Source organism: Ananas comosus, linkage group 14 (genome assembly GCF_001540865.1).
Source record: "Ananas comosus cultivar F153 linkage group 14, ASM154086v1, whole genome shotgun sequence".
In the NCBI taxonomy this organism is placed as follows: domain Eukaryota; kingdom Viridiplantae; phylum Streptophyta; class Magnoliopsida; order Poales; family Bromeliaceae; genus Ananas; species Ananas comosus.
In genome coordinates this window covers 623721-761728 of record NC_033634.1, presented here as the reverse complement: position 1 = coordinate 761728, position 138008 = coordinate 623721, and the positions used below count along the sequence as shown (strand labels likewise).

Sequence of the window (138008 nt, the reverse complement as noted above, 5' to 3'; positions counted from 1 at the left end):
GCAAAAGTTTTACCATTATCCTCTAAACTAGAAAGGTGGAATCAATTCCCATCAGATTAAAAAAAAGACATTACTCACAATGTTACGCTTTTGAAACAGCAAACTAGGACGACTATAAAGTATACACCAACAAAGAACAACCGAAGAGCTACCTTCTGCACAATCATTAACCTATCTAGCACATTCAAATACATTTTTCTATTTTTGTTTACTCCTTTGTAATCATCAAAACTTATTCAGTCAAACGGCAAAATCAACATAAAGTAAATTAATTCTGTATGATCTGCATTTAATATTCGACTACTCTCTTTTGAGACACCATCACAGTAAACCACTGCGGACCCAGTCAAGCTCATGAACTACTCATTCATCCCAGACCAGGATTTCCCTTCACCAATATAACAAACTTCCGACGAGCTAAATATCATTTAAAAGTATTTATTTTCACATTATTTCACATCCCTAAATCAATTTGCAAATGTTAGCACATCCATCTCGACATCGTCTATGTTATCATTTCCAAGCCAAATCACCAGCAGAAGTTAATCAGATCCGAATTAAATCTCCCAAAATACAAATATACTAAGCATTCAAAATTAGCAATAAAAATAGAATCTTCCTGATATCAGATCACTCCCTTCCCCAAATTAGATCTAAATGAAGCTTCCGAAACTTAGATTCATTAGGGCTACTCGAAAACTTAGGATCTCGCTCTAATCCTATGATGGATCTGGGGAAATGAGCTCAGATTACATGAATCAAAATCTAATGAGCCGAACACTACTTCATCGATTCAAAAAGAAAAAAGTAGATTTCGTTAGCAATTTCAAATAATTGCTGATGCAATTTGATACGAAATTTGCGGGAATAAGCTAAAAACAAAAGTTGGAGCTTGATTAAGAAATGATTCCAAAAACTAAGCGATAAATCGCCAAAAAAAGATCAACATGAATCGTGGAGAAATGAAATTAACAAAAAAAAAAACACTACTTATCAAAAAGTAAAGAGGAAAAAATGTTACAATTTATCGGCTTTGATCATGAGCTTATCGGCGTCGGAGTTCGCCATGGCGATATTTTCCCTTCACACGCGTTTTCGCCTCTCTTATTAGGTAAAAAATAAACTCAATGAGGTGTCCATTTACAATTGACCCCTCGAGGACCCCGGTTATCTAAAACAAAACTGTTAGTTATTCCCTGCACCAGGTGCATGCTCTCCTTTCGTACACGGCCATCATCTCGAACGTCTATCATATCTCAAACTTTCATCTACACCGTCGATTTAGTTACACCATCCTTTTTGAAGGCCAAAAATGCACGGAGACCCCTGAATATATGTTATTTCGAAATCACCGCCGAACTTTTTTTATTTTTTGAAATTGAGTGAGTTTAGTAAAAAAAAAAAAAGAGAATTTGCATGAATTTAATTGATAATTTTATCAAATTTAAAAATACTAATCACTTTCTAGCAAAACTCAAATATAGTTAACTTTTGACTAAATATAAAAACTCAAATAAAAAAATCAGAAGCTGTGGAGACCCAATCAAAAGAAATATAAATATGAGGTAATTCTCCAATTTTCTTAGGTAGCGTTTGGTTCGGGAACAAGAGGGGAATAAGCTCTTGTTCCCTCTTTTGTTTCCAAATAGTATGTTTAGTTTTCGAGAACAGTAGTTCCATATATTTTCAAAAACGGTAGTCGAGGGTGTCTCCATACATTTTCGCTTTTTTTTTTAACAAAAAATAAAGTTATTTGGATGGTAGGATTGAATATGAGGACAGGATGAAGGAATATTAGAAGGCGCGGTGCACGAGACGTTTGATACACAAAGTACACGCAACGAAAGCTTCGTGGAATGAAAGTAAGCCACCCAAAAGAAAAAAAAAAAAAAGAGAAAAAAAAAATCGTATACTTCCCACAAACTTTTTATAAATACACACTGCTGTTTAGTTAACATTATTTTCAAAGCAATTTTCAAATACTACATCAAATTGGTGGCATATTCTGAGCAATTTTTGATATTGTCATAGCAGATACATTGGATTTTTTAGTTCTCACGATAATAAGATCTGCATGGATATATCATTTTCCATTTTCAAATTTTATCTCAAATTGGAGATCGTTTGATCAAAAGTTCTCGATCACATGCCAAAGATGTAAATGCACAGGAAAGACAATGGATTCACTTTACTTCCAAATTCAAAACTTTAAATTTACGGCGGCGGCATTCGAATATAAAGCTTACAGCAATCTATGCACCTTGAGCATTATAGCCACTATGATTTATCAAAATGCCAAGAAAAGCACACCAAAATGGTCTAGCAATTATCGTCATCTTTGCGCAGCTTCAGAAGCGAAGAGAGAACCTCGTTCATGTCCGGTCGGTCCTCCGCGGAGATCCGGGTGCATGACAGAGCCAATTCTAGAACACCTACAACCTTATCTTCTTCCATTTGTGTCCTGAGGATCATATCCTGCTCTACTATTTCGAGCGCTCTTCCAAGTCCACTCGTGAGTGCATTTTCGACAAATTGCTGCAAGGTTAATGGCATGCCGTTCTCCTCGATCGTCCCTGTCGGCCTTCTCCCGGTGAATAGCTCCATCATAAGTATTCCGAAGCTGAATACGTCTACCTTTGTCGTCACAGTCCTCATGTACGCAAACTCTTCATGTACACACAAAAAACCAAAAAAAGTTTAGTATCAGTACCACAAACAAGATGCCAAATCATGTTAGTCCTAAACACGATATTTAAACTCACGAATTACAACCTTAAAATTCTAGTTTTTTTTGTTTTTCGTCATTACTTTGTCTCCTTACTAAAGTGTTTCATATCCGACATCGATTCCTTCGTTTATGAGTTAATGTTTAGTAGTTCAGAGAGTGTAAAGCATTCTAGCTGTACTCGAAATTACAGATAATGATCATGAAATTTCCTTACCGCATATGCTTTGCTCTCATGAGAACAATCGAAACGGTATTTCAATATGCCAATCGACCTAGAAAACAAAGTCGACATAACAAGAAAGATTACCTGGTGCCATGTAGCCGATAGTGCCTTGGAAAGCTGAAGACGTGGATTGCTGGTTGGTAGAATCTAATAAATGAACACCCAACATTCGAGCTGTGCCGAAATCACTCACGTGGGCTACCCAATCTCCATCGAGAAGAACATTCGACGGCTTAAGATCACAATGAACAATAGGAAAATCATATCCGGAATGTAAATAAACAAGCCCGTTCGCAACATCAGTACATATCCTCAGCCTCTCGTACACTGTCCACTTTGATCGATCTTCTTCACTACCATGGATGGCACTCTCCAAGTTCCCATTCTCCATGAATTCGAGGACTAGCACCTTGAGCTTTGTCGTCTCGCAAGCATATCCGACCACCTTAACCAGATTCTTGTGCCGCAAACGGCTTAACGTCTTTAGCTCCGTGAAGAAGCACTTTTCGGATTGGATGGGGAACTGGTCCAAGTTCAGCTTCTTCACCGCTATGAGCTTCGCTTCTTCGAGCCGGCCTTTGTACACCGTGCTCAAATTGCTACTGCCAATCACATTGTCTTTGCTAAAGGAATTGGTGGCGATTTCTAACTCACTACGTGTGAATCTTTTCAGACACACAACAATTGGAGGTTCATTTCTATAGCCAAGCTCGTCACTCTTTTTGTTTTTATATCGTCGCCGGTAGCAAAATAAAACCACAAGCACCAATAGCAAGAGTAATGAAATAGAAGATAATGTGATTACAATGATAAGCATCTTCTTGGAAAATTGATGAGACTTCTTGCGGCAAGAAGAGAAGAATTTTGAGCCACAGAGCCCCGAATTGCCGGCCAAACTCGATATGTTTAAGCTATTGAAAATGCCACCTTTTGGAGCTGGGCCTTCAAATTGATTGAAGGAAAGATTGAGCTGTCTCAAACTCGTAATGTTAGCCAAACTCTCCGGAATCGGTCCATTAAATTCATTTCGAGAGAGATCAAGCGAAACAAGATGCTTAAGTTCCGCGATATTGCTCGGAATTTCCCCGTTGAGCTTGTTGTATGAGAGATTCAAGCTAGTAAGCAAGTCAAGCTGAGGAAAAATGCTTGTTGGCAAAGCACCTGAGAGCTTATTAGCAGATAAATCAAGCGAATATAAATTCTTACATCCTTTAAGTGTCGAAGGAATGCTTCCCGACAAGCCGTTATTCGACAAATCAATAGCTTGAACCATGTCGAGGCTTCCGATTTCCTCCGGTATAGAACCCGCTAGCAAATTGTTCGACAAATTGAGAAAAATCTGCATACCTCGCATGCTTGATATGACATCTCCTGGAATTGACCCACTTAAACTATTATAGGAAAGATCCAACGTCAATAGTTGCTTTAGGTTTCTCATGGATCGAGGGATTGAGCCGTTGAATTTGTTACCATGCAAATCCATAAAGGAAAGAAATTGGAGATTCGAGATAGCATCTGGAATTGCACCTACAAATCTATTCAGCCTCAGATTGAGAATAGTGAGCTGTTTTAGTTCAGAAATTTGATCAGAAATCGGACCCTCCAGCGAATTCTGTCCGAGATTGAGTAGTTGAAGAGACGATAATTTCCAAATAGTAGATGGAATTTGACCTAAGAATTTGTTCCCACCGAACTCTAACGTTAGAAGCATGCTAAGATTGCCGATTTCTTGGGGGATAGCTCCATACAAAGAGTTACCTTGCAATTGTAATATTCTTAAGCTAGTAAGTTTACCAATACTCGGGCTAAGTGGCCCAGTGAAATTGTTATCTGCGAGATTTAACGTAGCAAGTTTCTTGCAATTAAAAAGATCTTCTGGGATTTTTCCGGAAACTTGGCCATCGGAGATCGAAAAGAACGTCAGATTTTGCAATTTCCCCAATCCGATAGGTAAAGGCCCCGAAAATTGGTTAAAGGCCATGCTCGCATTTGTGAGATGAGAACAATTGGTGATGCTCGAGGGAATTGGCCCAACAAATGAATTGTTATGAATAACTAAACTTTGCAACTTGGAAAGCGATCCAATGTTCGAAGGGATTGGACCCATCAACGAATTATAGCTAAGAGACAAATAGACGAGATTGGTCAGGTTCATCAATGAAGAAGGGATGCTTCCGGTCAATCGGTTCGAATGAAGCGTGAGCACCTGGAGAGAACTCAACGTGCCCAATTCAGACGGTATCGACCCAGTTAATTCATTCATAGAAAGACCCAGAGAAACTAGCGACCTACAGCGAGATAACGAAGCGGGGATTGTTGAAGATAAGTTATTGTCATATAAACGCAACGATTCTAAATTCACAAGATCACCAAGCTGAGGCGGAATGCTACCAGTAAATCTATTGCTATAGATGTTCAACATAGTGAGGTTCGTGCACTGACCTAATTCCGAAGGGATTTCGCCGACGAACTGGTTTCCGAAAAGTTGCAGGATTTCTAAGTGCGAAAAGTTACCGATTTCGGGAGGTAGAGTTCCCGACAACTGATTCGCGCTCAAGTCTAGAGTTTTCAAATTGACTAGCTTAGTAAAGGAAGGAGGCAAAGGGCCAGCCAATTCATTACTGAAAGCCAGGAATGTTTCAAGATCGATCAATTCGCCGATGCAGAAAGGGATCGTACCGGTCAAGTTGTTTGATGCAAGGCTGAGAGCGGACAATTGGGTGCAATTGCAGATGCTATCAGGAATGCTTCCATTGAATGAATTGTCGGCCAAATCTAAGATTTGCAGATTCTCCAAATCCCCCAATTCTCGAGGGATCGGACCGGAAAGGAGGTTGTCGGAAAGAGCGAGCCCTTCGAGCTGCGGCAAGAAGCCGAGCTGGGGAGGGAGCCGGCCCGAGAAGCGGTTCGAGGTGAAGTCGACGACTTGCAGGCCGGATATGTTTGCCAAGAAGGGGGAGATGGTGCCTGCGAGTTGTGCTTCAGTGAGAGTGATGGATACTACTTCGTCGGTCGACGGGTCGCAGGACACGCCGGAAAAATTGCAGGGGTGCGCGGCGGCGGTCCAGGTGGACAGCGCGCCGAGCGGGTCGTCGGAGATTGCGGATTTGAAGGCCATCAAGGCCTCAAATTGGACATCAAAAGCAGAAGGCCTAGAGAGAGCAGTTGTTAAGCTGCAATGGCAGAGGAGGAGGCCCAGAAGAAGAGCAACAACAGTACTCATCTGAGGTACCATAATCTCAGAAAAAAGAGTTCAATGGGAACAGAATAAAAATGAGAGTGTGAGAGCCTTATATAGATAACACGCCATTAATTGAAATCTAGTTTGGGGCAATTTGAGTCAACGTGCTTTCCAAAAACATCAAACGCGTAGTAACCACAATTGGACATTTTGTTTTTCTCATCCTACGATTCCTTAGCCCCACGCAAATGGATTGTTTAGCCGACATGGAAATAAATGGAGAACAAACTAAGCTATCTCAAACACCAAAACGGCAACAGGTTTTCAAAAGAAAAGGACTTGTTAAATCCATTCGGAAAAAAGAATCAAAATGCTGATTAGCAGATCCCCAAGTCGAATTTGGTGTAGAAACTGGATATAATAATATGCATAAATAAATAAAAAGATGCGTCCTTTTTGGGTTTATCCCATTAAAGTTCGAATTTTTCTGACATACACAGCGATTTTATCCAGTACCCATTTGGAAATATAAAGCGAAACTCCACATACCACGTCAATTTTTGGCGATTTTAGCAGATACCCAGCTCGAACAACAGTACGGAGATTGAATACAATGCACATGGTGAGATGGGTATCTGGTAATCGAGCCAAAAAGGTTCGGCATTGTTTTGGCTTTTCTGATAGAACTACGTTGAAATGGATCTCCTTTTTCTGCAAGTTGGCTACCAAGAGAGAGAGAGAGAGAGAGAGAGAGAGTGAGGGTAGTGGAGTTGTATGGGAATTGAGTGGAAATTGAAGGGCGCCCACCTTATCTTGCGGGGAAGAGAGAGAGAGAGAGAGAGAGAGAGAGTGAGTGAGAGAGTGGAGAGTTGGAGAAAATGGTCAAAAGGTGACAGCTTGATCTTGTGAAGTGTCCACACGACGAAATTGCGGGGTTTATGGGATTGGAGATTGCACTAAAACTGGAAAGTTGAGCGAAATGTTGTATACTATCCATTTCGCTCTTTTGTTTAAAAATAAATTTAATTGAGAACGTGAAATATTTAGACTTCAAATTTAAGATATCAGATATTGATTATCAAGTTTTTTTTGTCAATTATATTAGAGGGGCAGATGATGTGAGGAGAAAATTATACATGCGAGAGTAATAGAATATCTGAGGCATTTATACTCTAAAACTCTCCACTCTCTCTTTTCTAATTTTCTCTACTGTGTATTCTTCTAAAAGGACTATGATTTTATATATTGTTTAGACAGAAATTTATTAATCTTGAATTTAAATAAAATTTAGTAAGAATCAAGCAGTTGAATTCAAAAAAATAAGAATAATATCTAATATCCTCCAGATTAACTAAAATGCCCTTGTTGATTATCCAAAATTTCATTAAATATATTTCTATTTCCATCCCTAGAGTTTGAAGAATAATGTTTATTTTATATTTTTTATTCTTTTAACATAGTATCAGTTTAAATTTTTAGAATATATAATAATTATTTTACATCTTTCTTAGCAAAAGAGAAAATTAGTTTTATTAATAGAGTTATTTTTGCATGCATAGATCAGATTGATCAAATCTAGCCAAATTTTTAATTAGTAAACACTTATTAAGTTTGATGAATCTCTCTATTAATAATAAATTTACTATTAATATAGTTAGTTAATAACACCATATTACCCCTTTTCTACAAGACTAGACTTGCATGTCTTTTCCGGATCAAATTAAAAACTCACGAGGTTTTTGTTTCTTCTTTTCTTTTCTTTTCTTTTTTTTCACCGTAGCGAGAAACTAAAATAAATTTTTAGGCCAAAAAAACCTCTAATTTTGTCGAGGAGCTACTACTTTTTTAATCTGAACTTGGTCCACTTGCGATTCATCTTTATTTTAAATTCCAATCACATAGTCATTTCAAAACCTTATACAAAATTTGAAACTCTCATTTCTAAAAGCGATGAATAATAAAAGCAGGGGATCTCGCCTAATTCATTTTTCTTAATGAATGAAGCAGATAGCTAGCTACCTATTCTCAAATAATAATAATAATAATAATAATAAATGCAGCAAAGGATCTCAACATACTTATAATTTTTTCGTCTTTGGATCGCCTCAAGATCTGTACAACTCTAGTAAAAGAAAAACTTAGTAGACGTTAATGATATTGAACGGATCTTGAAATGATTCGACAACTAAAAAAAGTCAAAAATATAAATACTTTTGCATTCATAAAAATATTAAAGCTCAACTATCCTCAAGATCTGGACAACTCTAGTGAAAAAAAAAACTTATATAGTAGACGTTAATGATATTGTACGGATCTTGAAATGATTCAACAACTAAAAAAGTCAAAAATATAAATACTTCTGCATTCATAAAAATACAAAAGCTCAACTACCACTCTATGTATATATTATTGGAAATAATAATCTAACTCTGCGTTTGGTTCGCATTATGAAAGATTACTAGGAATAAAAAATATCCGAAAATCTTATTCCTATTCATCCTATTACTAAGAATGTAGAATTTCTGTGTTTGGTTCGCACGGTAATATTAATTAGCCATATTATTTAATATTGCAAAAAATATACAATTAATTAATTTATTTATTTAATTAATTTTAGATAATGTTACCAAAAGTTTCAACATCTTTTTAGAAAAAAGGGAGAGAGAGTATAAGTTAGAGAGAGATAGCATAATTAAAAAAATAGAAGGAAAAATATAGTCGAAAATAGAGGGAGTGTGAGAGTTGAAATTTTAGAAAGAGAGAGAGAAAGAAAGCTTAGTTTAGAGAGAGAAAAAAAAAGTTGAATTTTAGAGAGAAAAATAAGTTTAGAGAGATACATAAGGTTAGAGTGTAAAGAAAAATAATATTAATTAGCCGGCGGGTAGGAAGAAAGAAAGAGATTAGACATATTATGATTACCCCTATCCATTAATATAAGGATACACACCCTCCCTCAAGTGAATGAGATTAGTACTTTGGGGTGAATTTTATTCCCAAGTGAATCCAATATTACCAACTAGATTACTTAGTGCGTTTAGCCAAATACCGTCATATTTTTTTATTCCCATTGGATTACTAGGAATCTTTAAAAGATAGCGCGAACCAAACGCACCCTAAACTTAATTAAAATATAGTTACAGATAAGTTTATGTCTTTTATTTGATTATGATTAGGATTTGTAGTTATCCAAAGTAAAAATTAGATTTATTATTTGTTATAATTTGATGAGCTATATATAGTTAGGCATGAATTAATTAGAGGAATAAACCACAATAAACATGACTGTATGGATGTTGCCCAGAATATTTTGGATTACATAATCAGTATCAGCACAAATACCGATTCCAACAATTGGTATCGGAGCAAATCACGCAATTAGTATCAGAGCAAATCACGCTTCCAACAATCGGTATTAGCATAAATCACGCTTCCAATATCTATTAATAAAAAATAAATTACACCATAAATTAAGTGCAAGCAACAATTATTAGATGGACCACCGACCGTTCTTAGAGCAAGTGGCAAAGGACTTGGTGGTTGGTACCTGAAGTCCCAAGTTCGAATTCTAGTTGATTCACATTTTCAACTAAGTTTATTTCTAAATGAAATAAACGAAGAGAGTAGCGTGTTACCTATCTGTAAAAAAAAAAAAAAAAAAAAAAAAATTATTAGATGGACCAGAGGTTGATTTTGACTGGTATTTGTCTATTTTCCGCGTTAGTATAATTGCAGCCAGCAACGGCCGCCAGACTATAGTGAGAGAAGATAGGGATGCTGATAGACACAGATACCTAAATTTTTCTTAGGTACCAATTTATTCAATCTTAAGTAGACGTAGATTCGAATACGGATATAAAAATAAAAACTCAACGAATTCGAATTTGGATATAAATTTTTGTATGGACCGAATCTGATCTGAAACTGAATAAATTTTACATTAATATATGAATGTTTTGACTATATATTAAAATTTGTATTTTTAAAAATATAGTTTTGAAATATGGTAAAAAGAAATGTTAAATATAAAAATATATATAATAGGTTAAGCTTTTAGAGTGAAATGATTATTTCATATGGTATCAAAGTAGGAGATACTGAATTCGAGTCATGCCAAGCTTTCCACATTATGGGCGTTGTAAAAAGTTTCGAGCCCAGACGTAAAGGGTACAAAAGTTTTTTCACAAGAACTAATTGTTTGAATTCGAATTCACATTCGGATTTTGAATTTTGAGTTGAGTTCAGTTTTTGGATATGAATTTTCAAAACCTATCGTGTTCGGGCTCGCATTCAGGTTCAGTTGTTAGATTCGGATGTTTAAAAATATATTCCAAATCCAGCCCGTTGGCATCGCTAGTCTGAGAGTCTTTATTTATTTATTTATTTATTCTTTTTCGAGTTTAAAAGGGTTTACTGGGGATTTGACTCACTGATTGGCCGGTGCAAGTCAATCAGAAAACAAAACTTCGGGTTTCCTTTCTAATTTTTTGAGCATATGTACTTTTAGTATTCTTACAAATTTTTTTTCTTTACAATTTTTTCTTATTAATTTGATATTTGGGCCTAATCTGAAAACTTTGCATTTGTTCGCACGACTTGATGAGAAAATTATTTATGCAAATATATGTAGGGCGCATTTTGTTCGCATTATTGATATTGTTTTACTGAAAATCTTATACAGATTATAATATTTGGGTAACGCTAATAAGTAATCCAGTTGGGACTCATACAATTTTCAATAATTTCATGACTCAAACAAAGCTTCGAAAACTTCAACCTCATAAGCATCGCTCTCTTATCTTATTCTTGTCCAATCCAGCTGAGGAACGACAAAACATCACGCAAAACATCACACACATAGAGCCCATGCAAACAATTTCAAATAAAACCCAACAAATAATTTAGGACTTCCCTGTCATAGATTCCATCAGTAAAACTATTTTAGGCAGTAAAAAATGAATTAATTCGCACTTGAACAACAAGAACGAAGATCAAAACTTTTTTTCTTGATCTGAAACTCAAGGCTATTTTTGTACATAAGCTCCATACAATTTCCAGTTTACCACATTCGACGCGAATACAAATTTCTCTAAGAACTCAATCTAACACAATGCTAACATAATTCAGCAATCAACAATTGTCAATAAGGAACTTGACTATGGAAAAATGAAATGAAAATCTCAATCCTATACTTGCAGATGTCAATGGTGTTAGCTTCGGGAAAGAAAGAATTCGAGCTTCAATGGCAATTGCGGCTCTGAGGAATCTGAAGGAAAGAAAAAAAAGAAAAAAGAAAAAAGAAAACGGAACTATTTTGATTTTCTTTTTTCTTCTCCTATCGTCTTTATTTATCTACATCCTTCTTGATCTCTTCGAGCAGTGTAGCAAACGCCACTCTCCAACTGCTGCTCCCGGAACCGCCGCAGAATATTTTGTGCATCATTTTTAACTCCTCGCGGTTTGCTTTCTTGAAAAGTCCACCAAGTATGTTTTGGACCTCTTCGACCGATGAATTGGTGTTAACGTCTAAATTATTCTGCTCCGTTTTAGTTAAATGAACTCCGAATAATTTCTGCGTGTTTCCTGGGGAGAGTTCTTTTCTATCTGTACTTTTAGGCGCAGATGATGTGATCGACTTTGACATCCAGTATTCAGTGCATTGATGATAAGGATCGAGCGCCTCGACAACCTGTTGAATTCAAGCCATTAGTTTGATATTTGTAGATATATATAAATAAAGTGTGCCAGAATACCAATTCTAATAATCAAATAGGTAATTCGAGCATTAATATATGGGTTGTATTTAATATCCAATAGGCGTGCATTGCAAACACTTCTATTTCTTCAAATTAAACGGTATTTAAACTCAAAATCCAAGTTTCTTTGAAAATACAAATTCAATCTCTTCAAGGAGAAAAGTAAACACACCTGAACAATAAGTGGTGATAAGAATCCGAACATTTCAAGCCCATTTACAGAATCCGGGGTTTGCAGTGGCGGAAGATTTGTATTTCCTAAGCTACGGTGCTTAATTATCGCTTCATTCAGTCTCTCCCTTACTAGTTCCCAGCATTGCAAAGCAGAAGAATGAGTGAAGGAAACCTCTGGATGCTCCTCTACTGTCACCTGGTGTACAATAAAAGTGACGGTAAACATCGTGCAATTAAACTAGAACAGATAATAAACCTATAAGTACTTCAGAAAAAAAAATAATGAAAAACTTCACATTCCAAACTCCACACCTTAAATAAGGGCCCCAGCAGTCCAGCATCAAGCACTTCCGAAATGTAACTGCATGTCTCCGCTGGATTAAGCACGCTGAAGAACAGCACACGACTTTTAAATCCTGCACTTCCATTAAATTTGATATCAACCTCGTGTTACTCAAACCTTAGTGGTAATTTGAAAAGTAGAGCATCTATAGATTGTTGCGGCACAAGTTTGAAATTGACTCACGCTAACTTACCTTTTGGAAAGATAGCTTGTTTGCTGTACCAATTCTTTCTGTACATCGCAGTTCCAAACTCAAGAGGCTCGACGAAATACTTCGGAATCTCACATATTCTACTAATCTCCTTGAGTTGATTTGAAGGAGCCTTCACAGGTTGACTGAGTTGACCATTGCGTTGAAGGTCAACTCCAAACAGCTTCGAGCTAGATTTACGAGGGCGTTCAGAATCTCTAGAACACGAAGCTTCATTAGAGTTCCTGATAGGAAATCTACAAGGAGAAGCCAACTCCGAAGAATGATTTAAAGACATCGATGACCCACACTCAGAACTAGACCTAATCAGATAATTACTTATCCCTAGTTGCTCATACTCCATAAATGACTTATCCACGTTACGATCATTTACACCCATAACCATGGAATTTGAAGAACAAGCCGGTTTTGGAACACCGGGACTGCATCCTTGCTCTTCTTTAGCTAAAGATATATTTTTCTTTTGTTGACTGGAGCATTCCGGAGTTTCCATATTAAGATCAGGAAAACGGCCATTGCGCTCTTCACATTTACCAACTTCTCGGTGTTGGAAATCATCTAATTTCAATGTACTTCCCCGCAATTTCAACGTGCTTAAATCACCTTCAAGAGCTGCCACAATAGAATTCAATTCATCGATATCGTGCCGAAAGAACATGAATCTTTTTGTTGGTTCGCAAGAACACAAAAGACTTGCATGGTTTAAGCAAGCGAATCGGCTTGGCGAGCATTCACAACCAGCAGCGGAAAGGTGCAGATCATAAAAGCATGAAAAACACTCTCTCTCACTTGATGAATCATAATCCTTGTCCATCTTTTTGAACCGGGAAAGACAACTCAGACCCTCCCTTGCTTTCTGCTCCATCTGTACTCTTGTCTAAAGAAACAGAGGGGAAAAAAAAAAGAGATAGCTAATAAGCAAACAGCAATTATCTTCAAGAACTAATCATTTACTTAGAAAAGGCTTTTTTTTCACATTATACCCTTCAAAATACATAGTTGGCTTTTGTACCCATCTAAAGATGTTTTTCACACCTATGCTCACAAAAAGATAATGAAATTGCTTATATCCCACTTTGTAAGTATGAGATGAACAGGTGTACATCTAACCAGAGAAATCCAAAGTAACCTTCCAAATGATGAATAACAAAACTACCCTAGTTTTGCATCAACACCCCTTAAAAAAAATAGAAATAGAACATAACTGTAGTCAACATTTAAAGAGTATTGGTGCAACTGGATATCAGCTCACAAATTTCCATTAAGTTTCTAACAGTCTGAAACAGAAAGTTGAACAGAAGGGGAAAACACAAATATGGGCTACTTCTAGGGCCACACGCGCCAATATTAAGCTTATGGATTATAAATATTGAGGGGTATATATGAAAAAAAAAAAAACTTCATATGAAAAGGGATACCTTAAAGGCTTCAGTAAGTACTCCATTCTTTCCACAAGCACTTCGCCATCTATTATGCAGAGAAGAGGGCTGTAAGTGCTCTTTAACGGCTTCTCTTACAACACCAAGTAGTAACTTATCATGGGACAATGATGTCTTTCGATGTTGCTCTCTATAGAGCTCAACGGCACACTGCCCATGAGGCAACCAATCGACAGGTGCCACATTTACTGCCTCAGCACAATTGAAGCCACAATTAAACCCAGAGTGGTAAGCACGGGGAAATGTAAGAATAAATTCCCCTGGATTCTGGATGGCACGATAAACCGGAACTCCTTCGGATTTTAGGACTGAGGGAGATAACTGGGTGACCTGCTCCATACAGATTTAGAAAAAAATGAGAATTACGACAAAGGGTTTTTTGCATATGCAGTTATGCACCCCTGCAGAAATGCAAAATTGCAAGCAAAGCACTCCAAAGTTGGACTGGAATGCACACCTTCAAACATCTTGCTTATTTGTGGGCGCGGCCCCTGCTGGGTTATGTACGCAAAAGAAATTTTTGCACATATAGGGAGGCATGGATGTGAATAAATAGAGTTTCTAGAGCATCAAACAAGAACTAATTATTTAAAAGTACTATCCCCACAATATCTCACATTTAAAAAATAAAAACTTGTGCAAAAAAAAGGAACTTAAAAAAAAGAGAGTCAAAACTTGATGAAAAAAAGGAAACTTCAAAAAGCATGTAAATAGATGGAAAGCAAGGTAAAGAATGCGGATCGTTAAAACTTGCCAGTTCATGCAAAAGGTCAGGCTGTTCTTCAAACAACTCTGGCAAATGCTTTCTCATTGCTTCTTCCAATTTCACAGCATCATTACCAGGAACTCCATACCACACTTTCGAATCACCAAAGTGCATGTAGTTCAGAGAGTAAAGGTGATGGTCTTCCACATGCTATTGCCACACAAAAGATCACAAGAGAATAAGATAATCACCTAGATAAGTACGATATGATATTTTTGACACCAAACAAAATTCTTTTTTCAAACTAAACCTATCAAGCAGATCAAAGTTTACATGTTCACTTGAAATTTATGATGAATTATTTACAATCAGTTTCTTCTGAGTTAAAGGACAATTAAATCTCAAAATTTACAGACAAGTTCAGAGGTGCGTCATAATTAGTCCAGGTCAAACAAAGCCCATAAATATCAATTACAAAAAAAAAAAAAAAAAAACATCCCCAAATGGCTTCAACGGCTCGACAATGTAGTATATAGTACCTGGGGGGAACAAATATAAGATGCGAAAAGCAAGCACTAAAGTTGCATCCATATGCTTCTAGTTTAAGATAGCAAATGTAATTGGAGGAAAAGAACAAAATATTCATGTCGATACTTACCCAACAAAAAGATGAAAAGCACATTCCTACGTAGAGCCAAGGTACTAACACACCTGATATATCCTCTTTTTCAAATGAAAGAACAGATCCGGGAAGTCGTGGCAGGTTATTCAAGTTCCAACCTGACACAACATATGGATCTGATTCGCTCTTATTTGACGGTGATGCTTTCTGAAACCCGCTACCAAACATTCCGGTATCCAAATCAGCACCATAATGTACCTGTGACCAATTAACCACCTGGAGGTATTAGTATGCTCTTAAATAACTAATGTGCTTTTACATGTATGCCCCTGTAAATCTGAATGTTCATACATACCCTTTGGATTTAAAGTTTCCTATCAATACCCTTACCTCAATGAGCAATTTAATTAATGGGCATGAGGAAAAATTTCTTACAAAGGAGGATTTTGCAATTACAAGAATATATACCGAAGTAGATTTTTTTTTTGTTTGAATAAATAAATTGTTAACCTTGTAAGACTACATATAAATATCTGAAGTGCATCTACCAATGGTTAGCACAAAGCTTAGTACCTCGATTTCTTCGGTGGGTTCTTCAACAATCCGCCAATATTCTCCTTCAATCTCCTCCACCGAGGGTTGCCACGGCTCTTGAGGAATCTCCTTGTCATCACGAACTGAATTTTGACTAGTGGCATTTATTCCAAAATACTTCTCTTTGAACTCAGCAGCATATTTTTCAAAGCTCTCCAGTGTAAAATCTGACCCAGATTGAAACCCAAACTTCTCCTCGGTATCTGAGGTGGCACAGTCGTTATTTTCAGAAGCATTGGAACTATTACGCCTGCGAGTCATCCCAAACCTCAACCGCTTTCTTCTCTTTTTCCTCCTTTGACAACGATTTTTGGATCTTTTTGTCATCGGCTCTCTGTTTTGAAGCTTATCAACCTGTTGGACTCGAGTGGTAAACGCAGCACATCCCCAAAAGCATTTTTCCTTTAGAGGGCATGGTGGTTTCCAAGAACTCGGAGGAATAATGCGGCATATTCCGTACTTTTCTGCTTTTGAACGTAAGGTGGCAATATATCCAAGTGTATCTTTGAACTCCTACGAACAAGAAATAATTCATCTTACACAATGCTTAATATAAGATATGAAAAATACTTCCGCTGCTTAATATAAGATATGAAAAATACTTCCGCTCACCTCCTCAGTTGGATAGAAAACAGGAGCTTCATCAATCAAAGGTCTACGTGCTTCATCTAGTCTCCATTTTGATGATGACTTTTCACGCTTAGCCTTCCTTGGGCTTGTGATTGCATCATTACTCTGCTTGGAATTTCTTGAGGAACGATCCTGTCAAAAAACATATAATTTGACTAGTAAATAAAGGAATGAAGATCAAAATAATACCTATCACATGTAAGTCGGATTAAAAAACGAATTGGAACACAACATCATTTGTACAATGATATTTTATTTAGCAGATTTTACATATACATATTCACGCAAAAATAATCTATTTACATAGAGACCATGTAAAAATCAAGTACTGTCATATACTCCTCTCACAAAAAGTTGGTTTTCTATCATAAAGTATTTTTATACAGGAGCATATCAGTGAGCACAACAGCATCTGCCTATGAAACAGAGATTTCCAAGGACACATGAAAATTCAGACTACAGTGGTATATATGTAACCACATAGTTATAGGAGAATATGTATCTATGAATGTCACAGTTGGTAAGATGAGATTATGAAGCGTGTAAATATGGAGAGGAGAAAAAAATAGCGGCATGGTGGATACATAACAAACCTTGGAGGGCTTCTCGCTATCTAAATCCTCGTCCGAGCTTAGGTCGAATATACCATAATATATGTCCGCCTTCCGCCTCGATGATCGTTTAACTTTCACTTCACTGCAACCACCAGATTCACCAGTTGTTTGTGTTGATGGATTCACGGTAGCTTCTGGACAAGAGCCAGAATCTAATTTTGCGCTCTCTGGATCTTCTCTGTAGTCGACCTCCTTGCTGAAGTCAACTTCCATTTCTTGAGGAATCGTTTCTTGACTTGGTAGTCCCATGCTCTGCGGAGCACATTGGGTGCCCATTGTGTTTTATCTGTAGCTGTTATTATCACATAAAATGAAAAGAACTAACTCAGTTACACATGAGGAGGTTATGTGCAATGGAAATAGAAGGAAAATGAGGTCCAAATAGACAATTCAAATTCCAGAGATAACATAAGACTGAAACTCATATAGTTTACATAAGCCACACAACAGGTGGGAGAAAAGATCAGGGAAAAAAAGAAACAAAAAAACAAAAAGGGGTACAAAAGTGGCGCCTATATCATAACGCGCAAAGACTCCCTATCCTCAGGTTTCTGGAAGATAAGCTGTGATCAGTACACATACAGCAAGCATAATATTTCTATATGAAAAGCATATATGGTATGTTAAAATAGCGAGTGCCGAGTTCATTGAACTTCTAATTGCAGATTAATTAAAAGGCATGTTGTTTCATTTTAATCTGATTTGCCTTCTAAGAGACATCTGTGGTGGTTTGCTTAGATAAACTAACGAAAGTAACCAAAGTGTTTTCTAGGACCAACTATCTACTCACGGAATATCTTCATGAATCGCAAGATAATCCTATGCGACACAATAAAAAGTTATGACGCCTATTAGGTATCAATTAAAAGAAGAGAAGCATACTTATATATCGTGTTACTTCAAAAAATAATAAATAAATTTTTAAAAAAACCAAAAACATGTGATCTGCCGAGCAAACAGGGGGAAGAAATACTCGAAAGCCAATACTGCAGTAAAAATTACATTACTCTATCAATCGGTCAAAATATTACAGAGAACAGATAGAGGGGAGAAGTAGCATTTATCAGAGCTGGTTTTGAAGGACTCAATTCATACAATTACACAGATACGAACAAATCCCAAAACATCTAAGCACATCAAATTACGCCGAATTAAAGGTAATTTATTCAGAGCACCGATCTATGTAAAAGCAGGATAGGATAATCCCATCACCTGAATTGGGAAAGACCAAAGGCAAATCTAACCCTTTAGAGATCTACAAAGGCTAATTAATTAAGGACCCATCTAACATGCAATCCACAATACCGGGCTAATTCGGAGATCCAATTGAAGACGAATAAATCACACCAATCAACACAACCACCCAATTCCGACCCAAAATCAGATGCTCACAAAAGGTTCGCAAATCACAAATCCTACACCACAACATCACAAAACAAGCAAATGTTCTAAGATTAACCTGCAAGGAAATAGCACATGGGGCATTATCAAAATCAAATTTTGAGCATTGGGGGATCGAATTAGGGGAAATGGAGGGATACCCATCTCACCTTTTCATGGATTCAGAGCCCTGAGCATTCATATGGTGTGCAAAAGAGGCATTAACCCTTGATGGAATGTAACAGCAAACAGAGCCAACCAAAAAGTGGATACCTTAAAGAACACAACCCCCGATTCCCCCAAAATAAAAGATAAAAAAACAAAATTTCCTTTTTCTTCTTTTTTTTAAAAAAAAAAAACCTCTTTCCTAAGCAGATTAGGATTATTTTTTTTGTCTTTTCAAATTTCTTCTCCAATTTATCTATTAATTTTTTGGGGTTTTTTTTTTTGTTGTTGATTTTTTGGGGTTAAATTTGTTTGTGGGAATTAGAAGAGGAGGAGGATGGGGTCAACAAAACACCCTGCACGCTTTAACTGAAATCCGAATCCAACCATCAAAGGAAAGGGCGAGATGCCTTGCTACGTTCAGTACATTTTAGGGGGTGAATTTACGTAATTGCCCTCGAACTTTGCACGAATTTACAACTGCGTCGTCGGCTAGGGTTTGTGACTTTGTGTGCGCGTACCGTCACGATTCTTGTGGGGTACAACTGAACCCGCTTTTGGACCAGTTAGGTTCGGGTTTGGGTTTGGATTTGGGTTTGGGTTTGGGTTGGGTTGGGTTGGGTTTGTTCACGTTGGTTTTGCGGACCCTGGTGGATGCTTAGGTGGAGTTGGTTAAACCTAACTCACCATATAAATAAGAGACCTGGAGCAAAATATTTCAAGTTATTTTATGAATGTTATTGAACTATTTTATTTGTGTCTCACGCTGGGATCTGGTTCTTCGATTCGACCCAAATACGTTTCTAGCTTTGTATTTAGATTTTTTTTTAAAAAAGCTTTCGATTGAATCTAAATTCGAAAATTATTCCTCCAAAAAGTATAGGTCTAGGACGAACCGAGCTCGGGTTCGAATCTCTCAACTTACTCCTTTTGTTTGGCCCTGTTTAAGTAGTATTTGGAAACGCATTTTCTTTTAACATCTGATTTGAAGTTTCAGCAAAACGTTTAGAAAAATATTCTGCTGCTTCATGCCACTACCAGTAAAGGATAAGGACATGTCAACAAGCAAAATTGCTTGGAACTTTAATAAAGGTATCTTGAAGAGGTCATGGTCGTTTAGCTTGACTATTGTGGACAACGTAAAACCTTTTTCATAGTTTTGAAATAACTTTTTTCACATTCAGAAATACTAGTCAAACATATAAACAAAAATGCCGCGTCTTTTGTTTCTGGAACTATAATTAATTGCGAAAATCCCATTTACAACTCATGCATTTCGTAAACAGTACTTTTACTTAAAATCACAAGTTTTGTATTTTGATTATCAACGAGAATGAAAGTTCTGAATTTGGGATCACTTTTTGATTAAGAAGGTATGAAAATGCAGCGAACACATAAAAGTGCGAAAATTTTATCTAATCGTTCCATCTTTCGTTGTTTTTAACATAACAAAGCTCAAAAGTATAAATAAGCAATTCTGTAAGCATGAATTATGCATAAAACACCTAAATTAAGTGATCAACTCATAGCTTCTCATAGTTCACCATGTAAACAAAATTTTTAGAAATATTGAATAACCAGAAATGCGTGTGATATTTCTGATATTTTTTTTTGAAAATAAAAAAAAAAAGAGAATATTGCAACTAAACCCGTGTAAAAGCCCAATCGGCCCTAACAAAGGCCCATGTTTCTCTACGGGCCGCAGAGCCACTACAACAGCCCAAAATTAACCGCCCACGCGGCCGTTCCGTTGCTCGCGGCGCCGCGCAACGTGAAGTCGCGACCTGATCTGCCGACACGTTTTGCCTTGAGATTCGTGCCGCGCCTCCACTCGCGCCTCTTGCGATCCAATCAAATCACAAATCAAATCAAAAATCAAATCAAATGGTTGCGTGTGGGAGAGAAGTTTCGGGCTACTATTATTAGCCGCCCCACGTTTTGGCGGGCCCGAAACCGTGGGTGCCAAAACGGGGATCGGCGAGTCGCACCGGGAACGGGTCGAACCGTTTGCGCCGATGACGTGGCACGTTGATGGAAAAATTTGCGCGGAGTCGTTGAAAGAGTTTGAAAGTGGGGGAAGTAGCGGAGGTTTGAAGTTTGAACTGGACGATTTTGAACTGGACGATTCCGACAAACGCTACCTCTCTCTTTCGAGGTTCGGCGTTTGGCGAGAGACACGAAGTCTGCGAAAACATCAGCTGTCAATGCCGACTCCTCCTTCCGTGCAGGTTGTAGTAAGACGAGGCTGTGAGTTTCGTATAATTAATTAGAATTCACATTTTTTTTCATTTTGATATTGAAATCTGCGTGCGTAAGGACATCGTCCTCGTGCTTATGTAACAATGACAGTTCAATGATAGAGATTTGGAAGGAAACACAAAAAAAAAAACATTTTTTATCTTGGAAAATAAAATCCACTTCAAATCACCTGAGATAAACAGCGGAAAAAAAAAACAAAAAAAACAAAAAAAAAACAATGCAAGCTTTATTAGTACTCGTCAGTCAATCGCTGGTCTCTTAGGGTATCGTTTGGTTCGGAAATAAACAAAAAGTAGATATTCCGGAAATAAGTATAAATTAAAGTATTTGGAGATAATAATGGGATACCAACAAAAAAGGAATTAACAAGTATTGCTGTGGACTTTGTTGTTGGATCGAAATAAAAAAATATTCTAAAATCAAATAATTAACTTAAGATGGTTGTTGCTAGATACACGAGATGTAAAATATTCGTAGAAAATTAACCGAAGGTCTTGATTTTTGTTTTATTTTATTTTATTATTTGTGGAGGTCCCATTGTTTTATTTTTGTTGTAATCTAGTTTATTTTCTTTGTGAATAAAACGGTTGTATGTTTTTTTTTTAATAAAAATAAAAATAATAAACAGCAAACAAAATCTAGTTATAATCATGATGTGGCAAGCTCTCATTGGTTGGCGTACTGTTTACGTGGTGCACTGCAACCTCTCTCTCGAGCCCCCCTTGGGCCCTTCTCGCGCTCTCTCTCTTTCTCTGTGCGCGCCTTCGCCACCTCCGTCGCCCTCTCCAGAACCCTAAAAATCTCAACTTCGAAGTCGCTGCGATCGCGATTCCTATCTCGAATCCGAGGTAATGTTGAACCCGATTTATTTGCACGCACATTTTCGAGAAAAAAGCTTTCAATTTTGCCACTTGTGGTTGATTTGATCGGATTGGGAGTATTTTTTTTTTCTTCTGAAATGTAATTGGGAGTTTATAAAATATAGAAATGATCTTAGATTCGCCCAGCTCTAATCTTTTTACTTGAGCTACGAATTGCACGAATACTTTTGATTGCTCAATTTGATAGTTATAAATCTCAATTTGGTCCTCAATTTGAGTCTCATCAAACAATACGTGTTGCTACTTGTTATTGTTTCATTATCGGAACTGTGAATTAAGCATCTTCGCATGCTTAAATATATCAAAACCCCTCCATTTTTCTTAAAAAAGACAATTTATGCTTAACATTTTAGAGTACTTCAATCAGCATTATGACTATGTGTGACACTTCATTCAATTGTATGCCAATTTGGTTCTATACTGTATACATATGTTACACTTTTTCAATGTTTGGTATAATTATGACAAAATTTTTGGTTAGAATCAAACAGAAGCTAAGAATGAGATTAGAAGAACTATATTTTATTAGAGTGATGATAAAGATGATGGGTGATTCAGTTCTCATCTATGAACACGTGCACTTGTTTTTCTCTCTCTATTTTTTTTTAGAAAAATTAGAGTAGGGAGGAGACTTGTGCAAATGAAGCACGATAGAGTCTCATGAATGTGTGTGTTGATATTAATTTAAACCCAAATTCCATCACCTATTGAATAGCTTATAATTAAATTTTGAGTCAAAGTAAATGGATTCGACTTCTTCGAGCACAAAAGCGCATAAAAGATGCTGGTGTTTGATTTATTTATCCATTTTCCTTTTCCAAATGCGCCCTTAATCATTTTATACTGTTAGCAAAAAAATGAGACTTCTTCTGTTTCACTTGTGGAAAAAAAGATGCTAATTGTTCAAATATTTTGCTTCTATTTCTCAGTATCTTCTGACCATGTTTATAAATAAAGTAAGAAAACCGATCTACTTGTGTATAGTGCTCTACCTACATTTGTTGATTAGTTTCTTATTGATAGAATCATAGAATTAAATACTCATTAAATTGTTACACAAGCAACTTGAACATATAAAAAAATATGTAATCGAGGAGAAAATCTTATGCTTATTTTGTCAACTTACTGTGTTTCTAGTATTGTATGTTTAATTTATTGGATTCGAGGGAAGTATTAGCTCATGGATGACAAAGATCATAATTCTTGGGCCTTTTATATACCGGTATCAATTTCTTCAAGTAGTTGTTTTTCCTCTTTCCGTGTTTGACATTATTATCTAAGAACGTTAGATCACATCAGTTGATTTTAGTTGTATCTGCTAAATCAGCTCAGACCTTAACCAGCTCTAATTATTGAAATACACAGTAAACTTACTTATCATTGTGAAGGCCAACTTCCTTGAATTTAAAAGTATTAAAGAGTACAACTTAGTACACAGTAATTAACACATCATGCTGACTGTTAGGGATTTTGGACTCACATGAGCCCTTAGGTGGCCCTAACATATATGTTGGATACGTAATGTTGGTTCTTTCTCTTTCACAATTTTGGAAGAGAGAGACAGCACCGTTTCGCATAAATATTAGGCAACTTGTGATTGCTTATTACTGCTCATGTTTGACTCGTAGTGGTGAATAAATATTCTCCTCTCGTTAGTCATTTGATTATAGAAAACCCACTGGCCTGTGAAAATGCTGAAAACTTAAAAAATTCAACTGACTTTGTGAAAATGCTGACAATCCGCTGCCTCAGATGCTATTAATTGCAAAACCAACGGCTTTTCTCCATCACTTTCATTATAGCTTGGCAACTTGATTTGAGGATTTCTTCTGTCAGTTATTATCTTCAGGCTTTTGGCTTACGATTTGGTTGATCTTGTTTGTTTTATTTTTCTCTGTGATGGTTCTCTAACAGTAGCTGTGGGATTTAAGCTTTTCTGAACATTTACTGCTGATAGTCTAGGAACTTTGATCACTATCTGATCGGTAATAATTAACTCTTATTTTAACACATGTATGTTGTAGTTGTACCAAGAAAAAGCATAGCATTTAGCTTTTTGTTTGGTATACAAAAATAGCTTTTTCTGTGAAAGATTACTGCAGCAAAACTGAGATCAAGAGACAAGTTTTATAAGAAAAGTGTATTTTGGGGCACCATCCTCGGAATTTCCTTAGTTTATTTTTTCTTGAAGTTGTATTTGCCTGAATGTTTGGTAAATTTTCTTAATCTTGATGTATTTCCTATTTGAGAATCATGATGCTGATTACCTTGTACTTTTTTTTTTTGGAATGAACAGTCAGCGATAAATCCCAATTATAAAATTAAATAAGAAAGAAGTGAGCAGGACGTAGAAAAAGAAAAGAAGTGGAAATAGGAGTGTACAGGAAAACTGCAAGCATCAAGGAGATGATCACGGGATAATAAANGGGGGGGGGGGAATACGTCTGTTGCGATAGACATAGAGTCAGCAAGGTAGCTAATTTCAACATCTGCTGTGGAAGCACAGCTTAAGGGTCCAAAATTAATTTCAACATCCGTTGTGAAAGCTTAGCTTAGGGGTCAAAAATCAGTTCAACATCTGTTGTGAAACCACAGCTTAAGGGTCCAAAATTTTGTTGTGAATATTTCTTTTTCTTTGTTTACCGTTTGCATTTTGATCTCTCACACTTATGTACTCCATATTTGCCAAATGTATTTATGAATAATTCCTTGTTTTGCTAAGTTTTACCGCTGCTTTTACCTACTTAGCTCTTATATATAGTGCTGTGTAAGACAAAACAAGATCCACCTTGTAACTAGTGAAGCTGCTTTCATGTTAAACAAGTGGCTTATGAAGTATTCTTTTCTGATTGCGACTTGAATTCATTCCACCTTATGCATCACTCTTAAATGGAAGCAGGGGCCTACCGGTGGGTCATACCAAATTAAGCATATTTCAATGGGTTGTACTGAGAGAGACAGTAATGTTTGTACCCACTTATATTGACCAAACTGCATCGGCTCTCTACAATCCATATCAATGACTTGTATTTTAAACAGCTGGTGGATTTAAGAATATTGAATACAGTAAGAATATGTAAGTTTGAAACAGTCGATGAAACTACATTACAATACGATTGGTTTAATGCTAGGAATATTATCATTCGTGTCATTCATATTTAATTGAATAAAATAATGATAATACAAAGATCACCCGATTCCTCATGGTATTTTTTTTTTCTTTTCTTTATAAACTTTTGCAGAAAATTCAAAGCAGGGAACTCGAAGGACCATGACCTTATTGAGGAGGCCAAAGCCTTCCGAAACATGCAATTGCGAGGTTTACCTTAAACATGAGGTGGATTGTCTAGGTTTTCTATAAGATGTAGTTTCTAAAACAGCATCAATGGCCTAACTTTTGTGCTTGGCATTTCACGAGCTACTATAAGTTGATTTCCAGTAAAATAAAGGTGTAGGGAGTAGCTTATGATTTTTTGTATAGAGATGCAAAAAGACTATATTTACTAATTCTTTGACACTTATTTTGCAGATTTTTAATTTTTTAGACCAATTAGTTTTTCCAAGCCTCACAAAGATGCATATTTTTCAGGTCGAAAGGACTCGGTGAAGACGACAATTGCTGCCTAACTTAAAATCACTGTAAGCCTAGCAGAAGAACATATCTAAAAAACTATGCGGTGGTACACCTTAATAATGCCCTGGGGTTTCTAATATAGTGATCTAATGCTCCTTGCCTACCTTTCATGGGAGTTAAGTGGGCATTCTATTGGCCAGTTCATGCACCTTAAGCCATTCCAATTGGCTTCTTTAGCTTCTTGAAATGATGACAAGAACTTATCTATCAGCAGGAAAGGAAAGCTGATGGCGAATGGCTCAATGGTAGCAGAGATTCTTTGGAAGAAGTCACGGCGGACAAAATTCAAGTTTTAAGTCCTCACTTCAGATGGCTTTGTTACCTGTTATCAGGATAAGGAGACATCCCAACATCAGCAGCTTGTGCTGCAGCTGACGATATCGACACTGTTCCTCGTCCTCTGAACTGGCGGTATGTTTCTAATTTTCTGAGCTTTGTTTGGAACAGTGAAATTACTTGCTTTGGTATTCATTTGGTAAGTTTCTTGTAGGTCAATTATGATCGGACCGTGATTGTTGTGATTGGTGGGCTGATGTTACACGGAGGCCACGTGGAGCGGCGAGAGAGGCGGGGGTCCGTCGCCCCGAAGCTGCGATTGCACCCGTATTACCAGTCCATTTCAGTGTGATGTTGCGGCATAACTGCATAAGATGAGGTGAGAGCACTATCTTTTAAAGCTGGAAAGAGAAAGAAATGTACTAGTGAGGTCCGTAGCTCTCGCTAGGAAAATGACCCCCTAGCTAATTAGAGGAACTGCAACATTTAATGACTATAATAATATTGCGTATGCCTTTTTGGCTCCATACCACCTGATCACTAACTAGATGAACGGCTGAGATGGAGCGATTTTTTGTTTGCTGGATGGCTATGCTATTCGAGCACTAAATAATCTAGTACATTGGATATTGACGGCGAGGATGAAATCATGGTGTCAGGGAACGGCGAGGATGAAATCGTAGTGTCAGGGAATGGCGGGTGCTTAGGATTTGACTCATATCATGTTATCTGCCAAATCGATGGATCTGATGTAAAATAATATAGAAATTAGCAAGCGCTCTTAAAAGTGGCTTAACGGGCCCTACGCTAATTAAAAAAGAAATTTAAGTTCTCTGTCTCTCAACAATTCATAGAAGTGAGAGTTCTCAGCTCTGCTTTGTAGTTTCTACATTCTTTTTAATGAAAAAAACGCATTATATCTCTCTTTTTGTATCATCTTCCTCTTGAATCTCTCTTTTTATTAGGCAATAATAAAATTAGAATTTCTTCTTTATATATTATATAGAATTGAGCTCTTATGCTTTTAAAAGTACAAGTTATTGGTGCCGGTAGATTTTTAATCATTGAATTAAGGTATGTACAATTACGATGATGTGGGACCCCCTAGGGTTGAGTGGGTGATTGGTTGAATAGTATGGTTTAACGGGTGAAAATGATCAAAATGATAGATCTAATGATAAAAAATTTATAAGCATCAAATATTTGGTACTTTTACAAGTGCCATAGCCGAAGTTTGTTAGTTCTGATGAATGGTGATCGAGTTTAATGTATTCTTCATAAGTTAGTATTCTTCATAAGTTAGTAAGGTAATTCTTTTTCATTTTTTGTTTGACTATTTATCCATGTAATTAATCATTTAGTGGTAAGTGACAAGCCCTATTGCACACATGTTTTGGGCACACATGACAACAAAATTAAGCGGATAATTCCCCACACCCAAAACTTAGTAGTTGACTCGTGCAACCTATTAATACACTCCAAAACAACCACCTCCTCCTTTGGGAGATGATTCTCATCACCACCTAGCTCCTAATTAAAATNAAATCATATTACCTAGAATGTTAATTTCAGTAATTAGAGTGGTAAATAAATTTCGTATATTATATTATTATTTAAGCCATGGTGAGGCAAGGTTGCCTCCAGGTTCAGGTCCACCCCCGCGACGCATGGAAACCGTGCTGCGACAACCTCTCCAGCATAACTCTCGCACGGCGGCTCTCGATAGAATCTTCTGCGCGCCATCATGATCTGACGTCGATCTCAAACAATTTGCAGCCGTGGGAACTAATCCCGTAGGTACGTACATATGCATATAAAAAGAAATATCATCAATAGACGCACCATATATGTATTCCATGGGCCACTGCGATGTGATCATGCGAGAAATTTTTATGAGGACGATCTCTTATTATTTGATGCTAATACATCTTCATCATTAGAGTTACTGGCAACACTTAAGATGTAATGAATATATAAGATCTATTGATAGAAAAGAATCATGTTATAGAAAGAATACCTCATGATCATGCATCTAACTCCTCGTGTTGTTGGCTCTTGCTATTGAACCTGATGGAGTGGCCTTCCTATCTTCGCAAACTATAATTTTTTCTGACTCACTCAATACCATGCGGATCTTTCTTTTAATACTACTATTATACATACTACTAATATATATATATATAATATATAAATACTAGAATATATATATATATATAGATATTATTTGAGAGGATTGTTGTTGGGGGGGGGGGGGGGGGGAGGGCTGGTGGTCCGTCGTGCTTTTTAATGTTTAATTAGTTGGAAATTAGAAAAGTACATGGCTTCATCTCTTCTCTCTCTTTCAGCTGAATGTTAAGTAGTTTATTAAAACGTTAATGATCATGATAGGTTAATTTGTTTAGTTTGTTAATATCTTTGAGTCACATGGATTTGGCTTGGTTTAGGGATATAGAAATATAAGTCTTGGCTCTCTTGAACAACTTTTTTTCTCACTGGTCACAGAAACAGCATTTCGATACTTGACAAACAGAAATTTCGAAGCTTTCGTAACGACAATGAATTAATCATGGACTCCAAAGCAAAAGCTTCAATTAGAAGCTTCAACACATGATACAACTATAGAATTTTTTATGCAGTTTGCTCAAACAGTACTTCTCTAAAATTGACAACCAAGCTAACCGGGCACTTCAAATATATAGACACAATCAAAATCAAAGAATCAAATATTAAATAGAGAGTAATGATGCGGATATCTCTTATTCAGCGTCGAAGTATTGTTGCTGTATTGGCGGCTTCACAAAGAGTACACTTATAAGCACATTTGTATTGCATATATAATTTTTTTTTTTTTTTTTTGAGAGAGAGATAGGTAGCATGCTACCCGCTTCGTTTTATTTCATTTAGAAATAAACTTAGCTGGAAATGTGAATCGACTAGGATTCGAGTTTGAGACCTCGGGTACCAGCCACCAAATCCTTTGCTACTTGCACTAAAGACGGTCGGTTATTGTATATATAATTAATATATTCCTCAATATATTAGCAGTCTCCGAAAGAATCGTAACGGCATCTCAATTACAATATTTTAAGTTGTGTTATTAGTGCTCTCAGATATTGTTGATGCATATATGGGTTTCATACTTTTCTTGGCCAAATTATGGGTCTAACTAATTCCTTTCCAAAATTTTATGGCTTACATATGATGAGTACGATCTCCACACGTCTTGTCCTCTTTTTGGACTCTTCTCCCTCTTCCCATAACTGAAAGATATTCCCCTTTGCCAAAGAGTTTGGCCCCAACCAACCTCTCCATGTCCTCGTCCTCGTATGATGATGCCATGCCATTTCCAAACTAATTTTAATTTTATAATGTAAAATTATATATATATATATATATATATATATAAAGAGAGTTGGGCTAAAATACTATTAATAATATTTGCCTTTTTTTACTATCAAGTTTTTACCCTTTGGATCAATTCCTTTAATTATTTTTAATTATTGATTTAAATATTATAACCTAGTGAGAACCATTCAACCCTAAGAGACTAATATCATCCTAATTCTATAATTTCTCATTCAAAAGTTAAAAATTTGATAGCAAAAGGAGGCAAATACTATTAATAGTATTCCGGCCCAATTTACTCTCTCTCTTTCTCTCTCTCTCTCTCTATATATATATATAATTGAGCTCCTATACTTTTAAAAGTACATAGTCATTAGTGCTTGTGGGTTTGTAGCTCTTGGATTACGAGGTGTGCGGTTAGAATAATAGTGGTCTCCTAGGGTTGAGTGGGTAGTTAGTTGAATAATATAAACTAACAGATGAAAATAATTAAAGAGATAAATGTAACGGTGGAAAAGTTACAAGCACCAAGTGTTTGGTGCTTTTAGAAGCACTATAGCCGGACTCTCTCTCTCTCTCTCTATATATATATACTATATATAAAAGTACGTATTTCAAATTTCGGTTTGTCGACAAACTCATTTTTTTTGGCAGAAAAAATTTTTGGTTCTTCTTTCCTTATGTAAAATAAATTACGTAATAAAAAGACTTTTTATTTATATTTATCTCTAAAATAGAAAAAAAAATACTTATCTAATTTTTTGCCAACTGAAAGATATCTACTGTAAATCTATATTTTAATTCAAAATTTATTTAATTTTTTTATCTCTAAAACAAAAAAAATTTATGGTTATTCAAATTTTTGTCAGAATATCTGCTGTAAATCTATATTTCAATTCAAAATTTAAAATTAATTTAAAATTTTAAATTTTGGGACTATCAACATATTACAACGAAAATAATTTAAAAGATAGATTGATTGATAAATAGATCTATATCTGCAATAGCTATTAATATTCAAATTATGGATTTAGAATAAACTTCAAATTTTGAATTTTATACATAAATTTAAATCTAAATTTATTAATTTAAAATTTTAAATTAATTCAAATTTTAAATTGGGTTCAAATTTAAAGAAATTTGTATGTTATGAAATACATATGAAAAATATTTTCAGTATAACTAAATTAAAAACATATAAAATTTATTTGGAAATAAATTAAAGTTAAAAAATCAAGCAATAAATAAACACATACCACCAACAATAATTTAAATTTAAAATATATAGCATCAAACACTTTGTGCTACCCTTTTGATTATTTTCACTCGTTAAATCATATTATTCAACCAGTCATCCACTCAATACTAGAGGACCACTACCATTCTAACCGCACATCACTTCATCCAAGGGTCGAAAACCTAATATAAACAATGACTTGGTGCTATTAATAGTATTATAGTCTAGTTTATATATATATATATAGAGAGAGAGAGAGAGAGAGAGAGTCCAGCTATGGGGTCCATATCATCCTAACCGCATATCTCTTAATCCAATGGCTAAAAATCTACAAGCACCAATGTCTTGATACTTTTAAAAGCATAGGAGCTCAATATACATATATATATATATACATATACATATATATATATATACATATATATATATATATATATAAAGGAGTTAAATGATCTTAATANAAAAGTCAGTGATAGGGTTCTCCCCAATATGATGTTATTACTAACTCGGTTTGTCTTCCACTCCTAAAAATGGCTATTATCCTCATCCTTTACCTATAAATGGAAATTTGTGTTATGGAAGGCTTACAGAAAAATTCGATATTAGGAGGGAGGGAAAATACTTAATTATTGCTGTAATAGGAAATTGATTTCTTTCCCTTTCTTTCCAAAGTTTAATTAGGACTTTGTTTTTGTTATGGGGCACTTAAACCTATTCCTAATTACTTTAAGAGGAGTTTCTTCCAGAAAAAACATAAGAGAGACGGCAAACAAAAAAAAAAAAAAAAAAAAATTGACACATTTTGATTGATAGGTTCAAGATATATATGAATTTAAATTAAATAGAAGGGGATTAAATCAGGCTAGAAGCATGCATGCGTGGTGAGATTCGAATTCAGAAGCTACTACTCTCGTACCATATTAAATTGTGTAAAACAAGTATAATTATTCTTCAAAAACTTAAACTAATAAAGAACGAATTATAAATTAATTAGTATAATATATTCAATAATTAAGGATTCTAGAGTAACTAATTAATAATCTCAAAAGTACAGGATATGGAATATTTAGATTTATGATCTCGAACTGCATGCATGCATGCCATGCAAGCCATGCAAATTAATGAACTCTTATATATAATAATAATTGTTTTTCCTTAATTTTGTTGTGCATATATATATATATGGTGCATATATATGCATGGTGCAGAAGTGGCATGCGTGGGGGGCGGCAAGGAGTGGTACTTCTTCAGCCTGCGGGACCGAAAGTACGCGACGGGCCAGCGGACGAACAGGGCGACCCAGTCGGGATACTGGAAGGCGACGGGGAAAGACCGGTCGGTCAGCCGACGGGGAGTCGTCGTGGGGATGCGTAAGACGCTCGTCTTCTATCAGGGAAGAGCCCCCAAGGGCAGGAAGACTGACTGGGTCATGCACGAGTTCCGCATGGAAGTAGCACCTCATCATCATCATCCCCCAAAGTTTCCTTTTGTTAAGGTACCTACCTACCTACTTGTTTTCATCTCTCTCTCTCTCTCTCTCTCTCTCTATATATATATATATATATGTCTATCGATCGATCGATCGATCGATCGATCTCCTCCATATTTATATATATATATATATCCAAAATCCTAATTCAGTTTTGGCATTTTGTTTGCATGCGTGCTCCTATATCATATTTGATTGCATTGCGTGGGACAAAATTCATGGGCTACTTATTTGGTGGCTTTAATTAACATGCATAAACTAATGAAAACTTTCATATATATATATANTAGTTTGAACTACCCACCAATCTTTCAATCCTCGTGTGCCGGACGACACGAGAATTATCGTGTCATCGGGATGAGATATATATATATATATATATATATATATATACAGATATATATATACTTGCAAAAGTAACCAAGATACGTTTAAAAGATGTCAATTTAAAAAGAGAAACTAGGAAAAAATAGACAATCTAGTATGATAAATTGATTGGTGGATGAGTTGGATCTTTTGATAATAGTAAGATTGGTGTAAGTATAGGAAAGTAGATTCTCGGCTTTTGAATTATCGATCGTGGTTATTGAATCATATTAATTATCATATAAAGCTCTTAATCCTTGAACCGAGGATGTTGGGATAGGTCTCTCAAAGGGACGGTCCCTGAGTTTAGGTAATTGTGGGTGTGCCGTGGGTTTTACGGAATAATAAACCCTATATAGCTATAAATATAGAAAATCAAACTACGTACCACGACCAAACTTAAATTTTTACCAAATCAGGATCATCTAAAAATCACAAATAATAAAGTTTATGTAGATCGACGTCCAATTAAACCTGAAAAGAGGGGACGAATTAATTAACAAATCTAAGCAGCTGGTTATCAAAGAACAGTGGTGTTAGTACTCCGTTATTTTTACGTTTTCAACACGAGTAGTCTAGATGTATTATAAGTGTTCGTAAATTAATAGAGGTGGTTGATGCATCTTTTCTTTCTATTTCTTTATTAACGATTTGGTTCATGATTTTAGAATGAGTATTAATTTGATTAATTCCATGAATTTTTCGTACGCCAAAACCTTGGTTAGCTCGAGTACACTTAAAACCATACTTAGTCTTCGGATTTACCATATCGATGTGAAGTATTCACTAAAAAAAAAAATTTTTTTTTTAAGAAACATGTTGGGTGGTTAGAATAAAAGAGAAAAGAGATATTGAAGAGAAATTCAAGAAGAAGAAAAATTGAGACACACAATTTCTCTCCAACATCTCTTCCCCTTTTTATTCTAACCACCCATCAAACTTGATGGGTGGTTAGAAAGTTAGGAGCACACGGCCTGCTGTGCTCTTAATAGCACAGTAGCCCTACTCTATATATATATATATATATATATAATTTGGCTACTATACTAACGCTTGGTTCTATCAAATTTTCTACAGTTAAATTTTTCTCTTTGATCCTTTTTTATCTGTTAGATCATACTATTTAACTAACCACCTACTCAACCTAGAAAACTATTATCATTCTAACCACATTCATATCCTTTCATCTAAGAGCCGAAAACTTAATAGCTAGCACCAATAACTTAGTATAATTAATAGTATATTTCGAGAATTAGGAACTTGGCTCCTACAACCCTATCCAGAGAGTTTCCCTGCCAGGGACTCAAATCCATTAACACCCACACGGCACCCAAAATGCCTTATTATTTGGGATATATCGATATTTATATCTTTTAGTTTGATGCATGGTGCTGGTTTGAATTTAAAAATGGTTTAGTCCTAGTAGATTTTTAGTGTTTATTATTTCAAATACATCTAGCTGCAGGTTAATTTGGACTTTTCTCCCCTGCTTAATTAATTGTTTAGATTCGTCGACCAATAGTTTCTTGTCACCACAATCATGAGGCAATAAAAATGCAAAAGTTGTGCTCATCAGATCTACATAATATTCACAAGCATTTAATTATCTCCACCAACTACGTAGAAAAGAAAGATAAAGAAATAATTGCTAAACCAAGTACTAAAATCTTACTCATAATTAAACTAATTAAGGTACTTAAAAAGCATGCGGTTTTGGAACCAATCGAGCTCATGTGAATTTTGGTATGAATCAGAAGCCTAAATGGTATAGCTACACTTCATAAGTGATTTTTTTTTTTAAAAAAAAAATTCTTTGTACAAGGAGAATTTTTAGTTCAATTTCTTTATTTTCAAGTTGAACTCTTCTCTATTAAAGTGTCGTTTTCGTGTCGAATATCGACTCTTTAAATAATTCAGATATCGCATGCTTGGTTCCTTTCAAAATTTGCGAAAAACAAACAAAGTCAATCATTTTATACGACCAAAATACTATGTTCAAATCTCTAATTTACTTTTATTGTTGTTGTTTTCTCCGTCTCATCACCATCCATCATACACCGCGCGATATCGACATCTTCTTCATCCATCACAGTACGAAATATGGAAATTTCAGTATCTAAATTTGTCCTCTAAATAAATTTTAAATTCAAATTGCAGCTGAATTTTGAATTGGTATAACAGTTTTGTCAACTTACTTGAATATGCTACTTCCTCCACCTCATTGAATTAGTCTCCTAATACCTAACCTTTTGACTATAAAATGTAATATCTTATATAGTTAGAAATATTTTAATAATCCATGTGCTAATTACTCAATGGATTTCTAATTATTATTATTATTATTATTATCTTTGTAAACAGGGAGACTGGGTCTTATGTAGAGTACTCAACAAATCAAGAGGACTCACCTCCATGCCAGTGACTCAAACCTGGCACAACGTAGACTCGAGCTCGGACCCGCCTCCGCTCCCGCCCCTTGTCGACACCTTTACCGCCTTCGACCGGGCCGCGCCAAGCTTCGAGGGGCATGAGCAAGTGCCCTGCTTCTCCAACTCTCCTCTCCTCTCCAGGAGGGCGAACATGGGAGGCATTTTGGACATTTTATCTCGCGATACGAATGCAATGAAGGGTGCCATGAACCATTTGACTAGGTTTCAGGGCGCTTCAAATTCAAATTCAAATTCGAATTCGAATTCTAATCCAAATTCAAATTTGGCTCAAGGACACTTAGAGAGCTACTTGGTTGAGCATGGACTAACCAATATGTTCAACACCTTTTCGGCATCGATGTAGCGAGATTGCAAAATGGTTTATTATTAAAGGTTTGCTATGTATAATTTGTAGCTACCCATCAAATTAAATTTGTAAATGCATGTCTATGGAAACATACATGAATTGCGTTTGACTTATGGAATTGTAGATTGGTTCCTGATTGAAGGGAGAAAAAGAAAAAAGTGTTCCAAAATCTATAGTCATTTTCTTTTCCAAAGTTGGTCACATAAAAAAGTTTTTTTTTTTTTAAATGTTTAAGATTAGGGCAATATGTAGTTGAAAGGTTTTTTTTTTTTTTCTTTTTTTTTGATTTTTTGCTTTATTAACTTTTTCTGATTTCTTTTCTCAATCAATTCAATTCGAGATATCATTTGATTTAACACCTGTTTCATAAAATTTAGCAGCTGTATCCACTTTTCAAATAACAAAATTGTGAAATCCTTCAGTATTTAATAACTAATTTCCATTTTAATTTTTAAAAATAATTCAAATTTAACTAAATATTTAAAAGCCAGCGTATGTGTGACAAAAAAAAGTTGAAGACTCCATTTCAAAGTCTCTAATAGCTGAGGGGGTCTGCTGAAAATTTCACCACAACCCAAATCCAACCGGCCCACTGCCCACGTGGCCACTTCCCACCTTTTGCGGATCGGGTCCAAGTCTCAATATACGAGACTCAAGGGCCAAAATTGGGACCCGTTAAATATTTGTATAGGCCGGGCCAGTTAATTTCTCTTTATTTGGTTCGGCCCAAATTAGCTTGATTTATGGGTTTGGATGGGCCGAAATAGAAGCCCACTATAAGCCGACCCTCGCGTGCATTATATACCCCGCTCTAATCCCTCTTTCCCTTCCCTCTTTCCCTCCTCTCTCGATCTCGTTCTCTCGATCATCTGTTTTGTTGCCCTAATCGTGTGTTCCGATTCATCAGGTAAGCTCTCTCTGATCCTCGAATCCGCTCCCTCTCTCTCCTCGATTCCTTGTTTTTATCTCAAATCTCAGCTGTAACCGCGTCGCTTTGCTCCTTCGCAGCATAACAACCGGATTTTTGGGAGCTATTAGTCTATTACTCCACCCTCTTCGGCAATTCGATGGGTGTAGCGGATGCGGAGATGGGGGAGGACGCTAGGGTTTCGGGGAGAGGGGTTAGGGACGAGGAGGTGGACGGCATGGACGGTGACAGGGATAGGGAGAGGCATAAGGAGCCGGGGAAGCATAGAAGCAAGCACAGGGATCGGTCGAGGGAGAGGGAGAAAGAGGAGCACAGGGATTCGGATCGATATGATAGAAGGGATAGTGGTAGGGACCGAAGGAAGGAGGAGAGGGATCGGGAGAAGGAGAAGAGTGGTCGGGAGAAGGCGAGGGAGAAGGATTACGAGAGGGATAGTAAGCATAGGGAGAAGGAGAGAGAGTCTAGGGATAGGGTGAAGGAGAGGGAGAAGGATAGAGAAGGCGAGAGAGAAAGAGAGCAGCGCGATCACGGCAGGGAGAAGGATAAGGGCGGCCGGGAAAGAAGTAAGCATCATGAGAGTGAGAGGGATGAGAGAGCGCGAGAGCGAGATCGCGAGAAGGGTAGGGAAAGGGAGAGGGAGAGGGAGAGGGAGAGGGAGAGGGAAAAGGATCAAGATAGGTTAAAAGATAAAGAGAGGGATAGGGAGAAGGAGAGAAGTAAGAATCGAGAGAAGGAGAGGGATAAGATAGAGAGGGACAATGCCAAGGAGAAGTCTAGGGAGAGGAAGGACGAAGATCGAGAGAAGGATAACCTTCATGAAGCGACCGCTCCCAAGGTGCCAAGCACCGATCTTGGAGAGCGTCTTACGAAGTAAGACCCCTTTTTTTTTATTTCCCTTGATAGCCACTTATGTAGCCCTTTGAATTCCTTTTTGAACTAATTTAATGTCCAAATCTCTTGCTATCAGTAAATTACTTTTGCATTTCATTGCTAGTGATCTATGTGACTAACTATTTGCTGCAAATGAGAGTTGACAATGACAAACTATGATAAGCTATGCATCTGTTCTTGAAGCTTCTGTGTTTCGTCATATGGAACTTTGCAGGTTAAGCTAACTGTACTCGTCACGGGAGATACCATTATAACACCGTACCTCTTGCTTTGTATTTTTTTTTTTTTTTTTTTTTTTACTTCTCTTGGTTGAAAAGGATCATATCATGCTTGTTAAATATTTGGCGTGTCATTGTTTTTAAGATCAGTTTTGTCCTGTCAGGATTAGAGAAGAAAGAATGAAGGTGACATCTGATAGTACTTCTGAGATCTTAGCTTGGGTCACTAGGAGTCGGAAGCTTGAGGAGAAGCGAAACGCTGAGAAGGAGAAAGCATTACATCTCGCAAAAGCTTTGGAGGAGCAGGTGAGTGGTTTAATATTTTCCGCTTTTCTCTAGGAATCAACTATTGTGATGTAATGGTTCTTACTGCGTATATGAAATTCTCAGGATAACATCCTAGCAGGAAGTGGAGATGATGAAGCAGATGAACTTGATAGAGGTACACGATCTTGTACTTGATTCTTGAATATTAGTTTACAGGGTCAGTGACATATTTAGTCCCCTAAGTTTGACCTGGGTTACAATTTTGGTCAACAGAGTCTTAGTTGTAATTTTATCCCAAAAGTTTGTTTTCATTTCAAATTCATTCTGAGAGTTTCGAGCTTCAAACTTACCCTTGAAGTTTGGTCATGATTTCAATTTGGTCCTTGATGTTTGAACTCAGGTCCAATTCGTTCTTAGTAATTCAATTTTAACAACGGAAAGTCTATTAATGGCGCTCACGTGGCACTTTTCCAGATGGTTGACTGAAGGTGGGACTTAATTGTTACACAGAACAAACTTCAGGGGCTATATTGTTAGAATTGATACTACGAGGCGAAATTGAAATTCGAGTCAAGCTACAGGGACCAATTTCCTAACTAATTTTAATATGCTTATTTGAAGATGGGTGGTTCTTCTGCTTATTTTTACTTCGTAATATATTTTTTTAATTTGTTGGGCAATATTTCTAACAATTAGTGTTCTGCTGTTCCTGCTTTCAGGCCACCTAGCCGGAGTAAAAATTAGTCATGGGTTTGAAAAAGCAGCTGAGGGAGCTGTTACCTTGGTGCTGAAAGATCAAAATATTCTTGCTGGTGGTGACATTAATGAAGGTACTCGATAATTGTAGTAAAAATAGCTTACCAATTTACTTCTAATCTTTCAGGCTAATTTGATACTGAATGAATATACCAGAGTCTGATGTGCTTGAAAATGTGGAGATCGTGGAGCAAAAACAGAGAGATGATGCATACAGGGCAGCAAAGAAAAAGACCGGAGTATATGATGATAAGTAGGTTTTGTACTTGAAAAATTATTTCTTATCCTTTTCTTTTTGATAGCAAAAAGTTATTTTTTCTGTGAATGGCTTCATATAGTAAATGTTCATTTCCCATTTGAAACTTGTAGATTTAGTGACGAAATGGGGTCACGGAGACCAATACTTCCACAATATGATGATCAGATTGAAGATGAGGTGACTATATCCCGCAGAGTTGACTGATTTCTTTTTTTAAGATTTCTCCTCCTATTCTGATTATGTTTTTCTTTTTCAAAAGGGTGTTACCTTGGATGAAAGTGGGGGCTTCTCAGTTGAAGCAGAGAAGAAGTTGGAAGAGGTACGCTTTGTCTCCCGTTGCTGTTAAGGTTATATGTGCCCCTACTTTATCTTTTAGATTCTCAAGTGACAACTTCATGGACATTTCCTTCTTGGACCTTCGTTCTCTTTGTTTTTTTTCCCCCTTCCACACCTTCCTCTTTGACTGTAAATAAATTTACTGGACTTGTATCATGTTTATTTTATTTATTTATTTATTTTTTGCTGAAATTCTGTTGTCATCGTCGTCGTCATCATTATTATTGTTGTTGTCATCGTCGTTGTTGTTGTTGTTGTCATCGTTGTTTGTTGTTAGTGTTATTTTTGTTATTGCTACTTTCTGCTATTTGTTCTTTTGTATTCATAGCTAGCCTCTTGGCCAATAGCCAGTTTTGATAATCATGTATTGAGTGTATCTCGATGTGATTATAATCATGTTTAGGTCAACATTTTCTGTTACATGCATATTTTTCTGTAAATTTTTGAGAATATTTTGCATGAGAAAGAGACATGGAATGTTTTGGATGTTATTTCTGATCAGCTACTTTTACACTGGCAGCTTCGCAGGAGGATTGCAGGCGGTTCCACCCAAAAAGCCTATGAAGATCTCAGCGCAGCAGGAAAGACATCTTCAGATTATTACACTGCCGAAGAAATGCTTCAATTTAAGAAGCCAAAGAAAAAGAAATCCTTGAGGAAGAAAGAGAAGTTGGATTTGGATGCCTTAGAAGCAGAAGCCATTGCCGCCGGATTGGGCACTGGAGATCTCGGATCCCGTAATGATCTAAAACGGCAAGTGGCAAGGGAGGAGCAGGAGAGAGCTGAGGCTGAGAGGAGAAGTAACGCGTACCAAGCAGCTATAGCAAAGGCAGAAGAGGCATCGAAAGTTTTGCAGCAGGAGCAAACCATAACTGTACAATCTGTTCCACAGGATGTGGAACTTGTCTTTGGTGAAGATTATGAAGATCTGCAAAGGTCTCTCGAGCAGGCGAGAAGGCTTGCCCTAAGAAAGCAGGATGAATCAATTCCTGTTGGTCCTCAAGCAGTTGCGCTCTTAGCTACATCCAAGAAGAGAGAAGAAGAGGCCAGTTCTACAGAAGAAGCACAGGAGAATAAGGTTGTCATAACGGAGATGGAGGATTTTCTAATGGGTTTACAACTTAATCAAGGTAATGTAACTACAATTTTCTAATAAAAGCAGCAAACTTTTCTGTTTGCCAGACAGTTCACTGCAGGTGAACCATAGCTGAAAGCAGAAGGAAGCTAGGCTAAATAGGCACCGAGTTTCTTCTATTCTGGATAGTCTCTTTCTTGAGTTGAGGCTTAGCTAATATTATGTGTTGATTCCTCTTCTTTTAGATACTCATAAACCTGAAGCAGAAGATGTATTCATGGATGAGGATGATGCCCCTGAGCCTGCAGAGCAGGAAGTGAAAGCTGAGGTTGGCGGATGGACGGAAGTGAATGAAATTGACAGTGCAGAATTACCTGTCAATGAAGACGACACGGATGTTGCCCCTGATGAAATTATTCATGAGTTGGCTGTCGGAAAAGGACTAGCTGGAGCTCTAAAGTTGCTTAAAGATCGAGGAACACTTAATGAGGGGATTGATTGGGGTGGCAGAACTATGGACAAGAAGAAAAGTAAGCTTGTCGGCATCAATGATAATGAGGGGCCTAAGGAAATGCGCATTGAGAGGACTGATGAATTTGGACGAATTGTGAGTTGTCTTTTGCTTTGTAGCATGTTATGTACATATACAATTGTTTTATGATCAAAATGAGAGCTAATAGTGAGTTGTATCCTGATGCCTTCTTACTGCTTTACTCAGATGACGCCAAAGGAGGCCTTTCGGATGCTTTCACACAAATTCCATGGCAAGGGACCAGGGAAAATGAAGCAAGAAAAGCGCATGAAGAAGTTTCAGGAGGATCTAAAGACCAAACAGATGAAAGCTTCTGACACGCCATTGTTGGCCATGGAGAAAATGAGAGAAGCTCAGGCTAAGTTGAAGACTCCTTACCTTGTTTTGAGCGGGCATGTAAAACCAGGGTAAGTTTTATGAACTCTGCTGGTAATTGCTGTTTTTATAGAGGCTACAGTTGTCTCTATTTTCAGCCTGCATAGAATTTGTTGACAAGTGCCGCCAATATGCAGCAATATAAAGCTTCTGAAATTATTTTCTTTCCCATTTATAGCGTCACATTACTGTAGTGCTTTTCCTTACTGATGTGTTTGCAGAGAACATTTTCTTCTATATTCTACTTATGTTCTTCTGTGATTTAGGCAAACTAGCGACCCTAGAAGCGGCTTTGCTACAGTAGAGAAAGACCATCTGGGGAGCCTGACACCAATGCTGGGGGATAAAAAGGTAGTTTCTCTTCCACAGCTTGACATTGTTGCACAATGGATTTCATAGAACCGTTGAAATGGACAGCTGAACCTAAAAATTCTGTTTTTACTGCCTAATTTTATAATATGTTTACGTATGTTTAACTATGAGTGCCTTCCGTGGTAACACACGAAGGTACCGTATATTTTGGTAGGGAAAATCTGCTTACATATTGCTATACCTCTAACAGGTTGAACATTTTCTGGGAATTAAACGCAATGCTGAAGCAGGTACCATGGGACCGCCACCGCCCAAAAAACCAAAGAAGTAAATCCTCAACAGTGTAGCTTGATGTAGGTACCAGAGAGGTTAATGCCTTCTCCTCATTCATTTGGAGCTGTTTTTTTGTTTTTGTTTTTGTCTTTTAGCTTTTCCCTGAGCGTCCATGACGGCCTCATTTATGAGATCGATATGAACAAGAATGTATCAGATTGTAAATTGTAGATATTCTCCTTTTACTTTTTAACATGTCAATCTATTGAATCACTCGACGGGGAAATTTTGAACAATTTAGGAGTTTTTTCTTTTTCTTTTTTTTTTAATACAGTGATATTCTCATCCCAGTGATTGGTTTTCTCCCTTTTTGCTGATGTCGTTGTTGTGGTGGTAGTAGTATTTTCAACAGTAACGAGATCGGAAACTTTAACTTTAGGCTTCTATTTTGGAGTCTTGAAGCTAATTCTAACTTTTTAATTCCTAAAAAGAAACTTTAACTTCTTAATACCGTATAAAGTTAAAATCTTTATTTAGTTAGCCTTTAGAAAATGCTTACTCACGGTTGATAACTTGCACAAAGGAGGTTGGTTCGGAAGTCAACAATATGTTATGTGTGGTTGCGAAGTTGAGACTGTCGATTATTTACTGGTGGGGTGCGTATTTAGTAGATTTTGGATGTTCAATATTTTAGAAGGTAGACATATTTCGGATTCTGTAACAGAGGTCAAGGATATATGGAAGTTTATGTTGGGAAACAACACAAAAAGAAAAACAGCAGCAAATAATCTGGCTTTAACTGCTACATGTTGGTGGAAGATTTCGCGGGAAAGAAATAATGTGATTTTTAGAAAGCAATCTTTTGACCCCTTAGCGACCGTTAGATGATATAGAAAAGAAATGCGCTAAATTTTACTGAACTAAGTAACGGATTTTGATTTTCGATTGTAATCACACTTTTTTATATCTCTTTTTTTCGCCCTAAATTTTTCTGAGGCTCCGATGTCTCAATTATTGTAGCTAAATTTATTTACATAATGAATAAAATAGATAGCGTGCTAATTTTATCTTAAAAAAAAAAAAAAGTGCGGTCTCATTTGTATCTTTTGTCAGGATTGATCCAAATTCGGTCGAAATAAATTTTTTTTAATTTAATTTTTATTGTTTGAGGCACCAGTAGTGTGAATGAACATATCATCAACACACAGAACCGACCTTTTGAGAGGACTAATAAGCGAAGCTCCTTTTCCAGCAGTAGTTGATTTGCAGGATCCCGTCAAATCATCAGTCACTGCAGCAGCGGTACCCTGACAGGGCGGGTGATTTCTTCGTCGACACCTTACCATCACACGCAGTCAACGTCGCGACTCCAGTGGCATTCCCGCAGTATTCGTCGACAGCCGGCCCAATCTACAACACCTCGTCGCGCACGTGCGCAGCGGCGCCTCCTCCCGTCATCCCCGCTCCGCTGCAGCGGCGCACGCATAATAATATTAATGACTGCTTCTACGGGACCACAACATCACGCCGTCCACCCCATTCCCTCACTACGTCTCGTCCGTCCGTTGATCCCGCCGAATCTGATGCGTGTGAACCTCCTAGATTCTTCTATTCCCATTTTACCATTCTACCCGGCCCCGAAAACGGAGAATTGATTGTTCTTTTTTTTTTTTTTTCGCTTTGCAACTGCAAAGGGCCCTGTAATATTCCTACATCATAATTTGGTATGTATATATATATATATATATATTATAATTAATTTTATGATTTTTAAATATAATTAATTAAACTTTTCCTTTTAATACTAAATGATAATAACAATTAGAGTTGGTAAATGTACAGTGACTAAAGTGTAATAAATATGAAATTGAGGGACTGAAGTGGTTACTACGTCACTACGTGAAAATTACGTGGACCGAGGTGTAGTTTCGTGATGGTACGGGGACTGTCAATACATTTTACCACCTCTTTCCGTATTTATATTGTTATGTATTGTATTTCTCCTCCCCTTTTTCCCTCGGTGCCCTCTCTCTCTCTCCCCTTACTCTCTCCTCTAGTGGCTCCGCCTCCCTCTAATGGTGGTTCACACCAGCTGAGGCGGAGCTCGGCCGTGCCCCGGCGATCGCCGATCGGACGGTCGAGGTCGCGCCGATGACCGCGCATAGAGGTGAGAATGTGAGATCGATGCTCCGCCACAGATCAAACCAGGCCCTTTTCACTGATCAGCTAGGGTTTTGCAGGGAAAGTGGGGTGATCACGCGGAGTCGGCGGAGTTCGTGGCGCAGTACGATCTCCTCTTCCTGCGATCTCGCGATCTCAGCTGAGATTTGGGTTCGGTTACTCGATCCGCTGGTTTTTGTTCCAAAAGATGCTGAGATTTTTGTTGCAAATAATCTTTGGAGGTGAGGACAAAGTGAATTAGTTTGCGCAGATGCTTTAGAATAGCTTTGACGACGTGAGAATTTTTTGCTTCTAATGTTAGGTGTATGATTTGAGGTGAGGATGTAGAAAAACTTAGTGTTGTTCGATGCTGCTATAATTATAATTAGAACAAGCACAGATTTTCTGAGAATTGTCGATCTTTTATGATCTTTTTTTTACTTATGTTATCTAAGTAACTTTTAGGTAGCAATGTACGGTGATCACCCTCGACTGTAGGCCGTTCTGAATATGTCCCCCACAGAGTTGAGTTTTTTTATTGAGATCCCCCTCAAATGCCAATTGTATTGATTTAAGTGATTCGTGTCAAACTAATTTATGATTTCGTTAGATCTAATGACCTTACCAGTTTTCTTAGCTAATAGAAATGTTGATTCCAATGCCTGATAGTTAATGAAGTCATTGCTTTTGATGATATCCCTAATTCACCTGACTGAAATAACTCAAATAAAAAAAAAAAAAAACTAGAAGTCAAGGGGATGTTTAGCCAAGAAAAGATATTGTTGGGGGTCTATTTCAGAATGACCTATAGTTGAGGGGGGGTCTCCTGGCATTTTTTACTTTACTTTTGTTCCAGAAACTTCTTGTGATTTAGGAAAGGACTGACTGCAGAAAACATCCTGAAGTTCAGGCACAAAATAATTGATAAATTCCTGTGTTAAGTGCCCACAACAACGGCAAATGTTGTAACAAATGACGTGTATGGAAAGAGTTAGTAGAGTTATTTTGTTTATAACAATTAAAAAGAGGTATGTATAGATTTGGTGGAACCAACAGATAGATGGGATCGGTTTTTCCTGTTATTCTAACCGTTTCTAATATTTATTTGTAACGCATTAAGTGGTGTTGCCCTATGGTTTAGCTGCTATAGTTCAAGGATTATAACCTTGGGTGACAGGTTCACTTCACCACATGCATCTTTGTCATTGTGGTTGATGAATTTCGTAAGTAAGTTCATGTAAGAAAGACAAGTGAGAAGGTGACATTGTAGTTTTTATGGGCTGTTTTGCCCTGTTGAAGCATTTTGTGATGTGTTTCTTGACTTGACCTGCTCGAAGAGCCTTAATAGCATTTTCACTAGATCTTTTACATTTTGTTCCTGCTGTGGCAGAAGCATAAACTTCCATTTGTAGTCTTTTTTCTTCTGAGGTTTCCTAAAATGATTTCAGCTTTCCCACCAAAGAAAAGACTTCAGACTTTCTGTTTGATTAATCACCCCCTTGTTGCTTCTTAGAGTAAATAAGCTGTCCCTGAAGCTATTCTAAATAGGCATTTAGTTCTGAAGAATGATACTGAAATAACATTTGAAGATTCGGATGGCTATAGGAAGAAAGGTTTCGACTTGGATTGTTCAGATACTGCGTGGACTAATTGTAAAGGAAGTTTGCAACTTGCGATGCTTTTCACTGGCAACTTTATCAGGATTATGTACTACAATTTCTATGGACATATGTGTCCCTATTTTCCCTCATTCTCTTATTATTTTCATGGAACCTTTTATTAGACTGATGGCAGAAGTTATTTGAATAGTCTACTTTTTATTTTCTCTCCACATATTTTTCATCTTCCAGTTAGTTGGGCTATTATCCATTTAATCCTACATGATGCAAAGGTTGATTGCGCTTGATTGTGCTTTCTTTATTTCCTTTTCAGCAGGTCATGAACTAGTGCCTCATATTTTATGTGTATAAGCTCATCGTTCAACAAGTCAAAGAACATGGAGGAAGTTCAAGATTGCAAGTCCAGAAGCATCATTGGTGCTTCGGGTTCTGTACTTCCGCAACTTCTTAAGTCTACTCAGGATCAAAGTTCATTACAGAATTTTGCATGGGCTTGCCTACTATTGGCTAGAAAAAACTACCTCCTGAAAGAAAATGGACTTGTTCCAACTGAGTATGAGATAGACATGCCTAGTTTGGACCATAGAGAACTAAAGAAGAAGAAGCCTATTTCTAAGGCCAAGTATAGAAGCAATCGCAGTGATCAGAGATCAAATGACTGTTCCCTTTCTAGCCTTCACGACGATGTTGCCCTAGAGTGTATAGCTTGGGCAAGTAGAGCTGACTATCCTTCTCTTTCTTGTCTGAATAAGAGGTTCAACTCATTGATTGGCTGTGAAGATTTATACAAGAAAAGGAGGGAACTTCGTATCATCGAGTATTGGGTATACTTAGCTTGTACGTCAATGCCTTGGGAAGCGTTTGTTCCTTCCATAAGGAGATGGATGAGGCTACCAAGGATGCCATGTGATGTGTGCTTTTCTAATGCGGATAAAGAGTCTCTTGCTGTAGGAACTCAGCTTCTCGTTTTTGGTCAGGAATATGCTGGATCTGCTACTGGATCTGCTACTCAATCTGCAGTTTGGATGTATAGTTCGGTGACTCGCAATTGGTCCAGGGGTCCCCTGATGAATTTACCCCGTTGCATGTTTGGGTCTGGCAGCTCTGGCGAAATTGCCATTGTTGCTGGTGGAACTGATGAGACTGGTCGTGTCTTAAAATGTGCTGAACTGTACAATTCTGATTACCACACTTGGGAACCTTTACCGGATATGAATTTGCCAAGGAAATCATGTTCCGGATTCTTTATGGATGGGAAGTTTTATGTCATAGGGGGGATGTTGAACAACACTGATTCTTTAACCTGTGGAGAGGAGTATAATATTCAAACTAGGACATGGAGGAGAATTGAGAATATGTACCCTGGAGGTAATAATGCCATTCAGTCTCCTCCTCTGGTTGCTGTTGTGAATAATCAGCTTTTCGCAGCTGATCAGTCCATGAACACAGTTAAGAAGTACGACAAAGAAAATAACACTTGGAATGTCGTGAAGCTGTTGCCTGTTAGGGCCGATTCTTCTTATGGTTGGGGTCTGGCTTTTAAGCCATGTGGTGACAGGTTATTGGTCATCGGTGCTCGTAGGGTGCGTGATGGCAGAGAAGTCCTCGTGCTGCACTCTTGGTGTCCGGATGATGGAAGTGCTGGAGGAGCAGAGTGGGAAGTTCTGTCTGTCAACGACAGAGTTGGTGGTTTCGTCCACAATTGTGCAATAATGGGATGTTGAAAGCATTGCAGAAAAGCTGCTTACTACTCACATGCATAGATAGGCAATTTTGCCAAGTTTAATGTAGGAGCGGCTGATTTTACTGGTAATTTTTTGTTTCGAACTTTTACCTTCATCACTTATTTAGGAGCAGCACTTCATTTGGCACTCTTTCTGCTAAAGTTTCAGAAGGGGACTGAGGACATTCAGTTTATTTGGAAAAATTATTTTTGACTCTATTGGTTCGTTTTCCATTAGCATGACATTAGACTTCTTTGGTGTGTGATCTGGCATTAACTTGCTTAGTTGTGCTTGTTTGTTGTTTTAAATTTGTTCTATTTTACTTTGTTCTTGATTTTTTGACTACGAAGCTGTTTGGGGCTGCACTAAATACATCTTTACATGTTCTTGAAACATACTGTAATCTCATTCCTGCTTCTTCTGTGGTTCTTTCCCCTCTACAGGGGCCGACAACATAAATTTTGAAGCAGGAACTGAGGACTTAAAAGCCTAGAAATATTTTGTTCTACCCTTTTGTAAGCTTAGTACGATGGAGGCATGCAAAACATTTGACTATTATGTTTTCTTAATCTCTCTTGATGCAGAATGAAGAGTCATAGATTAAAGTGAACAATCGAAGAGGAGAAATCTATAATATTTCTCTTACACCAAAAACTCTTTTAACTTGTTTACCATACTCTATTCTACTGGAGTGATTAAAGGGTAAAGTTTGCTTCTTCTTTTTTTTTTTTTTTTTTTTTTTTTTTTTTTTTTTTTTTTTTTTTTTGTGTCCTTCGATTACTACGGTATGTTTCCATAGGCACGAGTAATGCCCAATTCGGGTGCGTCTTCTTAATTATGTTGGGCTGGTTTGTTTTAATGTGCTTGTTTCTTTAGACTCAAGTTTCCTGTGTGTTATTCAGGTTGGTTGACTCCAGCAGGTTCAATCTGACTGTTAGTTGAAACACTTTGATTGTAAGTATATTTTATATCGTTAGAAACACTTTCATTGTTAGTTCAATCTGATGCTGGGAGTTCAGTCTGAATACTTTGATTTGAAGCACTCTATATTATTATGCTTACTGGAAGTTTAGAAAAAGTTTCAGCTGTTAGGTAAATCTGATGCTCGTTGCATAGTTTTTGCTGCGGAGGAAAGGAGCTTTCAGAGCACTGACGAGTAAACTATTCGATAGGGAGCGCACAATCATGGAATATTCCTGTTGTCTATTCCTGTTGTACATAGTTTTGTTTATTATAGTATTTTTAATGGTTTCTACTAGGTCAGAGCAAATGACAATGTTGCTCTACTGTGCTTTGGGCGCCATTGGTTTAAATTATAGAAACAACATGTCCATGTGTGGGGATAAGGTTGTGTACAACATTAGGTATTCTCAACATCCTGCAGCTGCAAGATTTTCATGTCTCATGCTTCTTTTGATCTTATAGCTTTCCATGTGCTGATTCATATGAACAAGAAATGCATGATGAGACATCACGGCTTTGGCCAGTTCCCTATGAGCAATGCTACCTGTACGCCCAGATAGTAGGCTTAAATCTGGCATCCTAGGTATTCTATGATTAAGATTCATCCGCTGGTCTTATCATTTATTTGTAAATAAACAATACTCAAAAGGGGTTTCCTTTCCTATACTCTAGGATCTAAGGGTGTAAGATGTACGACCCTCTATGGGGTGTGCAGCTAGCATTTTTCAAGTCGGGAATATTCGTCATGAATACCACACAGATAGTATAAACAGGTTTACCAAGTCTCACCGACGCTTGATCAACTATTTGTCATCATTAGCATTATATATAGGATGAGAACAGGTTGCGGATTAACATGCATGCTTATCCTCAAGAGAAAACTAGTGAGCATTAATCTCGAATTGTAGAGTAACTACCTTTTCTTCATTAGATTTCCAAATTAAGGATTGCATTCCTGTCCAAGTTCCTTCCATTTTCCGGTGCACCAGTGAATAGCTTGGAAAGCAAATTGTATTTTTAATATATACATACACCACTATGTCACAGCATACAATATGTTTCCATCAATCAATTTGTTCCTTCTGTTTTCTACAGTGCAGTGATAGGAGATATTTTTTCTACACGAGTGATATTGTTTTTGCATACAAAACCAACAGGGAGATGCACTTGTTGTTACTTTTCCTATTCAAGGTACCAATGTGAACATTCTTTTATTATAGATCTGTTTTCTATGGTGCATGAAGTACCCAACAAAGTAGAAGTCCGTGATTTCCTTTTTCTTTTATTCCTAATCCCTTAATATCTGATCGTGGTAGAAATAAGAGATTTGCTTGTCTTTTGTCCATACCTTTCTATTTATTTATTTGTTATTTTATTAGGGATCCAGCATGGGTCACAATGAAATGTTGTTGATATCTGAGATCATTCTGCTTTAAATCTTTCTCTATATCTGCTATCACTTTCGTCTTTGTTTAAAGGTGTTCTGCACCGTGCTCAGAATATGATAAAATAAAGCATGAAGAAAATAAGCCTAATAAGTTGGTCTTTTTTTAAAGTGAAGAGCCAAAGGCTATTAGGTTGGCTTAGTGGAGAAAGTCAATCATGCATGCGTGCATGCATCTTTCTAAAGCTCTTTTCTTTTTCCTCGACTCTTATGGGGTGAATAATGTCTGAAGCGATAAGCATTTTATTCTTGGAATAGCTGAATATTCTAGGATGCAGAGGAGTCAAAGAAATTTTGCATTTGATTTGACTTTTTTTTTTTTTTTTATTTCTAGGAAAACCAAAAATATATTTAGTTTTCTTTTCTTGTAAAAAAAAATGCGGCATGGACGATGAGATGAAGTGATAGATGAGAACAGGGTAATGTACGGTGTAGAGAATAAGAGGAAGGCAAATTCTTCCTGGGATAAATCGAAAAATAGTCCTATTCTAGTAATGCGGGGAATAACTCTTAACTGTACTTTTTGTTTTTGCGAGAAATATAGTATGCTATCCGCTTTGTTTATTTGTTTTAGAAATAAATTTAGGTAAAAATGTAAATCAACTAAGATTCGAACTTGGAACGGTCGGTAACTCTTAGCAACATTTGGCATAATAAGTGGAATAAACTAATCTATCTCTCGGTTATTTTCGTTGCCAGTTATTTTCTTACCAAATACAACCTTGAAGAATTATTTACTGTACAGTCATTTCCATGATGGAGCTTTATTTGATTCTTGATACGACTTTTCCTGCTAAAACTTTTTCTTTTTTTTTGTCATTTTTAAGAAGTAAACAACTCTTCTTATGGTGGCGTTTGGTGGGAGTGTTCCAATATCAAGGTCGAGAGTTTGGGTTAGGTCGTAGGGGCAAAGTTCCAGGTTCGTCTTTGTACATTTTTGTTTTCTTTCTGAATAACTAGCACTGGTGGCCCCTTTGACTTTTTTATAATTTTTTGTTGTTTTAGTCTTCAAATTTTAAATTGTTGAAATCGATTGATATGCTATTTTTATGTTACGTGTTAAATTATGTCTCTATTGATGTTGGCGCTAGTTAGTATCCAAATTGCACCAAAATACGAATGCGATACACTATTTGTACCTAATATTCATGATCTAGAGTGGTCCTCTTTTTTTTACTTTTGGAGTGGGTCTATTGAAATACATATAAGACTATTATTATTCTTATTATTATATATTATATTATATATATTATTATAAGCATAAAGAAGTAGTTAAAAGCCGACATCATTTGCTTTACCAGATTACATCGGAGGTTGGAGGAGACCAAAATGGATCACACGCTCTGGTCAAAGTCAAACATCAAATCTTAAAAAAGATCCTTCCAATAATGACCTTAATTAATCTGTATAACAACTCCTCTTTTTTCTTTTCTTTCTTTTTGAATTTTTACATGCTTTGTAAAGTGAAAGGTGCAATAAAAAAGTGTTATTTGGAATTATGAGCCCTCTTTAGTCACCATTCTAAGGAGAATAGTATTATTGGTAGATTAAAAAGGAGTGTTACCATTTATTTATTGTTGACGATCTATGTATTTAATTTCCAAAATTATCTCAGTGTAATGATGAGGATCAGCTCTACCAAATCGTTACTTTTCTTTTTTATTCTAAATATCCAATTCTTATTCCGGCACTTTTACAGGGTTGTTTTAATTATTTTATCATAGTCTTTTGGCTTCAATTTACTCCTATATATACCATATTCTTATTTAAAATATCCACTTGCCAAGTGGAAGAGAGAAGAAAGAAAAAAAAAGTAAAGAAAACAAAGGAGAAAAGAAGAAGAGCAAGAAAAAGCAAAGATAGAAAGAAAAAGATGTTGAATATAAATATTAAAAATATATTTTTCGGTAACTAAGTTTTTGGAGAATAAAGGACTGTTTATATAATTTAATATGAATTTAAAATAAGAGATTTTTTTTTTTAGAGAGAAAGGTAGTACGTTCATCCCTTCATTCATATAGAAAATGAATTAAGTTGAGGCAACTCAACCTCGAATAAAATACAGGCAACCATACCAAAAAATAAATAAATAAATAAATAAAAATAAATGATAAAAAACGCTTGGAAAAATAAAATAAAATAAAGAAAGTAAAACTAAAAAAGAGTTCATTTAGAGTTGCAAAACTCAGTCCGCTCCCTTTCCAAGTCCCGAGCTCGTCTAACCATGATTAGGGGATTTGGAGATTGGTTTCTAAAAATCACATTATTTCTTTCCCGCTAAATCATCCACCAACAGATTGCGACCTTGGTCAGATCTTTCGCTGATACCCTTTGTGAGCGGTTCTTAGATAAAAACTCTCAGACAACCCTAACCTCTACTATAGATCCTGGGATATGTCTACCGTTTAGTAAGCTAAACATCAGAAATTTGTTGAATATGCATCCTACAAGCAAATGATCTACAATCTCAGCTTCACTGCCACACAAAACATACTGTAAATTCTCAGACCAGCCCCTTTTAAGTAAATTATCAACTGTTGGTAGGTGTTTCTTAAAGGCAAGCCAAATGAAAATTCTAACTTTATATGCAATTTTTAGGTCCCAAATTTTTAGAAGAAGAATAATATCTTGTATACCCCCATCTCTGATTAGCGAGTACATCGACTTAACGGAAAAAAAACTATCTACGCATTCTATCTCCAACGGATTTCGTCTGGCCTATCAAGCACATAAAAAGTAGAAATAAACCTCTTGAATTATCTAATTCTACAATTTTCCCTCGGCATCCCAACCCCAACCCTTCTAAGGATCTTTTTCCATTTCCAGCCTTGCGTGGAAAGGCACTCCTTAATAAAAACTGCTTTTATTGTTACCCTTGCATAAATATCAGGAAAGAGCGTCTTGAGAGAAGCTTCTCTACACCACCGATCAAACCATAAGTTAATAGACCTCCATCTCTGAGGTCGAAGTATGTGTTACATTTAAAGATAACCTTAGTGGAAAGCACCCTCTTCCACCATTGTGCAGCCGGTTTGAACGTTCTTCCTTCACACAAAGGTATTCTCCTCTTATAATATAATCTTCTAATAAAAGTGTTCCATTGTTTCTTCCGATCTTTGAATAGATGCCACCATCATTTCGAAAGTAAAGCATTGTTCATCAAGGCAAAATCCTTTACCTCGAGACCTCCTTCTTTTTATCCCAGCAAATACAGCTCCATGCTACCATATGTGCACCTTCCGGGATACCGACTCCGCCTTTCTTGAAGAAATCCCGCCTTAGTGCCTCAATCTTTTTAACTACCCATTTTGGAGCCTTGAAAATTGAGAAAAAATACAGTGGCAGGTTGGTCAGTACCGAGTTCACCAAAATAAGTCTATCTCTTTTCGATAGTAATTTAACTTGCCAACCATCAATCCTTCTTTGAACCTTATCTATGATCCCAATCCAGTCCTTTTTGCGAAGAGTTTTGTTAGACAATGGTAGCCCCAGATATTTAGTTGGTAACTTTTTCACTTTGCAACCCCATGTATTTGGCTAGACAGGTATCTTTCCCAAGTCTACCTCCTTTATAAAATAATTTTGTTTCTTTTTATTCACCTTCACACCTAAGGCCCACTCAAATAAACCCCACATGAATCGAATGTTCTTCACAAATTTTTTCTTTGCCTCGCAAAAAAAGTGTCGTCCACGAATTGATTGAGTGTCACCAAGCTGTCCTTAGAGAGTCCAATACCTCTAATTAGAGCATGTGAATTTGCTGCCTCCGGCATCCTTGCTAGACATTCGGCCACCAAAAGAAAAAGATAGGGAAACAGGGGATCACCTTACTTTACTCCTCATTTTGTTTTGATCTAGTTAGTGGTTGCCCCATTAATCATCACCTCCACCTTGGCGTTGGAAATACACTCCTCCATCCATCGACACCATTTGGCGTCGAAGCCCCACCATTCCATAATCTTAAAAAGAAAAGCCCAATTAACCCTACTGTAGGCCTTTTCGAAATCCACCTTAATCCCGACTTCCTCAATATTTTCTTTACAACCCCACGCAACTAATTCACTCGCCGTAACGAATGTGTCGAATAGCAATCTCCCTTTAATAAAAGCAAATTGGGATATGGAGATTAGGTCGATCTTTGAATATGACGTCCAGTATATTAGCCAATGCTTTGGAAATAATCTTCTATATTTCACTCAACAAACTGATAGGTCTGAAGTCGTTGGATCGCACCGCATCTTCTTTTTTGTGTATCAAATAAATATATGAAAAATCATTAGGACATGTGGAGATTCGTCCATCAAACAGTTCCAGAAAAATATTAAACACGTCATCCTTGATAATATTTCAGAAGGTCTGATAAAAACTTATTGGAAAGCCGTCTGGTCCCGATGCTTTGTCACCTCCTAATTGTGGAACACAACCTTCTTAATATCCTTCATGTTAAAAGGGATAGTTAGCTGTTCAGGGTTTGTAACTCGTTTAGTTTGAAAAAATTCGCTCCAATCTCCGTTGACGCCTGATTTGTAGTGCTATTTATTTTTCTCACAAGCATAAGAGGGAGTAGAAGAAGACAAGTTGTACTAGAACTAGGCCATTTTATTCAAAGTCTTTTCATCTATTTTATCTTTTCTTTTCTCTTCTTTAAGGCCAAAAGAAATATAAGGGGTAATTTGATAGAGAACATGCATGCTCCAATTATTTTATTTTATATATATATATATATATATATATATATATATAGCAAGGCTGCTGTACTCTTAAGAGCACGGAGGTCTCCGTGCTCCTGAGCCGTTTTCGATGATGGAATTTTCGAATCGACGATCGGCTCCGTTAGACTTGATCTAGCGCATTTGAAGTTTCTAGAAAATAATTTTTGCGATTTTTCGATATCATTTACCTAGTAATCGAAAGGATTCAAAATTAATAATTTTTAATGGTTGATATATGTCGTTTTCAAGTTTAACGGTGTAGAAGTATTCAAATCAGATGAAATTTTGATACAAAATTCTTTATACTATCTACAACAAGATTAATATTTCTGATTGAAAATTTTAGTGCTATATCACCACTTTTTATAGGATTTTTATTTTCAGTCGTTAAAAATTATTGATTTTGAATCCTTTCGATTGCTAGGTAAATGATATTGAAAAATCACAAAAATTATTTTCTAGAAACTTCAAACACGCTAGATCAAGTTTAACGGAGCCGATCGTCGATTTGGAAACTCCATCATCGAAAACGGCTCAGGAGCACGAAGGCCTCCGTGCTCCTGAGAGCACAGCAGCCCTGCTATATATATATATATATATATATCCTCAATCAGTATAGGCCAGCAGGAGGACCACTAGCCATCATAGCACCCTGCGCTTACACGTGTCCCGAGAACACTTTCCACGTCACCCCATATGATGAAAACCATTTTGGTATCGCCCCAAATTTTTTTTTCTTCTTTTCTAAAAAAATTAATTAATACCCCTTCCTCCATTTTTTTTCTTTACTTATTTTATTTTAAAAATAGTTAGAGTGGTAAAATTTAACGAAATTAATAAGTGACCGAAGAAACCTTAAAATAAAGATTAAAAAAAAAAGTTTTAGGGGCCGAATTCAAAGACCGCTATAGGTAGGGGGGGGGGGGGGGGGAGGGACTCCGTACATGTATCGCCCTTTTCTACGCATACGTACAGTATATATTGCCACGTGTAGTACACTCGCTTTCTTTCGTTTTCCTCATTTAAGATCTTGCTAGGTGTACGCACTAAATTTCTACGGTGGAGATCGTGCCACGTGTGAGCTGTTATCCCTTTCGGCCTTTCTTTTGTCGGAAAAGAGGAGCCCTACAGCGAATCTTTTGGTAGACGAGGACACAGCGAAAGGTCCCGATGGACGGATGGGCCCCACCAACCATTCTATTCTCTATGCGGCGTCTCATCTCCACCGTCCGATTTTTTCGGTGGACGATTTGGATTGGTAGTTCGTTCGCTCGCATATGTTCCCCTTACGAGCCTGTTGCTTGCACCGATTCCACCGTGGACCGACTTTTTGGAGTTTTTAAAAATAATTTTTTTTTCTTTTTTTTTTTTCTTTTTTTTTTTGATTCTCAGGTTGATCTCCTTTGGAGTATTTGCTGCTGAAGTATTAGATTTTTTTTTTTTTGTTCTTTTTTATATGTAGGTTGTTTATATGTATTTAGTTAATCACATCAAATAAGTTATGATTGGATTTAAAATAGCTAAAAATTTATGAAGGCCTATTCAATTTTTCCTTTGGAGTGAATGAAAAAAATTTAGTAAAGAAATTATGTGAATGTTAAATGTTTGGGTTGAAAATATGGCATAAAACGTAGTAGGAGACTATATTTTACTATAACAGAATTAAGTTATAGAGATACATTTTTAGAATACTTTTGTATAAGCGTCTTATTATGGCAACTTTTTTTAAGAAAACCTACTAAAACCTAAATATAAAGCCCAATCCAACAAAAAAAATAAAAAGTTCTCCTATTCAACCAACCCCACTCAGCTCACTCGGCCCGATTACAAATACAAAAGGAAAAAAAAAATTGATCACCATCTTCCCTTTTCCTCCGCCACCGCAGCCGACGATGTAAGGTTTTGGCGGCTAGAGTTCGGCCGCGAGGATCTTGCAGGGACCATAGAGGGTTACGATCGCTACGTGTCCCTCCGCCACAGGTAGCTGGAAGAGTGGGTGCCAAATATCGAAGCGGACCCACATATAGCAACACTTTTAAAAAGTATCAGTAATTTAGCCAGCAGCACTTTTTTGACATTTGAAAGTGTCGCTATACATCGTTTTTGTTATAGTGTTTATAAGAAATTAATAGAGAAATAACTCTGTAGGCCTAGAACCTACTTGGAAAAATAATAATAATAAAAAATTCCTGTTTGCCAAAAAAAAAATCCACTAAGTTAGCATTTTGCAAAAATAGTCCATTTTTTCGTTTTTACAAATTCGGACCATTTTTTTCTCAAAATGACCAAAATACTACTATTTTCTCTCTTCTTGCTCTCTTTCTCCTCCCGTTGCCCATCACTTCTCTACCGTCCCCACACTGCCGCCGCGCTTTTCTCCTACCTCAGCCGCGAGCGAAAGAACGATAACGAAACTTAACTCGCTTGTGACCGTGACCGTTCTAGCAAGGTCCCACGGTAGAGACAAGAATGACGATCCTCGGAGCATAGCCGGAGAAGGAAACGAATGTGGAGGGCGATAATTACAGGTTGAGAATGCTCCTGAAGCGGATTTGCAAGTGAGTTCGTGAGCATGGCTGATGATGATGAGGTGGTAGCGGTAATGAGAGACGAAAGTGTGGCGGACAATGTGATATTGCACCTTTTGAAAAAAAATTATACTATTTGAACATATATTACACTATTTAGTAAAAAAATAAGTTATATTATTTGATATGGATAATAAAATATAAAATAGTGTAATTTAATACTATTTTTTTGAATAGCGCATGCAACATCACGTCATTCATGCAATTTTTTTTTTCTCTTACTATTGCTACCACCTTACCGCCGTCGGCCATGCTTGCGTTGCAAACATGAATCGAAGCATTCTCGACCAACGATTGTTGCCCTCCTCCTCTGCCACTTTTGTCTTCATCTCCGGCAAGGCTTTGAACGTCTATGATGAAGAGCGGGTCCAAATTGCCAACTTATTCTCCCTTATAAGGAGCACTAGTACGCGGATGTGACGGTAGAGTTGGTGTGGAGATAATGAAGATAGGATGAGCGCTCGAAGCTACTGTTAGCAGTATGTTATAGTGGTAGACACACTCACAAGATCACCATATTTGTTATGGTGTGTGTGATTCACAGAAAAAATTATGAATAGAAAAGAAGAGATGCGGTAGAATAATATAAAAAAACTGAATTAATTAATGGATCCACTTTGATACATTAATGGCCTAGATGGTTACCAATATAAATAGGTAGCAATGCTAACAACCCAACAAATTGATTAACAACACAACTAATACATGTTTATCAAACTAAAACAAATGAAGAATTATTCTAAATAACTAATTTCCTAACAAATAGTTTGATCTTATTTTCAACAAAGTAAAGACATGGGTCAGTGAGGAACTGTGGAAAAAGAGATACGGTGTTTAAGACATAAAATATTTTGGTTTATTTTAAAAATTTTTAGTCCGAATCTGAAAAAATGAAAAATATGGTTTGTTTTTGTACAAAAGTAAAACTACTGAATTAACAAAAAAGAAAAAAAAAAAAGAAAGAAAAAGGAAAGAGAAAGAAAAAGGACCATCTTATTTATTTCTGATTGGTGGGTTGAGGTTGGCCAAAAGAATCTGGGTAAATACAAGTGCTCCAGACAAAATCCACTCCAGAAGGGGAAAGAAGAAAGAAAAAATAGTACTTAATTAGCCCAATGCCTGGGCCTGTTGCATGCTTTAACTCTACTTCTTAATTAAGAGAGAAAGAGAGAAGGGGGGGGAGGGAAAGAGAGAGAGAGTATATGCATACTCAAACAAGAGCTCACAACCAGCTAGGGTTTCGCTTAGAGGTGTGTAGAGGTGGGTGGGGCTCATGAGTTTTTCTTTTGTTTTTCTTTTTGGGGGCCTCTGGGAAGAAATATAAGCAGCTTTTTATAGATGTATATGTGTTATTGGGAAGGATTTTGCTGTGTACATACATGTATATAGCAAAGAGAGATATAGTAAGAGACATACATATATATATATACTCCCTTTTGATGAGGTCTATAAATCCTGCATCACCTCTTCTACACTGCTCCCTCACCCTCCTCTCCCTCTCTCCCTATCTCTCTCCCCCACCCCCTCTTTAGATCTCTTTCATAGGAAAGAGTGACATGATTAGGGCTTGAGGAGAAAGACAAGGATGAAGGAGAGAATTAAAGCTGTGTGTCTTGCTACTGGGCAAGTTGGGTTTTCGTTCCTTCTCTCTCTCTCTCTCTCTCTCTCTCTCTCTCTCTCTCTCTCTCTGTGTCGATAGGAGGGGAGAGTACACAGCAAGATGAGTACATGCATGGGTGGGAAAAATAAAAGGTGAAATGGGTTGTGCCTGGCTCCCTGTATGCCACACAAGCATAGCAATCTATGGTGAGATTGCCTGCATTGATTGGCGTGCAAGGAGCCAAGCATGCCCTCTCTCTCTCTCTCTCTCTCTCTCTCTCTCTCTCTCTCCCTTTGGGGACATAAGTTGTTTGCATGTTAGAAGAAGGATTGATTGAACTTGGGGTGGATTTATATATCTCTATGATTATATGTTTTGTTATATGCTGATGTTTTATCTTTCAAATGCTTGCAGGGATCAAAATACTGATTAGTATATTCTCACTCACAATTAACTATAAGAGATCTTAATTGATGAGGTCCTAGATTAGCTATATAGCTCTTTATTACTTTTGTTCTTTTTAATCCTGAGAATTTAGATGTCTTATTTGATTTATTTTCTGATCATATTGGTTTATTAAGATCTTTCCTTTTGTATTATTGCATCCTTAATCTGATAGGAGCTGTACAGTAAATAGTAATGCGATCTCCATCACAGGTTATGGACTTACAGATGAAAATGATGGTAGTTCTTCTTTATTTTGTTCTTTTTCATCTTTTTCTTCTGAATTTGGTAAGCTGAAATGATCTGGCATTTTTTGACATTGCATTGTATAAAAGCTCTCGTTGTAGAAACTAATAAGTGTACTTGTTACACCTAAAGTTGGGTGTAAATTTCACATTCTCCATCCGGAGAATTCATTTCAGACTCTAACCTGATCTATTTGGGTATAAGATTCACACCCAACTTTTGGATGTGCAAGTGACATTATTTCTGATTTGTCAGATGTGATAATATGTTTAAATTAAATTGCCAGATTCTATATATAGGATTCATTAGCTGGAGCATTTCATATTTTGAGATCTTTGCTTTTACATATGGGAGTTCTCCTTCAAGTGTGTTTATTTCTTCATTTGATTGCATCTGATATATATATATATATTCCACCTGATCAGGTGGTTATTTCATGTAGATGGAAAGCTTTGCTTTTTCGGTAGGTTAGTTTATTTAGAATGTGATAGATTATCTCATTCCTTTTTATTCCTTTTCTTCCTCAAAGGATGATAGTGTTGATTTCTGATGCATGAATCATGTCACTTTTCTTTTTGGGAAATAAAACTTTGCATGTTTGTGAAAATATAATAAATTGCCAACTCTGAGACACTGCATCTGCTAATTATGTTCTGCTAGGGATTCAGACGAAACATACATGAATATAAGTGTCGTGTTCCTTAAGATATTTTGGATGGCACCACACTCAAACATGTGACATGATGCATTGCTTTCAATATTAGCTATATATTGTATGTATCATCTCCACGAGCTTCTGCAAAGCAATCACCTTTTATAGTTCTTACCTTCTCTTGAAACAGATATATATATATATATATATATATATATATATAGAGAGAGAGAGAGAGAGAGAGAGAGAGAGAGAGAGAGAGAGAGAGAGAGAGAACTTCATTGTCACCTCATGCAATACACTGCAACTCTCTCTCTCTTTGTGGAACATATACTTGCTATATGTATATATATATCTTATCCCTGCTAATATATTTCTTCTAGTGAAGTGTACTTCTCTGCATAATATTAATGCTACCAAATGTATTTTCTCACATTACTGATAGAAACATCTCTTACATTGTAAATGTTCTAGGAAGTCTCTTTTTAGTTTTCCTTTTTTTTTTTTTGAATTAATCATAAGATCTACATAGTCTTGAAAGTCTCTCAATGCTATAGCTAGTTCTTTTTCTCCTGCACGTTTTCCAAAGATTGTCTCTCTCTCTCTCTCTCTCTCTCTCTCTCACACACACACACACACACACACACAAAGGAATGCCGAACAGGTAAGATGTACATTTCCTCATTTCTCTTCATCATTGGATTGCTCTTGTACTTACAGTCAAGCCACTTCCACAAACATGCATGCATCTCTCTCTTTCCCCCACGGGCGAAGCCAATGAAATCTCTCTCCATCCATTTGATTTATTTGTGACTAGTCTATAATCTATATCTACATGGTGTCAAAGCTGATTCCATACCTGCTATTTAATGGGCTAGCTAAGTGAGCTGAAGTGTTAAGAATATTGTATTCGTAGAGCTAGCTGATGTCGTAATGAAGCATTGTGAAAACATACCTTAATTCCTGGCCCCCTCTCTTCTCTCTCCCCCCTAATCCAATGGCTCTGTCGGGTTTAGCCAACTTCTTAATTATATATGGTTTTTAGTTTTTTTTTAAGAAAAGTAACAAATTGATCGATTGATCATTAAGACTAGTGCATGTAATAAGCTTTTGGTCTTTAATTAATTAGATGATCAAAATTTTGATTATAGGATTACATGCAACACAAATTAATTAAGCGGGTTGTAGAAGTATGGTTGGTAGGGGTACATGTAGAATGAGAATATTTGCGAGGTGGTGGTGGTGGTGGTGGTGGTGGTGGTGAGCTTGCCCTGCCCTGGCCCCTAGAATAAACCAGAGAAGTAGTGAATCAGCACTTTTTCTAGCTAGCCTGTGCCCGTGCTAGTGCTTGACTGCTTTCCCCATCTCCAAAACTTATATGAGAGAGAGTGAGAGAGAAAGAGAGAGACAGACAGTCAGCCAGACAGACAGTCAGGCAGACAGACCGATAGATAGGGAGGGAGAGAGAAAGACAGACAGACAGACGAATAGAGAGGGAGAGCGGGGAGAGAGAGGTCCCCTCCCCACCCCCCACTGCCAAAAGTGTAGTGTGTTGTGTTGTGTTGTGTTGTGTTGTATTGTGCTGTGCTGTGCTGTGTTTTGTTGTCCCGGCCACATGCGGAGGGAGGCAGCCTGCAGCTTTCTACGCTTTTGAGGTGGTCATCCGTCTGCAGCAAAAGAGCAAATTAAAGAGCAAGAGAGGGGCTGGCGGGGGTGGGGGTACATCTGACGAAGAGGCTAGCTGCATGTGCTTTGGCTCTTTCCCAGGACCCTCTTGTTCAAAGAGAATTTTCAAAACTAATTAACAACGGATCGTAGCCCCCCAAATACTGTTTTTATGAGCCGTCCATGAAGTACGCCATTAATATAATATAATATTACATATATATTATATATATAGAGAGAGAGAGTGGTTATGATGCTCGTAAAAGCACCAAGCACTTGGTGCTTATAAATTTTTTACTATTAGATCTATTCTTTTGATCATTTTCATTTGTTAAATTATTATTATTTAACCGACCACCCACTCAATATTCTAACCACACATTTCTTCATATATATATATATATATATATATGAGTTTGGTTATTATAGTTTTATGAGTATAGATCCTTTTGTACTTATAAATTTTCAGTCACTAAATCTATTCTTTGATCATTTCTATCGGTTAGATCATACTATTCAACCAACCATTCACTCAACAATGAGGGACTATTATTATCCTAACCAGAGACCACTATCATTCTAACCACACATTTCTTCATTCAACGGTCGAAAATTTATGAGTATAAAGAGATTTATTTATAAGAGTATAGTAGCCCTAGCATATATATATATATATAAAGAGAAAGAGTATAGCTACATATGCTATTACGAGCACAGTAGCCCTTGTGCTTTTAAGTTTCTAACTTTTCATCAACTTTGATAGGTGATTAAGATGCTAGAGAGAAGAGAATTAGAGAAAAATTAGATATCTCAATTTCTCTTTTCTTTGAATTTCTTTTTAATTTTCCTTTTCTCTTTCACCCTAACTATCCATCAAAATTAATGAATGATTAAAAATTTAGGAGCACAAGAATTGCGATACTTCTAATAGTATAGTAGTCCTATATTTTTATATATATATAGAGTTGAGCTGGAATGCTATCAGTAGCAAACGGGCTCCGTTGCCACCTATTTGTTTTCGATGATGGAGCTTTCAAATCGACGATCGGCACCATTGAACATGATCTATATCACTTGAAGTATCTAGAAATCAAATTTTAAATCTTTTCGACATCATTTACCTAATGATCAAAGGGTTTCAAAATTAATAATTTTAATGGTTGATACGAGGGCTTTTCTCGTTTAACGGTGTAAAGCTATCCAAATCAATTGAATTTTGGTTAGAAAGTTCTTTAAACTATTTAGAACAAGATCTATACTCTCGATCATGATTACAAAATTTCTATCATCATTTTTTGGAGGATATTCATTTTCAGCCATTCATTTTTACGCTCACTTGATGGACAAGAAAATAATATCGAAAAAGTATGAAATTTGATTTCTAGATACTTCAAGTAGTATAGATCATTTTCAACGGTGCCGATCGTCGATTTGAAGGCCCCATCGTCGAAAACAAATTGATGGTAATGAAGCCCGTTTGCTACCGATAGCATTCCAGCTCAACTCTATATATATATAAATATATAGGATATATAATAATTAGAAGTCTCGCAATTCAGGGCCACCTAAATTTTTAATCATTCATTAAAAAATATACAGTTAAGATGAGAAGGGCCTATATATATTTATATAGATATTCGTATAATTAAAAGATGCATGGTGTGTGTGTGTGTGTGTGTGTGTGTGTGTGTGTGTGTGTGTGTGTGTGTTTAGCAGTAGTCGGGTCGGGTCATATATACTCGTATTATTAAAAGATGCATGGTGTGTGTGTGTGTGTGTGTGTGTGTGTGTGTGTGTGTTTAGCAGTAGTCGGGTCGGGTCAATTAATTGATAACCTGCTGCAGGCCCATGTGTTCACAGCGGCAGTGAGAGTAGCCAATCCAATCAATCATCAGCCACAGCACCCGCATACGTGCAGGAGAGGAAGAAAAATTCCCCATTTCCCTCTGACCCCACATGCGTTTGAAGGCTTCTTTTCTATTGGTCCAACTCCAATAACAATTAATGTCCCTGGGCCTACTGGGGATTATTAAATTGGATGATCCTTCTCTCTTCCCCAAGCCTATGCCCTAATTATGACCCCTGTACGGACCTGTACCCACTTTTTTTTTTTTTTTTTCCCTTTTTTTCCTTTTTACGGGGAGGAGGGGAATTTACTGAATTTACTGCCTCAAATTAAGTGGCACCGATATACTGGCAGTGTCTGGATACATATTTATGTACACATGCATGGATCAATTTTGTGCATGCACTAAATTCGCAGCCTTTAAGAGTATCCGTAGTTTTGTAGCTATTGCAGTAAAATATAATTCGGAACAGTTTCTGTACAGCTTAGTTCGGATATTAGTCATCCTGATTTTCAGAAGAGGAAAGAACATAAATCTATCTAGAGAGATGTTTCGAAAGTTCGGAAGATATGTTTATACAAAGGAAGCATAAGAAGATAACATTGTTGTATGGGGATGTAGGTTTGTTTTGTCAGAATAATAATCCATCCTGAATCAAGGATGTATATACATTTGGCGGATAACAGCTATAAAAGTGGTACAATTCTGCCAAAAATTTTTCAGTATACATTAGCTGAAGCTCTAAATTCCCCTGCAAGATGTTGAAAAGAACTTTGATAACGAAATATGTATAATAAGGTCTCGTTTATTTATGCAGTTTCACCCTCCCCTCCAGGGATTAGAACTCCATGAAGTGAGATTATGCTGTAACTCAAACTGCCATTGAACTAACTCTAGCTATTGAAGTAGACGCTGCAAATTTGTTGGAGTAATTAATAAAATAGCAAAAGCACAGGATCTGTACCCCTTTTTCTTTTTCTTTTTTTATTCTGAAGCCTTTCCTGCTTGCCAATGAAGCTGTTACACATGCTTTTGTTCTGTGCACTGCATGCTGTTTGGCTTGCAAAAAGCAGCTGTGGCTTTGTTGTAGGGGGGGAGAACCAGAACCAGAACCAGAACCAGAACCAGAACCACCTGAGTGATGGACCACAAGCCCGCTTTTGATGGCACCACTCAACACAAAATAATGTGTCTTGAAGCAGAGGAATCTATTGTTGCTGAGAACTTTCAGGGCAACCTGAAATCAGCCAACCTATGGAACAGTATCCTAGCAGTAATTTCGGGCCGCAGTAAAGTCTTTTGGCGGCATGTTTCGGTCGTCTTCCCCGTTACTTTGAATTACTGGACTTCGACAGATGCGTCCTTTTGAAAAAAAGCTGTTCGAAGAAGTACTACCAGTAGGCTCTGTAATCAAAATAGAGTAGATTGGAGAAGTACCATGAATAATCAATCTCCTCATTTATGCTCTTTGTAGTTATCCATGTAAAAATGTTTTAGAAGGAACCTGGCCTACTAATTGTTTAGTTTAGCTTAACTTACATTTGTTAGCTAAGTTTAGTTTTCTAAGAAACCATTGTAAGATTAACATAATCCTTATTAGAGATTCGATGAATATTGGAGGCCACCAAAAATTTTTGGGTTCATCCATACCTCTCCATGTATTATGGCTCACATGGAGCTACAGAAAACTTATCATCATTATTGGACACAGACAAATCTCAGTGAAAAATATATAAAAAATAAAAGCCAGTGTAACAAATCAATAATTACTGGAAATTAAATAATTTTGTTCATAGCTTAGATCACAGTAGTAAATAGTTCCAATCTATACACGTATATTGACATGTGGATCACAAAAAGAAACGGAAACAATTGAAGCTAAGATTACAAGTTCCAGCATCTACTATCGGCGACTCATGGTGAAATACTACAAATTGAACTTCAAAACACCCATGGACGACCAATAGATCAAAATTTCTCCTTCCAAATCTGGCATAAACATCTTGAATATATATACAGTAAAAGCAAAACCAAACAATTTTCTTTTATTTCTTTCCCCAAAAGAAGGCCTTAAATTTTCCGATACAGACGATATACATCGTGTCATTTTTATGCAAGGCTTTGTTTCGAAGAACGATTCGTATATGCTTGTCTCAGTCTCTATCAGATATTGCAGTGTAAGACAAGGATCCATGCGAATTCTCCTCCGACGACAATGCTGAAGTCACCACACCGGAAGAAGACATAGTCGAGGATAAGCGGATCTCCTCAGCTTTTCTTTGGCTTCTAACCTTAAGTTCCATGAAATCATTAATTACAGCTGGCCTCGTGATTTCTTCCGAGTCTATGTCCTTTTCACCTGTCATCATTTTGATCACAGTCGACATGGTAGGCCGGGATTTCGCGGCATCTTGCGTGCATAAGAGCCCGATTTTCAAGATCTTGCATGCCTCCTCGGCATCCAAGTCATCGTTCAGAGAGGTGTCAATGATGCGTGCTAGCTTGCCATGCTCGTAGAGTGCCCACGTCTGCAAGAGAAGCCCATTCATGATATCTGGGGACTGTGAAGGGTACACCATACTTTTAATTCAGAATTTATGCGACTCGTTATCATGTAAAGGCAGAGTATAAAGGAGCTTACCCTTTCAAGAAGAAATTGATCTTCATAAGGTAATCTGGTATTGGTGTTACATCTGCCGCTAACTATTTCTAATAGAAGAACTCCAAAACTGTAAACATCTGACTTCCTCGTCACTTGACCTCGAATTGCATATTCAGGAGCCAAGTAACCTCTGGAAAGAAGGCAAAGTAAAAGTAAGAAAACAAGACAACCTTGATATTCTTGTAAGAAGCTCCTTTTTTTTTTTACTACTATTTCTATCGATATTTTCTTCAACATGTCTTAAAAGTAGACAATTCACCAGATTGATAAATATATAGAGTATCAACAATCAACAATTAATATGAATTTCTAGTTTTTGAATTTACTAGAACTGTAATTTTGCATTAGCTTGACTACATAAGCAAGGAACTCAAGTGGATGATAAAGTATCTAGAGATTAAACTAATAAGCAATGGACTCACATTGTTCCTGCAACGCGAGTGCTCACATGGGTTGTATTAGGTGGCAGTAGTTTTGCTAAACCGAAATCCGAAATTTTTGGAGAAAGATCCGTATCAAGAAGAATATTGCTTGCTTTAATATCGCGATGAACAATATGGGGTGCAGCTTCCTCATGAAGATATGCAAGTCCCCGAGCAATACCAAGGCAAATTCTGACACGGGTTCTCCAGTTGAATTGTATATTACTGTGGCCGGATCCTGAAATTGGATATGACGAACATAGCGAGAGGCATTTAGTTTGGTGAAAAGAAAAAAAAATCAAAAGAGGCGATACGATCAAGTGTTTGTTCAGCCAAGCTTTTTGAACAACTTCTCTGCTCAAGAAAGTAGAAGTTTCCATAAACTAGGTGTTTGGCAAGCAAATAGTTCGCTTTTTGCTACCGCAGGAAGCCAAATGATCTTCTGATCAACAAAAATCGAAGATCCAATTTGAAACTTTTAGTTCTTCTGCTGTGCAAAGTTGTATTAGATATTTTCATGAAAGAACTATTTGTGCTTCCTTGAACATGTCTATTCGAGCAGCAGTTTTCAAGAAGCTCTAGCCGACTGATAGGGACGTAAAGCAGGAGTTTGTTTCTCACCTAGTAGGGTTTGTGCAAGACTGTTATTTTCAAGATAATTATAAACAATGATTCGGTGAGTTCCTTCCACACAACAGCCGATGAGCCTAACAAGATTCTCGTGATGAATATTAGAGATAACCTCAAGTTCATTTAAAAATTCTCGTGCTCCTTGTCGTGACTCAGAAGACAGCACCTTTACAGCAACCATACTTCCATCTTTAAGCTTTCCCTATATCATGTCAATATTTAGCCTCAGATCCGTAAAATTGCCTGTTAACATAAGCTAATGCGTAAATGTGCAAGTTACCTTGTACACGGAGCCAAAGCCTCCCTCCCCTACTTTATTGATCGGGCTAAAATCTCCTGTGGCCCTTGTCATATCATTGTAAGTGAAAATCCTTACCTTTTCAGAACCTGGAATATCCAAAGAAATTTAGCAGAATTTCTACATAAGGAAAGGCAAAAGAAACCCTTATACGAGCTATTTAAAACCTGCGAAAGTCCAATACCTTTGTTGCTGTTAACACCTGTTTGCCGAGAAGCGTTTTTCCTTCTGAATATGAAAGAGAAACAAGTCATTATTGTACGATCAAACTACTGTACTCCCTTGTTCGTATTAACAGTTGACTTTGATGAACAGAGAAGGTCCTGCAAAATGAGACACATAACTAAGGGATATATATTTTTTTATTTTCGTAGTAGAAAATCGCCATCTAAGCAAAACCATCCCAAATATACAAATGATAAGACCCAAAGTTTCTTATGTGAAGCTTAAGTGAACACTTTTTGTCCAACTTTACCAAAGAATAAGAATACAATTGGAATGAAAAGGCTAGGGACCTTATAGTGACAATCGAATTATATAAATAGAATAAACATTCTAAGTATAGCATAGGATTCGTCAATTGAAAATCAAAAGCACTACTCTTAATGTAGAAATCTAAAAGCATTTCTCAACGAAATTGCCACTTGTTCAAATAATATTAAACCAGTAAACTAACAAACACCTAAAAAGAACGTTTTTGCGACTGCTTGATGCATAGGTAAAAAGCATAGGAAAATCATGAATTTTGGTTTCTGGTAATTAACTTCAAAGACTCTATAAACATAATTGTGATTACAGGGATGGATGGTCAATTCAAACACTTTAGCATCTTTAGGGACAGAAATGTTAAAAAGGAAACATTCACACAAAAGGAAGGAATATTCAACCACAACCATCCCGCTTTCCAAGCAAATATCAGACCATGATGAACAATGAATGAATCCACCAAATTCCTCAAGGCTTTAATTAAGTCTCCCCAAACAATAAAAATTTGAACTTTTAATCTTACTTGCTAGAAAACCTATCAAATTCTCTTCTAAAATCACCCATAATTTAAGATAAGGAAAAAAAACACATAAAAATAAAAAAAAAAGTTAACTGATTCAGAAGGGGAAATAAGATAGATATCGTGATAAATCATAACAAAAGGCAAAACCCAAGAGGAAAATCACCTGAAAAATCAGAAAAGAGAGACCCAGGCAGCGCACGTTAGCAGCTTCCCCAAGACCCAAAGAGCAAATACTCGTTCAAAATCTACAAGCCAAGCACGCAAACATCCAAAACCCAAAATTAATCACCAGGAAGAGCAAATTAGACGTAAAAGAGAGAGCGCAAGACGCAATTTTTACCCAAAAAATTCCCGAATCGGACGCGAATTCGACGAACGACGTGCGCTAACAAAATCCAGAGAGAGAGAGAGAGAGAGAGAGAGAGAGAGAGAGAAATGGGGGAGGAGAAGCAACAAAAATTGGGGTTTCCAAAGGATTTGACCTTGGCGGAGGCTTAAGAAGTAGAAGGAGCAGGGAAAGGATGCTGTTGTTGAGCGAGTCAAACCTTTGACTCGTGAACCGGGAGGATGTTGAACCGGACCGGACCGAACCGAACCGGGACGGAGCCGTGTCTACCCGGCCGGCCGGTCCGATGACGGGTTGTCGCGGAAGAGGAATTCTACACTGTCACACTTGCACCACGTCGTTAATAACAAACCAATCATATTTCTTCTTTTCAAACAAAAGTATAATAAAAATATTTTTTTATAATTATGATGGGACATATATTTTTAAAAGAAGATATTTGATTGGTTTGTGACACTACGTCACCAATGCACCCGGTGCATTCTAAAATTTTTCGTGGCGCAGAGCTGACCCCGCGCGCGCCCGCGTTGGCTCTTATCTCTCTCCCCGCGGGACATGACCGTGGGGCCGTGGACCGTGGACCGTGGTCCTTGTCCTCGAAACCGTGTGCCAACATTTTGCAAAAACACCCCCACCATTTTCCACAGTTCTTTTAGAGAGAAAAAATAGTACAATCAAATTTTTTTATACATATGAATCCACTTAGAATGTGAAGCAGGTAGGTTTTGAGTTTGAAATATCGAATATCAATCATTAAGCTCTAAACTAACTGCGCTAGATATGATCCGTAAATCTATCAAATTTTCAACCATCAATGAATGATCTAAACATCTCTACCTACATGTATAACCAAGGATGCATAAATTATCTCACGTCCACCCACATTAAAAATTCTAAAAAAGTAAATACTAAAATTATGGATGCAAAAAGTGAATTTAGGACATCTTTAAAAGAGGATGCCTTCGTGTAAATATAGTATTGTGTAATCCAGTGAAAAATTAAATATATAAAAAAGTGACATAAATCGAATAATTTTTTGGCTTAAATGTGCCAGTATTTTGCCTGGTGGGAGGTTAGGTTGAGTCAAGCCACGTTCGGAATGGCGTGAAACTAGGTTAGGTCGAATTATGTTCGAAATGGCTTGAGGTTGGTCAGAACGAGTCATAATCGAGTCTTGTAGGTATCGTGCCTATACGTTTTAAGTGAATTAGTTGCGCATTTCTAATAATCTGAGCTTTTGAGATTGGCGGTTAGTGCCAGCGATCCAACAAGATCATCATTTAGTGGGCCAAAAAAAAGTCCTTAATTGAGATATCCAGTGAAATGATTCTTAAAAACAATAATTATTTTGAATATGAGAAGAAAAGATAAACTGCATTTGAGTTATTGTAACTGTTGGTAATAATAAAAATATTAGATTATTATAGTATTTTAAAAAGTATAGCAGTGATAGATATCCTATCATTCAGATTTGGGAGTTAATTTCCATATTAAAATTAGTAAGGACTTTTTTCCTGGATGGATTAAACAAATTATATTCCTTTAGCCCACACTCATGTAACTTTTTCCCTTCCTTTTCTCACCATTATTTGGCGTTAAAGATGTTTATTACAAAAAGTAAACAAAAAGGGAAAGAGACGGTGATCTAAATTAATTAATTAGTTAATTAACTAACATGTTCCATATAATAATAGCACAATATTCCTCTATCAACCGAGCTAAGATGTGAATGCTCACCAACAACTTCTCTGAGTCTTTTATTTTATTTTATTTTTTTATTTTTAACCTGTCGAGTGCACCTCAGTAATGACTTTTTTTCTTTTTTCTTTTTGCACATGGCCACATGGGAAACAAAAGTTTCTAATTATTATTCTTGTAACGCTCAATTTTATTGCAATAAAAAAACATCAGAAGCCTACAGGCATTTTCTCAAAAGAAAAAAAGGAAAAAAAAAAAAAACAGTAGTTTTTAATGTTGTTTGGACCTCCTTTTTTTGTTGTTCCTATTCATTTTATCTTTTTCATAATTAGTATTAATTGTGGTTACCTACCTCAGGTTAAATTAAAATATTTGCTGTGTTAGTTTATTTTCAAAAGAAAATTGATTATTATTCTCCCTCTTCAGAGATTCGAATCTTTAGATGAGCACAAAAAAAATGCGCATGGAGCTTATATAGAAATACTATTAATGTTAAGTTATTCGAACTATTTGTAGAATTTCACGTGCATAATATTTTCTCTCTTTTTTTTTAGCCAACCAATTAAGATCGAACGGAAAATCTAGTATGATTCAACAGCGACGTGCCCATATCAAATGCTTAAAAAAAAAAAAAAATGAAAAACCTATAGAATTGACCATGATGCATGCATAATAATATTTACATTGGGTTGAGTGTGATCAATTTATAAATTGTATCCTCTTGCGCATCCTTTTAATTTGTACAACTGTTTTGAAAACTATAGCTCGGGAAATAATCCACAAGATGTCCCAATCCTCTAGCAAGTTGCTTAGTTAGTCATACATAAAATAAATTTGAGGAAAATGAATCACATAAAAAATCAACTGTTAAGAAGAAGAAAATTTTTACAAAAAAATTAGACTATTGGAATTCGTTGACACCATCGATTTGCTTACATGGTGGTTATTTATTACTAATTTGTTGGGGGGTGTTGATTGTTATTATGAATTCAAATTTGAACAGTGGTAAGCAAGCAAAACATTCAAAAGATTCCTTAGCTTTTGCGACCATAATGCTTTATTGATTTGTACTTTATAGATAATATCAATAGTTTATAAGGACAGCTTTAGAGTACGTACCCACTGCGGTAGTGGTACTCACTTATGTAGTTATGTGACTATTCCTAGGGCCAGTTTGTTGTAATTATTAAGTGCATAATAAGCCTATTTATTTAGGCATTTTGCGAGAATAAAGTTTCTACAAATTCAGTTTGCCAGATGCTTGATTACTATTTGGAACCAAGATGTGTTCTTCATCATCCTACTGCTACTCAATCATGTTTTGATATTTGATGTTTATCACTCACACTATGGTGTTACCGCGTGCTCGACGGATCAAACAACGACAAATGTAGTCAGATCAGTAAATTTATCTGTAACAAGAATCGTTGGAATGAGTACAAAAGTGGACAATTTGATGCAATTTGTGGTGATCCTTTTAGGGAGCACCTGAGTCAAAAGTGAAAATTGAGATGGGTGGTGCTGGCCAGTGAAGGAGGAATGGAGTGCACGCCCAGGTGAGAACACCTCAGATCAACATTTTTTTCGCGTCTTAGTTTTTGCAGCAAAAGAAAATGTTATGATTCCGATCATAAACTGTGTTATCTATACACCGATAATATAGATGTAAAGTTTACATTTCTAAGAGAGTTTTATAAATTCTTCGATGCAATGACGATGTAGCTACTTTAGGGTTTTGAGACTTTCATCAAGGCCTATGACATTTTGGGGATTTGTTGGGTGTACAGCTGACGCCGTACACCGGGTGCAGGCGATAGTTTCTCCCCGGGTATAAGCGGAACAAGTTGTGCATTGGATTACCCCGGAAAACTGAAAACTTCTCCATTTCTATTATTGATTAAAAACGAAACACTCCAAAAATAGACTTATCGAAGAGACGATGATTGGGCTTCTACAGAGACCAATTGAATTTAGCCCGGCCTGTTAAAGCAATGGACCCAATCATGGCCCGATAACACGGCGGACCCAATTACGGACAAAATCCACAAATACTGATCTTCGGCCCAAAGAGGCCCAGTAACATTCTAGTGGAACCATACATACATTGGAATTGAAGGTTATATATTACGGGTATTTACGTACATGAATAAGTAAGCGAGTGTATTATACGTAGTGTAAACATTTGTTGTACAGAGAGTGGTAACATACCGTGACCGTGCCGGGAACAAAAATTTTGCAAGGATGGTAACAAACACGAGGCCTCCTTATCCGCCGCCCATCACATGATGAGCAAACTAAGTCTTTAAATCTGCACTGATTGTGTATATGGAAGAGTCTCGCTTTGCAAAACCACCCCCACAATTTTCTTTTTTTGCTTTATCTGATGAGAATGCAAACATAAAAGAACTGACAAAAAATTGCACTAGATTTAACTTTATAATAATAACTATTCCTAGGACCAGTTATAACTATTCATCACCCAACACCATCGGTTATAACCCACAAACAATGAGCTTCAACACACCAATATTGTAATTTGCTCGTCGTCACATCGCCTGAAGCAAAACCAATACGAATAACGAATCTAAGCTCAATGACATAGCTCGAATGCTGGAACCTACTTCTCTCCATCGTGACAGCCTCTCTCTCATAAATGTTCGATATCATCTGTTCTCTAAATTGTGAAATTTCTCTAAAGGCTAAAAGCAATGTGAGAAACAAAGGAATTTGGAGAGACTAGGGACTACAAAGCTGAAGTAGAACAGAGCCCCACCGACCTTCTTTATGCAAATGTCTAAGACTCCCCAACACCATGGCAACATAGGTGGGAAAAAAAAGAAGAAGAAAAGGAAGTGCAAGTCAATTAGTTCCGTTCGCACAGTTTATAATGTTTTAGTGGTCGCAAATTAATGACCAAGAGTCTGATATATCTGCAGAACAAAATTCCTGGCAATGGTGTATTTGTCGCTCTCAAGCCGCCCTCAGTGGCTTTCTACCTTGCAAAAAGCCTGCATTGCCCAAATATAGAACAGCATCAACAACAATTTTTGAGTGCGACTCCTGCTTTTCTCTAAATTATTATAATAGAAGTTATAGAACAGAGTTATCTCCACTGCACATACACAAAAGATTTAGCTGGTTTCCATTGTATGCAAGTACTGACATGGAACCTCAGGTTTACAGGAGAAATAAAACAGTCAACCAAGTCACAATAAACCAACTAAGATAGTTTTTCTTTCCTAAAGTTATGTTTGGCACTATTACTATTTTCTTCTCTTTTTTATTTCTATTTGCAGATAATTTGACGGTAATATAAAGTTGAGTTGCAAATTGTTTCTTATTTTCACAAAATCTAATCTTAATCCTGTAACCAAGAAAAGGAAGGAAACTAAAAAGACACTATTGCATCATCGTTCTCACTCACCTTAAGCACTTCTATTCTATATCTGAATTCCATAACCCAACAAAGCATCAATATGAAGAAACCTAAGTAGTATGTCTATGGCATCTTTAACCAACGACAACAAAAACATGAATCTATCAATCCTTAATGGTACACTAATAGATCATAGCGGAAGTAAAAAGAGCACGTGCCTGATTAGATTTGGCGCCCTGACAGGGAAACTTTTCAACCTAGTCCTCAACAGCACGTGACAGCGACTGGCATTAAGACAAGAACGCAGAGAAATGTATTAGCTTGAACAGCTTCTGACCTTTATCCTCCCACTTCATCGACCTTTGAACTCTTGTGCTGTACAGATATCAACGCTCCTATATTGAGAGCGATCAAAGACATACACAGACGAAAATTGCAAAAGGCCAAAGTAAAAGGAAAAACAACAAAGACATTCGGATTACCGATGCGTATCTACCTTACTTCTCTTGTGCTTGTGAATTTCTGCCGAATCTTCATTGCTTTCATGCTTTCTCTTCTGCAAGAAATTTACCAAATTGTAAGTAAACCAGCAGAGACATAGTTTAAATTTTAATCAGAGCATAAGATGGGAAAACACAAAAGTCATGTCGGAGAATGTAGACCTTCTCGTGATGCTTCTTTGAATGGTCGCCACCAGAATCATGATGCCCACTTTTATCCTTCTTTTTCTCCTTGTCTTTATCTTTGCTTCTATCCTTGTGACGATGTTTGTGCTTCTTGTGCTCCTTGTCCTTTTCCTTGTCTTTGTCCTTGTGCTTTTTATGCTTCCTCTCTTTGTCCTTGGAATCGCTTCTCGATTTAGAAGCGACGGTAGGTACTCCTTTCTCTGCCTATAATCACGGAAAAGCACTTGTAACAAGCAGTACTAGCAAAAGATTCACAGAAAGGCGCGGCAATTCACAAACATCTTACAGAAGGCAAATCAATAGGTGCTGTTTCTCGCAGCTGCAGAGCTTGCCCGAGGGTGTCCAAGTCGAACTGCTGGATGCGAGCAGCGGTTTCTCTCAAATATGGTGTGTTCTGAAAGAGCTGATCTAACTCCATTCCCTCTCCTTTTCGGATTTCCGTATCTCCGACAACATTGTGAAGGTAGTGTGTGTCCGAAATTGACACCGGCAGAGACCTTTTACAAAAGAAATCGTGATGTGCTAACAGCTTGTAGTGACTTATTAAATCTACAGCGCCAGTAAGCTCCCTCGGCCCTGCGAGTTCAATCAGATATCGTTATAAACTGTAGCTACTGACGAACAGCTGAGCGAAACAAAATTAGCAAAGAAAAAGATTCGAGGAAACATGTCTACCTCTTCCGAACTTCTTGCCCTCTGGATCCATCACATTACAGTGTAAATATGGGTGCAGCTCCTACTCATCTAGGAGTCAAATTGAGAGGCAAAAGAGTACACGCCGTCTATACATCAACAAACTCAATCAGCATAAATCCGACGAAACAAATCAAAACTTTTATCTCTAACAGAAACTACCGACAACAAATGGCAGACAATTTGCAATTGGTGGCCTATTTAGTTCATATTCCTACCACTGTGATCGCAGGACGAGGCTTCTAAAAGAAGACGAACAAAGATGATGTTGGCCCCTACGAACGGAAACACTTTAAAGGCATTGCAGATCCTGAATATATGTTGCAATAAACAGAGCATTGAGTATAGATACGATAACGAAAACTCTAGCATATAGATACGATCAAGAAAACCCTAACGGTGTTCATGATGATTGATGACGAGATATGGGTAAAACCTAAATGGAAACTTCGAAGAAAGAAGACGAGTGAAGCGGCGGCGGCGGCGGCGGCGGCGGCGGCGTCGGAGATGGGAAAGGAGGAGGCGCCGGAGAGAGAGAGAGGGAGGGAGAGAGAGAAAGAGGTCGGGGGAGGCGAAGGAGATTGGGAGAGAGAGAGGTGTGCGTCGTCTTTGTCGGTCAAACCCTAACCCTAGGGGGATTTCGAAGGTGGGCGAAGCACTGAGAGCGTCGGAGAGGGAGTCGGGCGAGGACTAAGCAAGCACTTTCAACCCATGACATGTGACATCTCGGAACAACACGGGATATTCCCGAGTTGTAACCAAAGAACAGAGAGGAATGGATTGTTCTCGTCAAAGCGGATTGTTCTGAGTTATTTTAAAACAATCTATTAAAAATTTTTCTTAAGAGAACTGACCACGATAGAAGAACATAGAGGAATGGATTATTCTGATCAAAACGAGTTGTTCTGTATTGTTCTGAATCAATTCGTTAAAAATTATTACTAGAAAAACTAAAAACAATTTTGTTCTTCTCTTTATTTTATTAGATAAATAGATATATAAATAAATATATTAATATAAATATTATTTTTATGATAATATATTTATACTTAAATTTTATTATTATTATATAATATAAATTAATTAAATTTGATATATTATTTATTTTATTAAGTTTTATTAGTTATATATTAATAGTTAATTATTTTTTTATATTAAGTATTATATATATATAATTATTTTTTCATGCATTATATATTTTTTTAAATTTGTATTGAAATTTATACTATTATTAATTAAAATTATAAGAATATCTTTACATATATTATAAATAAATTATATAAAATAAATTATTACTATATATAGTAAAATAAAGATACTGTTTTAAATTAAATTATTATATAAAATATTATATTATAAATCACTATAAGAAATAATTTTATATAAAATATACTAATATAAATTAATTATTTTATTTTTAAAAAATATATTTAGATATTGTTCTACACTTTTTATCCAAACGCTACTAAGGATATTCTCTAAAATATCTCCGAATGCATTCAAACATAAATTTACAATTGTTCTATTTTGTACCAAAATATTCCATGTTCTCGGGAACAACAAAAGTTAATTTAGTTCTCCAAAATGTATGCATCAATTAACAACTTAAAATTTTAAAGAGTATTTCGAACCTGGTACAACTTTGTAAAGAGACCCTCTAACTTTCATTTTTAACAACAGAACCCCTCAAATTAATATAAACTAGTTCAAAAATTCCAAAAAATAATCTGTTAAACCTCTCACCAAAAAGAAAAAAGAAAAAAGAAAAACAAAAAAAAGGAAAATAAAAGTCAATACCGTCCCCTTTTCGTGGAATCATTATTGTAATTAAAGCACGTTTTAAAGAATAACTACAAGAAATAAATGATTGTACGCAAAATTATATGGAGAATGAAAACTACACTTTGACCTTTTTGATTTGGACAAGAAACCGAGTAAACTGTAACAAAACCAACTTGACCCAATCCACTGTATCCTTTTAAAAAGAATAAAACCATGCAGTTTTCATTTACATTGAGATTCAACATCATCATGAAAATATCTTCACGTTTGGCATTCGTTCACTAAAATTTCGCAGTTAATCACAACACTCTATATGTTCCAAGCAAGTACAGGATTAAATAAAGCTGCAAACCAGAAACAAAATTTGCTGCATATTTGGTGTTATTACAAGTTTCAAGCTTCGCGTAAGAACATCATCACACTGAACAATCCAAGTACATTATCACTCTTCGTTTGCTGACTCAGTAATCTCAAAAGAATATAATTAAGATTACGACAACAAAAGTCGTAAGTCGAGTAACTTCCTATTTAGGGTTTTCGCCTTTATAGAGAAAATCACTTCTTCCCGCCCCCAGATACATTAAATTTGAAGAAAATAATGTCTCCGTCCTGAACTATGTAAGTCTTCCCTTCCTGTCTATACTTTCCAGCAGCCTGTGAAATTAACAAATAAATAAATAAGATAATACTGTGATAAGTGACAGCTTTTCTGCCACAATTTTGTTCACAGTGAATTAGCTTAAAAGGGAATAAATCATAAACAAAATAGCCAGGATTGGCATACCTTAACTGCTGCTTCACTGCCCAGATCCTTTAGGTCTTCAAACTTCATTACCTGAAGACAATATCCAATCATATATAAATAACTTTTTCATCAACTACGGTAGCCATTCAAATTGCTTTGAACTAGTAATAATAGAGTCTATTTTCTACTGTATTCATAGCTATGATGAGATCTACATCTTCGTCACGGGTGCCGAAGAAACTGCAAAGCCAATTAATATCCTAGGACGGCATAAGCACATAATGTATTGAAATATGCAAAAACAAAAGAAGGTTAACGTAATCGAGGATACGAAAGAAGTACCTCAGCACATATGAAACCTTTTTCAAAATCAGTATGAATAGCACCCGCAGCTTGAGGGGCCTTGGTTTGCCGTCTGATCTGCCAACATTTCACCTGGGACAACCGACAATGTTCTTTCAGCCGGGAAAGAATAGTAATAAAGTCATCAATCTAGAAGCAATTCATATACAGCTAGAGGCAAAAGATAATACCTCATCTGGACCAGCAGTGAAAAAGTAAATGAGATTGATTGCTGCAAAACCTGTCTTAATGATCTTCGGGATAGCACTGCAACACACAAAAGAAATCTTAAGCATCAATATCAAAATACACGTATAACGTCCATCGCTTTCTCAAAGATGCAGTTGCTTGCTACATGGACTTCTTCTATAAGTTATTCCCCTAAATGCCAGCATGCAATTAGTCCTGTCCTGTTAGGAGAAACATGAAACCTCTTTTCTATAGCAACAAATTGTGTACACATTGATCGTGATTGTTCAGTAATAGAAGATATGAGCATTTAAAGGTCACATCAACATATCTTGCTGACTGAAAGGCAGCAAATATAGAGAAAAATGCTTTTTCATTAACATCTCCTCAGCAGCTTTCTGCCATAACAGAAGCAGAAGCAGAAGCTTTGGACCCAAGCTTCTTTCAAAGTCCAGAAGCTTACTTCAGCTTCTTGGCTTGCAAAAGCTCCAATTTGTTATTCCGAATGCCTAGCAACCGCTTTATCGAGTAAAGAAGCTCTCTGAAATTCAATTTCTCACTAAAAAGCATAAAGAGGCCAAGCGAAACTTGCCTCTGCAACTTGTTTTCTTCACAGTATTTAGCAGCTTCATCCTCGGGCATATCGACTAGTTTCTTTTCCAAAACGCAGCTGAAAGGAATGATAGGCTCTCCACCATGCTCCTGAACCCTGCAAAAAGTTCAAAATGAGATATTAAATTACAAAAAGTAGAGTTGAAAGACAGTGAGTGTTCAACTTGAATCAACCATAATTGGAAGCCTAATTTTCCAAATTTAGGAACCTACTGATGTTTCCAATCCCTGGGGAGCAAATTTTAAAATAAACTGGGATAAAACAGAAACGGAAATGAGTTCGAAAAACATAACGTTATCGATTGAACAGCATGAGACACTTCAAATATGAGAGCTGATGCATTTCCTTGTCGCACAAAAACTACCAGAAGAAATGGGGTAAAAGCCTCTCATGCAAGTGCTACCCTGTCGTCATGTATCTTAGATAATGGCATACCAAGCATGTATCTTCGGTAGAAATTTGTTCTTTTTCCTTTGATAGTCCCTCTCATTCATATTAACCTGCAGATAAGTGTGATGAATAAACAGTAAGTGCAGATCCTATACTCTAACTTACATTGGATGAGAACAATCACAAAGTAAATAAAAGCAGAAAAAATATGTATTCATATCTATTATGTAACATATGAAGCAACCCTTCATTGGTTGATAGAGATTAAAGTAGAGATGTTACTGCAATCCGAACCAGATCAAGCAGCTAACCAGTCAGGCCTTTCTAACCTGACCTATCCTAACACCAACACATCTAAATACGAGCCAACTGGGTCAGGTCTAGCTAGGTCGGTTCAAGAAAACAACTGTGACTAAATACCAACTTAATAATACAATGAGTTGGTATCACAAGTTGAACATTTTATATCCTGGATTGGACCCATTTACCATACAGGTCAGGCTCTGATTGGGTTCGTTGCACAAATGAGTACAACCCAGAGTTTTCCATCCCTAAAAAGAATAAAAGCACTGTTGATCACAAGGCGGGCATAAGCCTGAAGAATCGGTTTCTCTTTTTACCAATTGAACCATTCTTGAAACCAAGACAGAAAAAAATTGACTAAAAAAATGAAGCTTTATCACCTTTAGACAACTAGAGTCAAAGAGATTCTGAGAAACAAACTTTTGTTCCTAAAAAAGGTTTCCATGAGAAAAAAGATGTAAACTGCAGTAAGACAAAAGGAAACTTGTACCAAATATACGACTGGCTTGGCGGTAAGTAACTGGAAAGTGTTCAGGATCTCAACATCAGCAGCTTTCCAGTCACCTAAACGAACATCTTTTCCCTCGTGTAACCATGCTTTGACCTGCACCATGAAGAAATAACAAAAATAAATTGCTAAACCATATTTTTGAATCTTGATATCAAGGAAAAGCTACCAGGACAAGCAGTGCGAAATTTTCTCCGCAGGGAGTAGAGACTGAAATTGCACAAAAGCAGCAAATATCCAAAGGAAGTCTCAAGAACAGTACACTGGATTCTTGGAGAAAGCAAGCTTAGAAAAAGTTGGGATACTACTGTTGTGCGTGTGTGCGGTACAGTAGATTCTTCCCGAATGGATTTACATCGATAAGACAACCTACTTAAAGCGAATTTCAGGTCTTTATGATATTTAAGGGTTACACAATCTTCAGCCTCTCCATCTGTCTTATCTTCTTTTTTTTTCGTCACCTTTCTTCTACCACCAGGAATGAAATAGAACAGGTTCAATTCAAAACTAATCTAAAACCTCATCCAAACAGCCTTTGGAATCAAGAAATGAAACAAATCAATTGATTATCTTCAAGCAAAGAAAAATGAGTAGACTGAGTGCAAAATTTTTTACATACAAATAACAAGATTGTGATTCAAACAAGAAATCATGAAGAACATAGCATTCTTATTTAGAAAACAATAGTGCCTACCCTCTCACACAATTCATGTTCAATTTTAAGCTGCTTGTCATTGCTCCTTTTCATTGACTTCTCAAGATCCTCCAACCTCCTATCCATGAACTCTAAATCCTACAAAGAGCATAAGCATATTAACAAGGTTAAGAGTCGTCGAATTTACACATAATCCAACTACCTTGCTGCAAAGAATACTAATTGGCCTAGCTTCTAGAAAACCTTCTATGCCTTGAAAACCAGTAACCAAGTGTATAGCAAACAGAGTTATCATTATGTAAAAAAACTAAAATGAGCTTCTGAGCTCCAAAGCAGAAGATCCAATTAGAGGTCTCTGCTTCTGCTGCACCAAGAAGCTATTGGAGTAATTTTAAGGAGAAAGCTATCACCGATTTTCTGAAGATTCAAGAGCTCTATTTGAACATTACTTACAAAAAGCTCCAGTCAGGCCAAACAAACCAAAAAGAATAGATAGATTTGTATGCGCATGCAAGTCAAAAAAGCAACAGTATATACAGAATTGTAATTTATTGATAAGATTAGATAGTGCCTTAAGCCGTAGCTCTTCACCAATGGTCTCTAAATCTCTAACAGGATCCACAGAGTCGTCGACATGAATGATTTCTTGATCTTCAAAGGCTCCTATAAAAGCATGATAAATTTTCATTAACTCTGTTGACATAGGAGGAAAAAAATCACCTATGATGCACATGGTGCTTAATAGAAAGAGCAGAGAAAAGCAATAATTTGGTTTTAGTAATAGGATCTTTTCTTAAAAGTGTAATTCTAAAGATTATCTGGACAAGTAACGCATTACTCCATAAAAATGAAATGCCAATTTACCTCAAAATACCAACAAATATAGCCATAGGTTTCATGAACATTTAAAGAAGTGAATTGACATCCATAAAACAAGATATCTACTACAGAAGACGGTGAAGCACAATTTAAACATAACATAAAACCAAAAGAGAAAAAAAAAACTGAAACATGTTACTACAGTTTGATGAGTTAAAGTAGCAATCCCAAGTAGAAGCCACATCATCGATAAAAACTCAAAAAAAAAAAATCCCAGATGAATTGAAATTCTCTTATCCTGACAAATTTGTGAAAGAGATACACACTTAAGACATGAAAGATTCCATCAACTGCACGGATATGGGATAAAAAGTTGTTGCCCAAGCCTTGTCCCTCATGAGCCCCTCTTACAAGTCCAGCTATGTCATGTATCTCTAGAAAAGCTGAAACCTGCACAATATACAGATGTTTGACTGCTATAGATCTAATTGAAATATTGACTAAAAGAAGAATGAAAAAGAAAATAGCAGCTAAATATACTTATTGTGCTCATAAAGATATACAGTATGTGATACCTTGATAAACTTTTCATGAACTACAATTCATGAAAAATAAAATTGTAAGCTAAAGAAGAATGCTCAGTAAACTAGAGCCCAACAAACAAAAAAGAAAATTGTATAAAAAATTGCATTTTGATACTAAGAGTAGTAGTTCCCACAAATGGGAAACAGAAAAACTAAAACTATAACACCAACCTCGCTCTTTGGCTTGTATAGTTGACAAAGCCAGTCAAACCGCTCATCCGGTACATTAACCCGTGCCTCATTGGGCTCTATGGTGCAGAATGGGAAGTTCTCCGCCGGAATCGAAAGCTTGGTGAGCGTGTTAAACAGAGTTGATTTCCCAACATTCGGTAAGCCAACCTGCATACAACATAAATCAGCTAAGGTTGGTGAAACTTATGAGTCTCACCGTAATTACACCTTAAATAGTTAAAACAGGCATATTATCTCAGAAATAAAGGTACAACATTGAAGAAAAGAAGTAGAAATGACTACGCATGAATCGACGAACAAATCAAAACCGACAAATTGTATGCTTTAATAAGGCTAAAAATGAGCAAATTTGCTTCTATCGACTATTTTGAGCAGTTTACTCAAACTCAAAACTTGAATTAACAAGTACACTACAGCGAATCAGTATAACCGATCGGGTACAAAAAAGAGAGAAGAACTAGTTAAGAATCATTACCCACTACAAGCAAACCATCTATTAGAAAAAAAGCAAGACGAAAATTGATCATAAAGCATGAGTTACGTCCAATTAGTAGCAATGGGAAAACGAAGCAAGTAAAAACTCGTGAAACAACGCGAAAATCGAATTTCTACCTTATGTTCGAGGGATTTCGGGATAGTTAAAGAAGCTTACGATTCCGATCTTGAGGTGGGACGAGAATCGGCCGAGGATCGAGCGCTCGGTCACGGCCTCCTTCGATTTGGCGGCCTTCGGGGGCATGATGTAGGTCTAATGCGAAGGTCAAGCCCTAATCGCGAAACCTAGGGTTTCGTAGCACGAAGATTCCCCCGTTTAGGGTTCTAAGCTTCGATTTCACCCCTCCGGAGAAGAGCGGAGGAGAGCTGGTGCAGCGGCCTAAACCCTAGACGCTCGCTTCCGCTCTTTTCACTACGAAGAGAGGGGGTTGCGAGTCCCACGCAGCATCTATAAAGTCGGTGACGACTAGTTATCTGGAAGGTCTCGTGCATAAAGTCGTTGCCGATTTCGCCTCCCAAACCGGCTTCTACGCAGACCTGAGCATCTAGAGATAGAGCAGAGCAGAGCAGAGCAGAAGTAACCCAACCAGCCCAACCCAACCCACCCAACTTTGCCTTCCATTTCTGGCCCGCGCGCGTAACTTAACAGCAAGAATGAGAGGTCAAAAAATATATATATTCAATTTGTTTCTGTATGTAATAACGCGTCGTGCAAATCGTAATATTTTGATGTATGTAGTTGAAAGGTTAGAGATCTAAAGTGTTTCAAATTTATTATTTTATTATTTGAGCTCTTGGGCATCAAAACTGTTGCATGCTTTAGGAAAAGCACTTCTGAAACTAGATCTTTACAAATTCAGCAATCTAAGGGAGCAGAGAAGCTCTCACTGAAATAGCTTTTTATGAACTTGAAACTCTGAAACACTTCTTTGTAGTTAAAAGAGATTGACAAGAAGAACACACAAAGTCAGCACAGATTCATAGAAGAGTTATTATGCCCATGCACAATTGTGCGCATGTAAAACCGTAGCATCTGTATGATTTAAGAAACTACCACGAAATCCACGATGTTGCAGGTCCTACAACGTTTTGTTCAATAAAATAACTTCATAATTCTATGTAGAAGTATGATTCAGGAGGTGTCGCATTTTCCTATTTTATATGTATACTAATCACTTCTTGGTTGGTTTAGTTAAGACAACTTAGCGCCACTCTTAATGAAACATCAAAAACATATCCTTTGGATAGCAATTAAGTATTCACACACCTCAAAAGAAACACCAACTATCAAAAGCTACAAGAAACAGAACTGATACATCTTGATTCAAGTAAATAAAATAAAAATTAGTACTGAAATATTGTATTCTTGCTGAAAACTGCTATTTATTTTCCAAATTCCTAGATACACAGGGTCTGGAATTATTTCTCATTGGTGGTATTTATACATGACGCAACGTCAGAAAATACATTCAAGTTCTACTTCGTAAACAAATAAAAAATATTAGCAAAATACATCAGCCGAACGACGTAACAGCTTTACGACTTTCATCATTTCATGCTTCACAATTTACATCAAATCCTATGCTTTAGCTTCATCGAGCAGTAGAACTTCGAGAGAAGATAAAGTTATTCGACATGTTATCCAACCCTTTGCAGCAATATATTGCAGTTCACAAGAACATGCCGTCGGAAACTTTAGTAATCAAAACTCTTTTTTTCCCTAGTGTCTGCAAATTTCCTCTTCTCCCTCTCTAATATACGGTAGACTAAAAGATAAATCGGCAAAACCCAACTCAGTACTCCCGAATGATTCGCTGTCCACACTTTGCTTGTAGGCTTCATGAAGTTGAAGAACATACTCCAAATGCCATAAAACTTCACCCATCGTCGGCCTATTCTTTCCCTCATCAGCGAGGCACTTTTCTGCAATTTCTCCAAATTTTTTCAGGGACTCCGAGGAGTAGTCTCCTTCAAGCCGTGGATCTACAACTGTCTCGAGCGACCTTTGCCTTTGCCACCGTAGTGCCCATTCGGCTAAGTTAATTTGATCCTTCGGCAAGGAAGGGTTTATCACAGGCCTAGCACAGACAACCTCGAAGAGCACCACTCCAAAAGAATAAACATCTGATTTCTGAGTGAGCTGCTGCCGTCGGAAGTATTCTGGGTCGAGATAACCGAAGCTTCCCTTTACCGCAGTACTGACATGGGTATGTTCCAATGCGGGGCCATCCTTGGATAAACCAAAGTCGGACATTTTGGCAACAAAGTTCTCATCCAAGAGAATGTTGGAAGTCTTAACATCACGATGAATTATACCTCTATCCGCCCCGGTGTGGAGGTAGTGAAGCCCGCGTGCCGCGCCGATGCAAATATCGACACGCTGCTTCCATGTCAGCGGAGGAAGTCCGCTTCCATAAAGATGGCTTCTTAGCGTGCCATTAGCCATGAATTCGTACACCAAAATCATCTCTCTTTGCTCTTCACAATACCCGATCATGGATACAAGGTGCCGATGCCGAAGCTTCGATAGCATCTCGATCTCGGTCTCGAATTCCTTTAGTCCTTGTTCGGATAGCGGGTGGGCCCGCTTGATCGCCACTGTGTTCCCCTCATCAATGACCCCCTTGAAGACGTTGCCAAAACCTCCCGTCCCGATCACCAAAGACTCATCGAAGTTCTTGGTGGCGGCTTTAATCTCGGCTAAAGTGAACCTCCTACCAATTCTTGATGCGCTATTTGTTAGCGAAGGCTTAGATGATCGAGCATTAGTGGTGCTTTTCGTAGTCTCGTGAAGGATAAGTGGATGCCAACCGGGCGGAACATCTTTAACATCAGACTCTCTCTTTCCTCGAACGTGATAAAAGAAAAGAGTAGAGAAAATTGCTATAGAGATTATAGAAGCAATACCTGCACCGACAGCTTCCCAAAGAGCTTTTCTCTTCGGCTTCTTAGAAGAAGAGGCTTCACCATTATGATCGATCCTCTCCGATACGTAAGCAAGATTTCCGTTCTTGCTAAGCTTGAAAATTTCCAACCCATTTAAAAGTGCGTCGGTACCCGAAGCAGTGGTCAAAGAATCGGGGCCCAACTGAAGCCAAAGAGAGTCTATTTGTTGCGATACGGCATCAACATAGTCCTCGTGGTAGGCTTTGTTCATCCCCCCCGCCCGCAAAACCACATCGTAGTTTTCAGCTGCGGTCTTATTATTGATATAAATTTTAAAAATTCTCTGGCTTGATTTGTCATAAATCAGCTCGCAGAAGTGTAAGCGAACCAAGTAGTCAAAGTTCGGGTCGACGTAGAATCTCCACGATACGTTGAACTTCTTCTCAACTACTTCATTGTTCGACATTATTCTTGCACTCTCATAAACCTCAACAGGAGCAATCGAAGAGTCGTTGCTTGAGACATAGCTTATGTTTGAAGTATTGAATATAGTGGTCGCAGCATTGACGGAGAACATAAAACTCTCATCCGACTCCCATGGTCTATATAGAAATTGGTCTACGTTAGATTTAAGTGCAGGGCCTCCGACATTTAGTCGGTACATCGTCTCAATTCCTTGGTCACTTAGACTCAACGGAACCTTCAAGCCATCGCCGCCAACTTTGTTTATAGAGCCATTGAATATATTTTCGGGCAATGGAATGATTTCAACGGCATTAACAAAAGCGAAAGATCCAACATTGGGAACAAACTCAATCTGCAATTCACTAAGATTGACGCTAAGAAAATACTCTTTCACTACCGAGGTGACGACCGAATTGTTCCGAAGGCTTTTCCACGAGATTTCTTCCGAGACATTGAACTTGTAAAGCAACTTCAGATCATTTGCTGATACATCAAATGCCGATGCATTTGTGTCGTAATTTTCGAACTTGATAGGAAAGAAGTGAAGCCTGATGCAGTAATCCCCCGAAACAACACCAAAATTGTACGACGACGATGTGTTAAAGAAGCGAGCGGTCTTATACAGGGATCCAAAAATTGGCTCGGCGTTAATAGAGGAAGTTGATGCAACAATTCCAGTAGAACTCAAAGTGAAATTATCACCAGGAATCGAGTCTCCGGCCCATTTCCTACCATCGGCATCGGCTGTGGCGTTAGATCCGCAATTGATAAGAAATGTTTTACCTTGAATGAGCTTTGATTGAAGAAACATAGACAAAAGACCCACGAGAAGCAATACTAGTGTCTTCATCTCCGAATCCCGGAAAATTCCGCAGTTAATTTAGGAATGGGTGTATGCATTCAAAGGAAACTCCATTAAGCTATTCTTTAAAAGCATCAAAAATCCAAATTTTGGCAGATTTTTTTCAGGGATGAATCATCAAAAACATAGAATGCACAGAAATGAAGCAACATTACCTCCCATTAGCTACGGAAAGGAGCCAAAAACACAAATTTGAGTAAGATCTAAAAGACGATGAATCCCATATAAAAAATCTTCAAATAAAACCCCCTCTCACAGATTTTGGAAACGCACCATTCGATTCAAACGGGCCTCTCCTCCTCTTCCTCCTCTTTCCTTTTCGGTTACTCAATTACAACAACACATCAACAAATGCACCAAAGGTAGCTCCTTTTTGTGACCCAAAGCACAGAGTATTGGATCAAAGCCAAAGAGAAATTGGAAAAAGGAGAGATCTTTGCTTCAAAATTTGGGTTTTTTCTTTTTCTCTCTCTCTCTCTCTCTCTCTCTCTCTCTCTTCTCACAGGGGGGATGGGAAAACCCAGTAGATAAAGGAGGTGGCTTTGTGATTATTTTTGAGGTGGGTTTCTTCTTTTATCACAAGAGAGACAAAGAGCTCACTGAGAAATGGTGGTGGTAGTGGTACACTCCAAAGTGCTTATAATTTAGACTATGTTGAGCGTCCAAAGAGAAACAGTAACACTTATATTAGTCTCCAACAATCCTTTTTAGTTTTTAGTTTCTAGTTTTTATACTCTCTCTCCTCCCCACTCCTCTCTGTGTGTTTTGTGTGTATGTGTGATTGTGTTCTCTGTGCTTGTGGACTGTGTTTGTTTAATGGCCATTACATTTTAGCCCTTGTTATATCATTATACTGCAGGTTACAACCTGTACTCTATAAAGATTTTAGCACTGATGTTTTTTTTTTTTCTTTTTCCAAATATTGCACTTGTTAGGACAAACGCACAAATGAAAAAAAAATGGCAACATGAAATAATCAAACCTCAAGCAGAAAATAAAAAGAATACACAGATTTACATGAAAATTTTTTACAGAAAAAAATCACGGGCGAGGGAGGAGAGAACTTCACTATCAAAACAAAAAGGGAATACAATATTCAGATGATTACAACCGACCACGATCTCACGCCTCTAGGGCAAAAACGAAAAAGAAAACTCATAACGGGTTTCGGACTCGGGTCTGTCGGCCCAAACCCTCCGCTACCCACCACAGACATTCATTTTCCTTCACAAAATTGCTTTTTAATTTGGTCACACTACGAAACTGTCGGCGAGTCGAAAATCCGAACTTGAGCTGATAATCAATTTCAAGTCACATCTAACAGCACTTTGACTTGTCCTTATAATAATTATAAAAAAAATCTCACATTTATTGTAAACAAATGACCTTTTAATTTTGCTCAAAATAACTGGAGAAGGAAAGGGATATAATAATAAATTAAGCTGAAAGTAGAGGTGAAACTACACGGGTTTAAATCATAGGGTCTGTGTTGCAGTAGCTTAATAGCAATAGGACTATCCATATACTGTATTTCTTTATTTCTTTTTTTAATATTCTTTTTTTTTTGATGTGACAGAGAAAGAGAGAGAGAAAGAGAGGTGGAGGTGAAGTGATGGAGAATCCATATTAAAGATGGTGGGGGCACATGTTATTGTCCATGGGAATGGAAACACATGCTATTGCCCATTCAGGGGCTTTTGATCTGAGATACATGCTTTTAAGAGAGAAAAATTGTATACCAATATTTTCTGATGGGTTAGCTCATACATATATTGCACACTTAATTACATTTTACTCCAAAATAATTATTTTGCATTATGATTATCTCATTAGTTATTAGGTATTGCTACGTCTGCATTTTGGCACCTGATAATGCGGAGAGAAAGAGGGACTTAATCAAATTTTAGTTACTGTTTTTTACTTTGAGAAGCAGTAACTAAAATTTTACTACTAAACAAACGAATCTGTATAGGAATAAACCTAAATCAGTTTTTAGACTTTAGAAATAGAAGGTGTTTTTTAAAGTTCTTGATTTTGAGATTCACTAGCCGATGTAAAGCACTTGCTTCTTATCCCCATTTATGAAAATTAGAATATATGTACGGAGAGAGAGAGAGAGAGAGAGAGAGAGAGAGAGAGTTTTGTGTGTGTGTGTGTGTGTAGTGGTGTGTGAAGATTTATTGTATATAATATACTAATACTAATGGAGAATCTTGAAGGGGTAAACGTGACACAAGCAAAATTAATATCTCACCAATAAAGCAATCATATGATCACTAATAAAGGAAGATACTATTTTAAAAGAATTTTTTTTAATTGGCTTTAGATCTAAAGAAGAATTATGAGCCAATCAATCACATCGAAGAGCTCACTTTAGAGGTGGTAGTGAGAGCAAGTGCACATGTGAGATAGTTAGGGTCACAACATGGGATGAAGATTCTGGGATGGCTCACATTTCATTTATTTTAATGCTATAATAAAGTTAGAAGTGATAAGGTTCTGAAACATGAAAATAACAGGAAAAAAAAATTGGTAAATGTGAGAAAATGGATAAAGATGCAAAAATGCCCATGTGCATTTCTCTAGCATGTGAAGCAAAAAAAACCATATTTTTACTCATAATTCATCAGTGTTACAAAACTTACAAATACCTTTTCTTTATTGGCCTACCTAGAGTAGCACTAGCTAGAGTAAGAAATAAGAAAAGTATTCTCAGAAAAAGGGGGGGGAAAAAAAATCTGATTTTTATCTCTGGTTCATGATGGGTGAAGCATGTTCTCCCTGCACTGACCTATTTCTTAAAAAAAAAAAAAAATGTTGATTATTTTAATTTAGCACATTTTCTTTTTTTCAGCAGATTCAAGAATTTGACTGCATTCTGATTAATCCTGCAATTTTGTCAGAAATATTTTACTGGCAAAGGAGACCACCACATTAAGCAATTGTAGATACAATCCATGAGATGGATTAAACAAGTACCCTACCATTCTCATTGATATTAATTACTCAATTCACCACATTTTCTCATGTGCGAATAATAATAATAATAATAATAGATATTCAACCAACAAAGAAACATAAAGTTTGAGAACACAACAGCAAGAACATGCTCAATGGCAAACTACAGCATTTAAAAATAATCACAATCATAATTTCTAGCGACAAAAGGATTCAAATATTTCAAATAAACTTGTACTGTGTAGTGAAATTTGATCAGTCAATTTTTTTTTTTTAATCAAAACAATCAAATAAAATTCCAGTGGCCTGGTTTGGTGAATGGGTACACCAATACATAATTGTAGTAGGTGGATAGCAGCAACGGCTTAATTAAAAGGTAAGGTACTACATACTGTAGACAAATAAATGGGGAGGAGGCTAACCTATCATTGTCCAAAGTCCAAACAAAGGTAGATTAGGGCACAACACATTGACTGATACGTTACACTCAAGGACAAGCATGTCGCATCAATAAAGTACGGTAGTTTCAAACCCCACTTCAAAAAGGTGAATCCAAGTGATGTCTTAGACTTAAACTAAGGGCTTAGTAAGATAAACATTTTAGGTAACAGTAACAGTATAGAAGATCATATGAGAATGATCTAATGCTATTGGAGTTGGACACAAACTCAACAGGCTTCAGGTTTTGGGTTAAATACACGCGGGCCATGAGAAATTCGGTTGGATTGGAGAACCCAAATGTCGTACAACTCACTCGACCCAAAAGTTTTAAGCCTGTAGATTCGGGCCGGCATTAGCATGCGGAACTCAGTAATGCAGATGCGTAAATCATTATAAGTTGAAGGTGCGAGTCAATACCAAGTGAAAAGGACTAAACTAGATCAGTTGGCTAATCACATTCAGCTCATCATAGCTAATTTAGAAGTGCATTAATGCATATCACACTACTTAATTCACGGATCATTAGAAAAGGAATAGTAATTTGCAGGAGATTAAACGTAATGAAAATAGCAATGTGTTAATTGGACTATGGACTGGTTGAATTGAAGTACCAACACACAAAAGTAGGAAATCGTTGAACTACCGACAACAACAGGAAAGGTTCAAATCAAAACCTAATCTACAGAACAATCAGAGAGTGAGCACATCGGAAAACCCCAACCTAAGCCTTGAGTTTGCCACTGACCCCACGTTTGCTGTGCCAAACGCCGTTTCTGTCCGCATTCAATTGGTTCCTTTTAGCAGCGACGGAACACTGATCGCCTTTTCCACCATTACCGTTAATCTCTATTTGGGCCTTGCGCCGCCTCATCCTATTCTCCAGCCTAACACTTCTAAGGGCTCGAACCCTCTTCTCAATCTCGAGCGCTTCTGAGAAGTTCCAAACCCTAACAACACCCTCCTCACCGCCACATACAATCCTATCTGCTCCAATGTCCACAGAGAAGAGGTTGCACCCAAATCCATGAACACTAAGCATCCTCTGCGGTGGCTCTACTGCACCTAGAGCCGACTGCTTAACTCTTGAAACCCCAGAAAATTTACTCAATGAAGACTTCTGGCTGGGAATTAGAAGTTTTCTCACATCGATCAGTGCAATTCGGCCATCACCACCAGCGGAAACAAGCCATGGATACTCAAAAGTGAGAGAATGAACAGGACCAGTGTGCGGGACCCAAGTGACAGCAGGCTTAATATCGTCACAGTCGCAGTCTTCGTTGATCTCAAACATGTGAATGGTACCGTCTTCGCCTCCAGTGAATAGCAGATTCCCCAAGTGTGAACGGGTCAAGGAAAAAGCATTACCCACATGGGCATTACTAATTACGGTAATTGGTTCACCACTCTGAATATCCCAAATGTATGCATCTCTTCCAGCTGTGCTAGTAATGGTGGATCCGCGAGGGGCAAGAGCCCATACCCAATCCCCGTGCTTCAATGTTCTCAAGCACTTCCTCCGAGACCGGTCCCATACTCGAATGCTCATATCCCATGAGCCACTATAGATTCGTGCGGAGTCCAAGGCAAGGCAAGTCACAGGGCCTTCGTGCCCCCAGAGGCGGAATTCGACACTAGGGTCTGCAGTGCTCCCAGTGATGTCAAAAAGATGTGTGTTCCCTTCAACGGCTTGCCAGCACTGGAGGAAGGCATCAGTCCCACTGGCCACTAGAAGCTTAGAATCAGCTACGATAGCTCGGATGGTGCAACCGAGAGAGCGGGACGCCGCAATCGACAGCCCTTCTTCCATGTCCCACATGCGAACCACCGAATCGTACCCAGCGGTAAATATGAGCTTCGCGGACTGGAGGAGAAATACGGCACGAACAGCTTCCGTGTGTCCATGGAGAACATCAATGCTATACCTCCCCATGAACGATCTGCTCCTGAACTCCCGCTCCACAAACATGTCCTTCCACGACTTCTCAACCGAGGTCCCCGACACGGGGACTGACTTCGAGCACAAAAGTGGAGGCATGCCCCATCTTTCACAGTAGAAGTTCTTCCAGCCATGATGATCCGACGCTAGGCTATTAAGAAGGGTCGAGACGCAAGAAACAATCCCGAGCTCCTTCGCGTCGAGGCATTGGAGGATCTCACAGACTAAGGCAGGAGGGAGATCATTAAACGATCGTTTGTTGCCATTTCGAGCCGAATCGTCGGCGGTAGTGTTGCTGTTAGATTTAGAGTCAACCTGCTCCGAAGGGAGCGCGGAAACGGGTTGCGAAATGATTGATTTGCTATGGTGTTTTCTACTTGAATTTGCTGTTGTAGTTGCACAAAGATTATACAGTTGCGTTTTCGGATTCACCAAAACAGGTTCTTTGTCCCAGGAACTAGAGTTGCAATTGTTGGGTGACGAGTATCCTATATTGTCCTTGCATTCAAAGGCCATAAAAGAACAATCCCACCGCCGAATTAGCCTTCAAAGAGGTCACCTCAAAAGGGTAATTGACAACGTCGGAAAACCCTAAAACAGTTCTCTTATATCAAAAATATACAGAAAAAACCCCTACTTTTAGTAGATAAACAAGGAGGAGACACCAAAAGGGAAAGCCCCTCGGTGAGATCCTCTCACAAAAAGGAACCCTAAACCTAATTCGACCAAAAGGAAAAGGCAATGATGCTGCGAATTAAGGGGGAAAAAAAAAACCCTAATATTAGAAGAAAAATCTGGGGGAGAATACCTCGAAATCAACGTGTGGGAGGAGAAACCCTAGGGGTTCTCTGGATCGGACGTGGGGGATCTCTTGAGCACTTCCCCCGCGAGGAGATTTAAAGGTCGGAGAAAGAAATTAGGGCGACTTTTTTGCGAAATTGGGGGGTTTTTTCTTTTAATAATTCGTTATAATTTTCCCCATCGCCGACCCACCGCTCATGCGCTGTGAGATGTTTAGCGGGTCGAATCCGACCACCCACGCAAGATCCGGAACCAATTAACTATCTAATTGGGTCTGACCGACTTGAGCTTAAAGTCGGAGATTAAGGCTGTTTCGTCACCGAATTCAGCTTCCGAGTTTGAACGGTAGCGAACGAGAACACGTCGACGTGTTCAACTCAAGTTGGATGGATTTTGTAACTTCGAGCTACGTGTTTCCCGGTTTGTAACTCGGTAATCGGCGTAAACCAGTGTTTCGGCGCCGAGTTCAACTTAATACAGTTACAATTTCCGCCTCAAACATTTACATGTATAATTATACTTCAAACTTTCACGCAAACTTTAATATCAGATTTGAAAGAAGAAATTAATTCCACCAGCACGAAGTTAAAAAAAAGATTCTAACATTAACTTCCAGAGTGTATCAGGCGTAACACAAAAATCACCTAATTGGATAGTTGAGTCCAGTAGCAAAACTCAGATCACTATTATTCAACAGAATTTTTTTTACAACAGAAAACAAGGAACACCAAAAACAAAACGTACTAAAGTTACAAGATTACATTGCATAATCCTCAAAGCTATTGTGTACTGCTATTTCATAGACAAGATTCTCAAAATTGGTCAGCTTTCACAACAGACCGCTTTCGTCGGTCCCGCATTCACACAACGGCATGCACTGAACTTTGCGAAAGTCATACTCAGGACATGGTCCCTTTCTTTCATCAGATGTACCAAAATCGAACGGATTTAGTCATCATTAGTATGAAGGCCTGAAGGATCCAGAGCTGATGAACAAAGCAAATGTTCGACTCCGCGATATAAGCTTCCACATAACGGGTATGCTTCTTTGAAATAAGTTCGCCATCCCGTAATCTGGCTCAAAATCAACTAATCAGACTGATTATTTAGAATTTCCTTTCAGATATGTTCTGATCATTTCCAAAGCGTCCACAACCTGCCAATACAGTAAAAATATATATATATTTTGAAGTTAATCGAGATATCTACTTACTATACACCTTGAGATTCAGAATGACTAAAGCAAAACAAACTTGTAAGTGGGTTTAGAATTTACTATAATACCATGCTACCAAAAAGATCGATCTAATGGAAAATAATCTAGGAATTTATCCAATGGAAAAGAGTAAAGACATCATGCTCAAAGCAAGCTAACAAATTTAAAAGATGAAATTCTTACTCCTGGGTAGTGCTGTAGTACTGAAGAATAATGGTCGAGTGCGACATATACTTTGTCAAGAAGATGCGTTAGAGCATCAACCTCATCTCCAAGCAGATCAACCTGCGAAATCACCAAAGCCAAACATTTTAAAGTACAGCTGAGTAAGAAGCTTAGTAAGCTATATTAATCAGCACCACAATTTCCATGTGAGGGATCATAGTAAAGCTATTAAATCAAACACAATTACCGATGAAAACTTTCATCAAACAAGTTATATCCCGTATTGACCCATTCTGATATTTGAAGAGGCCTTAAATTTCGAATCTCAAGATTTACAAGAGGAATGCAATAATAGAAAAAATAATAATAAATAAATATTGCAGATGATAGTTGAAACAAAAAAGCGAAATCTACTAATGTATTACATTAGGGACTCAAGAGAATGTACTACCTCAATTTCTGCCTTCCGAAGATTAGATGAACTTATTTCAAATAATTCCTTGTACCACTGTGTCTTCCTTTTAACAAAGTTTGCTTGTTTCACAAGTTGGTTAAATTGATCCTTCAGAGCCAGAAACCTGTCAATGTAAAAAGAATCATCGTTACTATCCTAACTAAAAAAGTGTCATCAGAGATCAAACTCCAAATATCCCCTGATATCAGGTTTGGCAAGTCTATATTAAAGTTGGAGAAAAGTTGAAAGGAAAGATGAAATATAGGAAAAGAACGGACCTCGACTCGATGTACTCAAGGTAATTAACTAATCTGGATTCACAATCGACAAGAGATTTTGAAAACTCTTGCATGAAAACAGTTATAGATTTCATCCACTTTTCATGCTCTTCTTCCTTTGCGGCAGCCAATACTAGTGCATTCTGCTTCTCCGCAATAACAGCATTTAGAAGGTTCTTCTGTATCTCGGCTTCCTGTACAGAGTCAGAAATGTCCTTAAGTTTCTGATTTGCTTCACTTAACCTCACTTCATATTGGCGAGCATTTTGTAAAGCCTCTTCCAATCTACTGACCATCAAATTGAATTCTCTCTTGCTCTCAGAAATATACAAATCTCGTTCATTGACTTTGTCTCTTAGTATGTCGATTTCGCGCAATACTAAGTCAAGCTGCCCTTTTTGTTGCGTCACCTTGGACTCCATCCCCGATGCAAGTAGCTCCTTTTCTCTCACCAGTTTTGAGAAGGAATCCAGTGCCTGCTTCAGTTTCTTGCATTCTTCAATTTCTGAAAATAGTGCATTCTCCTTCTCCAATAGTGCCGCTTTGATCAAATTCTTTTCCTCGTAAGAATTAAGCAAAGCAGTGCTAATGCTTGAAATTGTACTTGCTAGGATACTTTTATGTACAAAAGAGTGAAAGTCCTGCTGCATCTTTGACTCCATCTGAAAACCGTGAATGTCCATTTTGAGTTCTCCGAGTAGCTCTTTCAAAAGAATCTTTTGGGTGTCGTCTCTAATGAAGGATTCTATCTGAATATCTTCATTTTCCAATTCAAGCTTCCTAATTTGCTCCAGATAGCCTGTCTCCGGAGATGAATAATCTGAAATTTGCTTCTCGCTGTCTGCATCTTTTTCTCTATCAGCTATTAAATCTCGCAATCTTTGATTTTCAATAAGTAATGAATCGGTCTGCTCTTTTAGATTGTCTAATGACTCTTGCTCATATTTAATAGAAGTCAACTTTTCATCCTCCAACAGGATATCATCCAACTTTGAGATGAGATTAAAGATATTTTTCCTCACGAGCTCAGTTTCCTTATCTTTTCGGAACTGTATAGGATGGGTAGAGCCCTTTTCCTTCAGGAGTTCCCTCTTTAGGCTAAACACCTCTTCTATCAGCTCTTGCAGTGCTTTATCATGCTGCATTTTCATATTTTTTATTTCATTCTTAAAAAAATCAATTACTTCTTCCTTATTCATGCGTTTTAGCAGTGGAAAGGCAAGATGCATATCTTCTCGCAACTCCTTGGAGTTCTCAATTGACTCATTACCATTCTCCTCAGTACGGGATGCATGCGTCGAATGGTGATTTCCCAATACCTTCCATGGAGATTGTTCCCTCTTTTTAGAGATACTGCTATCTTCCAGACCTTCAAGAAACCCAAACTCGGAACTGGGGTAGAACTCCAATACGGTTTTGAGCTGTTGGCTAATAGCAGAGAGTTCATCAACCCTTTTGTGGAAACTATGGGATGATTTTTCCCCGAAACTTCTTTGCTCAAGTTTTCTCTCAAACTCATCCTTAAGGCTCCTAACAAAATCACAAAAGATAATGCCAGTGATCTTTCTTTCAAGCTCATCTTCCCAAAGTTGCTCATTCGCCGATGCCTCTGATGAGCGGTGGCACCCTTCATCCACTCCCGCAGCATTAGCCTCACAAAGCTGCAACTTTTGGTTCAAGATCGCTATTACCGCTTCCTTAGATGCGAGTTCTTCACTGGCCTCCTCCACCGCATTTACCATTCCTCTGATAACGGAGTCGCTCACCATCCTCGACACCGTTAACCGAGAACTCAGATCCTCCCAGTAAGACTCCATCTCTTCAAGAAGGACTTTCTCCTGTGAAGCCAAATCGTTGCCGTAAAAAGTGTTACTTCTCGATGACATGGGTTCATCAACTGATTGCCCAACCTGCTCCGTTTGCTCGGATTTCTCCATTATTGGTTCTTCCATCTCGCTACAAGTTCAAAAGATCATCAGGCAAGTGTCAGGATGCATGGAGTTAAAAAAAAAAAAGAAAAAAAAAACTTTTTCACATTAGCATTTCATCAAACAACTAAGGGATCAATCAGGTCTTTAAGTTAATTTAACTGCGATCTCGTCTCAACAACCAAGCTAAGAGTAGAAGGACACAAGAATCAAACAGAGTGGAAACTAATACATCGAAGAGAACAATGGTTGAGTGCTCACGGATTCGGCTACTTCGGAGGGCGACGAAGCATCGAGAACAACCCGGCGCGGCGCTGGGATTGCGGCAGTGGCTCCGCCGCGTGAAACCCTCACAAAACCGCGATTGTGAGGAGGGGAAGTGGGGGAAAAGGAGACACCTTTTGTGGAAGGGGTCGTAGCTCGGGAAGAGGAGGAGAAGGGGTCAGAGAGGAGGAGGAGGAAATGGGAAAAGAAGAAGAAGAAGAAGAAGAAGAAGAAATAATAAAAAGGTCGAACAAAACAGAGAGAAAGAAAGGTATTTGATGCGGGAGAAAGGGAAAGAGGTGGAAGTGAAGTGACTCAGAAAAAGAAAGCTTTTTCTCGGGTGTCAGGGCGGGAGTGGGAGAACCTTTTGTGTGGACCCAGTCTATGGACCGGGCTTTTTTTTCTTTTTTCTTTTTTTTTTCTCCCTCTCCCGAACGAGCACGTTCCACCCGCAACCCACACCCCGACAAGTCAAATATATTTTTTTTATTTCGTAAAATATAACTTTTTTTTTAAAAAAAATCGTCATTCCAGAGTTTAGTATTAAGGTCCTGTGGATAAAAAAATATAAGAATATAATTCTATGTTTTTCGATAAAACTGTAAAAAATATATCGTAACTGACTAATCGCGATATACAGAATACAAGCAAACTCTCTGCAATCACAACTCTCTGCAATCACAAACGAAGTCTTACTCTTCATCTCAGAGGCATTGGCTAAGTATGTTGTGTAAGACCCCGCAATTGGTTACTTTATAACTAAAATATATGGTTGCGCAAAAAGGCAACATCAAGGGGAAATTTCTATATTTAATCGAGATATAGACAATGCAACTACAATAACTCTTAAAGATGCACTTTCATTAATGACAAGCCAATAGCAGGTGCAAAAGGTTACGACAAATATGGATGCAGCTGTAGATCATAACAAACTTCAGATGATAACACTGTCAAAATTTCTCAAGAACGCTGCTAAGGAAATCAACGAACGGAAGTTAAAAGGGGAAGTTAAAAGGGGAAAAAGAGAGAGGCGAGAATCCAATTGAACATTCTTTTTCTTAAGAACTAGAGAAACCCTAACTTATTCGTCGAACAAACTAAAGCCTATTTCATCGTCTGACTCCTCGGCGGGCTCGTCCTTCTTCTCCTCTTCCTTTGCTGCAGCAGGAGCAGCAGCTGAGGTATCGGCGGCGGCAACTGGCGCAGCAACGGCGAATTTGCTCGGATCCTGCAGCACGAGGTATCACAACATTAGTACTTTTGAACCCACAAATTAGTTGGAAAACGGAGTAGCAAAAATAAAAAAAATGAAAATAAGTAAAATCAATAGTGCTACGGGCCGAGCGAGTTATTAAATATTTGGTTGTCAATTTTCTTCAGCTGCCTCTCTACTAGCACAAATTGTTTTTTTTTTTTTTTTTTTTTTTTTTGCTTCACACATGATATTCTTTCACCTCGAAAATTATACCGTAGGCGTATAACATATTCTTTCGCTACGAACTTCAAAATTACCAAATGAATACCTTTAGATACTCCTTAACTTGCTCGGCCTGTGGGAAGCTGTATTCTGTAGCGAGAGCAACCGCAAGAACATTCTTATAAGCATTGATGAACATATGAGGCGCAGCCGCAAGGGTGGGATACGACAAGGCCAATGAGAGCGAAGTGACCACGGAAACGCCGGATGCAAACCTCTCAATCAGATCATCCTCCGTTAGGTCAAGCACTTCGGGGCTGAAGACCGACCCGCTATCATACACTGATTGAATGATCAGGCCATAAGAGAATGGCCGAATGCCGAGCTTGGAGAGAAGGGCCGCTTCTGATGAACCCACTTTGTCGCCTTTCTTGATCAGCTCAACCGGCGTGATGATTTCGACCGTTCCCTTGTTAATCTTGGTTGGGATATTCAAGACCTTGAATTTTATTCCAACAAGGGAAAAAGGAACTGTCAGAATTTAACCATAAAAAGGGGACAAATTTGAACTGTAAAGCATTTTGAAGTGGATAACCAAACTTCTAAAAATTTTGATTTGCATTGCAACCTCACTACACAGTGTGTTCGATTTAAGCATCTTTCAATCAGAGAATTCAATAGCTTAGCTCTTTCAGGGGACACTTTGTAACCCAACAAAATACTCCGTTACTTGCAGAAATATTCTTTAAATTAATTTTTTCATTGAAGAGTTGAGTTTTAACAGAGCTTGATGAAATTCCTGAAATCGACAGTCATGAAAGGTTAAGCAGCAAAATCAAAATTTTCAAAGTTTAGGAAACCATTTCAAAATAGGCTTAGANCCCCCCCCCCCCCCAAAAAAAAAAATCACCGGCGGCAGTAGAGAATAAGAGTCAAAAATTACTTGGAAAAAGGAGGTCTGTGAGGGGTCTAACCCCGTGTTGCCAGGTGGGACAACCACATCAATGGGAGCGACAAGGCCTACACGAGCAGGAGCTCCAACCTGGTTAGCCAAAAGAGGACATATTAGTCAAAAGGACACAGAAATAACAAAATGCTCTATGCAGTCGGCAGATTTCATAATATATTGCATCTGATGATTATAGAAATATCAGACAAAGTTTCTAACAGTTCGATGAGAAGCTCTAACAATGAGTGAAATTCAACTTAAAACATCTATTACAACAGTTCTAGCATGTTTTTATATAGATGGTAGTAAAGACAGGTTTCTGAACAAACACTTGAATCCTTTATCCTTTCAATAAATAAACATCACATTAGCATGAGAGGGGAATAACAAACTAACCTTGTACTTGGCAACCTCCTCACTAACCTCCTTCAAATCTCCCTTTGTAAAAATCAATCCAACATTTCCCTGCCACACAGGACAACTTGCAGGTGAGTGGCGACCAAACACATAAATAGAAAAAGGAACAGCTATTTCTAGCCAAACTCCAATTAATCTCTAACTATGTAAGAGACTCCAAAATAAAACAATCCGAAGACAAACACCATAGTGATGATGCTAAAACCAGAGGAGAAATTATTTCAACTAAAAACCATCTTATATTTTATATAGCCTCTATTAATCAGATACCACAAGCAAAGGGAGCAGGTTGAGGTAATCTTTGTTTCCGCTCTTCTCAGCATGAATCTTGATGCAACGGCGGATGAGTGTGTTCTTCCCCATCAAAATTATGGAGTCACCGCGAAGTCCCTTCCGGATGTTCTGGAGCTGGTTGGACCCCACATTGTCAGCTGCTGCAATCAGCACTTTGGTGTATTCATCCAGAAGCCTGCATAACTTCTTGTCATATTCGACCTTCTTCTCTGCCTTTGAAAGCTTAATAGCCATTGATCAATTCCCTGCACATATACTTAAATAATGGATTAATGGACTAAAAAAGTGGACAAAATCTAACGATAAAGAGAAAATGGTAATGAAGGAGGGAGGACATGACGAAGAAAAAGAACTTATTGAGGGGAGGCAACTCAACTCCGAAGTCAGGAACCCTAGAAGCAGATTTTATAGTTAAAGGTCACTATCTGTAAGCAACAACCCTTTAAGACTAATCGCAGATTGTCTGAACTCATTCATATCCCCGAATATATGCATTGCTTCCTAGTATTGTATTAATTGTTATATTAAGTTTATCATACAAACTCATTTGGTGTTTTCTTATAAAGAGGATTAATCTTTTATATGACGAACACCATATGCATAACCGCAGATTCACTTAGCCATCCACCAAAAATAAGACTCGAGCATAAGACGAAGGATAAGTTGAAAACTCGGTATTATTAATTAATCATTAAAAAGGTAAAGTAATGAATAACCCAACAAAATATATTAGCTCAACAATCAATCAAAAATGTTCTCGTCTAGAGTATAACATCTTTTCTAATCCGATTTCTTAAAATAAAAATCACCTTTTTTGGCCGCAAGAACTGATGCTAAGTATTTGGAACTTAAAGCTACTCTTTGCGGACGACCTAAGTGGATCTCATGCCCATTGTTCACAGCAACAAAAAGCTACGTCAACCACAATTTAGGCCTCATACATCATAAACAAGAACAGAAAGGATTTTATAGATTCTAAGCGTGCGAATCCAAATCACTCTAGAACTCTCAAGCATGGACTCAACTTCAAAACTAAATTAACACATTATCGGGAATCCACAAACCATCGGAGAATAAGGAAAACCCAGTCACCACTAACAACCTTATGCAACAGATCTACGACTAATCTATCCTCAAAGCGCCACATTCCCCGATTAAACTACACTAAACTCCCGAATCGACAAAGCAAGACCCATTCACACAAATCGGTCTCCATTAGCGTCCCAAACAGAAGCGAAAGAGAAGTAAAATAGAGAAATGCGCTACGGAAACGAGGAGGAGGAGTAGGAGGAGGAGGAGGAGGAGGGGTTTACCTTTGGCGCCGCCGCACAGTATTAGGGTTTGAACGAATGGAGGAGAGCGATAGCGCTCTTTATACTACCTAGGATTTTAAAAAGGGTCGAGTTTTGTTTAGTAGGTACTATTGTAGGCAACAATCCGCATCCGCGACCCGTTTAGAAGGGCCGACTTTTTCCCTTTTAATTTTAATGTATTTGATGTATTTGAAATTTATCTTATCTCTGTGGGGAAAAACAAAAGGCACGTGTATTTTGAAAGAAATATCTAAAAATCTAAATTTTAATAAAATTCAGTTTTGCTGCCTAATATTGTGAGATATTTGATTTAATATTATGTCGATCAAAATTTAATGATAATATATATATATATATATAACTATTTTGATGAAATTTGTGTAATCTTTAGAATGATGTTGTTGTTTGTTGGAATATCCAAAGTCCTCAGATGAAAACTGATAGGTGCTAACAAAATTTGACAAGCTTTGTAAAAGATTAGAAGAAATTCAAGATTATTAGTTTTCGACCATTTTCGTAACAAAATTTGTAAATAGTTACTTGTGAAATTGATCCTCTATTTAAGAACTCATTTAAGCTTCCAATCAATTAAATTAAAGTACTTGATTCGGCAAATCCATTAGGCCTTAGCCTTCAATTGTTAATAGAATCTTTAATTCTCCATTAGCTGAAAAGAAATTCACCTCTTAAATTTGAAAGAATCACCATTATGTTTGACAAAATATCAAAAAACCTTAAATTAAAACAACAAAAAATTGAGAGGCGTGTAAAAACAAAAGAGAGAGTTATATATATTCATCATCCAAACCAGGGGAATACCAAAACACCAAAAAAAAATTTATATAGATAGAGCTCAAATCCCTAACATTCAAATGATGTACATATTGCAGGCCACTCGGAAACGGAAACATAGCTGAAACCGACTGCAACAACTGCTGATCATAAGCCGCAGCAGGATAGACAAACTCCCTGAACTGTTAACACTGATAATTTTGCAAACCAGTAATTTACGAAAAAATTTTGGGGTGAAAACCCCACATTCACTTAAAAGAAAAAAAGATAAATTATCGCCAGCTTCTTATTATGTAATTGACTCCTCCCTGCTGGTGAGCTTGGAAGGTCGCGGCAGCTATGCCTATGTTCTGTAGAAGTTGCCGAAGGCAGCTCATAGCTTCGGGGTCGTCCTGCAAAATTTTTCAGACGAGAAAATCAGCATGTAAATACACTGGAACAGCCCTAGTACTGTGAATAAAGTTTTGGCTAAAGTACAGACAACCCCCTCTGGACATATTGCGACCTGTATTTCGCCTGCGAGCGAGCGCTTTAACCCCTTCTATTGGGGAGTGAACTGCAGCATTTTCTAATTAGTCGAGGGGTTATTCGTAGGTTTTGATAATCAAAGTAGGTACTAGGTAGTGCAAATCACGACACATTTAGAGTGTTTTCTGTATCTTGTACATTGACCAAGGATGGTTTGTAGGAAGTTAGAACTTTTGGAGAAATTAGACCATGCAAATGATTGCTCGAATGCAAAGGAAAAGTGAATCATACAAGGAAAAAGTTGTTGGTTCAAGGAGAATAACATAGTTAAAGAAGAAATTATCATGATCGAGAAAAGGTTAAATAATCTGAAAACGAGAAGGTTAATTTAGTGACAAATGATCTGAAAAGAATAGCTCTGAAATCTGAATAGAGATTCGTTCCTTTCGAGCCTCTGCAATCATTTGAACAAGGTGGTGATGGTGTTCTAGCGATTAATTCAGTAAGAGAAAACAATCATTTGATTCGTGAAATAAATTGCACTTACACGAAGGCACTCGATAAAATCCGCATCCCTTAACTCCTTCGGAAGACGATCATTCAGACAAAACGATGCCCTGTAAGTACATCAAAAGGAAAGAACCATGTCAGTTCAAAGTAAATTAAGGATTAAAAAAAAAAAGGAAGAGAAAGCACAAGCCTACATTTGAAGTGAAAGAGGATTTCCCTAGCTCACAATACATGAAGTAAGATGAAATAAAAAAAAATAAGACCTCAAATTCTCCGAAAGCCTTCGGTAGCATATGATTATGTACTTCAGCAGTCTCACAGAGGGTGGTTCTACACGAGATGTGACCATGAAAGCAAGTACGTCACATACAGAATAAAAGCGCTCGGCTGTGGAACAAACATGTTGAAGACCAACTTCATCCATAAGCACTTTTTGAACAATCAAAGTTGCTACCTGCATTATGAAGGCAGTCAGGATGCATTGAGACTAAATTGTACTTACAAATTTTTGTCAATAAAGTACTGGTTAACACAGAGTCAAGGTAGATACTGGATTGGAAAAAAAAAAAAAAAAAAACCTGTAACTTGTAAGGGGGCATTTGCATACGGCCTCACTTGCTAGAGTAATATTTTTTTTTCCCCCACCTTAACGTTTATTCCTCAAGAATAATGATCTTCGTTTAATCAAACAAACACATATAATACCCATAATCTACAACTACTTACTGTTTTTGAAAGTAGAGTACCCATCTCCATTGCACGTAGACACAGAGGAAGCAGTTCAGTTTGTATAAGGAAATTTATGGCGACAGCATCATCATACTGTAAACAGAACAAGGTAATTAGCACCAACTTATTGCGAAATTATCATCAACAAGTATTAGAATCAACAAGGGAAGTAATTGTTAAATAAGAATTAATGAACAAATAAGTAGGATATGGTACACACTATACTGCTCGATGGCATTTTTTTTACCCCTAGTTTTCTTGGGTAATAAATTGCATGTTGTGTTGTTACATAAAGTCAATAAATTAATAAATACTATGTAGTGTTACTGCATAAACTAATGGAGAATCTATATACCTTTAAAAGAGAAACATCTATCAAATATTTCTAATTTATTGACTTTATGTAACAACACAACATGCAATTTATTACNTAGTGTTACTGCATAAACTAATGGAGAATCTATATACCTTTAAAAGAGAAACATCTATCAAATATTTCTAATTTACATTATTCCCCTAACATTTTCTTCATTTCTTTCTTTTTCAAATATTTGAATCCCAATATAGAGTAGTAACAGTCTCCTGCATCAGTACATATGTCCCAGAATTCTCACCAATGAAATGTGCATAAAGATTCTATGTGACATGTGATTGCATCGGATGATTAAAAGAGAGAGAAATTGCTAAAGAATAGCTTCATTTTGAAAACTAAGCAAAATTCAGTTACTATTTATGTAACTCACAAAGCATTACCTTTACAAGGGCGCCTATAACACCCAAGCTGGTTAATCTTACATACTCGATTGGCTTTTCTACACTACTCGTATTTAAAAACGGGTACAAATAAAGAGGTATACCAGCTGCAAAAAGGAAATTGAATATAAGTTACATTAAATATCAATTATATTACTGCATAACAAAGGATCAGTTATTTCAAATTCCTACAATGGGAAATGGCATAATTTGCATAATATCTAGCCATGGTAGCTTACTACTAACTAGTACAACAATCAGCATCATTCAACTTCAGCTATGAAATTTTTTTCATGCATACGGATATGCTTTACGTACTATTTAAGAGAAGTAAACCTCGCCAACACTCCCAAAAAAAAGAGTGGACTGGTCAACCTATCAAACCAACAACTACAACTTCGGAAAATGTCTGTAACCCTTAACAGGATTAACAGGTTGATTTAATATGCAAAACTGTGGAAATACCCCTTTCAAATTTGGTATTAGTTGTGTGCCGCCTTAAAAACCTATTTGCCTGCAAGTCATAACATTGACATGGGTATAAATGCAAATAGAGTTTAGCATTAGCCCCTGCCAGGATGCATGAAAATAACCAGTGGAGACAAATTCGAAAAAGCTACTTAACTCGGGTAAAGTTTGACATGTTAAGTTACCTTGCAGAAAAGGAGTTCTTGTCTCACGGTGGGAGGCTACACACTATAAAAGAGAACAAGAATTAATCGTCAAAGCTAAAGAGAATCACAGGCATTAAAAATATAATCATGCTAAGGTTCAGGCAATACCATGCAAATTACCAATTCATACACATTAGAAAGTTAACCTGATTAGAAATTTATACAATTTCATAGTTGACAAATATATAGCTAAAATATTTATCCGGATCTCCTCAAGGCTCAAGACATGCAAATCACTGTATCAAGGAACCAGAATCAATTAAACTGCAAAATCAGGCAAACAAAAATAAAAAAGATTTCTAGTCATCAATCTTCAAATTCCATAATTCACAATAGTATTATTGCAAGAATAAGAAATAGTCATAACAGTTTCTGATGTTCCTTTTCCCAGCGCTTACATTTTTGCACAGTTTCCTCGTCACAAAAGCCAAGGAAGAAATCGCCGCAATTTATGTACAAAAAAAGGAAATCCATATGTGAAGAAAATAATCAACAGCACTTCAAAGTTTGGCTCCAGGGAGCACTCCAATATAAGATAAAGGAACATAGTATCATGACAAATTCCTAGACCAGTTAATTCAGAATCAGGCACCGATGCCTTTTTTTTTTATTTCTTTGTTTTTGGCACTGCAAGGTATTAAAAATTAAAAAGTAACTGCAATAGAACAGATAACCTTGAGAAGGGCAAGTGCATAGCAAACTCGAGTTGAATCGGCCATGGACAATCTTGGAGGTGAGAGATAACGATATATTGAAACAATTTCCTGCAGGCAACCATTTGGGAGTGTACAAATTAACATAATACTATCAAAATTAGCAATTAAGAGGGAAGAAATATAATTCACAATACAGTTATTTACAATTTCTGCACAGCACACCTCTGCCAATTAGTATTAAGAAGTTTGACACGACACATGAAACCTCTCCTATCTAAACAAATACAATCAGATTAGGCTTACTTGGATGAGCGCTGCCATGGTGGAACGAGAGTGCCAGATTGCTAGAGCTACATCTTCATGTCTTTTCATTACCTGCAAGGATAGATTAGACGAAGTTTTCTTGTTCCTTTATACTTCAGGAATGTCAACATGCTTTTAAAATAAAAATTAGGAAAAGACTTGATCTTGGAGTTGCAAAATAGCTAAATTTGCGAAATGTTTAAGACCGCAACCATCTCCGAGTGTACTCCACCCCGCTTCGGTGCAACACAACAAAAAAATGGCCTTCCATTTTGCAACAATCAAAGTTGAGAACAAAATGATATATAGTAACATGGATTTAAGCTCATGTTAGCAAGATGATTTGAGCATGAAGTTGGGTTTTTTGTTCTTTTTTTTGGAAAAAAATATTGGAAATTGAAACTGAAAATGCTCCAACAACTTTATTCTATTACTCCATTACAAATATATGAGATGTAATTAACTATAACATCTCAAAATCTCTGATCTCAATCATTCTACCAACAATCTTATTATCTCCACCAATCTAGTCATAGCTGTTGTGGTTTTCAAAACGATCAAACAGTAGAAACAGTAACATGCATATATATATATAGCCCTAATCTAAGAGCCAAATGAACCAAAAAAATAAAAAAGAAGAGAGGAAAAAACACTCCCTTTCGAGAGATCAACACGTGAATAACGATCAAACCACACAAAATTCGGTCTTTGTCTATGGATAGCCCACAAACACTAGCGATACCTTGGCGAGGATTTGCATGGCCATGGCCCTGCGCTCGCGGTGGCAGATGTCGAGCACGAGACGCTCCACGGAAACCGCCGCCGCCGCCGCCGTGTGGGCGGAGGGCTCCGGCGACGTCAACGGAGAAAGGGAGGGGGCGGAGCGCGCGGTGTTCGCCATGGATAGGGTTGGGGTGGTGAGGTTGAGGTGGTGGTGGTGCTCGTCGGGGTTCGGAAGCGTGTCGACGAGGGTACAAGTATATATAGCGGGGCGCCACGCCATGGAGGGGTTTTGCGTGCGACGTGGCTAGTCCTTGTTGTACCCGATTAGAATTTTTTCGAGGGCTTTTTTTTGCATTTAGACCCTTGATAAATTTTTATTTTAAAAATAGCCCTGTCAAAATTTAATTTGCAAAAATGGCCCTGGACCTGCCACGCAGGCGCCGCCACGTCAGCGCCACGCGGGCAGGACTGGGCCCGTGTTCAAACACGATGAATGGTTCACCGTGTCGTATTTTTTGATACGTATATTGAAAAGTGGAATAAGGAGTAGGGATGTCAATAGGTATGGATATCTGAAATATTATTCGAATCCAAACCCGAATAAATTATATATATATANTACAAAAAATACGTAAGAAACACGGTGAATGATTCACCGTGTTTAGACACGGTGAATGATTCACCGTGTTCAACTTAATACCCTCGCCCCAGCCCTGCCCGCGTGGGGCTGACGTGGCGCCTGCGTGGCAGGGATAGGGCCATTTTTGCAATTTTAATTTTGATAGGGCTATTTTTAAAATAAAAATTACTCAGGGGGCTATTTGCAAAAAAAGCCCTTTTTTCGATTTTCTTATTAGGGTTTAGACTTTAAAATAAAATGCGAGGGTAGTCCCTGTACGTCTCCTACCTTGCAATGTAGTCCCTCAATTTAACCCTGAACAGCCGAATGTCAAAATAATTTATTTATTTTTTATACCATTGTGCTTGGCATAGGATTAAAAGTTTATGTTACAAAGAAGGAACAAAAAAAAAAAAAAAAAAAAAAGAAAAAAAAAAAGAAAGAGCCAGGCTATTTATTTAGCATTTAAGAAAATATACATCAATACATGAGAGTTTAGTGACCAAAGTAAGTAAATGAGAAGCTTGAGGACTAAATTACCATTATGGTATAGTACAGGAGCTATGATAAAGTATCTTATCATAGAATTCGGCGAACGAGTAGAGCCGTCATTGCCGAGATGTTCCGCCACCGACTTCGATCGCGAAGTCGGCGTATGAGTGTGTTTGGCCGCCGGATTAAGCACGTAAACTAGAAAAGAGCTCGGCGCCAGAGGCGGTTTCGTCAACGACCTCGTAATGAATCTCCAATATTTACTAGTCGGCAACAAAAGGTGTTATGCCGCGACTTTCTGTATGCGGTAAGTAGAAGGGTTGTTTTGCCGCGTACTCACGAAACGCTTATGAACTCGCAGAATAACAACCGATGCAAATGTAGATTTTGACATCATCGCGCAAAACTGATACATTAAACCATTAAGCAAGGGATACTTTGGCCCCTCCATTTTCTGTATCACTACAGATTAAAATTTACCCACAAGAACATGCGGTCAGATGAAGATAAGAATATAAAAAAATATCCCTAGCACAAGATATTATGATATTTCACAAGAAAAAATGCCAAACGGTAAAAGATAACAACATTAATAAATAAAGAAAATAATAATAACAACAACAATAATAACAAGACAACGTCAGAAGCCACATTTCAGATTGTTAGGGCTTAATTCGGCAGAACAACTTGAGAGGCGAGATGCCTATCGCCTATGGAGGATGAAATCAAGAAGAAAAGCTGTTTTAGTTTATACATTTTCTGCGTCAAAAGGCGTAGCTAACAAACTAGAGTACCAGTAGTACAAATACTACACAACCTGCCAAATGAGGTTGGCACCAATCAATCTCAAAAAGGGCAAAAAAGAAAGGGAAAGAAAAGATGAAAAGGTAAAATAATTTATATAAAAGAAAAGGTTTCGGGGATTTCGTCGGTTTTTTTCTAGGATAGTGGGGTCACTCATTTGTACAGCGGTGACCTTAAACCATGGCCACCAGAATTAACACATTAGCCCTTAGAACACAGGAAGCCTTCTTCCAAGATGTATAGGGCCACCCCAGTCTCGACTAGGCAGCCACACCACGAGATCCAATTATAAATCATTGCAGAGAAATCTTATTCACTTACCAGCACTCTCAACAGCCTTATTTTCAAGGTCTGCTTCCTGGAGTGGAACTTCACTAGACTGTGTGTCCGAATCAATTTCAGTTTTACCGGTTTCAGTAGTTTCCAGTAAATCAGCACGTTGACCATCATTATGAGAACCGGGCAGATCTTCAGAACTCTCGTTCTCTGATCTTTCCTTTTCCTCTCCTGATTCTGGTAAATTATTGACGGTATTGGATGCGTCCTCGTTTATGCTATTTTTATCTTTCTCTAATTCAACCTCGCCGTCTCGAACATCAGGGACCTGGTCCTTACCGGTCTCGGGTGAAGTACCTGAATCCAGTTCCTCTCTCCACTCGACCTGCTCTGGTGGCTTTTCATCTGTGTTTGAACTAGATTGTCTGGAATCTTCTTCAAGCTCCTCGACAGGACCATTCGGCAAAGCAGTGTCTCCGGCTGCTGCTCCTTGAGAGGTTTCAGAGTCAGACGCTGGCAAAGGTGCTGGTGTGGCAACCACTTTGTCGCTTTGGCCAAGAACGATTTCGTCCGCTTCGTCTATACTTGGTGAGGTTCCGCCAGAGTTGGGAGACGGCGAAGCAAGAGAGCCGATCGAACGATCATTAGCCGCTCTGTCTTCCTCGAACGCAAACCAATTCGAATTCGTAAAGAGAGAGCCACTGTAGAAAGCAATCTAGGTCAGCCAGGAAAAGGTAACAAAGTAGGGAAAAATCGATCAGTGTAAGAAAAGGTAGCGAAGTAAGGAAAAATTGATCAGTGCACAAGAAATTGCTACTAAATAGAAAAGCTATACCCCTCCTGGTCATCCCCCAAGCGCAGAGAGGAAATAACAACTTCAGCAGATTCATCGTCAAAATAAACATCCTGCACATATTGATACAATTATTTTAGCAAGCTGTCATACAAGCAGACTATAAAATGGGCATGCTCTAATATCCTAGGAGTAGAATCAAAGATATGCTGAGGAGAGGACAAGTAAATGTTCACAATAATCAAATATATAAATAAAACATAGTTATCGATGTAGGCTCCAGTATTGGCACCTACAGGGACTATAGAATGTTCCAACCAAGAACGCTGCTATGTTTTCGTAATCAATCAAACAGGCAAACAATGGGTCAAAACTTTGTAAGGAGTTACTCGTAGAAGAACTTACAATGAATGCTTAGAACGCCCTCCATCCAACTAATACTTACACTCTGCACCCTCCATTGAATTATATGTTGCCCGATTTAAAATGTACTTTTATGAAAGTTCGGTTTGATGGTTGAAATTGAAGGTATTAGTTGGAAGAAGGCCATCCAACTTCTCATAAAGGTCTTTTGGAAGGACGTCCTAAAAAATTGTCCAATGAAATGTAAAGCAAGTATGGACTAAACATACCTCATCATCTCGTTCAATTGATCCTTGAGCCTGCACCATCAGCCATGCAAAAGAATTAACGTTTTGTTTTAGGTTAGAGCACATTAAAGGAGAAGAGGTACATGTGCCAATAATAACTATTACATTACCTCACCAAAATCATCGTTATTGTAAATGCCATATCTAAATGCCTGGCTCAAATTATTAGCAAGTGCTGCCACATCATAGTCCCTGTCGCGGAAATCTTCATCATCACTATCCTTACCTCGATCCTGTAGTGATGTTGGACGGCTGCGAAACATGATATCAAATCCAGATTTACTTTCACCATATGGGCTTCATGTGTATGCACATCCATCAAACAAAAGTTAAGCAAGCAGTAAGCATATCCTAGAGAATTTAAGCAGAATCAAACCCTGAAAGAAGAATTGCAGTGTAGAAAAACCTTGTAGAGAATTGCAGTGTAGAAAAACCTTGTAAAGTGCCATTGTGAATTGATATAAACACCTCACATTATACTCGTTGCAAAGATATATTAGCAGTTGTTTTTTCTGATTAGAACAATATCCTTAGTTATTCCAATTATCGGTAAGTCGGGTTAAAATTCCATGGCAAAACTTATTAGCTGATACTAAGGCACATCTTTCCAATAGTGAACCAGAAAAGAAATCTCCACAAAATCCTTTCAGACATTCAATTAAACAATTGCCTTGGTAGTACAATTACTGAATTAAACAAGAGAGAACACAGATCAAGAAACTGCACAATCTGCAAAAGTTACCTACCCGCAAGTCCATTGATAAACATTTTCCACCGCATTGCGTTTGAGCAGCACATTGGTATGCCAATCAACCCATTCACTATTTTGCTGTAAACAAAAGCCAAGTTAAAAACCAACACTGTACCATCATAATTTAATTTATGGCAATCAATCTAAGAAAGCAAACAGACAATGTGGATTATGAATCAAACAAAAGAGTTCTTCAAACAATCATAACACATTAAACCTTAACTTGAACTTGCAACATCAAGCACGTGTTTCTAAACTGGGGGGTAAGAATTCACGACCATTCAACTTCCACATTATTTGTAACATGTACATTTAATAAATAACATATAAGATAGTCTAAGTCAAGATTTGTTAAAGAATAGAAGACCTGCAAGTGTGTCAGAATAGTGCAGTTGTTGTTTCCCAACTGAATAAGCTTGTTAGCTAGGCGTGTCATGTGACCAACGTTTCCAATTCTTGGAGGTGATTTTCCCTCTGAACGAACTGTAGGCTGCAAAGAAATGGTTGTGAGTAATAGAGTTCAAAGCAAGTAGAATAGCAGCGATGACCAACAAGAGTTAGATGGCGAATTTGTACCTTAGTGGAATCACTCTGTAACGTAGGTTGCTTCTCTGCTTCAAGAATTTTGCCAACAATGTTACAGTCATTTAGAACATGCTCAATTAGCACATTCCTCTTACTCTCTAAACACGAAACAATAATGTTCTCCACATGATGATGCAAAAAGTTATTGAAAGGGTACCTAAACCATCATGTACTTTCCGTGATAAGCAACACGAAATCTGTTGGGAAAGTTAAAATACACCAACAAATGCAACTTACTCAAAGAACAAATCTATAACGCGTCTTAGGGCTCCTAGCCGAATCAGTTGCGTTTCAGCAGCTTCGCTACCAATTGACAGCAAAACAGATATGAACTCCACAATCTGGAAAAGATAATGACCAATTTAACAGCAATGAGAGCGAGGCAATATTACTACGACATCTACATTATAACACACAATCATGCATCAAAGCATGTACATGCTGCAGAAGATATTATTGAACATCATAAACAATAGAACCTAAGAGCGACACCCATAAAAAAAAATTTAAAAAATAAATGAAATATGCTAAATGAAACTCTTGATGAACTCATATATGAAGGTAGGATTCTATATCACTTGTACCTTCAAACGATGCTTTCCAAGGGGAGGCTGCAACTTCCCGTATGTGGTGGGCAATATACTATCAGCAGAGGAAACGTCCAATAACTTCAGCAAGCCACCTGCAATATGATACTCTGAAAGTAATGCCATGTGTAAAACATATTTAAAAACTTGACAAGTAGAGAGCAGGAAGTGGCAAAATAAAAAATAAATGTGAGATCACAGAGAGTCTTCAGAGGCAGAATCTGAAAATTAAAGATCAACAGTTCATTTCGGCAATTGAGCGTGCTTCACACAGCAACATTGACACAGAAAGCAAAATTATTGCAAGGAATGACCACATAGGGCACAATATTCCTGTCAATATTAACTACACAACGTACTTTAGCAGGTGTAGTGCTCTCTGGGTACAACCATATCCCTCATTTACTAATATGAAAAAAAAGGAGTGAAAATCGCAATCAAGATCCAACATAACCTAATTGCTCTTTTTTTTTCTCAAATAAGCCCAAGTACATTAAAGTATAGGAACAACCATTATACCAAAAACCATCATGTCAACAAAACCAGAGGAGGACTTTGATGACTTGGAAATCATGGAATTCTTCAACATAGACCTAAAGTCAAGTTTTGTTGATTATTTAAACAAGAGATTTCAGGCACAATAGCTTCTTAATCAAAGTGTTCTACAAAAAGAAGCAACCACAAACCTAGACTCTCCAGCATGCCATCGACTGTCTCTGGACTAACAGTAACCAATGTTCCATGACTTAAAGGACTTCGAAATGCTTGGTAGGAAGCAGATACTAGTCTCTTGGGATCTAATAAGGATATGCATACTGACAAAGAGTGAACGAGCACCGACTTAGGTCTTGAATCTTCAAGAGCATGGCGAAATAATCTCTCAACAAAACTGTATAACATACATCAAAGAAAACCAAGAAATTAGATTACTCAAGAAGATGAATTAACAGATATATACAAATTTACAAGCAAATGTACCTTGGGCTGCAAATCTTAGCAGCAAGGGCTGGAGGGGCATATCTAGTAATAGCACAAAGTATTTCTGCAGCATTGGCATGCACTTCAGGATAATCCTGTTAAAATATGGTAAGGCATAGAAAGTCATGGAAAACCTAGTTTAGCAAGAAGTTGAAACATTACATATGTACCCTCAGCATGCACAATTACAAGAAGATAAATATACTTGTACATTTATACGCTTAAAAAAAAAATGAAGTTTAATGCACATTTATAAATCTTAATCCTGTGTCTTTTCCTCTTGGTAATCAGACAGCTCATATGCGTTATTACTCTGGCCTTTTAAATGTAAGTATCCACATATAAAAATTTAATCTTTTATACCATTTTCTCAGCTATATTCATATCTTTCTTGCTACTCTAATTTCGCTTTTCTTGATCTTTAGATCAAGTCAGGGGTCAAACATAATCCACTAAGCACTATATAAAAACTCGAACCCGACAAGCTCACTATCAAATGGAATATTATATTTTCCTTTAGAGAGAGGGAAAAAACAGAATTTTTTATTAATAGCCTTAGAAAATACTATAATTATAAAATAGTCCTCTAGAAAATTTATTTACAAAATTAGGTCTATACGGTGAATGGATTACCACTTTTTAAATGCAGTAAATTATTCGCCGCTTTCTTCAAAGGATTAAAACTATTTCTAGTGTTTAATACTATACATCTTTTGAAGTTTGGATGTAGGAAATATATAAATTAGGATAAAAGCGGTGAACTCCGCCTATTTTTGCAAATAAAAATTTTGAATGCCTATTTTTATTTTTAAAGATTTTGTAGGCTTAGTAGCCCAAAATCTTCAGAAAAAAGGTCATAATAAATGGATGATGCCAACACTAGCACATACCGATGAGCTGAACTTGTCAACAATCATTTCCAGAACATTTGTATCTTCCAACCACTGCATCGCTTCCGCATAGTTGGAATACATACTTTCATCAGCTCCAATTAATCGAATCAAGACCTGCTTTGCAAACCAATAAATAAAGCAAATCATACAAAACAGTAACAGGAAGTATTGAATAAATGTCATAATAAAAGGAAATGAACCATGAAAAATGGCTGACCTCCATGATAGATGTGATGCCAATGAGATCAACAAGTTGGCTAATTATCTCTGGATGTCCCTAAATGACGAGAAAGATACGAAGTTAATACATTAAAAAAAATAAATAGAAAATATCAAGTGTAGGAAGAGGGCAGTTTTATGATATGAAAGAACTGCAATACCTGAACATAGTTAACAAGCTGACCTGTCTTTCGCAACATCAGACATATTACGACCTAGTACCCATATGGAAACATGTCAATAATTATAGTTCTTCTCAGGAGAAAGTATCTGAACAAAAATAAAGCCCGCCCCCTCCCAACCCACCCAAAAAAAAGATATTGTACTCTATAAGGTTAAATTCAGCTATCCATGGCACAAAAATTTCACTAGATATATTGTGCAAATATACAAGTACCTTACTAAAGTAGCCAGCCAGTAATGTGCTATGCGAGTGATCAGGTTTCAGGAACGAGAACAATAAATGCATCAGCTGCACAGGAAGCAGAAAAGGGATGAAAACTTAGGCAAGGTTATATTAGTCATAATAAAATTGCAAGGAGGTAATGTTTAACAACATACAATAGAATCAAAACACTTACCTCTTCATCCTCTACTAAAGCCCTTAGAATGATGTCAACTTCGCAGGTAAATATTTCACATGCTATAAAAGGAAACCTGCATGACGATACAGTAGGATGTAATTGAAAAAAAATGCATAAGGGAGTAAGGTGCATTGAAGAATAGTTAACATACCAATCAGCAAAACTTTACCTGAATGTCCGTTTCTTTTCGGCATCATCCGGAGCCTCTTCCACAATATATCGAAGTAATTGCTCCACTTGGGGCCTGTCTCGCAAACTACGAATTACACAACAAAAGATGAAGAAAGAAATAAATTGATCACATTCTATACACTTTTCACTTACAAACTGATCACAGAAAAAGAGACAGCAATAGAAAAGATTATTACAAATTGATAAGTCGAGTGTTCAGCGCTTTGCATTCTTGAATTATCTCGTCCTCGTCGAGAAGCTCTTCCAACTTAAAGTTTTCCTTGTCTAAAATAGCATCCACCTGGAACAAAAGAAAAAAAAAATAAAAAAAGAAGTTATGAAAGAGAAAAAAACATTTCAGCACAGATAGAATGCTAATATCAGGGCTACAATAGCATAGAAAGACACTCTAGTTTAGTGCAATGAATATAACCGTGTGGTTACTTGCTAAAACTTTGAGAAGTGACACCCCAAAACCGTTGGAATCAGAAAAACGAGCAACGGCAATGAATGTGACCGAAAAATTTACATGATTCTTAAAAAAAAAAAACAATCTAAGGGGGGACACCGGAAAAAGGAAAGGAAAACCACAATGATGCAAAATTCCTCAGAATACCGAAAAAGAAAACAAGGTGAAACATCACCGACAAGACATGAAATACTTTATAGAAATATATTAGTATCAAGCACAAACCGAAGCCTCTCCAAATATTCATAGACAATAAAGCAAGTTGTAACTTTGTAACATAAATTAAATTCAATGAGAATAACTTCAAGGGAAAAAAAAAACATCCAGTGACAATAGCCACATATACAGCTTCACTGTTCAGCTAATACGAAAACAAATCATTTACTCATATGTACAAAATACCAACACAGTTATCTTATACTAGATGTTATTCACTTGGTCCCAGAGAACAGATACGACCATTAATTCATTAAGAAGACATTATTTCCACTCTCTGCCTTTTCTTTTAGCATTTAATTCTTTTAAGATAAGAGGACTCGAAGGCTAAGCACCTAATCCTTGTAGTGACATTCAAAAAAAGCTAACTTTTCCTGATTCGTATGCTTAAACTAAAAAGAAAAAGTGAACACCTAAATGATGAACTCTCAATGCATCAATAGAAGAATCAATATACAAGCTAGAATTTGCTCGTAGGAGGATCACACAGATCCCCAAACATTGAAAAACCTATCCTTTATTAGTCATTAAGCTGTGCAAACAAATTCTCCGCTCCACAAATACACACAAATCTCAATCCCAATCACATCAAATAGCTCGTATACTCACCGGCGAAGCCGTGGACAATCCCGTCATACGCCAAAACATCTTCACGGATCCCGATCGATGAAACCCAACCCCTTACGAAGTCCCAGATCTAGGGTTTCCAAATGCTCGAATCCGGCGCCGCAATACCCGGACCAATCCCCCACAAAACACCTCTTCCGACGCCCAATCGCACCAAGCAAAACCCTAGAATCCGACCCGGAGAGGCCTCCACTCCCCTCCCGAGAACCGATCGAATGGAGTAGATGAAGACGGATCACGTGGAGCCGCGGAGATTCGTACGGGGAAGAGGAGAGGGGGTGGGGGAGGGAGAAAGGGGATCGATCGGGGCGCGAGGGTTTGGGAGATGGGCGAATCGTGGGAGGAGGTGGAAGGGGTGGGGGAGAAATTGGGGATGGAGTAGAAGAGAGGGGTAAAAAGGGAACTTTTGAGGGAAATTTACAATTATTGATGTACGTAGGAGTATGTATACAGTATACGTACTTCCATATACACATCAATAATTTAGGCAAAAAAAAATTTTAAAAAATAGAGTAAAAGAATCCCTATATACAATATTATCTCATCCATTCAATATATGAATTATATAAATCTCAAAATTACGTATACGACAGGTAAATAATTTTTAGTTCATAATCGTTCCATCATTATTTATATATTTTTTATTATACAAAATAGGAGTTCAAATACTATTGAATATAATTATTATTTTTTGATTATTTTTATTGGATTATTGATTTGATTATTGGGATTGGGATAGAGTGTGGGAATGGGAGTGATTATACAAATGTTAGTTTGATGGGGTTTCCCTTTCAATAGCATAGATTTTGAATATACACTTATTATTAAAAAATATATAATAATTAATAATTAATAAAAAAATAAAATTTTAAAATTATTTTAAATTTTTATAATTTACTTTTTTCTTATGCTCTATTTCTTCAGAGTCAAATTTAATATTAAATCTCGACCGGACAAAATAAAAAAAAATAAAAGATTAAAAAGAAAGAAGCAATAGTGGCAATGGTGATTGTGAATAGGGTGCGAGAAATAATGCTGAAGATGAGAAAAATTTATAAAAAATAACTTTATTTTCTCGATCTAATCTTTTGAAGTTATATATTTAACAAATTAAAATAGTTATTTGTATATGTGAAATTATAAAGTCGTTTAAGGTCAAGCAACACGATAGATTCTGGTCAAATTAACTAAAAAGATATAAAATTCGAATTGGAATCTAACTTTCTCAAGCTTTTTGCTTTTCTTTTAATTGAGATCCTCCTAAGTCCTAATCCAGTGATCCAACCCGAACCCGACCAGATCCGACCCGCGAAATAACTAGACCAAGTAAAATATTTTCTTTTTACGCACTAGATGGTAATTTTGCAAAAAGGAAAGCACCACATTACAAAACCCAAATTGTAAAAATTAAATGGAGTTTTCTGCAAAACGACCAAAATACGCTTTTTGAGTTCCCCTTCCTCGATCGACCGCAAAAACCCTCTTTCATCTTCGACTCCTCTCCGCCGCTCCCGTCGCTCCCCCATTCGCCTCTGAGATCTCGTAAATCTCCTAATAGAAAGGTTTCCAATCGATTCCAATCTCTCTTCTCACCATTTATTTCATCTCTTTTCCGTAAATTTTGAGCTGATTTGCACCATATTCGATGCTTTTTGTTCTTATTCGTGTAGTTTTGGCTAATAAGTTGCACGCAAACCCTAGAAAGATGCAATTGGATCCTGTATTTGCTTAGTATTGTTTGGATTTTTATCTTGTTACTTGTGATTTCTTGAAAGCTTTCTCTTTACTTTGATTTCTATAGGTTTAACTGATGCGCTGTGTTGATTCACAGTTGGAGAGTTGGAGTTATCCGTGAATTTTTTTTTTCTATATAGTTTGGATTAATTATTAATCTCGTTGAACCCTAGTTTAGAAGCTATAAGATCATGTGAGGNGGGGGGGGAAGTAATTGTTATGGATTAAAGTTAGTTATTAGTTCAAGTTATTGTTGGTAGGTAAAGTAGAAGCTGCTTGAGAAGTGTATATAGGTTCCCAATGTGATAGTTAGTGTTAGAAGCATACATGTTCTTGTGTTGTTGATTAATTCTAATTTGGCAGGGCTTTTTTTTTTTTTGGGGTTCCTTTACCAGTTTGAAGGGCTATTGAAAGAGTAGATATCGGCGAGTAAAAAGGCAGAGAAATGCTGGGTGGGTTGTATGGGGACCTTCCTCCCCCTTCATCAACCTCTTCCACTGATGAAGAGAGAAGTGCTAGCTCGTCTGTGTGGTCGAGTAGCACCAAAATGGCACCGCCCACATTGCGAAAGCCCACATCGGTGCTTGCCCCACCTCAATCTGTGTTGAAGAGCCAACAATTGCAAAACAAGGCTAAAAGTGCGGCCCAATCAAAGGCACTTAATTCGATTCCACCACCTGCATTACCTGATAATGCAGAAAAAAGCCCATCTTTTCAGCCTGCTTTGGTCGGGGTGACATCGACAGTTATAGAGGAGTATGACCCTGCAAGGCCAAATGATTATGAAGATTACAAGAGAGAGAAGAAACGGCGGGCCATGGAAGAGGAGATGAAGAGGGAGCTCGAGAAAAGGCGGCGCGAAGAGGAGGAGAGGGAGAGGGAGCGAGAAAAGAGGGAAAGAGAGGCAGCTGAAAGAGAGGAGAAGGATTACCAATCGAGATCTTCGTCATTGAATATCTCAGGCGAAGAGGCGTGGAAAAGGCGGGCTGCGATGAGCGGGAATGTGCCGAGGTCAGGCAACCGGTCACCTTCGCCGCCACCGAGCGGAGAAGGGTTCAGCATCGGGAAGTCAGGTTCGGCTGGGCTGGGTGTAGGCGCGGGAGGACAAATGACTGCCGCACAGAGAATGATGGCAAAGATGGGGTGGAAAGAAGGGCAGGGGCTTGGAAAGCAAGAGCAGGGGATCACGACTCCGCTGATGGCCAAGAAGACAGATAGGAGAGCTGGGGTGATTGTGAATGCAAGTGAGACTAAGGCGGAGAAGAAGACAAAGAGTGTGAATTTCAATACTCCGCCGACTCGGGTTTTATTGCTTCGGAATATGGTATGCGGTTTCTGCATCTTTTGAGTATTCTTTTGACATGCGCCTGCATTTTGTTCCAAAATCTTGCTTTTTCATCATCCTCTGTTTGCAATAGATATGAATTATTCTTTGATCGTGAACATAAAGGCAAAATATAGTTATAGTTAAGATCCTCAAAGCAATAAAGAGTAATCTCAGGTGATTCACTGCTTTTTAATTGGCTAAAGTATGACCCTACGATCATTATCTCAATAATTTACCTTCTTCGGGAGTAAGCATCTTTAAGCATCATTATTTACCCTAGCAAGTTGGAAAAGATTATGGAGAAAGTAGCGATCAAACTTTCACTGACTCTTAAGTGCAGAATTTTGAAATGGCAATTTTAATGTGATTAGCTAAGCTTTTGTCTTATTCTTTCATTTTTGATGACACAATTGATTTTGTCTGACCGCTTGTTTTCTTATATTATTTTTTATTTCCTGTTTGAGATTGCATACTCTTTGCACTTCTTTTTAGTTTTTGTTTTTAATGCTCTGTTTGGACAAGCTTATTACCTCTCATTTCTGTATAGGAATCATTGCATATTTGCTATCTGGAGTTTGATTTAGCTTTCCGCTTTTGTCATACATTTTCTATCATTCCATACTCATGTATAATACTCTGTGATATTACATGAACAGTGCTACTTGCTTAATGACATTCGTGGTTTATTTGTGGCCATCTGAATTGTGCTTATCATCGATTTGGTTCCGTGCTAAAGACACGTCCTACCCCATTTCTATCTTCGTTTTTGTGAAATTACCTATTATATTTTACATTTTCTTTAATTCATATATTTTTGACTTGAAGAGGTAATAGCATATGCTCTTTCATGTGTGATGGCATGCATAGTTCTTTTTCCACTTCATTTCAGAAAATTTTCACTCTGGGCAAACCTTTTCTTGTTTTCCAGGTTGGCCCCGGCGAGGTGGATGATGATCTTGAAGATGAGGTGGCATCAGAGTGTGCTAAGTACGGTACAGTGACACGCGTCTTGATATTCGAGATCACCGAGCCAAACTTCCCCTCGGATGAGGCTGTGAGGATCTTCATACAGTTTGAAAGGTCAGAGGAGACAACAAAGGCATTAGTTGACCTCGAAGGCCGGTTCTTTGGCGGGCGGGTGGTTCGTGCTTCTTTCTATGATGAGGAGAGGTTTGCGAAGAACGAATTGGCACCCATGCCCGGAGAAATACCCGGTTACACTTGAAACTGAATTAATTCTGAGAACATTGATCAAGACAAAAGAGCGTGACGAGACGAGTTATGATCGAAGTGTCTCTTGCTTTTGCGAAAGCCTCAGGGTAGTGGAAGTTAACCAGTGCTGAATTGTGTGTTGAATCTTGTAAACGACTTTTTGGACTCGAGCATTAACGTGAATTCAAACTGTTACGAAATTCATACAGGCAAGTTTTTATGGACAAATGGTCTTTTGCGTCAGCATTATTATTGCACAGATTCTGTGCTAATCTTGTCTAATTTTATCCCACACTTTCGCTGTACTTAGTCAAGCACTAATGAAATATGAAGTTCTCAAAGAACCATGGATATGCGCAGTTTATTTCTTGCTTATGTTGATCCATATAGGGAAGAACTGATTAAGAATTGTTTGTTAATTACTGCTCTCCTTTGTTTATAGATAGAGCTTATTGCTATTATTATGTTGATTACACATTTTATGAGAATGGAATAATATATTATATTCCTTTTATTTTCTTTGTTACGATGGAACAGTATATTCGGCTTCTAAATCATTTTGTCAGAATAAGAAAGATCACCTTTTAAGTAAAATTGTACAATTTTAATAAATCACAACCGCTGAAATCTGAAGAGGAACGAAAAAAAACAAACTCTTAGCATGCGATCGCAAAAGAAATGTTCACACTGCAGTAGATATTACAAGATAAAAGTTCTTTCCTATGTCTAATAGAAGTTATTTCCAATGTCTAATCTAGATGGATGTAACATGCTGATACATTTCTCACGTGTAATTCAAATGTAAGCTACTGTATCTGCCCTTCCACAATGCTTTCCAATGCACATGATAATTCATGAATTTACTGCACTTTTGTCCAACCTAAAACCTGAAATTCTGAAATATGTGAGCACATCACATGGACAAGTATTGCAACAAAAAGATTACAATCAAAATGTAGCAAAATTTGTTATTAGCAATCATCGTAGCCCTCTACTATATGTTCTCAACTGCTATGATTAAGAGAATACAGAGCAACCCCAATACAACAGAATTTATAGATCTGATTATGAATTTATGTATGTTAGACAAGCCGTAGGAAAATAGTCAGTTCAAAACTGATAAATGGCATGGTTCTGAAATTTCTTGCTGTTTTCCGCTTCAAAATTCGGTTCGGAAATGGCGCCTAAGAACAACTTTTACATCTCCATCTGGTCCCAATCAAGTGATCGATCTTCGAAAGAATAACCCGGTTGTTGTTGGAGCCGGTTACGGGACAATCTACTCATCATTGCAAGACCTGAAATTATTGTAGGTGGTATCAAAGTTTAGAAGGCTCACATGTGACCTAAACCAACCAAAAGAAAAAGGAAGGTACATAACTAGCAGGAGAATATACCTTCAATTACTTTATAAAGAGACGACCACCATCTATCGGTTGGAACCTGGTACTGATCCAATGTCTCTTTGATTTCCTGGTCATGCTTGCCTTCCAAAACACTCTGTAAAGTGATAACGGCGTCCTTTGTTTTCCGAAGGATGCTGTCCTCACTAATACTTTCCAATTGTTGGAGGTCATTTTGCGAAGATGTTAAGCTCACTGCCAGAGCAAATTGGGCGGCAGCTGCCCAGCGTGAAGAAGCCAACCATCTCCTTTGGCCATCTCGCCTCTTTGCTTCTTCTCTGATTGATCTCTCCTCTTCACTCCCAAAAACTAGACTCTGTTGATTATTTCCAATAGTAGAGAGTAATTGCATATCAGAGAGAACGTCGTAAACCACAGTATCAAACAGACAACAATATAAAACAAGTTTCTGAGGTCATTTCGTGATAATTGAACCTTTTCTTTTACATAAATACAAAGTCTGCTCTCGGCTTTCTCTAAACATCTTTATAAGGAATTTATTGCATAACTTTCCTAATGAGTTTAAGCATTTACTGTAGAGCATACAAGTAGATCCATGCCTTCTAATTTATATAAAGGCAAACTAGCCATTTTTATATATTTTCCTTCTTTCCTTTTACTTGCAACACTGTGTTTACCAATTTATATATATTTTAGTCATCAGAAACTCCAAATATTTTTATTCTTCACTTTATTGCTTCTCGGAGATTAAAGAATACATTAGCATTATGAAATGCTATAGATCAACAAATCAGAAGCAGAGCAGAAATCACGAGGAAAATGAAATATACCCTTAGATATTGAGCATTACTAGCTCCAGTGCTCTGAACCATCTTTGAGAAAGCACTCTCCTCATTCAATAGAAGATTCTCAGGAGTATCAAATTCCAAAACCTGTAAAAAGAGCAAGCTGTTAACCCTGAAAAAAACCTTGTACTCAAATTAAAACTCAAAATATATCATTATCATGCAGTATCAGATATATTACGTGAGGTGCCTATCAAGCAAGCTATACTCTTCTAGCTATAATTGTTTGCATGTGATAGCGTCTTCAACAATTTCGTCGTTTTAATTAAATTCATGATTAATGAAGCAATTGATTTATGCACATTTTGTATATATATATATATATATAGAGAGAGAGAGAGAGAGAGAGAGAGAGAGAGAGAGAGGCTACTATATATATACACACACACACACATATATAGATGATTTCGAAAGACTGTTTATGTAAAATCCCGTCCCAGTAATTTGAATACTTGCACATACCCGGCCAGCACTGAGAAGAAGCAGCCTGTCACAGTCTATGACAGTATTTAGACGATGGGCTATAATGAGCATCGTGCATGACTTGAATTCTTCTCTAATTGTTTTTTGGATTAGGGCATCGGTTCTAACATCGACAGCTGCTGTTGCTTCATCGAGAACGAGAATCTTTGATCTCCGCAGCAAAGCCCGAGCTAAACTCAGCAGTTGCCTTTGTCCAACGCTGAAATTCTCTCCTGCCTCAGAAACCTAAAACATTGAAGAGATGGTATATTGTAACCTATGGTACAAGTGATAGAACAATATTATATTCTATTTCTATGATGACAATATTCACTAAATCGACAAATGAAACAAGATGATCTAAACAATTTATTGCTTTGTCAAATATATATCCCCGTAGAAGGACTTATTTTATTCTTGTTAAAAAAATTTGCAAAAGGACTACTATACAATGATTGTTAGTGCATGTTATTCAACTAGATGAACAAATGGCCGTGAATAAATTATCCAAGCTTACTTCAGCATCAAGGCCTAGGCTGTTCCTCCGAATTACATCTTTTAGATGTGCTCTCTCTAAAGCCTCCCAAAGATCTGCATCATTGTGCTCACTAAAAGGATCCAGGTTGAAACGGACAGATCCTGGACAAATGCATATTGTTAGAAAAAATTGCAATGTACGCAATAATGATAACAGAAGCTTTAGATGAAACTTAGAAGCAGACTGTATTAAAGCCGAATTTTTCTGCATAAATCGAAGATTTTGTAGCAGCACCAAGACCTTGCTTTTTCCTAAATAAGTGTCACGCGTTTGTAACCATCATTGGATTATAGTTATAACAAAAGGTTGTGAAGATCCCACTACCCAAGTAGGAGAAAGAAAAAAGAATCCAGCACAATTAAGGTTGTATCTGGAAAAATTTTGAGTTCTTCTGTTTGTGAGAGGTTCCATAGTTTCAAAAACGAACAGTCATACAATACTCCTAAAACGTTTACACAATAAAACATATTGTTGTAACCCACTTGCACACCAACTTAAGCTAGGCTCTAACAAATTACAAATACCAGAAAGATATACAAATTCACCAATATATGCATCAGAGATAAGAAAATGTTTCATCTAGTCGAAAGATGTTCCAAGAACAACTTACCTGAAAATAAAACAGGCGACTGTGGTATGATCCCCAGAACTTTACGCAAATCCCAGAGTCCAAACTTTGAAATATCACAATAATCAATAAGAATTTTCCCTCTTTCCAGCTCAACAATTCTAAATAGAGCATTAAGCATGCTCGATTTCCCTGCACCCGTTCTACCAACTATTCCAACCTTTTCACCTCCGTCAATTGTGAAAGAAATTCCATGAAGAACAGGAGGAAGTTCGGGCCGGTACCTAAGGACAACATCTTGAAACTCGATAACTCCTGATGAAGGCCAACCTGGCGGCGGTCTATTGTTTTCAATAATTGGAGGAGCTTCAGAAGGCAATTCTATGTATGTCCCGACTCTCTCAACAGCATTTAAACTATTTTCAGCAAGGCTTGCAAGGCGAAGGACAGCCGTCAGTAGATTGGTGATGTTTAGAGTGTAAGTGAGAAGTAAACCCATTGTTGAAGCAAATGCCTTTTGATTCTCTGAACGTTGGTTTTGCATGACGGCAAAAGTGGCGGTGAACCAAATCATTATACCTCCCAGTGTCTCAAGGCGAATCGCTAGCCATCTATTGGCACTCATGTTCACGAGTGTGAATCTTATGTTATTGTCCATTGATTTTCCATTAATGGCAGCCATTCTATCGTATGCTTTGTAGGCGCGGATCGTTGGTAAGCCGTTTAATGCTTCTCCAAACTGCGCATAAACAGGAGAACGGGTAATTGAATCCAAGCGCTTGACTTCACGGGCTGTAGCCTGAGAAAAGAAAAGGAAGAGTGAGCTGATGACTGTTATTAATTTATCATCACTATTCAGATGTTATAAGTTTGACAAATTTGCAATTTGTTAATAGGTAAATGCATGTTAGGTATGGGTCAGGATCAGGTCATGCCCATATGGGCTTGCTGTGACATGTAGAACCGACCAATTGCCGCCCCTAACTTGAGGTAACAAATGAATATAAGGACATCTTTCAGTTGATGTGCAATGTGTACCTGGTAGTAGAGATAGGCTGCATAAAACAAAATGAGAAGTGGCATTATCGCCCAAAGAGATATGGTGCTGACGATGCCTATCAGAACGAATGTGGAGAGTAGTTGTGAGACTTGGGCCATGAACATATTCACAAATACAGCAACGTTGCGATCAATATCACCCATATCCTTTGCGAACCTGTTGATTATCCGCCCAAGTGGGTTGGTGTGAAAGAATACCATCGGAGCTCTCAATATAGAGTGAAGCATGGAATCGTGCAGCCTCTTGGCAGCACGTAGGCTTGAGATGATCAGCCAATAAGAGTTTGTTAAAGTTACCAATACCTAAAAAATGTAAAACATTAGTGAATCAGTCAGAGAAGTACTGTACACAGTAAAATGGACTGCTAAAGGGCATATTAGGTACAAGGGTGTTATATGTATGCAAGAAATCAAGGATTTGAACCTGATATGCGAATAGATAATTTTTCCTGGGTATATATACAAATATTACTTTCGAGAAAAGAAATGATATAAGCGCAGCTTGTACAATTACCTGACCAAAGGAGAGAAGTGCATAGATCAGATTGTAGAAACCGGGCCCTTGGGTTTTTGGAGAGCTCTGATCCGTCCAAATGCTCAGCCACGTGCTACTTGAAATTCGAAGAACTTCAGTCAGCACATAGCAGAAAAAGAGAATGCACACCACCCACATCCCTCCCAAAGCAGCCTTATACCTGCATCACAATTAAATATCAACTAAGCATCCCCTAGTAGACTAGTCGAGCAAAAACAACAAGCGATGTGCTGCTTTCTGAACCAATGTGGCATTGCTCATGCGATGTGTCACCGCATCTGTGTGGGTCGGTGTGTGCACGCGTGCACGAATCTGTAAGAGAGAGAGAGAGAGAGAGAGAGTTCTCAAGTAGGAAATTTCATGTATACCGTGAAAGAACTTTTAAGCTGACAACACCAGTTTCTCGTTCCTCTTGTTTGATAAGAACAGATTTTCCCTCTTTTGGTTTGCTAGATTTGTCATCGCCCTTGTTTACATTATTCTCCGTTCCCTCCAACTCACCATTTTGGGTACCTTTTGTTTTGTCCTCAATGTTTTCAACCGGTTTCTCTTCTGTCTGTTCTTCCATTTTTCCAGCATTTTCCATCAGCTTTTGAAAAAGCTCCCCATTATTAATAAGTTCTTCGAAGGTACCCTCCTCTTTTACCACACCATCATGGACTAGGAAGATCTTATCCACATTTGGCAGGAAATGTAGCTGGTTGGTAACGAGGACGCGCGTTTTACTCTTCAACTGATCCTTAATGCATTTGTCAAAAACCTGCACAATTTATTTACTCAGATTAGAAGATTTTTTATAAAAAAAAAATTCCATATGCTAGACTAGAGAGGGAAAAAGAAAAACAGAAGCGAACAGTTCAATCTAACTCAAGTTTGGATATGTTACTAAAATTACCTGTCGACCAACATGAGCATCTAGTGCGCTCAAAGGGTCATCAAAAATGTACACGTCTGAGTCAGAATATACTGCCCTTGCCATGGAAACTCTTTGCTTTTGTCCCCCGCTAATATTAACTCCTCTTTCCCCAATTTCTGTGAGATCACCACCCTGAAAGAAAAATAAATAAATAAATTATGACGCCTTACGTAGGCTTCATTCAGTTGGATAATACGAACAAGCAAAAAGATAAAGAGCACTTCAAGCTAGAAATACTCGGGATTGTCACCAGTAAAATTTTTAAAAAGAAAATAATGAGGAATATAGGTGTGTAGTCTATTAAAAGAGATGATAGTTACCGGAAGTAATTCAAGGTCGTGCTGTAAACAAGTCACTTCAATTGACTTCTCATATCGTGATGGTTGAAATGGAGATCCAAACAATATGTTATCACGTACCTTTTTGGCAAACAAAGGTCAATTTTAAATGTCAGAACAGTATTCAGATGATAAATAGAGCATTAAAGAAAGCTGAACCACAGGAAATCCCCAAAAATCATTGCAATTTTTACATTGCCCCAGTGGCAATGCAAAACCGGGGTAAATCTATGGCGTTTCCTGCAATATTTTAAGATTATAAAAACCACATATTACTGTTGCATTGAATATCCATGAGATTTGAGGAACATAGGCGACCGTCCCGCGCATAACAACAGATGTATCTGACCCTCCTACTGGTGGTAATTCGCCGAGCATTGCAGAGATCAGAGATGTTTTTCCTTCTCCTGTACCTCCAACAATTGCGACCAAGCTACCAACGGGTACATCCAAATTGATATTTGATAGCGTTGGCCTCTCAGCCTGCGAAAGCATACATGAATATTTAGAAAATAGAAATAAGAAATTAGTAAGGAAATGCAGACTCTCCCTGAACCATATCCTACTTTGAAATTAGTACCTGAACTTTTAAAAGTTTTGATTTTAGCATACAATATTCCGTAACTTTCAATATCAGAAATTTCATCCAGTTCTGTCAAAACTTGAAAGGTTTCCATTGGAAAGATAGTTATAGGCTACTCCAGCAAGCAAGGAAATACTCCGTTAGGTTACAGAATATTCCATTGAGAAATTAAGAAAGCAACCAAAACCAAAGAAGCTGCAAGATAATATACTAAAATCAATTTTCGAGGTCACAACGCAAAGTGGACCTTTGATTCCCAAGCGAAGAATCCATTCTTGATCGAAATAGCAGGAAGCGCTGGATCAAGAGGAGGATTGGGCAGAAGTACTCGCTCTTCAGCCGATAATAGCTCCTCAAGACGTTTCAATGATACATTAGCATTCACAACCTGCCAAGTTTGAATGTAAAATGATGAAAAACTGGAACATTTGAACTTCAGAAAAATGAAATAAAATGCGTCAGAGTATCCCACCTGAGTTATCAAGTTTGGAAGCATGAAAAGAGGGAACCTTAACACTGCAAAAAGTGAGAGAGAAGTAAATGCCTTTGCAGGTGTCAAGTCCCCTCCAAGTAGAGAGAACACTCCAAAAGATACCACCGTGACGACAACTGGAATGCTGTTCAGTATAAAAGAATTCAACTGTGGAATATACAAATTAGTGAGAGTTAATTAAGAAACTCGTGAAGAAGAATAATAAGAATAAAAAGGAACAATATCATTATTTAGAGAAAACAATATTAACAAGTTCCTTACGAGCATATCTATCAATCTCCAATCTCAAGATGGTTACAGGAACAGTGCTAATTTACTAGCAGCAGAACAAGAAGCAGAAGCTTCAAACTGCAGATTCTGCTTTTCAGGCATGAGAGTTAATTGCAGCTTAACCATCTAGCAGAGAAGTTCTAGAGTTTTTGTTTGCCGCATGCTTAAGCTGCTTCTTTTAGAGTAGATAAGCTGTCCCAGAAGGCAAGGCAAAGAGTTAATGCCTGATTATATACAGTTATACACATAATTTGGAGAGCTCACCGCAGCTAATAGCTGGGCTTTCCTGAACCATGAAAGTTCATCATTCCGAATATTTTGTACTTTTGACTGGAAGCTTTGCTCCCATGCATAACATCTGCCAAGAAAAAGGGTAATAAAAATAAGTATCAATAAAGATTCTCATCAAACCAAAAAATAAAAGAAAAGCAAACAAAAACATACTTGACAGTATCCATGGCAGCCAATATTTCATTCATAAGGCCGATACGTTTGTCAGTCCGTTGTAGCCCTTCCTTTGTTAATTTTTGCATTTTGCTAATCACAAGAGTCTGATATATCATGAAAAGGACAAAAATTAGAGGTATTGAATATTGTTGAAGGTTTTTCTTTTTTTTAAAAAAAAAAACTAAGTCATATGAGTGAGGCAGCAGAACATATCTTTTATTAACAATAATGTTTTAAATTGCTTTTTCTTTTTCTTTTTTCCTTTTTTTGCGAAACCAAGAACCTGTGAGCAGAATCTACCTGAATTGGGAACATAAGAACCAGCATTAGTGCGCCAACAAGTGAAGCAACACCTAGTTGCGCATACAAGAGCACAATTGAGATAGTAATACGAAAAGGAGCTGACCACAGGCTGTGAAGCTGCTGGCAGATTTGCTGCGAATAAAGAACAATGATTCGCACACATCAGTCATGCGTATACTAATGCAACAAGCAAAGAAGAGAAAAGCAAAACATAGATGGAACAAACCACTTTAGTCATAGTATGATGTAGAAAATCTGAAATTTCTAAAATCTTTTTCGAGAAGAAGTAAATATCTGATAAGAGCATTTTTATTGGCAGAAGCATCAAGCTTTAGAATACCCTTTTCACGAACTGCATATGCCTCTATCCAGTAGTATGGCGGAATAAACTACCTGAAGTGCCTCTGCATCAGTAGTCATTAAGTTGGTAATCTTTCCCGTAGCAAACTTCCGGCGACTCTCATGGGTTAGTCTGAGTGACTTGCGAAACACAGCTGCAACCTGTGAAAAAATCAAGTAAAGCAAAGTGTCAGGTTGGAAAAACTTCATACTATCGGCAAATATAGCAAAATATACTATGAATTATCATTATATCATCCAGTAAAAATTTCTATATACTTTCATATGCCTTGACATTTTAGCAGATACATACCAAGGTAGACCTCAGCCTGAAGCCCACACGCATAACATTCTGAAAGTACTGAGCTTCAGCGAGAACTCCCAGTGCCTGAAAAGTATAATATAGGTAAACAAGCATTAGAATCCAAGTCCACAATAACTACATAACGTAGCAAGAAAGTTGAAATACAAATTATATTTGTGAGGTACACTTTGTAAATAAAAAATAAAGTGAAAGTGAGTGAGGGCTGAAGTAGCATGAGCACGAATTCACAAAGGAGTAGGGAAGTAAAGTTCCAGTATGAGAATATTAATTGGAAGATGCGGATTCATACCACTCCAGCAAATATTGAGAAGGCGTAAATGTAACCATTCCACGATGGATCTCCATTTTGCATTGACTGGAAAAACCATAACCAGTTAATAGCAGAAGATATTAACTAAGTGTTTCTATATCACACATATAAGTACGAAGAAACAAGTAGGAGAAAGAGAAACGAATAAATACGCAACTATGCAGCGTTCTGCAACAGACAGAGAAGTCGAAGAAGTGAAAAAGAGCAGAATTACAAACATATTGATTGAAATCAAAGAATAGAAATTACTTATATCCGTTTGGATCCCTTAAATTTAACTCATTATTTACCTATTAATTATCTGGTACCTGCAGAAACTTTTTCCCCTCACAGATGTATGTTTTCAAACCATAAATCTAGTTCACTTTCAACACTCTTTTATTTGCTAACAGCCATGGTGAAAGTGAAAGACTGATGACAAATATTTACATGCAGAATAGTCACAACAGAACAGTAACATATAGTATTTGTACCAGATGAAGAACATACCTCTAAGAGAAGGTTCAGTATTAGCGGGCCTACAAACTGAGAAGCATCATTTCCAATCTAAAGATCAAAAAAATCATAAAAAACAAAGTCATTTATGACTAACAATAAAGTGAACTATAACAAAGTGAATATAACTGAAACTAAATTCTATACCTTGAAAACCCCTCCTAGCCAGAATCTGAGGAAATAGCAAGAGTGCAAGTGATGAAGCACACAGCATAAACTCTTCAATGTTAAATGCATTAATATAGAGTTTGTGAATGAAAATTATACCTTCCACCGAGGCTGTTATTAAGTGCTCTTAACAGCCAGGGCCTGGGCTTGCGAGCCTCCTCAGCCCAGCATCTCTGGAATCTGAGTCGATGCACAACAAAACTTAACATTTTGTGAATTTAATAGAAATTAAGGCAAGAATGGCACAAAAATACCTGCCAAACAATGTCTCTGTTTGATCCCAGGTATCTAATTTCCAAACATCCTTCTCAGTGACTGGCCTTTTATAGCCTTGTTGCATGAGTGGTGTCATCCATGAAAAGAATATCCCTAAGAAAAACAACAGCAAAGACATCTTTTGTCAACACTAATCAACCAGTAATTGCATCTAGAAAATTATAGAGTACAACGACATTTCTGCAAAAATGACAAGGCTTTCTTGCACTTACTGGAAAAGATACTAGCATGCCTCTCGGGACAAACCTGCTCTTCTGCGGCAAGAGGTTCATAATCTGTGTTATCAAGAAGGGCCTCAGTTCGAATAGGAGTATATCCTGGATAAGGGTCCAAGCTAGGAAGATAAACCAGTTGGAGAAGTCCGAACAAAAGCTGCAAAAGAAAATTGAGTACAGCGAAAGTCGTGTGTAAAGAAACTTAGAAGCAGTAGAAGGGCCTTGATCAAAAAGCTATTCGTGCGGAAGCAGTAGCAGCAGAAACACCAGTTAGAATTTGCTGCTTCTGTTGCAGTGAGAAGGTACGGAGGAGATTTTAACAAGAAACTTATTACTGATTCTTTGAAATTTTAATCATGCTATTCAAATAGCACTTCTAGAGAAGCTTCAGTCAGGCAGTAGCCCCATGTATAATAATCATGAAATTCAATCGATACTGATCAACTTATGAGCTCCTCGTATTTACTAATAAGTTAAATGGTGGTTAGCAAATAAGGAGGCAAACCTGGCATGCTATCTCGCTGATGTACAAGTAAAAGATTGATCTGCAAAGAAACAAATAAGTGTTAGTTATACTACTTGCCTGCCAAATTATTAAAGGGTGGATATTGAGTGTCATTATGTGAAAGTAAATTGATCAAACTAACGATTTACATATTATGAATCATTAATAGTGTGCTAGCCTCTACTGAAGGCGAGAAGAAAAGGAAGGAAAGCATGTGAAAACATGCAAACAGCTAACATGAAATCTAACAACATACTAAGCTCAAGCAAAAGACATGTTAAGCTAGTAAACTAATGAACTTATCACTGCCTCACCTGATACAAATGATATTACAGGCCATTATGCGTCCTTTGTATTTCATAAATGCTTACAAAACTACAGGCATGCATACATAGTTTCTGTCCCAACTCAAAGTTTCTAACCAAAAGAGCTTACCTTGCAACAGGTACAGATTAAAGAAGAAGTTCAAGGAAAATTTAGCAAGAAAACTGCAATTAAGTTAACTGTGCATGATTAGCAACTTACTTGTCCAAATACTGTCTCATGGAGAGAATAAGATGGAACATCGAAGATTCTCCCACCAAAACATACACGATTACAAACCGGACATACCACCTAAACTCATGAATATAAACCTTTGTCTCTATTCCAATCATGACAAGTATGCAGCACCAAGCAGCAGACTCAATAAGCAATGAAACTACCTGCAAAAGAGGGTGGTACAAAGAGCAGATTGGTTAACAGAGCAGTAATACGCAGAGCTAAAAGTACCACCTAGCTTCTCCTAAAAATTAAGAAGACCGCATCTCATAGAGCATCTCTCAAACTCGACGCTTTAACTATCAGTTTGGAATCAAACACATGCATCTCAATCAACAACAACTAAATGTTCCGACAAATCATCAGACTAATCTCACCTCAAAAGGAGCGAGACCGAATTGCCCATCAAGATTGAAGATCGACAATCTCATGACCAGCCTGTAAAGTGGCTCGGCCGTGCAGTATGCCGCAAGAACCCCCAACAAGTAATTGTACAACTTCGACCGCAAGCAGTATCTTCGAACGGCTAAATCCCTTGTAGTCCTCCATATTCTATAAAAGGCTACACCAAAGAGAGCCAAATGGGAGATGCAGACCACCAAAGTATCAATGCCGCATGGCGTGTAGGCGCCGAAGGCATTCTCCAACGATTTCGCCCACACCCCATTCTTCACAGGTTGGCAGTACCAGTCCAAAGGCTTGAAGCCCATCTTTGGTAGAATCTTCAAACAACTTCAGCAGAAGCACTTTCTAATCTCCACCCAGTAATCTCTTTCTCCTGAATCTATCATGTAAATCAATGATACAAAGAGAATTCAATGCATATCTCACTTTGGTAAAGCAATTCATCAAACAGCTAAAAGCTTCAAACTTCTACTAATCCAACTCAAATAAACCAATTAAAAAACGAATTTTTACACTAAAATTGTTCCAATCCAATGAATCTCAAAAATCTCCATTTATCATTAAAAACCGAGAAAAATCCCTTTTTTTTAAAAAAAATTTCCAGCTAATGAAACAAAAGATTGTCCACTCGAAACAACCAAACGAAGGCCCAGAACCACTCAAATTCTCAACCAAACCAAACCAAACAGAATCAAAACCAAATCTTTTCACCTAAAATAAAAAACCCAGCTGGGTTTGTCTCTGAATTCCTCTCTCGATCAGAACCCGAAGGAGCTCCACCAAAAACCGAATCCAACCTCCAAATCGCACCATCTCATCCCCCAAGCCCCAACACACACACACACACACACACACACACACACAGAGTATAAGTTACTCACCTCGGCATATATTGCTCTTGATAGAGGAAGTATTGATGAGAGAGAATCTGGGCAAAGCTCGAAAGTCTCCCCTGGGGCTTTGCCGGTCCCAAAAAGCGCCCTTTATAGCTTTTTTCGTACTAAAAAACCATTTTTTTTGCGGTCGCTGGTTGTTGTCCTCTGGTGCATTAATTAAATTCCACTCGTCGTGGAGAGATTTGGAATCTGTTGGGGAGGTGTTTCCTAAATCTAATTGCGTCGAAATGGTTTTTCTTTGTTTTGTTAAAAAAAAGGGACAAAATTGGTCGTAAAAGCGAGAAATCAAAAAGGTACTACAGGAATAATGCGTCAGCGCTTACGGGAGAGAAGCTATATATATATATTATATTTAGGGAAGTTATTTGCAACTTAGACCTTCGAATATATGAATTTTGCAAACTTATCCTCATGAAGTACAAGTGTTTACGTAAATAAATAACCATAGAATCTCTGGCTCTTTTTTGCTACAATATTAGACATTTTTTTCTATTTACATGTTTGGACTAAAATCTTTTGTTATGGACTTAAATTTTTTTTTCAAAATCTAGTTGCTTCACTTCTATAACGACTAAATTTATTCTTTTAATAAATAAAATATGTATATTTGTGAGACTCGAGATAGTTTTATATATAAGATATAATAAGGCTAAAACACTTAACTCAACTTAAGAATTTTGCATAGTGGCTAGGCTCAAGAGATTATGAAAGTTAAACGTGTTAAGACGGGAGTAGTTCTAGAATGGATGATCCTCTGGAAAGTTGGGGCGTCACAATTGATATCAAAGTCAATTACCAACCAAAAGTGTGATGAGATGAGTCTCGACTGAGATAAGATTATACAGCGGGAAGAATAAGGCTCTTATATATGCTGTTGACTGTTGTTGGTGGAATGCAACTCATCATAAAGTCGGTTTAGGTTAGCGAAACGAGTCTTACATCGCTTGATATATACCTGTGAATCTGAGCCTTACGAGAACGTCAAGATTTAAGGGAAGGAGAATGTGAGACTCCAGGTAATATTACATATATGATATAATAGTGCTGAAACTCTTAACCCGAGTTAAACATTTTGAACGGTGGCTAGTCTCATAAGGTTAAAAAAGTTAAACGTGTTAGGGCGAGAGTAGTCCTAAAACGGATGACCTAGAGAATAAATTTTTATACAAAATAACCAATAAAAAATATATGTAGCAAAAAAATAAAAATAAAAAATTGAAAAGCAAAACTAGTGAAAGCTCACTCGCACGCTACTTGACGTAGTTGCTTGCGTTGGAAATAACTTGGGTTGTCGCATGCACCAAATTTAGGGTTTTTTTTGCAAATAGCCCCATGACAAATTTTATTTGTAAAAATAGTCCCGTCCAAAAATTATTTGTAAAAATAGCCCTGCCCCTGCCACGCCAGCGCCACGTCAGCGCCACGCAGGCATGGCGGGCCCAGGTGTTTAAGTTGAACACGGTGAACCATTCACCGTGTTCAATACAAGATTTTTGTATTGGACACGGTGAATGGTTCACCGTGTCCAATACAAATACCCCAACAATGGCTAAGTTAGAGGTATTTGTATTAGACACGGTGAACCATTCACTGTGTCCAATTATTTGTATTGGATACGGTGAAATAATTCACCGTGTCCAATACAAATATTTCGATCTTAGCTATTTTGTATCCAATACAAAAACTTTGTATTGAATACGGTGAATGGTTCACCGTGTTCAACTTAACCATCTGGCCCCGCCCCGCCTGCGTGGCGCTGACGTGGCGCTTGCGTGGCGGGGCCAGGGTCATTTTTGCAAATAAATTTTTGACATGGCCAATTTAAAAAAAAAATTTGTAAGGGGGCTATTTGCAAAAAAAAACCCCAAATTTATTATTCAAAAATCACAATTTATTATTAAATAAAACCACACACTTAAGAGCCTTTGATCAAATAAAATTTAGAAAAGGATCTTGTTCAAGTTGATTGAATATGACATGACAAATCCCATTGGTCTCTACCCTTCTTTATGCATGGAGATATATAATTTGAATCTCTTTTTTCAGTCCAACTACTACTATTTTTTTTTTTCCCACATTATTAAGATGTTGTCGCATCCTTCGAGGTATACGAGAACGCTGCACCTTTTAATGTTGAAATTTAACAAGGTATGGATTTTAAAATTTTTTAGCTATTATATAAGTATATTTTTGGCTAAATTACAGAAAAAATCTTTATCAATATTTTTTTTTTTACTTTTTTTTCATATCATTTAAAAACTTATACTGTGCCCCCTTAAAAAAAAAAATTTTTTTGATCTCTGCCGTCAGTGTTCTATTAGAGTTCCGTTTATACCCTATTTTTTATACCGAAAATATTTTCGAAACTCTCCTCCTTTCTCATTCTCGGCCGTGCCGCCTCGCCCTTACCCACCTCTCTGTCCACGCCCACACACACGCCCTCGCTCGTCTCCGCCGTCTCACGCTCGCCCTTGCCCACCTCTCCGTCAACGTCCACCAAAAAAGATGAAAGGCAATTTAGTCATTTTGTTACAGCGTACCTCCTGTAAATATTTTTTATTTTTAAAGGAGATAAAATATAAATTTTTGAATGACAGAGAAAAAAAGTGAAAAATCGAATATTAACAGGAGTGGATTTACGTGATTTAGCCAATATTTTCTTCTATTAATGACCTATAATAATTTCATAAAATATATTCTTCTTTTGTTTAAGACATGAAAAAGAAGTTAGCGTCATCTGACATGTGACGGTCTAACTGCTTTCTAATTTTTTGGTAGGTCAGATTTGTACTAAGATCTCCATGGGAGCTAATGTGATGAGAGAATGAGAATATAATAATAAGAATAATAATAATGGACGCATCCAATACTCGTCAAAGAAGCCGTGCGTTATATATGAAAAAGTCTTATGGTTTGGTGGATGATCTTTGAATAACACATTTACAGTTTGAGATCGACTTGTGCAGTATTATATATATACATGGTGACTTTTTAAAAATGCATCCTATATATATGAGAGGCATGCCGTAGAAAACGCATCCATTTATAATTAATATACTGCATATGTTTTGAAACGTCTGAAATGTCTTAATAATTCCATATCGAATTAAAAAATTATAATTATACTAAAATATAACTATAACAGTTGAATTTAAATATTTTGAGTCGGTAATTTAGAACAGCCACTTTATATTGAATTGTTGTGTTCGTTATCGCAGCTAGTGATTTTGGACTACGAGATGCATTGTCGTTGAACGTTTTTTTTTTTTTTTGAGAGAGATAGGTATCATGCTACTCGCTTCGTTTATTTCATTTAGAAATAAACTTAGCTGGAAATATAAATCAACTAGGATTCGAACTTGGGACCTCGGGTATCAACTACCAAGCTCTTTATCACTTATGCTAGGGACGGTCGGTATTGGTCGGTACTGTGGTTGAACGTTGAAAGCCTTTCATGGACGTTCCTTTCTTATACGAGTACCACAAAACTCTCCCTAGCATAGTTTGTCCTTTTTTTCTCTAGTGAGTTCTCTCTCTCTCTCTCTCTCTCTCTCTCTCTCTCTCAAATGAGGTATTTTTGGGTTTTTTTTTTAGTATTTAATCTTCTCACAAAGAAAAAATTACAAATAACTTTAACATATTTATATTTGCATAAATAGTCTTTTTCTTACCACAGGAGCGCCTAAATGGCGATTATAAGTTAAATATGGTGATTCAATCGGTGTATTTAAACAAGGCGATTAGATCACTATATTTTTTTTAGTATTTTTTATCGCCCCTAAGTTAAAAAAGAGAGACTATAGTA

The 138008-nt window shown here is 37.3% G+C and overlaps 17 protein-coding genes and 1 long non-coding RNA gene across 38 annotated transcripts in view; 5 read left to right on the top strand and 13 right to left on the bottom strand.

The window, feature by feature from the left end:
• The window catches only part of LOC109720772 (gamma-soluble NSF attachment protein), a 4551-nt gene extending 3391 nt beyond the window's left edge, over positions 1 to 1160 (bottom strand). The window contains exon 1 of the mRNA XM_020248080.1: positions 1022 to 1160. Within this exon, the coding sequence (XP_020103669.1) occupies positions 1022 to 1068 (47 nt within the window). The 5' untranslated portion in view covers positions 1069 to 1160. The remainder of the gene's footprint in view (positions 1 to 1021) is intronic.
• Positions 2165 to 6675, bottom strand: LOC109720517 (LRR receptor-like serine/threonine-protein kinase FLS2). Its single transcript, XM_020247687.1, has 2 exons — positions 3036 to 6675; positions 2165 to 2666 (listed from the first exon to the last, which is right to left on the bottom strand). The coding sequence occupies exons 1-2, from the start codon at positions 6184 to 6186 to the stop codon at positions 2320 to 2322; spliced, it is 3498 nt and encodes a 1165-aa protein (XP_020103276.1). The 5' UTR covers positions 6187 to 6675; the 3' UTR covers positions 2165 to 2319.
• LOC109720261 (lysine-specific demethylase JMJ18-like) lies at positions 11111 to 18999 on the bottom strand. 5 transcript variants are annotated; one of them, XM_020247247.1, is made up of 12 exons: positions 18769 to 18999; positions 18524 to 18633; positions 17198 to 17510; positions 16587 to 16736; positions 15954 to 16487; positions 15417 to 15638; positions 14807 to 14968; positions 14032 to 14382; positions 12596 to 13490; positions 12372 to 12475; positions 12058 to 12255; positions 11111 to 11818 (listed from the first exon to the last, which is right to left on the bottom strand). In XM_020247247.1, the coding sequence occupies exons 3-12, from the start codon at positions 17492 to 17494 to the stop codon at positions 11474 to 11476; spliced, it is 3258 nt and encodes a 1085-aa protein (XP_020102836.1). In that variant the 5' UTR covers positions 17495 to 17510; positions 18524 to 18633; positions 18769 to 18999; the 3' UTR covers positions 11111 to 11473. The 5 variants fall into 5 exon arrangements, with proteins under 5 accessions (XP_020102836.1, XP_020102839.1, XP_020102835.1 ...); XM_020247250.1 differs by lacking the exon at positions 18524 to 18633 and having other exon boundaries at positions 17198 to 17504; XM_020247246.1 differs by lacking the exon at positions 18524 to 18633 and having other exon boundaries at positions 18769 to 18998.
• On the top strand, positions 21726 to 27323 carry LOC109719899. Of its 5 annotated transcripts, none has more exons than XR_002218823.1 (6): positions 21726 to 21870; positions 25146 to 25240; positions 25493 to 25652; positions 25752 to 25948; positions 26028 to 26192; positions 26473 to 27323. It is a non-coding gene; the product is annotated as an uncharacterized LOC109719899 (long non-coding RNA). The 5 variants fall into 5 exon arrangements; XR_002218822.1 differs by lacking the exon at positions 26473 to 27323 and adding an exon at positions 24803 to 24979 and having other exon boundaries at positions 21729 to 21870; positions 26028 to 26340; XR_002218821.1 differs by lacking the exon at positions 26473 to 27323 and having other exon boundaries at positions 25493 to 25542; positions 26028 to 26340.
• On the top strand, positions 31604 to 35155 carry LOC109719898 (NAC domain-containing protein 21/22-like; the record flags this gene model as incomplete). The annotated part of the gene is given in 2 exon segments (XM_020246735.1): positions 31604 to 31890; positions 34612 to 35155. Coding segments are annotated over 2 exon segments (719 nt in total), but the record flags the coding sequence as incomplete, so codon positions are not given.
• Positions 35861 to 41618, top strand: LOC109720410 (SART-1 family protein DOT2). Its single transcript, XM_020247502.1, has 13 exons — positions 35861 to 35953; positions 36055 to 36844; positions 37248 to 37389; positions 37474 to 37525; positions 38070 to 38180; positions 38263 to 38359; positions 38476 to 38542; positions 38625 to 38684; positions 39222 to 39831; positions 40022 to 40383; positions 40495 to 40715; positions 40950 to 41034; positions 41246 to 41618. The coding sequence occupies exons 2-13, from the start codon at positions 36114 to 36116 to the stop codon at positions 41324 to 41326; spliced, it is 2619 nt and encodes an 872-aa protein (XP_020103091.1). The 5' UTR covers positions 35861 to 35953; positions 36055 to 36113; the 3' UTR covers positions 41327 to 41618.
• On the top strand, positions 43266 to 47079 carry LOC109720555 (F-box/kelch-repeat protein At5g60570-like). Of its 2 annotated transcripts, none has more exons than XM_020247759.1 (3): positions 43266 to 43435; positions 43509 to 43670; positions 45364 to 47079. In XM_020247759.1, the coding sequence occupies exon 3, from the start codon at positions 45389 to 45391 to the stop codon at positions 46769 to 46771; it is 1383 nt and encodes a 460-aa protein (XP_020103348.1). In that variant the 5' UTR covers positions 43266 to 43435; positions 43509 to 43670; positions 45364 to 45388; the 3' UTR covers positions 46772 to 47079. The 2 variants fall into 2 exon arrangements, with proteins under 2 accessions (XP_020103348.1, XP_020103349.1); XM_020247760.1 differs by having other exon boundaries at positions 45361 to 47079.
• LOC109720684 (putative serine/threonine-protein kinase) lies at positions 64685 to 68446 on the bottom strand. 3 transcript variants are annotated; one of them, XM_020247942.1, is made up of 8 exons: positions 68294 to 68446; positions 68117 to 68198; positions 67129 to 67267; positions 66927 to 67033; positions 66638 to 66848; positions 66017 to 66254; positions 65574 to 65724; positions 64685 to 65493 (listed from the first exon to the last, which is right to left on the bottom strand). In XM_020247942.1, the coding sequence occupies exons 3-8, from the start codon at positions 67196 to 67198 to the stop codon at positions 65086 to 65088; spliced, it is 1185 nt and encodes a 394-aa protein (XP_020103531.1). In that variant the 5' UTR covers positions 67199 to 67267; positions 68117 to 68198; positions 68294 to 68446; the 3' UTR covers positions 64685 to 65085. The 3 variants fall into 3 exon arrangements, with proteins under 3 accessions (XP_020103531.1, XP_020103532.1, XP_020103533.1); XM_020247943.1 differs by having other exon boundaries at positions 64685 to 65460; XM_020247944.1 differs by having other exon boundaries at positions 67129 to 67172.
• LOC109720724 (mediator of RNA polymerase II transcription subunit 19a) lies at positions 72405 to 75343 on the bottom strand. 6 transcript variants are annotated; one of them, XM_020248004.1, is made up of 8 exons: positions 75189 to 75343; positions 74971 to 75062; positions 74735 to 74841; positions 74346 to 74635; positions 74036 to 74263; positions 73870 to 73929; positions 73592 to 73748; positions 72405 to 73005 (listed from the first exon to the last, which is right to left on the bottom strand). In XM_020248004.1, exons 3-7 carry the CDS (start codon positions 74763 to 74765, stop codon positions 73713 to 73715), a joined length of 645 nt encoding a protein of 214 aa, XP_020103593.1. In that variant the 5' UTR covers positions 74766 to 74841; positions 74971 to 75062; positions 75189 to 75343; the 3' UTR covers positions 72405 to 73005; positions 73592 to 73712. The 6 variants fall into 6 exon arrangements, with proteins under 6 accessions (XP_020103593.1, XP_020103595.1, XP_020103592.1 ...); XM_020248006.1 differs by having other exon boundaries at positions 73592 to 73657; XM_020248003.1 differs by having other exon boundaries at positions 73592 to 73768; positions 73875 to 73929.
• Positions 76782 to 82844, bottom strand: LOC109720550 (obg-like ATPase 1). Its single transcript, XM_020247753.1, has 12 exons — positions 82527 to 82844; positions 81854 to 82021; positions 81425 to 81548; positions 80851 to 80942; positions 80319 to 80417; positions 79607 to 79720; positions 78859 to 78923; positions 78403 to 78519; positions 77813 to 77888; positions 77622 to 77714; positions 77319 to 77369; positions 76782 to 77188 (listed from the first exon to the last, which is right to left on the bottom strand). The coding sequence occupies exons 1-12, from the start codon at positions 82611 to 82613 to the stop codon at positions 77090 to 77092; spliced, it is 1185 nt and encodes a 394-aa protein (XP_020103342.1). The 5' UTR covers positions 82614 to 82844; the 3' UTR covers positions 76782 to 77089.
• Positions 83708 to 87357, bottom strand: LOC109720813 (probable receptor-like protein kinase At1g30570). Its single transcript, XM_020248142.1, has one exon. It carries the CDS (start codon positions 86568 to 86570, stop codon positions 84090 to 84092), a length of 2481 nt encoding a protein of 826 aa, XP_020103731.1. The 5' UTR covers positions 86571 to 87357; the 3' UTR covers positions 83708 to 84089.
• Positions 90504 to 92879, bottom strand: LOC109720523 (F-box/WD-40 repeat-containing protein At5g21040). The gene is made up of 2 exons (XM_020247699.1): positions 92726 to 92879; positions 90504 to 92508 (listed from the first exon to the last, which is right to left on the bottom strand). Exon 2 carries the CDS (start codon positions 92431 to 92433, stop codon positions 90703 to 90705), a length of 1731 nt encoding a protein of 576 aa, XP_020103288.1. The 5' UTR covers positions 92434 to 92508; positions 92726 to 92879; the 3' UTR covers positions 90504 to 90702.
• On the bottom strand, positions 93367 to 97410 carry LOC109720380 (WPP domain-associated protein-like). Of its 2 annotated transcripts, none has more exons than XM_020247445.1 (5): positions 96992 to 97410; positions 94832 to 96787; positions 94551 to 94677; positions 94118 to 94219; positions 93367 to 93874 (listed from the first exon to the last, which is right to left on the bottom strand). In XM_020247445.1, the coding sequence occupies exons 2-5, from the start codon at positions 96781 to 96783 to the stop codon at positions 93821 to 93823; spliced, it is 2235 nt and encodes a 744-aa protein (XP_020103034.1). In that variant the 5' UTR covers positions 96784 to 96787; positions 96992 to 97410; the 3' UTR covers positions 93367 to 93820. The 2 variants fall into 2 exon arrangements, with proteins under 2 accessions (XP_020103034.1, XP_020103033.1); XM_020247444.1 differs by having other exon boundaries at positions 97021 to 97410.
• LOC109720381 (60S acidic ribosomal protein P0) lies at positions 97859 to 101496 on the bottom strand. Its single transcript, XM_020247446.1, has 6 exons — positions 101414 to 101496; positions 100077 to 100345; positions 99786 to 99854; positions 99384 to 99482; positions 98547 to 98939; positions 97859 to 98251 (listed from the first exon to the last, which is right to left on the bottom strand). Exons 2-6 carry the CDS (start codon positions 100332 to 100334, stop codon positions 98105 to 98107), a joined length of 966 nt encoding a protein of 321 aa, XP_020103035.1. The 5' UTR covers positions 100335 to 100345; positions 101414 to 101496; the 3' UTR covers positions 97859 to 98104.
• On the bottom strand, positions 102254 to 107329 carry LOC109720135 (cell differentiation protein rcd1-like). Its single transcript, XM_020247023.1, has 9 exons — positions 107041 to 107329; positions 106299 to 106370; positions 106014 to 106103; positions 105319 to 105361; positions 104666 to 104772; positions 103910 to 104005; positions 103447 to 103637; positions 103221 to 103290; positions 102254 to 102597 (listed from the first exon to the last, which is right to left on the bottom strand). The coding sequence occupies exons 1-9, from the start codon at positions 107299 to 107301 to the stop codon at positions 102478 to 102480; spliced, it is 1050 nt and encodes a 349-aa protein (XP_020102612.1). The 5' UTR covers positions 107302 to 107329; the 3' UTR covers positions 102254 to 102477.
• LOC109720277 (serine/threonine-protein phosphatase 6 regulatory subunit 3-B) lies at positions 108707 to 117113 on the bottom strand. 2 transcript variants are annotated; one of them, XM_020247270.1, is made up of 19 exons: positions 116718 to 117113; positions 115621 to 115724; positions 115422 to 115508; positions 115250 to 115325; positions 115066 to 115140; positions 114830 to 114883; positions 114667 to 114726; positions 114447 to 114563; positions 113557 to 113651; positions 113265 to 113467; positions 112576 to 112688; positions 112229 to 112332; positions 111983 to 112148; positions 111774 to 111896; positions 111402 to 111484; positions 110766 to 110907; positions 110638 to 110667; positions 110048 to 110118; positions 108707 to 109913 (listed from the first exon to the last, which is right to left on the bottom strand). In XM_020247270.1, the coding sequence occupies exons 1-19, from the start codon at positions 116754 to 116756 to the stop codon at positions 109250 to 109252; spliced, it is 2406 nt and encodes an 801-aa protein (XP_020102859.1). In that variant the 5' UTR covers positions 116757 to 117113; the 3' UTR covers positions 108707 to 109249. The 2 variants fall into 2 exon arrangements, with proteins under 2 accessions (XP_020102859.1, XP_020102860.1); XM_020247271.1 differs by having other exon boundaries at positions 112576 to 112673.
• Positions 118143 to 121381, top strand: LOC109720637 (DNA-damage-repair/toleration protein DRT111, chloroplastic). 2 transcript variants are annotated; one of them, XM_020247877.1, is made up of 3 exons: positions 118143 to 118297; positions 118865 to 119793; positions 120725 to 121381. In XM_020247877.1, the coding sequence occupies exons 2-3, from the start codon at positions 118915 to 118917 to the stop codon at positions 121019 to 121021; spliced, it is 1176 nt and encodes a 391-aa protein (XP_020103466.1). In that variant the 5' UTR covers positions 118143 to 118297; positions 118865 to 118914; the 3' UTR covers positions 121022 to 121381. The 2 variants fall into 2 exon arrangements, with proteins under 2 accessions (XP_020103466.1, XP_020103467.1); XM_020247878.1 differs by having other exon boundaries at positions 118165 to 118297; positions 118833 to 119793.
• LOC109720816 (ABC transporter C family member 2-like) lies at positions 121890 to 134514 on the bottom strand. 2 transcript variants are annotated; one of them, XM_020248146.1, is made up of 29 exons: positions 134189 to 134514; positions 133280 to 133686; positions 132888 to 133066; positions 132363 to 132402; positions 131855 to 132014; positions 131621 to 131735; positions 131466 to 131546; positions 131346 to 131370; positions 131193 to 131249; positions 130683 to 130748; positions 130382 to 130456; positions 130123 to 130230; positions 129727 to 129861; positions 129424 to 129530; positions 129244 to 129337; positions 128689 to 128856; positions 128464 to 128604; positions 127910 to 128116; positions 127616 to 127714; positions 127275 to 127427; positions 126748 to 127139; positions 126359 to 126539; positions 125824 to 126147; positions 124828 to 125584; positions 124197 to 124318; positions 123680 to 123925; positions 123203 to 123304; positions 122406 to 122727; positions 121890 to 122306 (listed from the first exon to the last, which is right to left on the bottom strand). In XM_020248146.1, the coding sequence occupies exons 2-29, from the start codon at positions 133610 to 133612 to the stop codon at positions 122206 to 122208; spliced, it is 4890 nt and encodes a 1629-aa protein (XP_020103735.1). In that variant the 5' UTR covers positions 133613 to 133686; positions 134189 to 134514; the 3' UTR covers positions 121890 to 122205. The 2 variants fall into 2 exon arrangements, with proteins under 2 accessions (XP_020103735.1, XP_020103736.1); XM_020248147.1 differs by lacking the exon at positions 134189 to 134514 and adding an exon at positions 134019 to 134166.

Excerpts from the sequence above, each read along its gene's own strand:
- LOC109720135 (XM_020247023.1), bottom strand. The coding sequence starts at position 107,301 with ATGGCGTGGCGCCCCGCTATATATACTTGTACCCTCGTCGACACGCTT. Across the intron at positions 104,773-105,318 it reads AAGAACTCCTTTTCTGCAAG|CTGGTATACCTCTTTATTTG; the intron begins GTAACTTAACAT and ends TCCTTTTTGCAG. Across the intron at positions 104,006-104,665 it reads TTATAGGCGCCCTTGTAAAG|TATGATGATGCTGTCGCCAT; the intron begins GTAATGCTTTGT and ends TTCTGTTTACAG.
- LOC109720517 (XM_020247687.1), bottom strand. The coding sequence starts at position 6,186 with ATGGTACCTCAGATGAGTACTGTTGTTGCTCTTCTTCTGGGCCTCCTC. Across the intron at positions 2,667-3,035 it reads TATCGGCTACATGGCACCAG|AGTTTGCGTACATGAGGACT; the intron begins GTAATCTTTCTT and ends GTGTACATGAAG.
- LOC109720555 (XM_020247759.1), top strand. The coding sequence starts at position 45,389 with ATGTGTATAAGCTCATCGTTCAACAAGTCAAAGAACATGGAGGAAGTT.
- LOC109720523 (XM_020247699.1), bottom strand. The coding sequence starts at position 92,433 with ATGGCCTTTGAATGCAAGGACAATATAGGATACTCGTCACCCAACAAT.
- LOC109720724 (XM_020248003.1), bottom strand. The coding sequence starts at position 74,765 with ATGGATCCAGAGGGCAAGAAGTTCGGAAGAG. Across the intron at positions 74,636-74,734 it reads GGGCAAGAAGTTCGGAAGAG|GGCCGAGGGAGCTTACTGGC; the intron begins GTAGACATGTTT and ends TTGAACTCGCAG. Across the intron at positions 73,769-73,874 it reads AATTCACAAGCACAAGAGAA|GAGCGTTGATATCTGTACAG; the intron begins GTAAGGTAGATA and ends CTCTCAATATAG.
- LOC109720637 (XM_020247877.1), top strand. The coding sequence starts at position 118,915 with ATGCTGGGTGGGTTGTATGGGGACCTTCCTCCCCCTTCATCAACCTCT. Across the intron at positions 119,794-120,724 it reads TTTTATTGCTTCGGAATATG|GTTGGCCCCGGCGAGGTGGA; the intron begins GTATGCGGTTTC and ends CTTGTTTTCCAG.
- LOC109720277 (XM_020247270.1), bottom strand. The coding sequence starts at position 116,756 with ATGTTTTGGCGTATGACGGGATTGTCCACGGCTTCGCCG. Across the intron at positions 113,652-114,446 it reads TTGACAAGTTCAGCTCATCG|GATTATCCTGAAGTGCATGC; the intron begins GTATGTGCTAGT and ends ATATTTTAACAG. Across the intron at positions 112,149-112,228 it reads GTTATAGATTTGTTCTTTGA|GTACCCTTTCAATAACTTTT; the intron begins GTAAGTTGCATT and ends ATGATGGTTTAG.
- LOC109720684 (XM_020247942.1), bottom strand. The coding sequence starts at position 67,198 with ATGACTTGTTTCTCTTTCATATTCAGAAGGAAAAACGCTTCTCGGCAA. Across the intron at positions 65,725-66,016 it reads ACTCGCGTTGCAGGAACAAT|AGGTTACTTGGCTCCTGAAT; the intron begins GTGAGTCCATTG and ends CCTTCTTTCCAG. Across the intron at positions 65,494-65,573 it reads ATCAATTTCTTCTTGAAAGG|TCCCCAGATATCATGAATGG; the intron begins GTAAGCTCCTTT and ends TACCCTTCACAG.
- LOC109720380 (XM_020247445.1), bottom strand. The coding sequence starts at position 96,783 with ATGGAAGAACCAATAATGGAGAAATCCGAGCAAACGGAGCAGGTTGGG. Across the intron at positions 94,678-94,831 it reads CTTGAGTACATCGAGTCGAG|GTTTCTGGCTCTGAAGGATC; the intron begins GTCCGTTCTTTT and ends TTACATTGACAG. Across the intron at positions 94,220-94,550 it reads TTCGGAAGGCAGAAATTGAG|GTTGATCTGCTTGGAGATGA; the intron begins GTAGTACATTCT and ends GTGATTTCGCAG.
- LOC109720813 (XM_020248142.1), bottom strand. The coding sequence starts at position 86,570 with ATGAAGACACTAGTATTGCTTCTCGTGGGTCTTTTGTCTATGTTTCTT.
- LOC109720381 (XM_020247446.1), bottom strand. The coding sequence starts at position 100,334 with ATGGCTATTAAGCTTTCAAAGGCAGAGAAGAAGGTCGAATATGACAAG. Across the intron at positions 98,940-99,383 it reads CACAGACCTCCTTTTTCCAA|GTCTTGAATATCCCAACCAA; the intron begins GTAATTTTTGAC and ends ATAAAATTCAAG. Across the intron at positions 98,252-98,546 it reads AAGTTAAGGAGTATCTAAAG|GATCCGAGCAAATTCGCCGT; the intron begins GTATTCATTTGG and ends CTCGTGCTGCAG.
- LOC109720261 (XM_020247247.1), bottom strand. The coding sequence starts at position 17,494 with ATGGGCACCCAATGTGCTCCGCAGAGCATGGGACTACCAAGTCAAGAA. Across the intron at positions 12,476-12,595 it reads ACAAGCTATCTTTCCAAAAG|GATTTAAAAGTCGTGTGCTG; the intron begins GTAAGTTAGCGT and ends ATGGAAGTGCAG. Across the intron at positions 12,256-12,371 it reads TGCTGGGGCCCTTATTTAAG|GTGACAGTAGAGGAGCATCC; the intron begins GTGTGGAGTTTG and ends ATTGTACACCAG.
- LOC109720410 (XM_020247502.1), top strand. The coding sequence starts at position 36,114 with ATGGGTGTAGCGGATGCGGAGATGGGGGAGGACGCTAGGGTTTCGGGG. Across the intron at positions 37,526-38,069 it reads AGCAGATGAACTTGATAGAG|GCCACCTAGCCGGAGTAAAA; the intron begins GTACACGATCTT and ends TCCTGCTTTCAG. Across the intron at positions 38,181-38,262 it reads TGGTGGTGACATTAATGAAG|AGTCTGATGTGCTTGAAAAT; the intron begins GTACTCGATAAT and ends TGAATATACCAG.
- LOC109720550 (XM_020247753.1), bottom strand. The coding sequence starts at position 82,613 with ATGCCCCCGAAGGCCGCCAAATCGAAGGAGGCCGTGACCGAGCGCTCG. Across the intron at positions 81,549-81,853 it reads TATACAAGCCAAAGAGCGAG|GTTTCAGCTTTTCTAGAGAT; the intron begins GTTGGTGTTATA and ends TATATTGTGCAG. Across the intron at positions 77,889-78,402 it reads GAAGAAAACAAGTTGCAGAG|TGCTATCCCGAAGATCATTA; the intron begins GCAAGTTTCGCT and ends TGTGTGTTGCAG.
- LOC109720816 (XM_020248146.1), bottom strand. The coding sequence starts at position 133,612 with ATGGGCTTCAAGCCTTTGGACTGGTACTGCCAACCTGTGAAGAATGGG. Across the intron at positions 129,338-129,423 it reads GCTGCCATGGATACTGTCAA|ATGTTATGCATGGGAGCAAA; the intron begins GTATGTTTTTGT and ends TTTTCTTGGCAG. Across the intron at positions 122,307-122,405 it reads TCTTTATAAAGTAATTGAAG|GTCTTGCAATGATGAGTAGA; the intron begins GTATATTCTCCT and ends CAATAATTTCAG.